The sequence below is a fragment of the Sturnira hondurensis genome, unplaced genomic scaffold (assembly GCF_014824575.4).
Source record: "Sturnira hondurensis isolate 20B ecotype Veracruz unplaced genomic scaffold, ASM1482457v3 Scaffold0009733, whole genome shotgun sequence".
Classification (NCBI taxonomy): domain Eukaryota; kingdom Metazoa; phylum Chordata; class Mammalia; order Chiroptera; family Phyllostomidae; genus Sturnira; species Sturnira hondurensis.
This window is the reverse complement of record NW_028082364.1, coordinates 5592173-5714068: the sequence shown is the minus strand read 5'-3', so window position 1 is coordinate 5714068 and position 121896 is coordinate 5592173. Positions and strand designations below refer to the sequence as shown.

The window sequence follows — 121896 nt, the reverse complement described above, 5'->3', positions numbered from 1 at the left end:
AGGTTGTGTAAAAGGCCGACCCCACAGGATGGGAAGAAGCTGGCGGGCACTCCTGATGGCTGCAGGCAGAGGGCTGGGCGGCCCAGGGCAGACGCAGGACAGGCGGAGACCGCTGTGCCCGCTCACTGCTTCCCACGTTCCGGCCTCTGTCACCCTGGCTGCAGTGCTGGCTCGGCAGCTCTGGCTTTGTCACAGTTCCCCTCGAGGCTGGAGAATTTGGTGCTGTCAGAGGCTGAGGAACGCAGGTTTGTGCCCCCCTCCTCATCGGTAAGACACGCAGCAGTGCCCCCAGGTGCGCAGCTAATGGAGGGGTGGGGGCTCTGGGCTGAGTCGCATCCCTGCCTGAGACCTCAGGCTGATACACGGTAACCGTGTCTTGTGGGCACTGTCTCGTTTGAGGAGACCCTGGTGGGCACTGAATTCTTTGGGGAAGCGCAGAGACGCCATCCATCTCTCCATGTGTCGCCGCGGCTCCTGTTTCACAAAGATCATGTTTTTTTCTACTGTGTTTTCATCAGACTCCCTACAGGTGTCCCTGGGCTTCTTTAGGAAGGCCAGGCATCTTTTCTCCGGGGGGGGCAGAGCTCTGGCTCTTGCAGCCCCATCCTCCCAGGAGGGGTCCCTTCCCCGATCTGGTTGGTGCCTAGGCCCCTGGAACCCAGGACGTTGGAGGGTTTGGAGTGAGGTCCCCACGGTGGGGAGCTCACCTGTGAGTTTGGGCCGATCTTGCAGGGATTCAGGAACTTGGCGGATAAGAGGAAATGCATATTGAGTAAAGAGTATTGTAAACTCTGACCACTTTTTGAAATGCTGCCATGTAGAACTGTATAAACTCAATTTGCCCATAAATTCAACTTGCTTTTCCCATTGCTGGTGGAAGCAATCCAAGGCTCAGTCTCCATTTCCAACCAGTTATTTCCCCAGGGCCTCGGCAGTTTCCCTTCTTTCCCGCATCTTCCATTTGGGCTGACACATCCCTCATTGTGGAAATAGGTGGACAGTGTGTCCCCAGGGTCCCCTCCCACGCCATGCAGTCTCAATAGCCACGTCATCAAGGACCATACTGGACTGATCTTAACCTGGATCTACCCGGCTTCCTACCTGTACCCCCTAACCTTTCTGAGCTAGCAGACACCGCGCAGAAAGGTCACAGTTAAATGTGACCACAGTGATATTTGCATCCCAGGGGAGACCAGCAGTGCTCCGTGAGAGTGTAAGCACGGAGCAAGGTCACTGAGGGCGGCCCCTTGCCTCCCCAGAGCCTCACATGTCCCATTCCTCCTGTAAATGACATCCCTGAAGGAGAGTGCAGACGTGCTACCCTCAGGGAGGCAAATGCCAAGAAGGGGCCGGGCAGGTTCACTCAGGGTAAAGTCGCTTGTGAGAGTAAATTTCAGGCCAGCTCCCAGGGGTCCCAGAAGGATGGAGGGGGATCGAGGCAGCCGGAAGGAAAGAAGGGACCGCCGAGCGTCAGCGATGGATGGACAAATCTCACACGGTCTGTCCGGTTGCAGCAGCAAGGAGCCTTGCACACACACCACCCAGTGAAAGGCATCAGGCCCCCACACTGCGCAGCGGTATTTACAGGAGGTGTCCAGGACAGGCAGGTGCGCAGACCCAGGAAACTCACGAACAGGTGCACAGGGGTCGGGGGCGTCACAACGAGGGGATGAGGGTGATAAAAATGGTCCGCAGACAGCTGGCAGTGGTGGCCGCGGATGTCCGTGAGTGTGCTAAATACCGTGGGTTGTGCCCTCTCCTGGGAGCGCTCTGAGATGTGTGCGCTCTCTCTCAGAGCTGCTCTCAGACAGCAGGTGAGTAGGGACGCACTCAGGCTCCGTCTGGCTGGAGAGGGTCGTTCTAGAGCCGGGTGGAGCCAAGACGTTCAGGCAGCTCCCAGCCACACGGCTGCTTGGGCTTCCTCCCGACGTGGCCGCCACCGGGCAGTCGGACACCAGATGTGGCTGCCAGGCTTCTTGACAAAAGGGAACTGGCCCCATGACTGCTGGACTTCTCTTGGCCAAAAGAGGTCAGAAGGTCAGGGCAGGGAGGGACTCAGACTCCACCTGTTGATGGGAGCAGTAGGCACCTGCGGGAAGGGCAGGGGGTGCGGGGACAGCTGCCGTCTTTGCAGACAACCCCAGTTGAACCAACTTCCACTTCCAGTTGCAGCGTGAGTTTCATGGAGTCACGTCCTCCCCAATCTCTGCCACACTGAACATCTTCAAAACATTTTTTTTCTTTAAAGATTTTTTAAAATGTATTTTTAGAGAGAGAGGGAAGGGAGAAAGAAGGAAAGAAACATCAGTGTGTGGTTGCCTCTCATGTGTCCTCCATGGGGGACCTGGCCTGCAACCCAGGCATGTGCCCTGACTGGGAATCGAACCAGCAACCCTTTGGTTCACAGGCTGGTGCTCAATCCACTGAGCCACCCCAGCCAGGGTGAAACACTCATGTTTTCAAAAAGCCAGAAGAGCACTCGGCAGTCATGGGGTGTGCCAGCCCAGCCCACCCCCAGGCCTGCTCCCCACGGGCCGAGGGACCCAGAGCTGTGACTGTGGCGTGTGCCGTCTCTGTCACTTGCAGCCACGCGGGGGCTGCCTTCTGGGGGACTCGTGTGTTTGCAGAAGCCGGGGGAGAGCTTGGCTGCCGCCCGAGCTCCCAGCAGAGGTTTGCGGTGGCAGTGCCAGAGCTCCCCAGCGCTTAAAATAAAACCTGCTGAGGACACAGACCAGGCAAAGGAGCAGTTACCCAGCTGTGGTTCAAAATTCACTGTCCTCCCTCCCATCCTCTTGCTCACCTGACTTTATGTTTAAATTGGTCATCGAATAGATACGATCTTCACTTTCCAAGAGGCGCCCCCAAGCCTCAGATCCCAGCTGGGGGACATCCGAAAGGCCGCTGTGGGAGGCGTGAAAGGTTTCAGCAACAGGTGTGAACCCTGGTGGGCCCAGGACCCCTGGCTATAAATGCAAGTGCCTAATGGGCTCAAAAGAAAGTCGGGGACATTCTCAGGTGTGCGGAACTCAGAGGCACAGAGGCCTGGGGTGTGGGCCCCGGGGGTGGGCCCCAGCTCGGGGCTAGACCTCGACTCTGAGAAGAGCGGGGCCCAGACCGCTCCAGGCGCGGACCCCTGAGCTGCTGCCGTGCAGAGGGACAGGGCAGCCCTGGCCGTCAGCCCTGAAGGAGACCCATAGCTGTGTCCCAGGGGGGCCTGAGGCAGGTGCCACAGCCAGTGGAGAGGGAGCCCAAGTGACCGCAATGGGAACAGAGTTCCTGTTTGGGACGGTGAAGTCGTTCTGTCCTGGAAAGAGGGGTGAGGGTGGTCCCAGACGCTGGGAAGGCGGTCACCACCTCCACACTGTGCCCTGAGAGACGGTTAAAATGGGAGACTGTACGCTGTGTGTAGCTACCACAACGAAAAACAAGGAGGAGGAGGCAGAATTGTCCTTGCCTGCGGGACTCCCCGGGAAGCCTGTGGACACGTTGGGACCCACGAGTGTGCGCGGTCGGGTGCCTGGAGGTGGCACCGCTACGCACCCGTCCGCAGGACCAGCACACCACCCCCGCCAAGACAACACCGCGGCTCAGAGAGCCCGATGGTCACAGGACACCGCCTGTGAGCGGTGCGGCAGCCGAGACACAACGCAGCGAGCGATTACCTTAGTGAAGTGAGTATGACTCTCGTGACAAGGGCTGGCCGAGAACGGCTTGCTGGGTGACTGACGACAGGTTTTCCCAGGGGGATATTAAAAACACAAGAATAAAAGGGAAGAGGTATCTTTTATTTTTTTTAAAGCAGAGCTGAACAAAGACATTGATAAGCCTGTTGGTGAATATCAAGATACACTGAAAATAAATAAAATAAAATAATAAAATAATGAAATAAAATAAAATATAAAATAAAAGCAGCCCTGGCTGGTGTGGCTCAGCTGGTTGAATACCTGCAAACCCAAAGGTCACGGGTTCGATTCCTGGTCAGGGCACAGGCCTGGGTTGCCGGCCAGGTCCCGGGGTTGGGGCATAGCGAGAGGCAACTGATTGATGATTCTCGCGCATGTTAATGTTTTCCTCCCTCTGTTTCTCCCTTGCTACCCCTCTCTCTAAAAAATAAATCTTTAAAAAAGTAAAACAGTAGTAATGACCTGTTCGGGGCCATACTGAAGGATACAGACCTCGAGGCGGTGTTTATTAGCTGTTCGTCGTTCTGGTAGCATCAACATTTTTCAAAATAAAAAGTTGGAAAACGTACGAGCCAGTTTGGGGACATTTGAGCATTGACGACGTGCTGAAGTCACTCTCCTTGCGGCCAGGCAGTCGCTCCTGCCCTTTCGCCTCGGCCACAGCCAGTGCGACAGGAATTCAAGGCAATTTGGACCAAGAGTCTCTTTGCTTCCAGAAACTGAGGCATCCGTGTGGAGCCATCTCCGGGGCAGCAGGAGACGCCCGCTGCAGGGACATCAGCAGCGTCCTTGGACCGCCAGGCTGGAGCTAGGCACAGGGCACCCCTGAAATTCCCGGGGTGCAGCCAGCAAAGGCTTGTTGGGAGCAATGGCCCCTCCTGCCAGCAAACCAGGGCCCATCCGGCCTGTGACTCCTTCGTGACCTCACGTCTGCGCTCGAGCATCAAGACAGGGACAAGGCTTTGCCTCTGTGGCCAGAGGCAAAGGGTTCACTCTCGCCAGGGAGACAGTGTGCGTGCGCTCATGTGTGCGTGTGTGTGCATGTGGGGTGTGCCTGTGCGTGGCGTCTGAGCGTGACTCATGGGCGTCACCGTGGGCCGCCTCACGAGCTGCCCATTTCTGTCCCGGGTGAAGCCAGGCTGAGCAAATGGCTGACATGCTGTCGGCCATACAGCTCTGACTCGCTGGCAAATGTCCCTGAAGAGGCGAAGGACACGTGGCTGCAGCCGAGAGGGGGGCCGGGTGGTGGCACCCAGTGGCAGCTATGAAGTCACAGGACAGAACCCCCCACCATCGGCGCCCAGCAGAGCACCCCCCAGCCCCGGAGGGCCCCCGCGGCCGCCCACAGCCCGGGAGAGCGCAGTCCTGGGGAGGCTTGGTGGACACAAATATAAACCTGGCTGCGCACGGAAGCCCCGCGTTGTCATGGAACCGACAACTGCGATAAGGATCAAAGGGACCAGAATAGACGCCCGGGCCCGTTTCCCACTTAACTCTGAGAATCTTTTTTTCCCTTAAACTCTGGGCTCTCTCGTCCCTCTGAAGAATATTCTAGATGCTGTAGTGAGACACCCCCCCCCCATCATAACTGAATGCAGCACTTCCTCCTGGGACAGAGCCCCCTCCTCACCCCCACCCCTACCCCCGTCACCACGTGACCCAAGCCAGGCCAGTCACCATTCTTCCCCAGGAGTCTTCTCCTGGGGACAGACAGAAGGATGGGCCACCCTGAAGGACGAAGGCGGTAGCCGTCAGCAGGGCTGGGGCTGGCTGGGGAGCGGGTCCCACCTTGCACCTGTACGTGCAGCTTCAGCTGGTGAGCACGTCCCTGGTTGACAATTCTGTGCGGAGAATCATTGCTGCCACCCACTCGGGCCTGACAACAGCTCCGTCTCACAGCCCCTATGCCCGAGGCCCAGGGAGGAGGCGGCACTTGCCCGAGGCTTCCCCCTCTTCCTCCCGTCCAGGGAGAGAAACCCAAAGTGCCCCCCTCCCCCGTGCCCTCAGCGCCCAAGGCATGGGAGGCAGCCACACGATCAATTATTAAACGCCCCTTAAAAGCCCAAGAAAACAGGGATGGGACTGCATGGGAAGCCATCTGACCCTTCACAGCCTTTGGCTAAAAAGGGAAAATTGGGCCTGGGGGCATTAACCCTCGGATTTGGGGAACTGAGGAGTCCCGGGGGGGATCTTCGGCCCCTGCTGAGAACAGGAGTTTGCAGACCAGGAAGGGGTTTCCAAGGACGCTGTGTCCCTCTGACATCTGGTGGGGAGTGCACTGTGTGACCTTTGACACTGCCACCAACCCCGACAGACAGACGCTCCAAATCCGTCACTCTCCTGGGCCCCACAGACTGATAAACATTCGAGAAGGAGCACCCAGTGGGGACCTCAGCTGGGTGGGGAGCTCCTTCCTGCCCCCCCAACCCGTCCACGTTTACCCGTCCTCAGAACGGCTCACACACAGGCAGGGGGCACTGCCAAGGTGTGCTCACGGAGCGTGACATTCTGTGGCTTCACTTCTCTACGATCTGTCTTTTTAATAACCCCCTTTCTTCTCCATCCTTTCTCTCCACCAGCCTTTTCTCCCCCGAACCCGTCCACCCCGCCCCTGCCCGGGGCCAAAGGGCATTGCAGGTCCTCCCCGTGAGCCTGGACTGGCCTCTGTGACCGCCACTGTGAACAGTACACAGAGGGGCAGAGTGACAAGGACCCACAGAGAAGGCCACCGCGCTGGGACTGCCCGCCTGCGTCTCCCGCTGCCCCGGGAGACTGCCCCGTGAGCCCTGAGCTGTCCCGGTGTGAGTTTCCTGTAGCCCCTGCAACCAAGTGCCCCCAACCGGGGTACGGGACAGCACAGCTGAGCGGGGTCCCCCCAGACTCACACGTGGGAGTCCCAGCTGCAGGGACCTCCGGAAGGAGCTGTGTTTGGAGATGGGCCTTTCCAGGGGGGGTTAAGGTGAAAGCGGGTTGCCGGGGCAGCCTAAATCCGATAGGGCTGCGTCCTATGAGAACAGGTGAGGACACAGCCACATGAGGACACAGGGAGTCCACCTGCCCAGGGGAGAGGCCTTCGGAGGAAACAGCCCAGCCCGCACCTGGGTCTGGCTCCAGCCTGCAGGGCTGGCCTCCTGCTTCGCTTGCTGACTGAAAGCCCTCCCGCTCTCACCCCCACCCCCACCCCCAGGGCAGACAGGGGGAGAGGCTTTGTCACCAATGTGCACTTCGGCCATGGCCACCTCCATCCACCCCTTTCCCGGTATCTCAGGGACCACAGAGCTCAGCGGCCCAGATCAAGGTCACCCAGACCGTCACGAGCAAAGTCATCCGCCTGAAGCCTATTAAATCCTTAACCGCATTAAGGGACACGCATTGAGTTCCTTTAATCCCCCGAAAGGATCAGGAATATTCAGCCAAGATAAGCTCCTTCCAGGGGGGACAGAGCCACCTTCCCCCAACAATAGGCTTCTCCGGAACCGGGACCCACCCGGAGGGCAGAGCGGCCCCACTGGGGTTTGAGGGCCGGCTGCACCCCACCTGCTCCCAGTGGGGTGACTTTCTGAGAGCCAGGAAGGTCGCTGGGGTGGGGGTGGGGGCGGAGGCAGATGTTCTGGGACAAGCAGACCACGTGAACGAAAGTATCCAGTTTGGAGCTCGGGGTCAGGCCGGCCCCAGCGTTTGCAGGGCCAAGGAGCGGAAGGCCCACACGGCCACGTGTTCAAGTAGCCAAGGGTTTTAACTCCAGAGAACTAGCAGAGAGCAGAAAGGGGGTGGTGATCCTCTCTGTCCCTGTCTCCCTCCCTCCTCCCTTCCTCTGCTGTGCTTCCCTCCCGCCTTCCACCTCCATCCCTGTCTGAAAGACCCCAGTCATCCCTCCCAGTCCTGGACCCCCAACAAGGCCAGCTGCCTGGAGAGGGGTCTGGACCCACGTTCTCCTTCCAAGGAGAGGCAGCCCTAGCACGGGTCACTGGGCTTTGTCACACGTTTCTGGGTTGGTGAACTGTAGCCTCATAAAGCTATTTCCAGCTTTGAAACAAAGGAGTCCCCTGGTAAATAAACCCCAAACACCAAAAGCCAAGGCCAGCACTGCCTTGTCCACCACCCTGCTAGCCTACCCAGGAGGGGCTGGGACTGGGGCTGGGAGCCAGGAGAGGGGGGCAGCAGGAGACAGGGGCAGGCAGGCAGGTTCTGGGGACACCAGGGCTGGGCAGGCCGCTGGGCATCACAGATGCAGGTACAGAGGCCCAGAGGGGGCGCCACCCTGCCTGGGGACACACAGCCATGGGTGCCAGGCAGCCCTCTCGGCAGCCCTGGGTAGGGGGGGCGCCAGCGACTGCTCCACTGTTTTCCCAGCACTTGGGAACAGATGGCTCCAATTCCCACCCACGGAAGCCAAACATTTTCCCTGGTTACCCTGCTAATTTGCTCACAGGCCTCCTCTTGTAAATAGAGAGTACAAAGGCTCCTTCACGGCGGGCTTGCATCTGCCCCGCGCATTCCGACTCCGCCCGAGAGGCTGCCGCAGAGGGAGCCCAGGACAGCCCAGGTGAGGCGCGGGGGTGGCCGTGCGCCCGGCGGCCATCAGTCACAGGGAGGGCGCTGGCTCGGGATCTGTGCGCCCCAGCCCCGGCGTGGCCACGCCCTGTGAGCCTGGCTGGGAAGCCGGGGTCAGTCCCTTAGGCTCACTGGCTGGCCCCTGTGTTCTCACCTGGGAAATGGGCATGTCGTCTCCAGAGCATCAGGGTGGGCTGCTGCGCAGGCGTTGCGGGCACCGAGGTGTCTGGGAATCCGGCCGCCCTCCCGCCTTTGTCTGGCGTGGGCACACTGGGGCCAGACCCCAGGACCGTGTTGCTCTGTCCCCCACCCTGGCGGCAGTCCTGTCACCCAGGCCCCTTTCACTTACCCAGCTCTCCTTGGGACCTGGGCAAGTACCTTCCCTTTTCTGGGCCTCCTACCCACCTGTGAAGCGGGGTGTCACTGAGCCACCCGCAGGTGACATCTGGTACCCAGTGAGTGCTCAGGGGCGTCCCTACCCCATCAAAGTCAGGGGGCTCCTTGGGGGCCGGGCTGTGACTTTACGCACGCACAGGAGTTGGGGGGGCGGTGGAGGGGAGTGTGTGTGTTGATAAGCAGATGAGGGGAATTGACTACAATGGTGGGTAAAAGCCTGGGGAAGAGGCGCCTTGGAGTGGAGGGGGGTGGGGTGAAGCCAGTGGGTGTAGGGTGTGGCTGGCGTGGGGGAGGGCTGGGAGGGTGGGCCGGGAGGGACTGGCCGGCATGTGGGGTCCAGGATTAGCGGCAGCACGGGAGGGTCTGGGGCGTCAGGAGCTAGGAGATTGGGGCTCAGGGACAGCGGCAGGGCCCGCCCAGAGGCTGCCATCTCCCAGCCGCATCCTCCCAGGCGTAATGAAGAGCTGCTCTTCCTGGTAAAAGCTCCTGGCGATCGGCCAGGCAGCTCCCGCCAGGCAGCTCCCGCCACATGCACTGCCACCGACCAGCCTCCCGCGACAGCCCTGGGGGCCTTTCTCCCACCTCGCTGGGGGCCTGGGTACCCCAAATGTCCGGAGGGGTGGGGAGGCCCAGGAGGCCACATGTGGCTTGGAGACCCTGTCCTCGAAGCCTGGTCTGGAGTGTGACTCCCTCTGAAGCTCAGGCTTGAGGGTGGGGGGTGGGGTCCAAAGGACGGCACAGCCACAGGGCAGGCGGGGTGGCTGCAGGCAGAGGGGACCAGAGTCTCGGGGCCTCGCTGTGTGACTCCGAAGCCCTCCGCCTCTCCGAGCCTCGGCTCGCCCTCGGTCACCATCCCCTCCCACAGCCACCGCTCGGCTGGAGCCCACCGTGCACCCGGCCCAGAGCCCGCCCCTCGCTGGTGGCCTAGCACCGACCCCCACCCCATCGGGCTCAGCCCCCACGGCGTCCCTGCCCCTCTTCAGAGAGAATCTCGGCCTGCGTTTGCTGTTCACTGGGGCCCGGGTGGTGGGACCCCGTTTCCTCTGGGTCTGGGGGGTTAGCCGGCAGCGCGGTGGGCAGAGTGGGCGTGGCCCACTCCGCGGCGTTTGCCTGCAGGCAGAGTGGGCGTGGCCCAGGCCGAGCTGGGGGCCGACCCTCCTTGAGGGGAAAGGGTGGGTCTTGTCTCTGGACCTGGGGCTCCGGCAGTTCCAGGGGACATTCTGTTCTGTACACAGGCTTTGAAGGAGGGCGGGGGAGACTCAGCGGCGGGGACACCCTCGTCCCACTTGGGCGTTCCGAGGCCTGGCCTGCCTGGTGCACCCAGCTGGCTGGCCCTGGACAGCACCCCTGCAGCGTCTGCCCCGCCCGGCCGTGTCCTCAGTGGGCCCGTCCCTCCCGTCTGTGTCTCGCTCTCGGCTGCGTATACAGGTTGATGGGAAGATTCTAATGGGCTTTAAGTTAATAACTCGGGAATAATTAGGTTTGTGCTCCGCGGGAAGCAGATGGCACAGCCTCTGTGGCCGGCATCAGCCCCGCTGGCACAGTGGTGAATCGGGGTAAGGGGCACCCCTGGGCTCTCCTTATACTTCTTCCTCCCCAGCGTTTTATGGTGAAATCTGTCAACATAAGAGCCGAGAGGGTTGTGCGGTGAACACCCGTGTGCCCACTGCCTGCGTCTGTCCGTGGCCAGTCCCCACCACCCACTGAGGCCTCTCAATTCTGTAATGCAGTTCAGAGTTGGGGGCAGACGTCAGGACACCTCACCCCGAGCATGCCTGTCATTAGCTAGTGGTCGAACTGCGCTTTCGGTTTGGTTGGGTTGGGTTGGGTTTGGTTTGGTTTGGTTTGGTTTGGTTTTTGAGGCAGAACCAAAGGGTCACGGGTTTGATTCCCAGTCAGAGCACATGCCTGGGTTTCAGGCCAGGTGCTCACTAGGGGGCGCTCGAGAGATAACCACACATTGATGTTTCCCTCCCTCTCCCACCCTTCCCCCGTCTCTCAAAGTAAATAAAATATTTTTTAAAGGGCCTTGTCCCACAGCCCAGAACAGAGAGAGGGGGTCAGGATGTCTTGGACAGGCATGAGTGCAGTGTTGACCTAATGTCCATCTGGTACACGGGAAGCCCACCAAGCTTTTAAAGGAACTGTGCCAGCTTGGAGCAGAGCTGAACCGAGTCCTGGAGGTGGGGCCTAGGGCACAGGAAGCTGCCCGTTCCCGTGAGTGGGCAGGAGAAGGCTGGGGAGAGGTGGGCCAGGCCGGAGCGCTGGCCCTTGGGTCTCAGCCCTGCAGCACTGAGGCCCCACAGGAGAGAGCGAGCGGGACAAGGACACCTGTCGGAAAGCTCAGCCTGCCTCAGGAGGCAGGTTGAAGGGCACAGTGGGACCAAGGAAGAGGCTCTGGTGGTCATCCTACCAAAAGAGAGTTTGGTGGGGCGACTGTGAAGCCCGTTAGAACAGTCCCCAGCCTCAGCTGGTGTGGCTCAGGGAATTGAGTGCCGGCCCATGCCAGGGCACAGTCAGGGCACAGGCCTGGGTTGCGGGCCAGGTCCCCAGTAGGGGGCGCAGGAGAAGACAACTAATCAATGTGTCTCTAGCACATCAATGTTTCTATGCCCCTCCTTCTCCCTTCCTCCACCCCCCAAAATAAATAAATAAAACTTTTTAGAAAAAGAACAGTGCCCAGCGCTTGCTGAGTGAGGACAAAGCAGGTGCCTTGGTCCCCGGCGGTGGCCGCTCCCCGCTCGCTGTGTCCGTGATGTAGACCCGGCCACAGCCTCTCCCAGCCCGGCTGCCTCCGTGAGCCCAGCTGACAGCGCAGGGCTTTGCTCCCACCTGTAACCCAAGTGGTTCAGTGCGGTACACACTGAGAAACGGAAGTCACGGCCACGTGTGTGTGTGTGTGTGTGTGTGTACGCACGCGCACTCACCAGGGCACAGACAAGTCGACACATAAAATCAGCCATCACACACATTCTGCTGCACCTTCCACTTTCTAAAAGCTACACAGTACGTCTGTACATCACTCCGTATTCGCACGAGCGGAGCTGCCTCCTCTCTTCTCACCGACCACACACAATGCCGCCGTGCGGACGGACGTTCCCCTTGGCTCTGACCTGCGGCTGTTATCAAAAAGCCGCGATATATCCCTTGGCCATAAGGCTTTGAACAAATATGCAAGTGTTGTATAGGGTACCTTCTTCAGAACAGAATTAATGGAGCAAATGATTTGTGCATTTAAAACTTTGATTGACATGCCAAATTTGCTTCCGCAGAAGCTGCATAGATTTACATTTCCACCCCCTGCACGGAGGGCCTCCCTGCTCCCTGCTGGGGATGACGTCAGACTCGCTGGGTCTGCGGACGTGCTGAGAGGGAAGCGGCCTCTCTGCTGTGGAGTTTGTTTTCAGTCCTCTACCCGAGGCCTTTTTTTTATTGCCTTCTCGCGTACGCCCAAACTGGGGATTGAACCTACGATTTGGAGACGTGCCCTGACGGGAAATCAGACCTGTGACCTTGCAGTCTGTAGGACGATGCCCCAACCAACTGAGCCACACCAGCCAGGGCTCAATGCAGTTTCAATCTGTACTTTTTAAATTAGGTGTAGACTGAGGCAGTTTCTCATGTGTTGAGGCCACTGTGCTTCCCTTTTTTATTTTTTATTTTTGGTAAATTATCATTTTATATACTTTACTCATCTTTTCTATTGGTTCTTTTTTTCTTGTTGATTTGTAGGTGCTCTTTACCTATTGAGGAACTAGGCCCACCAGCTGTTGTACGTGTTGCAAATATTTTCCCCACTTTGGCATCATCTCTTCCATTGTTTTGTATGATGGTTTTTTCCCTGTATACACTTTATATTTTTTTAAGATTTTATTTATTTACTTTCAGAGAGAGGAGAAGGGAAGGAGAGTCAGAGAGAAACACAGATTTGTTGCCTCTTACATGCCCCCAACTGGGAACCTGCCTGCAACCCAGACATGTGCCCTGACTGGGAATTGAACAGGTGACCTTTTGGTTTGCAGACTGGAACGCAATCCATTGCACCACACCAGCCAGGGCTACATTTCACATTTTTAATGAATAGTCAAATGTAGTGGGGTGTTTTTTTTTTCTTTTCACTAATGCCTTTTAAGTTTTGTGTCTTGCTTAGAGAGAACTTTCTACAAAATTATTAAAAACTAAAATCTGGCCCTGGCTGGTGTAGCTCAGTGGATTGAGCATGGGCCTGTGAAGCAAAGGGTCACCAGTTCAATTCCCAGTCTGGGCACATGGCTGGGTTGCGGGCCAGGTCCCCAGTAGGGGGCATGTGAGAGGCAACCACACATTGATGTTTCTCTCCCAGTCTTTCTCCTTCCCTTCCCCTCTCTCTGAAAAGAAATAAATAAAATATTTCTAAATAATGCTCTTTGTTTAAAAAAACACTAAAATTTGCATTTTGGGGGTTGTTATTTTTGTTATTGTTTTGGTTTTGGTGTAAGGAATGAGGTAGAGATCTGATATTTTTAAGATGTATTTATTTGTTTGTTTGTTTTTAGAGAGAGGGGAAGGGAGGGAGAAAGAGAAGGAGAGAAACACCAATGTGTGGTTGTCTCTAAGGCGCCCCCTACTGAGGACCTGGCCTGTAACCCAGGCATATGCCCTGACTGGGAATTGAACCGGCGACCCTTTGGTTGGCAGGCCAGCACTCGATCCACTGAGCCACACCAGCCAGGGCAAGATCTAATTTTATTTTATTTTCAGATTGTCACCTAATGGTGCAAACACCATTTATAGGGTAATCCATCTTCTTCCCCCTGATGTGAAGAGCTATCATCATTTTTTTAAAAAAGCGCTACATCAGAGCATGGACTGGCTTCTGGAAGCACATCTTGTATCCTTGAAGGGGTTCCTGTCCTCCAAGTCAAGCTCCAGCTGCAGGTCGAGAGCTCTGTCTCTACTCTGTGTCCAGCAAGTTGGCCCCTTGTGACTCCTTGGTCCTTCTCGCAAATTCCTTTTCACTTGTGAACTTCAGAATCAGTTTGTCTGCTTCCAAGGGAGGGACATCTTGCTGGTGTTTCTCCTGGGCTTCTGTTAGATACGCAAACTGACTTAGCAAAAAATGACTCCCGGGTCACACTCTTAGTCAAAAACGACACCCGTCTACCCACTTGTCTTCCCCTGGCTTTTGAAAAACGTCCCTTTAAAATATTTTCACAGAGGCGTTGAACATTTCTCATTAAGATTATTCTGGGGAATCTTATCTCTTTGGTTGCCGTGGTAAATGAATCTTTCCTTCCAATGCATTTTTCTCACGGTCGGGTGAAGGAGGAAGGCTGCGGAGAGGGATCCCTTAATAAGAAGTTTTCACTGGGGTCGCTTGGTTCCTCCGGCTAAACGGTCCTCTCCCTTACGGGCGGCAGTAACTTAACCTTTCTGGCCCGGTGTACATGGATCCCGCCTCCTTCTCTGGTCTCAGGACGCCAGCCAGCACTCCCAGGCGGGGGAGGGGGGTGGAGGGAGGGGAGCTAACGTCAGAGCCAGAGTGGGCGCCCAGTCTCCCCGATGCCCAAAAGTCCGTCGGTGCCCAGGTGATCAAGGTTTCATCTAAATTAAGAAGCGCTTTACTCAGGGCCTTGTACGATGCTTCTTTTAGAGTGTTGTGGGATGTTCTGAATTTATTGCGTTGCTGGATTCTGCCAATGTTTCATCCAGGACTTCACGCTGCTGTTCACGAGTGAGGCTGGTCTGTTGTCTCCTAGAGAAATTTCTGATGGGTGTCGAAGTGAAGTCTTCACTTCACCCCGAGGCGCTCTCTTCCGAAAGCTTGGCAGGACTCCGTTTTCCGGGAAACTGCCTGGGCCGGGGACTTAGAGCAGACAGTGGTGCTGGCTCTTTAACCGGCATCTTTATTTCCTCGCCAGTAACTGCCCTGTTTCATTCTCCTCCTCCCCTGACAGCGGCTTGACTGCGCACTTGGGTTTCCCCAGAAAATCATCTTACCGTTTTTCCCTTTTTTTTGGCCCAAAGTGCAGAGCGTCTTTGTGCGTCTTTTCGTTTCCTGTTTGCGCAGCCCGACACCCTTGCACCGTCACCCACATTATTATAAACGCTTCGTGACCTCTGTGCGACTCTGGGGTTCTCTGCCTGGCGACACTATTCCGCTGGTTTTCTTGGGTTTTCCAAAGGTAACAATGTCCTCGTCTCCCAATGACATGACTATCACTCAGCCATTCTTCTTGGGCAGCTGGGCTATGTGCAATGTTTGGCTCTTAGAAGAACCATTTTCGTATTTAGAATTATTTCCTTGGGCTAGATTTTCTGGATCAAAGGGTGAGCCTGCGTTTTAGGCCCATTTACTTTTCCAGAAGGTTGTTCCCATTTGCACTCCGACCAGCAGGCTGGGGCTGAAAACCTAGGACAGGGCGCGCCCCCACCTCCGAATACCCCCCCCCCGGGGCCGTCCCACTGCCCCCAAGACGCCCTCCAGCCAGCCCACCCACCGCCACTTTACCTCTCAGAGCAAGTGCAGCCCCAGCTGCGGGCCAGCAGCACTCGGGGCCTCCAGGGGGGTGTGGGAGGAGGGTCCCCGCCGGAGGAGGAGCTAGCGTGAGGAAAGGGATGAGTGGGCATCCTGTGTGGGTCCCACCCCGGTGACTCGGGGCTCGCCTGCTTCCCACGCCAGGGACCGGGCCAAGGGCTGGGGACCAGGCAGGGGAGCGCGCAGGGAGCCGCGGCAGCCCCTGGACGCCGCTGGAACCCGCAGGGACTCCGGCCCGAGAACTCCCACTCAGCCCTCAAGATTGGGAGTCTGGTCACCGGACAGACCGGTGCCACCCACCGGCCCTCCCACCTCCCCCCGCCCCCCGCCCCCCGTCCGCGTCTTAGGCCTCCTCCGGGCGGACCTGGGGTGGCGGCGGGGCGGAGGCGGATGCCGGGCCCGGGTACCCGGAGGGGACGGGTAGGGTATGGGAGGTGGTGGGCCAGGTCACCGCGGGTCTCTCGGGGTCGTCCGGCCACTAAACCCTCCCCGGGGCGTTGGAGTCCGGCGAGACCTCAGCCTCCGCCGCGTCCCCACCCCAGCGGAGGCCGCGAGCCCCGGGGGCGGGGAGGGGGGCGGGGGACGGCGGGCGGGGCCCCGCGAGTGGGGCGGAGCGCGGGGTCGGCGGAGCTCGCCGCCGCCTCGGATCCCCCGGGACGCGCTCGCCGACCCGGGGGCCGGCGCACTCGCGCCCGCGGAGGACGTTGGCTGCTCCCGGCCCGAGGCGGGGTGCGGGGTGGGGGCCGCGGGGCACAGCCGACCGGGGCGCTGGTGCCCAGGGGTCCCGGCGCGGGGGCGGCGGGCGCAGGACGGGGTCCGGCGCGCCGAGGACCCCCGGGCCGACCCGACCAAGGTAAGCGGCCACCGCGGAGATGGCAGACGGGCGGGCGTGCGACCCGGCTGGGATGCGGAGACCTGTCGGAGCCTTTGTCTGCAGCGCGCGCGGCCCCACTCCGCGCCGGTTCGGGCCGCCGCGTCCGGGGGAGCAGGCACGAGACACGGGGGAACCCAAGCCCCCCACCCCACCCCCCGTCCGGAGGAGGGAGCTTCCACCCCGCCGCGTCCAGCGTCCGCACCGGGCCACCACCTCCCCCGCCCCATCAGCCCATCTGCGAGCTCAGCTACAGACTCGGGAGGGGGCAGGGTGGCCGGGTCTTGTGCCACCGCGTTCCTCGGGACGGGACGGGCTAAGGAAGGGTCCTTTTACCTGAAGCCCCCCTGTCCCCTCACCCTTTCCCCCCGCCAGCCCTCTTCTGGCTCTTGGAAAAGCCTCGGAAAGAGGCGGGCCTCTGCTAGGGGTCACCTCGCAGTGGCCGGGGCGTCTGCCCTGGGCCTGGGGGCGCAGGCCTGGAAACCAACTTTATTGCTGATGGACCCAGACAGCGGAGTTTGAGGGGATTATGCCGAAAGCGCCAGGAAACTACAGGAACCAGGATAGGGGGGTCGGGGTGTCCCAGCCACCAGCCAGCGCCTATGGCCAGTGCACTCAGCTGTCCTGGGGGGCGGGGGAGGGAGGCTCCAGAAAGGGGGTGATCAAAGGATCCTGAACCCACCTTTCTGAGGGCAGAGGCGACAGGGAGGCAGTGAGGCAGCCGGGAGGGCTTGGCTGTGGAGGGAGCAGCGGAGAACTCCTGAGCCGGCCTAGGCCGGGGGCCGGGGCCATCCAAGGGTGTCCAGCTGCTCGGGGCTGTGGCCCACAGGGAGCGTGAGGGCTTCCCACACAGAATTCAGGCTCCCCTGTCCCCTCCATGGGCACGCACTCTGGAGGTGGGACAGAGCCCCCAAGGGGCCAGCCTGACCTTGGGGTGCAGACGCCCAGTACCTCCGCAGCACCCTGGGGTGCATTCAGTCACAGCCGAAACAGGGGAGCCACTGGGGGTCACCCTGCTGCATGGCCCCTGCACGTGGCTCTCGGTGCCTCAGTTGCCCTTTCTACAAAGTGGTGGGTGAGCCAGGTTTTCGGCTCTGTGAGGGTCACAGCGCCCCCAGGCCCCCAGCAGTGCCGTGACGTGGGGCTCGTGTGACTGCCAGCACCTCCTGACCGCAGCCTTCCCTGTTTGGGAGGGACGTCACCCTCCTCATCCACAACATGGAGGGGGTGGGGAACTGAGACCCAGGACAAGCTCTGGGCTGTCCTGGCTACTCTTTAGGGCAGGCATGGAGGGGTCCCGGCAGGGTGGGGGGCAGAGGAGAGCCCATGTTCACGTTCCAGATTTTAATTAAAGGGGGACACAGGAGGGGGAGGAGGGGGTTGCGGTTCCACCTGAGGCTCTGGGCTAGAGTACGTGGGGCCTGGGAAGGGTGTACTGGGGGCTGGCCACCTGGGGAGGTGGGGGCAAGTTCGCAGTCACCCCACTCCCGCCCATCATGTGTGCAGTCTGTCCTCTGCCCAGTGATGCGGTGTTAGGGGACATGGGGCATGTCGGGGGAAGCCAGAGTACCACCCCACCTCCAGGAGAGGGTCTGAAGGAGCATGCGGGGACAGGCTGGGGCCACTGGAGGCAGAGGTGGGGCCGCCTTCCGGCTGCATGCTGAGCACGTCCACCTCCCCAGTGGCGTGGCCTCTCAGCTGGGCAGAGAGCTCACGCGGAGGCCCAGCGTGTCTGCACGCTGAGTCTCTGACCCCCGTGCTAACCGGGCATTGGGGGGCGGGGGTGGGCGGCCTCCAGGGCTGGGCCCACTCTGTCCTGAGCAGGTCGTGCGTGAAGCTGGGTGAGCCTCGGTCTCCATGCCTACAGGGGGTGGCCCGGGTGAAGACCACAGTCATTGAAACCCAGGCTGAGTGCTGTCTGGAGTCCTGCTCGGGGCCCCGGCTCGGGATGTGGCAGGAGGCCCAGGGCTGGGGCTCAGGAAAAAGGGGGGCTTCTGAGGGGGCTGTGTCTGGCTTCCCGGCCCCCAGAAGACAGTGGAAAGTCTGGGAAGCCAGGCAGGGGGACCACGGGCCTGGGGAAGGCACTTGGTGACCTGTCCAGTTGCTCAGGAGTGAGGGAGGAAATGAGCCCGGGGTCGGGGGAGACCTCACAGACACCTGTGAGCCCACCTCAGAGACATCGGTCGTAACCCGGGGCACGTGGGGCCCCTCGGGAAGTGGTCCCCCTGCTCCCCCGCAGGTTCTCCCACACATGCTCACGGGGACTGGAGACCAGAGGTGCCACCCTCAGGGCCCGGTGCACGGCCTCCTGTCTCTGCCTCAGACGCTCTCCAGGGACAGTGTGCCCTCTTTGCAGTCAGACAAATACAGGTCATCAGAAAAGCAAACTGATATGTGTCTTAGGTAAAAAACTAGTCCCTCCACCCCCCCCAGGGCTGTCTGGGGGGGTCTCTCCCAGATCAGTCAGCTCCTTCCTGGGGCTCGCAGGTTTGAGCTGAAGCAAGGGGCATGGAGGCAAGACCTGAGCAAGGACGCTCGGCCAGTGAAGGTGGCCACCCCCAATGGGGCCTGGTGGCCCGGAGCGTCCACCGGCCTGAGTGTGGGCCAGGGCTCCCCGACTGACCCCCCATGAGACTGGGGCGGCAGGGCAGGGGGCTCGTCCATCCTCCAGCCCTGTGGTTCTGGCCGTCGGAGGGGTGAACCCGGCCCCTCCCCCGCCAGAGGGAGGTGTGGCTTCGCGGGTCTGACCTGCTGTTCTGCCCGCCCGCCTGCCCGCCCTGGCAGCCCGCCTCCACCTGCCTCTCCACCCCCCACCCCCCGTGCCCACTGCCGCCACCCTCACGAAGGCCTCTATCATATCATCTTCCTAACACACAGACCACGTGACTTCCCCACTGGCTTGGGTCTGTGTGCCCGGCTGCACTGCCTCAGAGCAGGCGGGGACAGGCCTGGTGACAGGACAGTGACCAAGGCTCCCTCAGCCTTCCTCTCTCTCTGCAGTGTGGGCCGCCATGGGCCCCGTGGGCAGCCAGTGCCTCCAGGAGCCCAGCGTGGGGGGCACACCAGCCAGGAGCGTGGTGACGAGTTTGGGCTTCGACAACTGCCCGCTGGAGGAGGCGGCGGCTGCAGGGGTGGCTCCTGGCCAGGGCGGCACGGCCAGGGGAGCCCCGATTCTCACTGACTCTGGTGAGTGAGGCTGGAGGCAAGGTGTGCGTCTGGCCCGAAGCAGAGATGGCCAGGGGAGTGTCAGAGACAGAACGGCAGGCTGCCACGGGCTCGGGAGGTCGGCTGGATGAGGTCGACTAACGGGCCCCATGGGGGGCCTTGGCACCTCCACCTGCGGGTTGCATCCCTGGTGCAGGTACAGAGCCAGGCCGAGGAGACTCCCTCTGCCCAGGGGTCCCGTGACCCCTGGTCCAGGCAGAAGGTGACTTACCCTCTGACCTGTGTGTAAAACTTCTCTCTGAAGTGACACAGCTCACTTCGGTCACATTCGTGGGCCAAAGCAAGCCATGCCTCACTTCAGTGGAGACGGGAGAGCGCCTGGAAGCAGGACCAGCGTGAGGCGCAAGGCCTGGTTTGGGCCTGGCTGTGTGACCTCGGTCTGGGGCCGGGGGCTCTCTGAGCCAAGCCGGAAGGAGACAGGCCAGCCACCTGTGGGATCACCTGCAGGGATGGAGGTCCGAGTGCGGGGCTGACGTCCAGCGCACCAGGGTCAGCCCCAGCTCCACGCCCTCTGCTCACTCAGGGACCTCGGGCAAGTCATTGGTTTCTGGAAGTAAGTCATTGGTGACTTCCTCTGGAAAGGGCAGTGGCTGGTGCCATTCTGCACAGACACAAAACCCAAAAATGTTGCTGAACACTGTCCCGGAGTGAGCGCTCATTTCTGGGGGGCTCTGGTTTATACTAGCCCCACTCTAGGCCCGGAAATGTGGTCTCCTCTCTGGTCCGCCCCCTTCTCTGTGCCCGTGTGAGTGGACGGAGCCCAGCCGGGCCCACGCGTGGTGCCAGCCTCCCCCTGGCCTGGTGTAGCAGTTGACATTATGGGGCAGTGGCCACAGCTGCTATGGCCATAGCAGTGGGTGGCGGCCACGGTGATTCTAAGTAAAGTGGCCTTGGGGACAGTGGCTGGATCAGTGACAGTTCAACCAGAGACAGGGCCAGTGGGAGGTGCACAGACAGACAGACGGTGGACAGACAGACATACAGAGACAGACTCAGGGTTTAGTGCGGGACGTCAGCTCTCCTGGGTGGAGGCTGGCCAAGCCTGTCTGCAGTTTCTGGGCCGGCGGCCAGGCCGGACCCGGACAGGCTGGAGCCCCAGGAGCGTGATTCTGATGACAGGGGTAGCTGTGGCAGCGAACGTGGGTGGTGGCCACCGTGCTGGTGGTGGTAGTGACAGTCGCCATGGTTGCAGCCGCTGTGAAGGCAGGCACAGTGGCTATGACGGTGGTGACAGTGGCATTGGCAACCATGGCTGTGGAGAGCAACGGAAGCCAGAGTGGTGACAGTCCTGATGCTGGGGGACCTGATGGCGGTGGCCATGGTGACGGTGGCTGTGGTGGTAGACTACAGCCTGGGGGGCAGCTGTGGCCCCAAGTGGGCTGGTCCCCCTCTAACCCCGGTCTCCGGGGGCAGCAGCAGAGGGCCCGGCGCCCGATGACCGCTACCACGCCATCTACTTCGCGATGCTGCTGGCCGGTGTGGGCTTCCTGCTGCCCTACAACAGCTTCATCACCGACGTGGATTACCTGCACCACAAGTTCCCAGGTGGGTCCCCCTGGGCGCCCCGGCCACACTCGGCCCTCGGAGGCTGCCCGGCCCACTCCGGAAGCCCTGCAGGCAGGACCCCGCTCGGGGAGCCTGTTCCATCCAAGTCTGGGCTCAGCTCCCTGCCCTGAGGACCTCGGGGCAGCCCCTCGCCCTCTCTGGGCCCTCAGGTGAGGAGGCAGTGCCTGGCAGGGCAGGTGCAGGGGGTGGGGGCTCCCCCTGGGCACCTGTTGCTGGCCTCCCCCACAGGGACCTCCATTGTGTTCGACATGAGCCTCACCTACATCTTGGTGGCGCTGGTGGCTGTGCTGCTGAACAACGCACTGGTGGAGAGGCTGAGCCTGCACACGAGGATTGCCGCAGGTGTGTCCCCCCGGCCCTGCCCCCCACACTGGGATCACCTCGGGCCCCACCCTGGGTCCCCAGCTCTCCCATGCGTTGCCCGTCCTGCACTCCCCTTGTCTATAGAATGGGCGCCACCTCCTAGGAATGCTATGGGGTTCTGTGCATGAAAATAAGGTCAAGCGTGTGGTGGACGCAGCACCCACAAGCGTGTTACCTGCCCCTGGGGAGGTTTCGTGGGCCCCACGTTGTCCAGGGGCCCAAGCCCTTCCCTCTGCCTACTCTGCCGCCCTCCCCCTGCCTCTCTGTGTTGCTATCCAGCTTCAAGGTTCTGCTCACACAGCACCTTCTCCAGGAAGTCTTCCAGGTGTCCCTCTTAGACCCCGAAGGTGTCCCCTGCTCTCCAAGCATTAAGAGCAATGGCAGAGAGAGGGCACCCCCAAACTGGTGCCAGGAAAGAGGTGGGCAAGTGGGAGCCCCCAGCCCACCGCTCGCTGCCCTCTCTTCTCCCCACAACAGGCTACCTCTTGGCCTTGGGCCCCCTCCTCTTCATCAGCATCTGTGATGTGTGGCTGCAGCTCTTCTCGCGGGACCAGGCTTACGCCATCAACCTGGCCGCTGTGGGTACTGTGGCCTTCGGCTGCACAGGTAGGGACGGGGGGGGGGGGGACTGAGCCCCCAGGGCCCCACTGCAGTGCTGGGGCCAGTTACACAGGGTGAACGGCTGGTCCTCCCTGTTCCCTGCCCCTCTCATGGGGACATCCAGCTTTCAGGCCCAACTCTCACGATGCCTCCTCCAGGAAGCCCTTTGTGGTCAATAAAACCAAGGCTTCCTGAACTACTGTCCCGAAGCCGCCCAGGGTACTCAGGTCCGTTCTGTTAAAAAATAAAACGTGCTGGTAGGGACCAGGAAACCAGTCTGCCAGCCCCGCTCAGGGCTGAGCTAGGCAGGGACTTGCCTGGCTGCGGACTGCCAGCCAGGGCTGCTCATTTTCCCGTGTTGGTCAGGATGAGAGGCGTCATGCTGCAGTAACGAGTAAGCCCAGAAAGCTCAGTGGCTGCGAAAAACAAGACTTCTTTCTGGCTCCCCACACCCAGCACGTGGGTGGGACTCCACGCAGTGTCCCTCAGCAACGCAGGGTGACTGCGGCCCATCAGTGACACAAGGCCTCTCTGGTCGCCACTGCTGGGGGAGGGAGAGACTGGAAGTCCCTGTGGGCTCTTCTCTGCCGCGTCCAGAAGTGACACGTGGCATCTCCACTCATGTTTCATTGGGCACACGAGTCGAGGCACCCAGCTGCCCCAGGGTGGGCATGTGGGAGGCAGGACGTGCCCCATCTGGTGGCCAGAGCTGTCTCCACTGCCCTGGGAGGTGGTTGGACCCCACGCCTCCGCCGCCACCTGCGGTGTTAACCTCAACTTCCCCGAACCCGGACCAGCTGGGTTTTGTTCAGTGCTGACGCGGGGTGTCTCACGGCTGCCCCACCCCCTCTCTCTCTCAAGTGCAACAATCCAGCTTCTACGGGTACACGGGGATGCTGCCCAAGAGGTACACCCAGGGGGTCATGACCGGGGAGAGTGAGTATCAGCAGGCCTGGGGGGCGGGGGCCCCTTCCTGGGGAATCCACATGAGGTGCCTGGACCGAGGCCGAGCTCAAAGTTCTGGGCCCGCCTGGCCGAGGACCTTTGTGCTGTGAAAGGCTGGTGCCCTGCGTCTGTGTGTGTTGTGTGCGTTTGTGCATCTGCGCATGTGTGTGCGGGCCTGTGAGAAGGTTAGCTCTCCCCTCCCACCCCACCCCTGTGCCCTCGAAGTCAGTGCCGCCCCTCAGCAGCACCTGTCCCTGGAGCACCAGCCCACGGGCCACCCCAGTTGGCACCGCCCCCCCTTGGTTTCTCGATGTCACTTTCCAAAGCCCACCCACCACCTCCCACCTGCCCCAGCTCAGTGAACAGCACCCTGTGCCCTGTGCTCACACCCGAGACTTACCCAGCAGCCTTGGACTTGCCCTCCAGCCCTTGGTCCAGGCGGCCGACTCCCCCTCTGCCCGGAGGCAGCACCACCCTCAGCTGGCCCTTTGCACCCGGGCACGGGCCCCTGGGTGTCCTCAACCCCCATTCTGTGCAGGGGCAAGGGGCCTGGGGTAGCAGCGCCTGGGGCTGGTTCCTTTCAGCAGGTAGTGCTCCTGCCCACCCCGGCCAGGGCGCCCAGCCCCTCGTCTCTGCTGCCCCCACCGCGCTCACTGTGGTCAGCACTTTGCTGAGTTGTTTGCATTCTCTCCCCACCGGGCCCCAGGAAGACAGGCCCACAAGTGTCATCCCCGCTGTGTCCTCAGCAGGCATGTGACAAGTGCTCCCCGGTGTGAGCACAGTGTCGGAGGGAGGTCTGGGCAGGGCTGGGTGGACCGGGGTGGAGGCAGAGGGCCTGGAGCTGGGGCGGGAGCGGGGCTGACAGGCAGGACAAGCCCAGGGTCCAGCCGAGCTGGGGTGGGTGTGCAGGGTGAGGGGCCGAGCAGGGTCCCAGGCCCACGCCCCCCCGCAGGCACGGCCGGCGTCATGGTCTCCCTGAGCCGCATCCTCACCAAGCTGCTGCTGCCGGACGAGCGGGCCAGCACGCTCATCTTCTTCCTGGTCTCCGCCGGCCTCGAGCTGCTCTGCCTCCTGCTGCACCTGCTGGTGCGGCGCAGCCGCTTTGTGCTCCACCACACCGTGCGGCCCCGCGACAGCCGCCCGGGCCACAGGGCCGGCTACCGCGTGCACCACGACGTGGCTGCCGAGGACATCCACTTCGTAAGTCTGCGGCTCCCACCCCGCCTGCGTCCCCGCCACGACGCCCAGGAGGAGCCCGGGGGCCCCGGGCACAGGCTCTCCCCAGTCCCCGCGAGATCCCCCAGGGTGGCCTTGCTGTGCTGTGGTCTCCGGCTCCGCCCCACGGGACCTCCCTCCTCCCGTGGAGCAACCTGCCATCCCTTAGTAGCACCACACGGCTGTGGCCTGAGCCCCAAGAGCAGGCAGGCCCTCCAGTGCTGTCCTGGGGCTCCCCCACGCCCTCTGGTGGCAGTGGGGCTGCACAGTCCCCAGCGGGCCCAGCGTGGCAGGTGAGGAGGCCTGTGAGCACTCGAAGGGTGAGGCTCAGGAGAGGGCAGGGCTGGGCAGGGAGAGCCAGGGTGTTCTCACAGACGTCAGTGCGGCCACTCACCAGGGCCCTCGGCTGGGGACACTGCAGTGAGCCAGAGACGCTGTCCCTGTCGGAGCCCAGACACCCAGAGACGGGCAAAGGGTGGTGTGCCGGGAAAGAATGGAGACCGGGGCTCTCTCCAGGGTCAGGGCGGCCGCCGAGGAGTGGTGTGGGCTGAGCCTGGCCTGTGGGCAGAGCGGAGGCGGGAGCAGCCACCGGAAGGGCACTGGGAACAGAGGAGAACACTGGGAAGGCTCAGAGGCGGGCAGGAGCCCCGAGTCTGGGCGACAGGGAGGGAGTGAGGGCAGGCAGCGGGCCGTGAGAGGCCCCCACCTAAACCCTGCCCCACTCTGTCCTCCAGGAGGACCAGGGCCCAGCCCTGGCCAGCAGCGTGTCCCCGAAGGGCAGCCCGGCCCACGAGGTGGTCATCCGTGGTAGGGGAGCCTACATGCGCTTCGACGTGCCTCAGCCGAGAGTTGAGCGGAGCTGGCCGTCCTTCAGAGGTGGGGGCTGGGCCCCAAGCCCGCCGCAGCCCCCGTGGGAGGCGCTCAGGCAGGGGGTGGGGCCGGGTGCCGACCCCTGGCCTGACCTCGGCCCCTCCCCCAGCCCTGCTGCTGCACCGGTACGTGGTGGCCCGCGTCATCTGGGCGGACATGCTGTCCATCGCGGCGACCTACTTCATCACGCTGTGCCTGTTCCCGGGTCTGGAGTCCGAGATCCGGCACTGCGTCCTGGGCGAGTGGCTGCCCATCCTCGTCATGGCTGTGTTCAACCTCTCCGACTTCGTGGGCAAGGTGGGCCCCCCCCCGGGAACGGGGCGCCGAGGAGGGGGCAGCAGACCACCAGGGCCACCGGGGATGCCATGGAGAGGTCCCTGGGGAGGGCAGGCCCTGCACCAAGGATGCAGGAGGCTCCTGGGTGTGGAGGGTGGAGCCCGGCGTGTGCCGGCCTAGGCCAAGGCCTCGAGCGAGGCCCTGGGGTGACCTGTGTCCCAGAGGTCAGTGCAGGCTCCTGTCCCCCTGGGTGACGGGTCTCTGACTGCACCAGGAGTGCCCCAGAGAGGCAGGACCTCCCCCGCCCCCGCAATGGCCACTGTCCGCTTTGAGTGGGGGGAGGGTCAGGGGTCAGGGGTCAAGGCTGGAGGCTCCAAGCTGCGGGTTCTGCAGGCCTGCCCTGGGCCCTGTCTGGATGAACGGGGAATGTGGGGCTCAAGGGGTGGAGCCACTTGCCTGGGGACACACAGCTGGAAGGTCTGAGCCACTCGGGTCTGTGCTTCGTGAGAGCAAGTGGGTTCCCCTGTTCGGGGGCCCATCCCTTTGGGCTTGGTGGCCTCCTTTCTCAGACAAGGTCTAGAGCCCTACCCTGCGAGGGTCCTGGGGGACCGAATGGGGACATGGGTCGGGGACTGGTTTGCTGTAGCGGGGGGTTGGTGGGTTTTCATGGACGAAGCTGGACCGAGCCGGGACTACCCGGGGACGGGGGTGCGTCTGGCGGCCGTGGAGCACGAGGGGGAGGCGGGGCCCACACGCCTGCTGCCGCCCCGCAGATCCTGGCTGCCCTGCCCATGGACTGGCGGGGCGCGCACCTGCTGGCCTGTTCCTGCCTCCGCGTGGTCTTCATCCCCCTCTTCATCCTGTGCGTCTACCCCAGTGGCACGCCCGCCCTCCGCCACCCCGCCTGGCCCTGCGTCTTCTCCCTGCTCATGGGCATTAGCAACGGCTACTTTGGCAGCGTGCCCATGATCCTGGCCGCCGGCAAAGTGGGCCCCAGGCAGCGAGAGCTGGCAGGTAACGCCCCCCACCGCGGCGAGCGGGCAGTGTTCACTGCGTTGCCGGGGCTGACAGTGCAGAGGAGACAGACAGACGGACAGATACTAGAGAACAACGGGGAACAATGAAGCAGAGAAGTGAGTCAGGTTCACGACGCCAGCGGAACAACCTGGGGGGGCGGGCGCTTCACCGAGGGGATGACTTTCGAGCAGAGACCAGGAGGAAGTGGCAAGGAGGCCAGCCGTGAGACAGGGCAAGGGGACAGCCGGAGCAAAGGCCCCAGGGCAGAAGAGCTGTGTGTGCCGGGGGCCGGGGCCGTGAGGGGTGAGAGCGGCTGGGAAGAAGGTGCAGGATGCTGTTTTGAGCCCACAGGGCCAGCCGACGAACTGGGAGAGGGGTAGGAAAGGGACTCTCAAGTTTGGGGGCTTGAGGCAAGAAGGTAGCACAGCTGAGAGGGGGCGGGAGCTCCCCTGGGGGCGGGGCCAGAGTCCAATTCTGGACACCGGAGGTTCCAGAAGCCCACTAGACACCCCACGCCGTCCATGACCAGGAAACAGGTCAGGCCTGGGCCCCACATGGGGCTGTGCTCGCCCAGCCCCACCCCGGGAGCTGGCCCTGGTCGCCTGCTTCACACTCGAGTGGCCGGGACTTCCACTCCAGCCCTCTGTCAAGAGGCTGCATGGATTCGGGTTTGTCTGTGTGTGCACACAGCTGCTGGGGTCCCAGGAGGCCGCAGGCTGCCCCACCCCCACCCCCTGCCAGCTCTGGTCTTGTCCACAGGGAACACTATGACCGTGTCCTACATGACAGGGCTGACGCTGGGCTCTGCCGTGGCCTACTGCACCTACAGCCTCACCCGCAACAGCCACCAAAGCTGCTTGCAGACCTCCGCCAGCAACGCCTCCTTCCCGGCCGGTCTCTGAGCCAGCCAGCCGGCCCTGCCCAGGGAGGGCCACCAAGACCTGCACCAGGGCCCCCAGGCCGGAGGCCGCCTCCCCACCCCAGCCTGCCGTGCCTGCGAGCCCTGGCCACCTCTCCTGCCAATAACGCCACCCTCTCTGGGCCCCGCTGCCCACATGGCAGCCCCAGGGTTCCACCAGTTCTCAGAGGCCTCGAGGCTCTGCCCAGCACTGTGCTCTGCGTTCCATCCCATGCCCGCTCCTCACCCTCCATCTGCGTCCAGTGCTCCGTGCGGGCCACTCACAGCCATCCCCACTCGAACAGACCACCAGCCAGCGCCCCCCTGGTGACCCCCACTGCCAGGTCAGCACTGAGGGCCCCTTGGCCCCAAGCACACCGCCCACAGCCTGTGACTGAGCCCTTCCTCCACTGGGGGCCCTCCTCATGAACATAAGGGGAGAGGGCTAGCCCCACTGTGTCCCCCGGAGGCCCCTTCTCCCCCCGAGCCTTACGCCCTGGTTCTGCCAAACATCAAGTTTGCTGCGGAGGAACCCGAGCCCTGGGTCTGAAGGGTGTCAGGCCACAGTCTGTGCCGGTCGGGCGCACCAGGACCCTCCTGATGCCACAGGCCTGGGGGCTTTGACTCCTGTAGTTCCTCCCTGTCTCCGATGCAGGAGGGCAGTTTGGGGGCTGCAAAGCAGCGCCCCACACCCTGGCTGAGGTCAACTCTTGTCCTAAGCTTTGGTCCCCATCCAGCAAAGCGGAAGAGACAGAAACCTGAGTCCCAACGTGTAGGAAGGGTGGAGGCCCCAGGTTGGTTCAGTGCCAAGTTAAGGGGACTCGGGGAAGCCCACCAAAGACAGACTCTTCCAGGAGGGCAGCCTGCCCTTCCACGCCCACGGCACAGCTGTGACCATCACTCCACCCCTCTGTGTCCCATCAGCCACCCGTCTGTCCACTAACTGTACCGCACTGGCCATTAAAAGATGAAGGCAGAGAAACTGCCCCACGGCTGCCTCCGCGTCCTCTGTGTGTGAAAGCTGCCCCCGCCTTCTCAGCTCCCAGAATCAGTACAGGGGCCCGTGGGACAAAGCCCACCACAGAGCTGGGACTCCGATCTTCCCATCTGGAAAGCGGCCCTGCCGGCCCCCAAACCTGAAGCCCTGTCTAGGGCACGGGTGTCAAACTCATTTTCACCAGGGGCCACATCAGCCTTGAGGTAGCCTTCAGAGGGCCAAATGTGAGTTTAGGACTGTATAAATACTCCTTAGCTAGGGGCAAGGAGCTCGGCCACTGCCACCAGGGTAGAAACAAGGTGGGGGGTGGGACTTGGCCCCCCCACCTTGTGTTTGCCACCTTTGGTCTAGGGGATAGGCGGGGGTCCCGCAGATAGAGGAGGGACACAGCTGACAGGCCCCAGGCAGGTTTGGGGCAAGGTGTGGGAGCTGGAAGCTTTTGAGCTTTGAAGGCTCTCAGGTCTGGGAGAGCAGCTGCACCCCATCCATTTGAAAGAGCAGAAAGAGCTTTCCCCTCCCCTGCCCCCTCCTCGGACTTAGAAACAGGGCTGAGCGTTTTGGGCTCAAACCAGGTTCTCTTGCTGAGCTGTGAGATTTGTACAAATTCCCACATTGTCCTGTGCCTGTTTTCGCAAGGAGTAAGGTTTGTCCACTCTCGGATGTGGGTCCATTGGAGGGAGAATTGGGAGGGCGGCTGGCCGTCCACGGCCGCCTATGCTCCAAGCCTGCAGCCCCCGTGACCCGCGCACAGGGAGAGGGGCGGGGAGCGCTCCAGAGGGCAACCATGTGGGCGAAGAGCGGGCTTGGTGGTGTCGGCAGCGGCCGCCAGGCGGCGCCAGCGCGCTGCTGCGCTCGCGTTTGCGGGCGGGGGGAGGGGGGCGCCCAGCGCCGTAGGAGTCAGAGTCAGAAACGAGCCCTTTTCGCGGCCAGACGCCTCCTTCCTTTGGTTAACGCCACTGATCGCCTTGCTGTTCCCTCCACGCGCAGTCGTGAAAGAGCAAAGCCTGCCGTGTCTGCCGTCTCCCGGGCACTGGGCTGCCGGTGGGCACCCGTGGGGCCAGGCTGGCTCAGGTCTGTTGAGGCATCGACTGCAGGCGTGGGCGCAGCTGGGAGCGCTCAGCTCGAGTTCACCGAGAAGGGGAGTTGGCCCGCCCGGCCCGGCCCGGGGAACCTCCCGCGCTGGGAAGCGCCTTCTCTACCGGGGCTGCTTAGAACCGTAGCCACTAGCGACCTCTGGCGGTTCACCTATGGAACACGTGGCTGGTGCGACCGAGGCACTTTCCTATTTAAAGTAACCCAATTGAAATACCCACCTGTGGCCACCGGCCACTGCCCTGGGCGGCACCCCGCTCCCCTGCCCTGGAACGCCAGCCGCCCTCACCCCACCCTCGCCGGGAGCCACGTCCTGACACCAAGCCCACCCCGGCCCCTGAAATGAACCACTCCACACAACCGTATTTTTCCAATGATAGCTTTTTCTTTTCTTTTTTTCTTTTTTTATGAAAAAGATCACACAGAATTCGCCAACAAAATTCCAAAAGAAACTTAAAAAAAAAGGAAAACAATAATTCCCCCCAAAAATAACACCGAAGTCTGGCTTTTCCTTCCCTTAAGATTGTCTGGACAAGACCTCCGGTCTCCCTGGAGGCCGCGGGGCTGGTAAGTGCTTTCCTGGGCCAAACCGCGCCGGGCCGCCCCTCCGTCAGCCTCCGCTCTCCCTAACTCCTCCGACACCTGGGGGCGAGTACAGTACACCTGGGCGGGGCGGGGCGGGGCGGGGCGTGCTTGGGGCGGGGCCCGTGAAGCTGGGTGCTACACTCACAATCTAACAGGAAATAAAAAATAATATTCTGCACGTCAGAATGTGTTCGCTTTTTTTATAATTTCATAGCTATTTTTCACAGTTTTAAAAAGTTTATATTTATATATATTTATATATATTTATCTTTATATATATAATTAAAAAGTCGACTCCATTTAAAGGTGTATGATACAGGGGAAGTCTCGGCACGAGAAAACTGTACAGGCGAAGAGCTGCCGCCTCCCTCCGGGTGCAGCCGGGACCGGGGGTTTCAGCACCGTTGGGGTTGTCTGTAGTGTCACGAGGGTCTGGACCAGGTGGCCTCAGGGTGCGCAGCCCCCTCCGCCTGGCGCCTGGCCGATGCTGCGGGGCTCCCCCTCATCTGGCTCTGTTCCCCAAGTCCAGGCCGTCCTGAGAGGGTGGAGGCCGGGCCCTGGCAGGTGCCCAGAGGAGGCCTGGCCTGGCCAGTGAGGCTGGTGGGCGTCGGGCTGCCCCATCCCACGGGGGAGAGGCTGAGGGTGGGCTCCATGCCGATGGGAAGCCGAGCACTGGGAGCCTCGGGAGGGTCCACAGGTAGCAGGCACCCCAGAGCGAGCCTGAGTCCGGCTCCTCAGAAACGCCCCATCAGTCTGCGTCGGCTGGGGCGCAGGGCCCTGGGCACGGCCTGGGCAAGTGCGTACAAGGTGCTGGAGGCGAGGCCCTGGGGGGCCGGGCAGAGCCATACCCTGATAGCGGAGAGGAGCCCCACGTCGGGAGGCACCGCGGAGTCCGGAAACGGGGGCTGGAGACGTGTGTACATATGCGCGCACACGTGCGTGCATACAGGCGCACACATGCGCACACGCGCGCACCAGGGCGTCCACACTCGCATGCGCAGAGCCAACACAGCGGCCCTGGGCCGCGGCGGGGGCGGGGCCTGCCGGCCCGCGGCTCAGCAAAGCACTGGAACGCCGTCGGTGGAGAAGATCATGCCCGTGGTGGGCTCGTAGGTGCCGGCGAGGTAGTACAGGCCCTCGCTGTCCTGGTGCTTCTTGGTCTTGAGCATCTGCTCATACTGCTCCAGGCCCACCACCAGGCACTTGTGCGACACGGTCTGCACATCATTCTCGTCCACGTGCGACGACTGGTACAGTGCGCGCTGCGGGCGGACGGGCAGCGTCAGGGGCCCCAGGCCCGGGGGGAGCTCGGGGCAGAGACCCAGAGACAGAAGGACACTGGGAGCGACCAGGGGCAGATTTTGGACACCCAGACGCCGAGACAGACGAAGAGGCTGGGAGACAGACGGACAAGACACAGAGACGGAAGGAAACAAAGACCCAGAGACAGACCTGAGGAGTGAGAGACCCAAGAGCAGAGACCAGGGGCCAGGAGAGGAGCGTCTGGGCGGGCACCGCCCCCATGAGGACCACCCTGCACGTACCTCCATGAAGTCCTTCCTCTGGCTGGAGGCCCGCAGGGCTGCCGGGAGGCTTCGGCCGGACTTCTGGTCCCAGTGCTGCAGGCAGCAGACAGGGGCCAGAGGTGAGCCCAGGCTGGTCCCCCTGCCCCTGCCCCTGGCCCAGGCCCCGGGGGCTACAGCCTCCGCCCCCGGCCCCGTGCCCACCTGGCCCTCGTGCAGGCGCTTGCCCGGGCTGGTCTCCTCGGGGTGGTAGAACCACTTCACCCGCACCACCATGTTGCTGCCCCACGACTCCCACATGCTCTGGATGCGGCCGATGTAGGGCAGGTTGGGGCGGCCGGCCGAGAGGAACACGGCGCAGTCGCCGATGCGGATCATCTCCTTGCCCCGCACGATGGCCTTGTAGAAGAGCTTGCGGGCCTTGCCTTTCATGCCGCGGCGCTGCGGGACGGGCAGGCACGTGGGTCAGGGCACTGCCCCCCACACTTGGCCCTGCCCTGCAGCCCCTCCTCAACCTTGGGAGTGGGAGGGGACGAAGGGAAGCGCCCCCTCCCTGGCTGGCTCTAACGGGGTCACTTCATCTCCCCAACAGCGGCTGGCGACTCCTTGTCCCAGAGCAGTGCCAGCAAAGAGACCTCGAGACCTGCAGACCCCACACCTGCGGGGGACCCAGCGGGGCCCTGACAGCGGCCTGCACTGACCCCCCCTCCGTTCCCAGACAGGGACAGTGGGGTGCAGGGAGGAGACGCAGGCGGTGATGCTGAGAGGCTGGCGACTGACGAGCCCATCACTCAGCCCCATGGCCGCCTCCCAGCTGGGCCCACCAAGAACACCAGCAGGGACAAGGTCACGGAGCGAGGCAGGCCCTCCCAGGGGCTTAACGCCAGTTTTTAGCCTAAACCTGAGAAACCTGTGTGAAAACTTCCTTATCAAGGGAGGAAGTTACCTTTCATTCACTGGACCCCTGCTGTGATGGACTCCCCCCCCCCAGTGTCCGTGCCCCTAAGTGTCATAATTTGTGTCCTACAAATGCCTCAGGTTCTTTTCAGTTCTGGGCACAGTGTGAGTCAGCGCAGGGTGACAGGGATGCCACGGCTGCTAAACCGGCTCATCGTCAACACCAGCTGGGATTCTTTGGCACCAAGAGTCCACCTTCCCACATCCCCGTCCTCCGGGTCCATGGGCTCTCCAGTGGGACTGACCCCACCCCTGAGGAGGGCCTTGGTCTGGCCAGTCCAGCATCGCATCCCATTGCTGCCCCCTGCTGGAGAAAGCAACCAGGACCAAAGAAGCCAGGCCTCGCCCCAAGAGGTCAAAGGGTTCAGCCCATGTTCTGCAGCAGTAAGAGCACTAAGTGACTGTGGACCCCCTGAGTGGCAGAGGCAGACGTGAGGAATGGGCCAGTCATGGTGGGGACCTGCCCGTCCTTGGCTCCGGGCAGAGGGCACCTGCCTCGCGGGTCTGCCTTCAGCCCGGATTTCCACGCTCACGACTGGCTGTCTCTGGAGGCGGGGCACTTTGCCCACAGAGGCTCTGTTGGCCCAGAGTCAGCCCATCAGACAACATGACCTGTGCCCTGCGACTCAGAGGGCCTGCCCCATTCAGGTTTAGTGCCACGAAGGCGGATGCGGGGGGTGTTTCCCTGACTTCATGCTCTGCACCCACCCCTTGCCCCCTTCTAACGGGCCCTGTAGGGGTCAATGCAGCCTGGGGCAATTGGAGCTGCCCTCTCTACTTCGGGGGTCCTAGCCACTCCTAGGTGGTGGGGATGGGGGCCCTAAAGGTTGCTGCTAAGACAGAAGCCCGCAGGCTGGAGTCTCGACTCAGAAGACCCCATGGCTCCTCCAGCCTGGTGGACCCACCTGGGGAGCTGACAGTGCAAAAATGCCAGAACTTTCCCGACTCTAATTATTAGAGGCCTTGCCCCAGACCCTGGCAGCTCATCACTGTTACCCTCCAAAGCCCTGTCTGCCCTTCTGCCTGGCAGGCCCCAGCGTTGGAGGTGCAGGTGCAGCAGGTGTCTCCCCCGAGGCCGTCTCTGGCAGAACCTCAGTGCAGCCTGGACACAGCGCTGGATCTTCCCACCCAGGGGCATGGGGCAGGCTGGTGACCACCGGCCGTTCCCCTTCTGTACATGGAAGTTCGTGTGTGCACGCATACACACACATACATATATGTGCAACATGCACTTGAACACATGTAGAGTTGAGTATACGTGTGTATAACTGTGTGCACATGTGTGCATGTGTGTTTAGTGTGCGAATGTCAGACATGCCCCCGGTGGGCTGGGAGGGCTGCTTCTGGAGAACCCACTGCCCTCTGCTATGGGGTGACCCGGACCTGGCCCAGCAGACATCCTGGCTTCTGGGCTGCGATGTTTAGCTTGGGGGTGGGCACATGACCCTGCCAGGCCCGGAGACTGCACCCCAGACTACTGCTGGCAAATGAAGGGTGCAAAGCCCTGGCTGGGTAGCTCAGTTGGTTGGAGCGCTGTCCCGATCTGCCAAGGTTTGGGGTTCAATCCTCAGTCAGGGCACATACAAGAAGCAACCAATGAAGGCATAATTAAGTGGAACAATAAATCAATGTTTCTCTCTCTTCTCCTCCTTCCTCTCTCTTTCTCAAATCAATAAAAACAAAATCAAGGGAAAGATGCCCCTTCTGCTGGGACTGCTGAGTGGGCCGGCCGCAGCCTGGCACCGCTCTACCGCCTGGAGTCAGCGAGGAGCTGGGAAGGAGCTGAGGCAGAGAGGGTCACGGCCACGAGGCTCTGGGGCCTGCTATTGGGGATCTGTGTGGCCCTGGCACAGGGGGTGACCTGGGGGCAGCGCTGCTCTGGGAGGCTTGGCCGTCAGGTGTGAGACTCAGTGTTCCCATCCTCGAAATGGGGTGCTCCCGCCACGCACCCCAACCCTTCACGGTCGGGGTGCCGGGTGGACGGGGAGAGGCCGTGGGGGCTGGCACAGAGCAGAAGACCGAATCTTCGACCCTCCGCCCGCCCTGGCTACCTGGGTGGGCTTGCCGAACCACTTCCAGAGCTGCCGGGCGGGCAGGAAGGCGGCGATCTTGGGCCTGTTCTCCACGGACGGCAGGCGCTGCCGCTTGGCCAGCTCCTTGGTGGTGGGGAGGTGGACGCCCTCTCTCTTTTTGGGTCGGCTCTTGGCCCCAGCCCCGGCCTGGGCCTTGGGCTGCAGCGGCTGCGGGGGCTGCGGTGGGGGGGCCTGGGGCTGGGGTGCCGGCGCCTTCTTGCTGGGAGAGTGGGCCGAGGCGCGCGCCTTGCTGGTCTGCTTGGGCGCCTTGCTGGGGAGGGCAGGCGGGGCTGAGGGGCCGGCTGGGGGGCCGGGGGTCGCCTCGTCGTCTGAGCTGCAGGAGGAGTCGTCTGTGGTGGAGGACGAGGACGAGGAGGATGAGGACGAGGAGGAGGACGACGACGAGGAGGAGGAAGAGGAGGAGGAGGAAGAAGAGGACGAGGAAGAGGAGGAGGAAGAGGAGGAGGAGGAGGACGAGGACGAGGAGGAAGAGGAGGAGGAGGACGACGAAGAGGAGGAGGAGGAGGAGGCCCTGGAGCTGGAGGCAGTGCGGGCCCGGCCCCCACCGCCCCGGCCTTCCTCCTCCCCCTCGGTCTCCGAGCTGCTCGCGCTGCCGCTGTCGCTGCTGCTGCTGCTGCTGCTGCTGCCGCTCTCCGACTCCTCGGGCCCGTCCTGCTCGGCCTGGCCTTTGTCCGGGCTCTTGGGGATCCCCGGGTCCTCGAACGTGAGCCCGGCCCCCGGCTCCAGAGCCAGGTCACCGTCCCCAGTCTTGGGCCGGGCCGCCTTGGGCTCGCCGCCGCCCGCCGCCTGGCCGTAGCTGCCGAGCCCCAGCAGGCCCTTGGGATCCGGCCAGCCCCCGGCCCCCGGCTCCTCGCGCAGCAGCAGGGCCTCCTTGGCCTTCTTGCTCTTGGGTGACGTGACCCCCTCGTGGTCCAGCTTGACGAGCAGCTCGGCCTCCTCCCCGGGCCTGCGTGCACCCTTGCTGGCCAACTCCTCCGCAGCCCGGGCCTTCTTGGGCTTGGGGCGGGTGGCGGGCATGGTGATGGGCACGGGGGCGAGGGGGGCAGGGGCCAGGGCTGCGGCGGGGGCAGGCAGCTCCCCAAAGGGCTCGGGAGCCGGGCAGCTGGTGAAGCTGGATGGCGCTGGGCCAGGCTGAGGGGGTGCCGGGCGAGCCTTCAGGGTTTTAGCCCGCTTGTCCACGGGCTCTGGGGGGCTCTTCTTGGAACTTGGGGTGCTGATCGGCTCCAGGGCCAGCGGGGCACTGGGCACCTCACCCGTTGAGCCCCCCTCCTCCAGGACGGCAGCTCTTTCTAGAGGAGGGGAGGGAAGCACGGGTGAGCTGGGGTCGGGGCTTCCCGGCCCTCACAGCCCGACAGAACCCAGCACTGCCAGCTCCGGCGTGGGGCCGGCACGCAGCAGCCTCTCCGGCCTCAGTCCCACAGGTGTGGCCCCTGAGTGGTTCTTGGGAGGCTCAGCTGTCAGCCAGAAGCACTTTTCTCCAGATTCTGGGGCGAACACCCTGATGGAGTGGCAGGCAGCTCTACCCCTGAGAGATGAATGTGCCCCAAGCCGCAGTTCCCTGACCTGCCCAGGTGGGGGCAGTCTTTGTGCAGCAGGCCCCGCACGACCCTCTGGAGAACCTACCGCCCTTGGCTTTGGTGCTGGGTTTCCGCCCACGCCCTCGAGCCTTGGCACCGGACTCCTCTGACCCGGGTGCACCCCCATCTTTGCCTTCCCCGGTGTCTTTGCTGGTCTTCCGGCTGCGCCGCTTGGCACTCGGCACCAGGAGGGCTGGGGACGGTTCAGCACCTGCAGGCAGGATAGACAGTGGTCAGGCCTGGGCCTCCGCTCTCCCGGCCTCTGGCCTTGGGATCGTTGTCTGTCCTGACAGCAGGGGTGGGGAGGAAGCGATGACACCATGGAGCTGACTCGCTGCCGGGACGGGGGGCGCGTCCTGCAGGGACCGCTCGGGCATCTGCACACAAGTTCAGTGGGACCCCCCACCCGTAAATGGAGTAGGGGTTCAGCAAGGATGCCGGCTTCTGGGGCTCGGCCGGCCCACTTGGAGGACGCTGAGTTTCTCCACTGAGTTTCAGGACCCTGGGTAAGGCACTCGGCCGCTCTGAACCCATTTTGGTCAGACAGAGGAGCAGCTCCAGACATGCAGGACTGAGCTGAGCACTAGCGTGGACAGACGCAGCGGGACTTCAAGCATCACTGACCAGCCTCCCACAGCCTGGGCCACCCGGCCTGTACCACCCTCTTGGGCCTCGGCCTCGGGACACAGAAGTTGGGGGACACTGGGATCCCCCTCACCCAAGCTCATCTGGGGGCCCCCACCCACAGTTCCTGACACTTCCATCCCCTGTGATTGTAAACGGCCCAAATGGCAGACCCCAAGCCAGGCTCAGGGGCGGCAGGTGAGGGCCCGGGGGTGGGCCGGCTGGGGCAAGACTGCCACTCACACTGGATCTTGTAGTCAGGAGGCAGGAGGCGGATGTGGGAGAGGGGGATCCTCCCCGTGTCCCCGTCATCAAACTCCACAGTGATGAGGTCCCCGTCGTCCTCGAGGCCCAGCAAGCCTGTTGAGGGAGGGGCGGTGTCAGGGGGGCCCGCAGGCCAAGGGTCGGACAGCAGCAGGAGCTGGGAGTTTGCCCCTAGGTGGGGGACTCTGGACGCCTGGGAACAGCGGAGGAGGGCAGCTGGGCGCCACATCGGCAGGGCCGACACGGAGCTGTGTGCCCTGCATGGCGACCGTCAGCACTGTTCTCAGACCCTCGAGGGCAGAGGCCTTGGGCTGTCTGACCGGCTGAGGGGAGAAAAGCAACACAGTCCTGTTGGCCACGTTCGAGGCCTCCCCATCTCCCAGCTCCCGATCCAAGTGCCGAGAATCCGAGGGACGGCCCCCAACATGAGACAGACGCAGAGCAGGGCTCAGGGGACTCGGAGGGAGAACACAGACCCTGAGAGGGGAGGGAGACTCCGAAGGAAAGGAAGCTCACAAAAGCAAGAATAAAATAAAGATATCCTCAAAAACATTCAAAATTTGTATCCGTGGAAAAAAAAGTTACTCAAAAAAAAACACCAAGATGGCAGCCTGGGCAGACACAGCTCACTTCCTCACACAACCACATCAAAACTACAACTAGAATACAGAACCACCATCACCCAGAATCGTCAGAAACCAAGTTGAATGGAAGCCCAGCAACCCCGGAATTAAAGAAACCACATCCATCCAGTCTGGTAGGAGGGGCGCAGATGCAGAACGGGCTGGTCCCACCCCCACGTGGATGAAAATTTGGGAGGGATATCTCGGGAGTGAGGAGTCCCAGCCCCACACCAGGCCCCCCAGCCCAGGGCTCCAGTGCCAGGCAGATAGGTCCCCACAAATCCTGGCTGCAAAAAGCAGTGGAGACTGAGTCGGTGGAAGAAACTGCTGGAGCCCCAGGCGGTTCCCCTTAAAGAGCCCACACGGACTCCCTACTCAGACTCACTCCTCTGAGCTCCAGCACCGGGTGGCAGCTTGAAAGGCACCAGTGGTGCGCGGGGAGGGACTGAAGTATTTAGCGTTGGGGTGAGCAGAGGCTGTTGTCCCTTTTCTGAGCCCTCCCCCAGCAGTTTGGTGCCATATCTGAGACTCCAGCAACCTGACTAATGCTGTTTGACCCGCCTTGGAGATCCCCAGAGACTCAACTTACGGGTCCCGCCCAAACTGCTTCTCCTTGTGGAATGGCTGGTCTTGGCTCACACTGCACAACTTCCTAAATCCTCTCAAACAAGCAACAGCTAAGGGGCCTCAGGCCCAGCACTAGCAGTAGCAGCCTACATTCACAGCTTGGCTTTGCCTGGGAACCTCCAAGCCCAGCGCAAGTAGCAGCCATGTCAGATGGTTCTATAGCTCAGGCAGGGTGGTCCGGGGCAAAACACTGGTGGGGGCTGACCTTGGCCTGCACCACCCAGGAAACCGCAGGGCCAGCACACCCACTGGGCAGCCACAGACCACGCTGGAGCACCCCCACCCTGCCCCTGCACATCTGATCCTCCACAGAGGATGGAAGTGGGTGCTCAGTGGTCACAGCCAGTCCTTGCAGCTGTGACTGGCCTGGGTAAATCCCTCCCATTGACCTGCCAACAGCAACCAGGGCTCAACTACGAGAGGAGGATGTACTCAGCCCACACGAAGGGCGCACCTGGAGTACCCAGCTTGGGTGACGAGAGGCTGTGCCACTCGACCCTACAGGACACCTGCTACATTAGACCACACTACCAAGACACAGAGTCAAAGCAGCTCTACCTAACACACAGAAACAAACACAGGGAGGCTGCCAAAACAAGGAGACAAAGAAACAGAGCCCGAATGATAGAACAGACCAAAACTCCAGAAAAGAGCTATATTAAATGAGACAAGAAATCTATCAGATGCAGAGTTCAAAACACTGGTTATAAGGATGCTCAAGGAACTTAGTGAGGACCTCAGCAGCATAAAAAAGACCCAGTCAGGAACAAAGGATACACTAATTGAAATAAAGAACAATTTACAGGGAAACAGCAGTAGCGTGGAGGTAGCCGAGATTCAGATCAATGATTTGAAACATAAGGAAGCAAAAAACAGCCAATCGAGAACAACAAGAAGAAAAAAGAATCCAAAAAAATGAGGACAGTGTAAGCAGCCTCTGGGACAACGTTAAGAGGTCCAACATTCTCATCCTACAGTGGCAGGAGAAGAGAAAGAGCAAGAAATTGGAAATCTATTTGGAAAAATAATGAAAGAAAACTTCCTGATTTGGTGAAGGAAATAGACATGCAGGTTCAGGAAGCACAGAGTCCCAAACAAGATGGACGCAAAGAGGCCCACTCCAAGACACATCGTAACTAAAATGCCAAAGGTTAGCCCTGGCTGGTGTGGCTCAGTGGATTGAGTGCTGGCCTACAAGTCAAAGGGCTGCAGGTTCAATTCCCAGTCTGGGCACAAGTCTGGGTTGCTGGCCAGTCCCCAGTAGGGGGCGTGCAAGAGGCAACCACACATTGATGTTTCTCTCCCTCTCTTTCTCCCTCCCTTCCATTCTCTCTAAAAATAAATAATTTTTTTTTTAAAAAAAGGAAAGGAAAAAAGTCATGAAAAGCAGGGACCCACACCCAAGACAGTTCTACCCAGCAAAACTGTCATTTAGAATCAAAGGGCAGATAAAGAGCTTCCCAGGTGAGAGAAAAGCTAAAGGAGTTCATTATCACCAAACCATTATTATATGAATTGTTAAAGGGACTTATTTAAGAAAAAGGTCAAAACTATGAACAATAAAATGGCAATATAAGGGATAGGCGAGGCAAGGGAGAGCAACGGGGGAAATGGTGGGACGGGTGTAACTGAACAATAAAAAAATGGCAATGAGTACATATCTATCAGCAATAAATACAAATCTATCAACAACTGAATCTTCAAAACACACCAAGCACAGAGACAGAATCATGGACGTGGAGAGCATTTTGATGGTTGCCGGATGGGTGTGGGGAATGGGGGAAGAGCTGAGGGGACTAAGAAGTACACATGGGGAGGCAGACATGGGGCCATGAAGTACCGTGTGGGAAACGGAGCAGCCAGAGAACTTACACACATGACCCATGGACATGAACAATGGTGGGGGGATTGGCTGAGGATGGGGGGTGCTGGGTGGAGGGATTAAAGGGGGAAATTGGGACAACTGTAATGGCATACTCAATAAAGTATAATTAAAAATTAAAATTGAGCCCTGGCTGGTGTAGCTCAGTGGATTGAGCGCGGGCCTGCGAACAACACGATCGCGGTTCGACTCCCAGTCAGGGCACATGCCTGGGTTGCGGGCCAGTTCCTAGCGGGGGACTCACGAGAGGCAACCATACATTGATATTTCTCTCCTTCCCTTCCCCTCTAAAGGTAAATAAATAAAATATTTTAAAAAATTAAAATTGAAATAAAAAAATATTCACAGAATAAAAAAGAGCTGCTAGGACTTGTTAAAATGTTAGCAGACACCCCAAAAATCCAACGGAAGGGCTAGGGGCACAGTGGGGGAGGCTTCCCCAGAAGTTGAACACAAGGAGGAACAGTCAAGAGGAAAGAGGCAAAGGATCAGGCGCCGCAGACCAGGGTGAGCTCCAGGGAAATCGGAGTGAACGAGGGAAGAAAACTCTCAGAGAGGCAACACGAGGAACGTTTCCGGGAACAGAGGGAATCTGCTTCAAAATCAGAGCCCCCCCCCAAATTCCCAGCGTGTAACAGCACACACACAGCCCCCACGAAATTCCAAATCTAGGAATAAGGAGAAGATCCTAGAAGTTTCCAGGGAGGAAAAACAGGACCACAAAGATTTGGGAGTAACCACGACATCGAACTTCTCAGACGGGACTGGAAGCCAGAGAAAACGGGAACAGGGACTTCGAAAAGTATTTCCAGCCTACAATTTATACCCAGCTCAACTACCACCAAGGACCAGGGCAGGGGAGAAATTTCAGACATGCCCCTGCTTGAGGAATTTATCCGCTCCCTGGACTCTTCTCTCAAAAAGGGGTGGAAAGATGCCCCACTAAAGCCAGAGAAGCAGATGAGGAGCAGAAAGACACGGGGGCAGCAGAGGAGAGGAAGGGAACGCTCAGAAGGATGCCGAGAAGAAGTCCCAAGAGTGACACCCCCCGCAACACAGGCCTGGAAAGCAGTGGCCGGGGTGGTTCGGGGGACAGGAAGCTCCGGGAGACCTGAATGAAGACGCACGTTTGCGCAGTAAGACAACTTCCTGCCCAGCACCGCTTCCAGCACCTGAGTGCGCACAGGCGTCAGCGAGCCAAGGGTGGACCGTGTTTGGCGTCGTCTTTGTTTGGGGTTTGTGGTTGAGTTTTAATGTTAACAACCAGCCATGCTCCCATCTCCTGGGACGCAGGTTTTGGAAGAGCCACGGGGTGTCTGCCATCCACACACCTTCCGGGGTCTCCCCTCTCGCTCATCCTGCTGACAACATCCCAGCTCTCCTGGGAAAGCCATCTTCCCGCCTCTCTCCGGCCCTGTGTCCAATGAGGAAGCCAGCCTCCCTCACTGGCCAAAGGGACAAGCGCAGGACCCAGGCCACCCCAGGACTTACATGGGAAAAGTGACAGGTTCTCTGATGACAGGATTGAAGATGGTGAAACACAGTCCCCAAGGCACTGGGTGTGACACAGCACAGATGACAGCAGGCACCCAGACCCAAGAGTCCTGACGCCCCGAGTGAACAGGGCCTGGGGCCGACCCTCCTACAGGCCTGAAAGTGCCGGCTGCCCGGGCTGATAGAACGCTTTGTGCGCAAGGCGCTCAGAGCCGGGTTTCAGGGACAAAAGGAATCCACGCGGACACGTCAGGAAACGGGAAGGGGGTGCCGGGGAGAGGGGCCTCCCACCTCGGACCACGGTGCCCGGGTAGAGGCAGCGGTACTGCTGGCTCCAATAGGCTGCAATCCTGGTCCCTTGCGGCAAGAAGCGTGTCGAGGCCGGTCTCACGTCGATGATCTGAAAAGGCCAAGGACTGAGCCCCAGGTGGTGACCAGGACCGAGCCAGCCCGCCCCCTCCCCTCCGTGCCCCCTCCCCTCCCCTCACCGCTTCCTGGAGCAGCTGTTCTAGGCAGTAGATGTGGGGCCGGTTCCCGCGTTCACCCTCCACAACCACTCGGTATCTACAAGGCCAAGGCAAGAGTGGGTGGGCTGGCAGAGGCCAGGATGCCCCCGCAGGGGCCTCGGCCCCCAGCCCCCAGACCACTTGAGATAGGACGTCAGAGCTGGAAGGTTTGCTGACCAGCTGTATAAACGTGGGGCCAAGGCTCTCCCCTCTGGGCCCCAGTTTCCCCATCTGTACAACCAGGGGCTGCAGATCCGAGAGAGGCAGCACACTCTCCCCTGGACCCCTGCTGAGCCCCAGCACCCCTCGGAGAACACCGTCCCAGTGCGAGGCAGACACCATTCGCCCCGTCCGGGCGGGGGGCGGGGAGCCACTCAGAGAGGGAAAGCCCGCTGCTGCAGAGGCCCAGCAAGGCGCCCTGGACTCAGGGCTGGGTGAGGGTCTCAGGCTCCAAGCTCGGAGCCCCCCACAGCCCCCCGGCCCCACTCACATGTCCGGCGAGTGCACGGTTTGCACGTGCCCAGCGTACAGGAGCTTGTCGTCCATGGGGATGAGCACGCGCAGGCCGTCTTTCAGCTCGTCCTTGTCGATGATGCAGGAGCGCGGGGCTGTGGGCGGGGGCGGTGAGCAGGCTGTGGCCCTCCCCGCACCCCCGCTCTTCCCTCCTCCAGGCCAGCCCCGCACGGGCGGCACGCACACAGGTGCCCAGGCAGGCCGTGTGCAAAGGCATGCATGCATGCACCGGTGTGCACACGTGGGCGTCCACGCCTGCCAAGACCCCAGGTGGGTATGAACCGGGTGGCAGCCTACACATGCTGGCCCCCCCATGCCAAAGCCACCCCCCTCTGAGCCTGGCAGGAGGCTTAGGGTCATCAGCCCCCACCACGGTCCCCTCAGCCACACCTGCAGGACCTGCCGTCCTGGAATGCCATTTTTTCTGATAGAAAGAACCGCCATAGCCAAACACCCCCCATGAAGGCCTTGAGAGGCCTCACCCATCTCCACTCTCCTTCCCTAGCCCCCAGCACGTGGCGATGAGAACATGGCTGGCCAGTCCCAGTCCATCCCATGTCATGGGAGCAAAGCCAGCTGCGGTCAGCCCTGCCCCAACCCCGCCACCGAGACTGCGAGGCTGCTTGTTACACAGCATAGCTGACAGATACACTCCTGACAAGGTGAAGAAAGCTCCTCAGGGCTGGCCCAGACCCCACTCTTGCTCCACACGGCTCCCCAGGCCAATCCACATCCTCTGTCTCCCTGAGCTCTACACATCCCGGGTCCCAGTGCCTACCAATGCCACTTCCTTGGGGTGTCCTCCAGGCACCCCAAACTGCAGTGTGCAAAGCTGATCATCGCATGACCCGCCCTTGCTCCCCTTGGTGATGTGTCGTGGGGACAGCCGTGCCAACACCAATCTGCAGCCCTCCCTTCTCCTCACCTGCTCACACAGCGGTCTTCTTTCCGCCTGATGTGCTCAAACCCAGCCCGTCTCCCTCCCCGCTGCTCCACAGCAGCCCCGCGCCCTGCCCTGGGTCCTGGCTATAGCCCCCCTCAACCTGCCCCACTTGGGGCCCCTGCAACTTGCTCTCGATGCAGCAGCCAGAGAGCTCACTTGAAAACCACTCTGTCCACACGGCTCCCACTAATACCCTCTGAAGGGTGAGACCCAGCTTCTGCACCCAGAGAGTTGGGGGGGCTTCCCCTACCTCCTCCCAACCCCAGGCTGTGCTCACACTCCCGGCTCGCCCAGCCAGAGCCCACTGGCCTCTGCTGGGTCCCCAAGAGACCATGCCCACCTGCCCTCAGGGTCTTTGCACCTGCTGTCGTCCCCCCCATCACCCGACCCTCCCTGCTCCTACTCAGTCTCTGCCCCTCGGGGAACTTCCCACACCATCTCTGTTCCCTTCCCAGGCCCACACAGCGTCGCCGGCACTCACCCGGAGTCGGTGGCCGCTCTGCGGCCCCACCCCGCGGCAGGTGCTCGTCCTCAGAGAAGCTTGAGTCCTGGTTGGGTTCGAAATCCTCCTCCGCAGCCATGCTCTCCATCAGCTTGCTCACCGCGCCCCCCTTCCCCCGGTTCTGGGGACAGAACGTGGCGGACAGGTGGCTTAGGGCTGGGCGGGAATGTCCTGCCCGGTGAGACCCTCCCGGGAAATGCGCAGTCAGTCAGGGCGCAGTGGCGTCTGCCAGGTGCGCGGTGTGGGTCCTGGCTGGGCTCAGCCCCGTGGCCAGAGGGAGGGTGGAACTGGCCGCTGCCCACCCGTCCAGGGCCTGCGCTGCTCGGTGGCAAGCGCTCAGTAGGGCTCATCAGCAAGGCAGGCGCCTTGGTTCCCTCCCTGGGGAAACCGAGTCAGCGTCTGCAGCCACGTGCAATGGATCTGAGGAGAGACAGCCTGGCCTGCAGGGGCTAGCCAGCGTCAGGGGCAGGCATGCCCCGGCACGCCCCACCCGTCTACCAGTGCACCCAAGCCCAGGGGATCCCCAGGGGATCCCCAGGGAACCAACCTGGCTGGGCACAGCAAGCCTCACCTCCTTCTTCACCTCCTTCCCTTTGCCCTTGGCCTTGCTCCTCTTGGCGGAGGCCGGAGAGCTGGCGTGAGGGGCCCTGGCGTCCGAGGGCAGGACAGGTGCTCGGGGTGGGGGCAGTGCGGCTCCTGATCCCGCCTCCTTCCCCTTCTTCTTCTGGGGAGAAAGCGACGGGCAGGCAGTCAGAGGCGGGAGGGCCCCGCCTCCATGCCCTCCGCGAACGCTCGCCCTCCCGAGGGGAACCCCGCCTCCCCTCCCCGCAAGGACTTTCGGTTCTGATCTGCGTTGTTCTGTTACTACTGTGAGGAGTGGGGCCGAAGCAGGGTGACAGCTGCGAGGACACGAAACGCAGAGTTTCTTCCTGTGTCGTTACTCATTAACGTATCACTTTCTCCACGAGCAACTGCAAAGCCCTCTTTGCCCCACGGGGGACACCACTTGTTTGAAAGAGACAAGGTGTGCGTGTGAGTCCTTTTCCAACGATCCTGTCACAGCGGAGGTCACTGGAGCCCCTCACGGTGTGTGGTGCACCCTTCTGGAACCGTCCACCAGCGCAGACACCCACGCGAACCTGACGGCCGTGCAGACGGCCTTGTGCACAGCTTGTTTTCAAAACGCCGAGCTTTGTTTTTTAACGCAGGTGGGAATTTACCGAAAGTTCAACTCTGCAACCGCCCCCCACCAGGACGTCTGAGGAGCACCCAGCGTGCCTTGTTTTGTTCTGACAGCTGCCAACGGCCTCGCTGTGGGGACCGCAGTTCAGCCACCCGCAGCGGCACCTCTGGTTTTCCACTCTCGCAAACCAGGCCCAAGACGTGCGTGCTGCCCCACCAGACAGCACAGAGGGGCTCCGAGTGGCCCCTGCGCAAGGGCCACACGCAAATAAAGCCAGACAGACGGGACGGGCGAGCTCTCGGGCCCATTCCTGCTCGGAGCAGCGAGCGGCAAGGAGCTTTCCGCAGCCACCCGAGTCTCTTCCAGACGGGGTGCGGTGGGTGCAGTGCACGGGCCCCAGAAGAGAGGGCAGGTGCCATGCTACCCCAGCTCAATGCCCCCCACCACCCCCAGCTGGGGAAACGCGGCTGCTCCCCCTGGAGGGGGACTGGAAAGGGCCCAGGGGCACAGGGACTGGGTCGGCTTCGCTTATCAGAGCGAGGAACTGGGAACCACCCAGGTGTCAGCCACCCGTTTCAGAGATGCGGGGGCTTCCAGAGACGCAACTCCAACAGTGCACTATGGGTGGCCTTCAACTTGCATCCGAGACCCGTGTGGGGGGCGAAGGTTGCTTTGTGCCTTTTAAGAGACACACCCACAACGACACGACCAAATCCAAGGGACCAGAGCTGGTGAAAAATAAGAAACAGAAAGAGAAGACGCAGGGTGGGGGGAGGGACGTTACCATGACAACAGCAGATGAGTGAAGAGTGAACAGCATTAGAAGGGGTGGAACAGGAAATGGAAGTGGGACAAAGGTGTTCAGAGGTCAACCCCCATTCTTGGGGGGGGAGGAACGTAGGAGTAGTTCACACTATCTTTTTGTGTCCGATGAGTGTTCTAACCCTGGGCACGATCCTGGGCAGGTTCCTGGCACCGGAAGGCATCCAGGGCGTGTGCCCTCTCCCCTCTGGTGCCCCCACTGAACGGTCCGTGCGCTGTAGAGCGAGGGCCTCTGCACGCGAGGAGGGCAGGTGGGGGCCACGACAGCAACAGTGGCCTGAGCGGATTTCATCTTCCTGCTCTTCCTTTTTTTTAAAGATTTTATTTATTTATCTTTAGAGGGGAAGGGAAGGAGAGAGGGAGAGAAATATCAATGTATGGTTGCCTTTTGTGCGTCCCTCACTGGGAACTGGCCTGCAACCCACGCATGTGCCCTGACTGGAAATCGAACNGATGAGTGTTCTAACCCTGGGCACGATCCTGGGCAGGTTCCTGGCACCGGAAGGCGTCCAGGGCGTGTGCCCTCTCCCCTCTGGTGCCCCCACTGAACGGTCTGTGCGCTGTAGAGCGAGGGCCTCTGCACGCGAGGAGGGCGGGTGGGGGCCACGACAGCAACAGTGGCCTGAGCGGATTTCATCTTCCTGCTCTTCCTTTTTTTTAAAGATTTTATTTATTTATCTTTAGAGGGGAAGGGAAGGAGAGAGGGAGAGAAATATCAATGTATGGTTGCCTTTTGTGCGTCCCTCACTGGGAACTGGCCTGCAACCCACGCATGTGCCCTGACTGGAAATCGAACCACAGTTGTTTGGTTCGCAGGCCCATGCTCAGTCCACTGAGCTACACCAGCCAGGGCTTCTTGCTCTTCTTTACCTTCCAAACCAGGGCCCCAATCAAGAGGACACTCTCTCCCCTTTCTGGGAGCCTGGCTATTTTCTGAAATAAGAAAAGCACTCTGGTGTGACCAGGCCAGACACAGAACCGGGGCATCCGCCGCTGCGGCGGATGCCATGGCAAAGGCCAGCCCCCTGTCACCGTGGCCAGGAGAGTCGATGGCAGAGGGGAATGGAAGCCTTGGGCTGGCAGGATGGTGGGACCTCACTCAGATGTGTAGAAGTAGGGATTTTAGGAAAGTGAAATGAAAGCCCAGCATATGGGAACACACGAGATATGATGCCAAGTCTAAAATACAGGAATCAAAGTGTATCTCGGAAAAACGTCCGCAGTGGCCACTCCTGGGGCAACGGGACAGGGCGTCTGACTCCCCCTCCTGTTGGTGATTAGGCTGCTCTGCTCCTGTCCCTTCTCTTGCTGTGTCCCCAGAAAACTCAGACTGGGGGAGCCCTGCTCCCCCGACCAGAGGGGCCACCCAGGGGAAGGCCCAGGAGGTCACGGCTCAGGCTCTGATGCTCCGTGGCTGCTGTGACTCTGGGCAGTTTCCGGGGCCACCTGTATGTAAAGTTCCTGTGAGTGACCTGCCGCTCGTGGTTTCGGGAGCAGTCAGCCGTGACATGAGGAACAGACACTGGGACTCTGCCCCTGGGGCCAACACCAAGCTCCCAGGTCGTGGAGCCTCTTCTGTTCCCAGGAGGTGATTCTGGGTCCTCTGGGGACAGTGGCAGGGCTGGGCACTGCGATCAACGATCGGTCGTGTCCCTGTGACGGAGCCTCCATAAACCCCCTGAGCCACGTGGTTTGGCGAGCTTCCAGTTGGGAACAGGGAGATGTGGGCGGGGGACAGGGCACCGGAGAAGGCGCTATAGCCCCGGTCCTTCCCCAGACTGTGCCCTGTGTGTCCCTTCCACAGCTCTTCCTGAATCGTGTCCCTTACAAGAGCCCGGTGAACCTAAGCACGGCATGTTCCCAAGTTTGTGCTTCATTCAAGTGAATTATCAAACCTCAGGCCATGGGAATCCCCTCTTTGTAGCCTGAAGTACAGATGGCTTTGGACTTGCAACTGGTACCTGAAGCGGGGGGGTGGGGGGGCAGACCTGTGGGACCAAGCCCTTCACCTTCGGGGTTGGCACCCGCTCGGGTGGTGTGAGAAGTGTCGGCAGTGCCTGAGACACGTTTTCCTTCATCGGGAAATTGGGCACACGTGGAAAAGTGGCCAGAGAGTGCCTAGGCCCCACCCACCGTGGGCCCCTGCTATTATTCCCACTATTCGTCACTCCAACGCCTGCACAGCCGCCCACAGGAGCCTCCAGCAGCCACGGCGGCGAGGAAGCCAGAGGCGAGCACTGACCGAGGTACCTGTGACCAACACTCAGGTGCAACCCCTTCCTCACTGCCACCCGCTATCAGAAGTCAGGGCGGAGTCTCATCCCTTTCTGTGACTTTCTCGAGAAGGTCACTGTCATTCAGGTTCACCCTCCACTAAGGACGCGGAGAGGGGAGGCCCGGGGCAGAGGCCACTGTGGAGAGCCGGCTGCTGGGTCTGAACGTAACCACCTCCAGGGGCAGGAGCAGCCGCTGGCTTCCCAACAGGTTGTGCGTGCGGACTCATACTCGGTGATGGGTGCCCGCACTCGGCGGTACACAGCAAGTGTGCATGGCCTGGGTGCTCACGGGAGAGCTCGGGGCCTCCGGGAGAAAGCCCCGGTCTACTCTCGCTGGCCTCTCAGGAAAAGAGCTTCTCTCAGACGCAAGTGGAGCACACACCACAACCGGACCAGCAGTCCTGGGGCAGTGTCACCAAGAGAAAGCACCACCACGCAGCACGTGACAGTCACCGCCAAGGCCTCAAGTATCGCTTGTTCTCCTGCCCGCACCTGCTAGGCTGCCACCGGCCCCCGATCGGAGATACTGACTGGGGGGGCAGCAGCCGCGTCAGAGGGAGGCTCTGCCCCGCCTGTGGTGGACACTGGGGCCACCTCCCAAGGCAAGGACACCATGGCGCGTCTCCCCATGGCCCCACCCCCGCACCACACCCCTACCTTCCGGGGGTCCTTCCTGTCCTTGGCACGGCCAGCGTCCTTGCGCGGGCTCATTGGGCCACCCTTGCCGCAGCGGCTGGGCTTGGTGGCTGCAGGCGCCGTGCTGCTGGGCGTGGGGGCGGCGGCCGAGGCGTCGTGCAGAAAGATGCGCTCGCTGCGCCGTCGCGTCCACAGGTCGTCATCGCTGGCCTCGGGTCCCGCCTCAAAGCCCGGCTCCTTGGGGCCCCGCAGCCTGCGGGCCTTGCGCCCCTTCTCCGCTGCCAGCTTGGCCTTGTCCGGGCTGGTGGGGCCGGGGCCACGGGCTCCAGGCACGGGTGTGGCCAAGGAGGGGCCAGGTTCCCCCAGGCCCTTCTTGGGCCGAAGCAGCCCAGCAGGTGACCGCTTCCGCACCTTGACCTCACTCTCCGAGTCGGTGTACTCGAACTCTGTGCCTGGACGTGGGGGGAGGGAGGGGGCTGTGGACGGGGGCTCATGGGGTCCCCACTTCCCACCTGCCCAGCTGTCCTGGCAACCAGTCCGAGGCCACAGCCCCATCCCTCCTCCAAGGGGCCTCTCTGCCCTCGGGAGCCTTCTCCACTCCCAGGGGCGGGGACCTGAGGCCCAGAGGCGGGGACCTGAGGCCCAGAGGAGGACACCCGGGCCACATGCCTGTGAGTGGCAGGTCCTGCCAGGCCCCACTCTTGTCCCCACCCCACCCCGGCTGCCCAGACCGCTCCATTCTTCTCCCCCGAGCAACATCACGTCTTGGCTGTGGGCACCCCCACCTGGGCCCGTGGGAACTTCTCCCCCACCTCCTGTGAACCCCACGGGAACCCAGAAGCCAGGACAGGTGAGTGGGGAGGACCACGCAGGGAAGCAGGTGGGAAAGCCCAGGGGAAATCCCCGAGCCTAAAGGGGCCTCTCCGGCACTTCCTGGTGCACCCCTCAGGGTGCCAGGGTGCCAAGTGCCTCTCCGGCACTTCCTGGTGCACCCCTCAGGGCACCCAGTCCCTTTTACAGGGGGTGGGCCTCACCGGAACCCATGCCACCCTGGGGCCCTGGGAAGCCCCATCTCTCCCCACCACTGAGGGTGACCTGAGCCAAGCCCTCAAGGCCAGCTCTGAACACACACTCCCTGACTGCCGGGCCCTGGGGCTCCCACCCACGGCGCTGCCCGCCGCCCTCCGCCACCTCCATCCTTGGCCACGCCGGTCCCTCTGCCCGAGCACACTGCTCCCCAACCCAGAAGTGACTCGCTCGGCGCCCTGGAGTGCTCTGGGCACACCCATTGCTGCAGGCAGGCAGCACCCTCGGGCTCCCGTAAGCGGCCGCCTGTCCCGTCCTGCTCCCACCCTCCACAGCGAACAGGTCCCCGAGTCCTCCTGCAGCCCCCAAGGTCACGCTGCAGCTCCCAAGGTCATGCCCGGAGCTGGTGGCCAGGGAACGGGACAGGAGCATTAAGGTGTGTTCCTCCTCCAGGAAGGTCCCAGGGACAAGGTGTTGGTACAGCCCCCAAGAGCTGGCGTTGCCTCCAAAGAGGACTTGCCACAGGGACTACTCCTGTCCCAGTCCCCACAGCACAGGGACCAAGAAGCCAGGGCCAGGCCCGGCCTGCTGACCCCAGGGCAGCCGGCAGCCTGCAGGGGGTGCAGCCGCAGTACAGGGACAGGTGGAGGGCCGGGCACACTCCGTGGGAAGGAGCCACTTGCAGAGCTTAACGATCCCCTTAATTAATCTTTTGTTAACTGACTTCCCACTGCACAGGGAGGCAGCCGGGAGCTTTCGTGGCTGATTAGAGTGTGGACCATAAAACACAGGCTTGGCAGCGGTGCTGTGGGCCGAGGGAGCAGGCGCCACCTGCCAACACCTCCCGGCGGAAAGCCGCCAGGAACCGGAGGCGTAGGACACGCTGCCGTGCCGAGTAGGGACAAGGGAGCGGGCACACACTTAGGGAGATCGGCGCTGCGCAGGAGGACTGGGGGTCGGAGGAGCACCCCCTCTGGGGCCAGAGGGGCAGCACGCGTGGCCTGGGATAGGGGTGGCCGTCTCCTCTGTGGGGCTGCTGGAAGCTGGGACAGGGGAGGCCGCGTGGAGGCCTCGGCCTCATGGTGCTGGGGGCTGGGGAACAGGACCACGTCCTGACTCCCACCCACTGTGCCGGCTCCTTTCCCCTCCCCCACAATCAGGCAGTACAGGAGAAAGGCCGACAGAGAAATTTTAAAAAGGGTAAAATACAAAGAGGTTGAAAACCAGAGGGCAAAGAAGAGAGACGGGGCAAACAGTCGTCAAAAGAGATCTGGGCCAGTCCCTTCAATCTCAGATAGAAAGAGACTCTAAGGCAAAAGTTGTTACTTTAGACAAAGAAGGACTTTTTTCAACGGTAACACAGTCCCTCCGTCAAAAGAACGTAACAATTACAAACGTGCACGAAGATAATCCAGAGACGTATAAAAACGACTGCACGTCACAATCGTGCGGACTTTATCCCAGGAGGGCAAGGCTGGTTCCACGTACAAACACACGTGTAACACACCCTATCAACAGAACAAAGGGCCGGAACCACGTGACCACCTCGGGAGACGCAGAGAAAGTGAGAGACAGGCCACACTCCCGGGCACGAGACCGGCTGCTGGGAAGGCGCCAGTGCGCCCCAGTCACGGCCTCGGCAGGTAACCGCGTGGACAGTGACAGCCCAACTCTGCAGTGTACACGGAGCCAAGAGGCCCAGAACAGCCACCTACGTGGAGGGAGAGGGACGGAGGCAGAGGACGGACACGACCCGACTTCAAGGCTGACTGCTGTGCCCCAGGGACCAGGGCAGAGAAGCACTGGCAAAGGGACAGGCAGGCAGATCAGTGGGACAAACTCAGGAGCCCAGTAATAGACTCGAACTACGGTCGGGGAGCTTTTGACGAGGGGGCGAAGCCAGCCTCTGCCACAGATGGTGCTGGACGTTGACCTTAAACATGAGCAACGGCAGCAGCAGCAGCAACAAAACCCGAGACGCAGGCCTCCCGCCGCTTCACAGCAGCTACCTCGGAACGCATCCCAGGCCTAAACCACAGCACTTCTACAAAACAGCACAGGAGAAAATCCAGATGCTTTGGGTTTGGCAGGGAATTTCTAAAAACACCACCAAACACCAACCTTGAAAGAAAGAACTGATGAACTGGACCTCGCTAAAATGAAAAATTTCGCCTTTGCAAAAATACTGGCAAGAGAATGAAAGAAGACTGGGAGAAAAACGTCTACAAGAGATACAACTGAGAAAGGACTGACAGAACTGTTAAAACTCTGCCCTGGCAGGTGTAGCTCAGTGGATTGAGTGCAGGATGTGAACCAAAGGGTCGCCGGTTCGATTCCCACTTAGGGCACATGCCTGGGTTGTGGCCCAGGTCTCCAGTAGGGGGCGCAAGAGAGGCAATCACACATCGATATCTCTCCTCTCCATCAGTGGCATTTCTCTCCCTTTCTTCTTCCCTTCTCTAAAAACACATAGATAAAATCTTTAAAAAAGGATAACATTAAGAAAATAACCTGATTCAAAAATGGGCCAAGAACCTTCAAGAGACACTTCAAGGAAGATACAGATGGCAAACACGCACACGAAAGGCTCCATGTCTGTCATCAGGAAAACGCAAACTACAAGCATGAAACACTGCAATGCACCTATAAGAACGGCCAGATGCAAAACCCTAGCGCCGCGGGCCAGTGAGGGTGTGGTCACCGGGAACTCGCGGTCACTGCTGGCGGGAATGTAGAGGGGGCAGCTGCTTTGGAGGGAAGTTGGAGGGCTTCTTGCAAAACTAGGCCCACTCTTACCGCACTTCACCACACCATCCAGCAACCACGCTCCTATTTCCCCAATGAGCTGAAAACCCACGGCCCACAGCACCTCCACGCAGGCGCTCTCGGCAGCTCTCTGCCTAACCGCCGAAACCTGGACGTCCCCAGCACCCATGGGTGAGGGGTAAAGGAACTGGGGTCCATCCAGACTGTGGAACGTTATCGAGCACGGAACGGAGACGGACTCTCAGGCCAGCAGAGCACTGCGGTCCCCCAGCAGCTCCTACTTCTGCCCCAGCCCCACTGGCGCTGCACGTGCCGAGTGGCCCATTCCCTCCGCCCACACTCCGCTCCTGGTGCATGTGCTCAACCAACTCCCACATCTCCCCCGGGTCAGGAGTGGTCCCCTGGACTCCTCCAGCTGGGTCACAGCCCCCCAACTCTGGGTGCAGACCTAACGCCCCTCTGCATCCGAAAACTGCCTGACATGGAGAACCTGAAGGGGGCGGGTCAGGCCTTGTTGGGCTGCAGGTCGCTCTGCACAGCTTGCAGGCCCCTCCGCAGGAGCAGCAGGCCCCGGCCCGAATGCCCTGCCCTCTGCTCTGACTCTCCCTCCCGTGGCACACGGGCGTGGACTCACCCATCAGGCTCTGGCGTTCTTCCTTCTTCCGGGCTTTCTGCTTGGCCTCCAGTTGCACCACTGACAGGGACGGCCCTACTGTGGGGCTGGGGAGGGCGCTGGCCGCAAAGCGAGCCAGCAGGCCCAGCCCGCTCTCCTCCAGGCCTGGCGACAGGTCCCGCTCCCGGACCCCCAGCCTGTAGCTGCCCACGGCCTCGTCTTCTTCTTGCTCCAATTTGTCTTCCTCCTCCTCCTCCTCCTCGGAGCTTTCATCTGGCGTGCAGAAAACAGGGGAGAGTCAGAGCCTCGCCTGGGCCTGAACCACCCCCACCCCCCACCCCCTGCTCGGCCAGAGCGCCAGCCTAGCTCCTCACTCCTCACCAGCTGGGGTGGTCCAGAACCAGCCCGCTAGTCCCCCCAACGGCCCAGTGCCCCATCAAAGCAAGCCCAAGCCGTGGGCATCCCGGACGGCCCAGAGTGGGCAGCAGCTTTGGGGCCAGAGGGGTTTCTGTCAGGGGAGCACCGACATGCACCTGTGCTGCCGGGGGGCGGGGGGGCGGGGGAGGGACACACGGACAGGACTGGAGACGGCTCTCTCCACGGTCTCACACGCACACACACGCCCCGACGTACAACGTGAAGGCTGAGGAAGGAGGCAGGAGAGAAGAGAGGAAAGAGGAGGCCTAGGGAGGGAGTGGAAGGACAGGAGAGGGCCTGGGGGCTCAGGCTGGGGTTGTGGGCACAGGTGCTGGGGGCAGTTTGGGGAGCTGGAGGCCTGGGGGCTGGCAGCAGGAGAAGGTGGAGCCTGGTCTCTCCTTGGGGATGGGGATACCCACGGTTGAAGCCCTGAGCAGGCTCTAAGATCCAAGGCTGGCTTGCAGTACCATTCCTCTCTGGAGCGCTTGGGGCAAGGCCCTGGCCCTCTCGGAGCCCCATTTCCCGTCTGTGGCCCAGGGCCACCCTCCAGGCCCACCCCAGCTAGAGGGAGCAAGCAGGACTGCACATTGGTAGCAGAAAGCACTTTGCAGGCGCACAGAGAATTAGACACCCAGAGCCACCCTGTCCTGCAAAGGAGCAGCTGCTGGCCATGCCGCTGGACCGGGAAGGGAGAGGCAAGGGTGCAGGCGCCCACTGTCCCAGGGGCCCAGGAGGCTCAAGCGCTCAGGGAGCAGGACTCAAACCTGAGGGTGACCAGTCAGCCTGTGCCCATGGTCTAGTGAAAAGAAACTCTAAAGGCCCGTGTCTCCAGCTGGTGACTGGACACGCCCCTCCCCTGGGCCTGGCCCTGTCCAACCAGCCAAAGGTGGGGAGACCCCCGCTCCCCCACCGGAATCTACACTGAGGGTCAGGCTAGAGGCACAGGCTTGCTCTGACCGCCCCCCCCACCCCCCGCCCAGGCTCACCTAACAGGTCACAGATCCCTGAAGGGACACCTGCCCACGGGTGCCTGTCCACCCAGAGCACGGGAGCATTGAGGGACTCTGGGGGCTGCTGGCCAAGGCTAGACCGGGTGAGGCTAGAGGCAGAAGCGGTGTCTGGGGTGGGGACACTAGGGGCTTGGTCAGCTCCACGTTCTCCTGCCAACGCCCCAGGCCACCTGCTTGTTTGAGTGCAACCAGTGGCCACATGGGGCAGCCCTGGGGTGCCAACTAGGACAGAGGCTCTCTGACCACCAGGGGGTCGGTGTCCGCTGAGCGTAAGGACGCTCCGAAGGGAGTGGAGAGAGGAAGGAGGCAGAGGCGGGGAGGTTAGGGGTGAGGAGAGGAGGCCGGCGCGCCGAGCGATGGATGAAGCGGGATGGAGGCCAGCGGGCAGGCGGGCAGCAGGCAGGCAGGCACACTTGCGACCGTGCACGCTGCGGACGTCACGCGGTCTGTCTCCGCCCCAGTGGGCCACAGCGGCAAAGCAGGCTAAGTGTAGGCAGACTTTCGACAGCGCCTGGGTCTCCCATATCAGGGCCCCCGGGGCGGGGGCGGTGGCTGGCTGGCTGGGGTGCGGGGTTGGGCGGTGGCCAGCCTTCCCTTCTCCAGACGGCCTTCCTGAAGCTGCTCAGGTGTGGAGACTCGGAACCCTCCCCCACCCAGGAGGGGTCTCCCCTGCAGGGGCGGGTGGGGGGCGGCCGCCTCTGGCCTTCTGGGGGCCGGAACACCGGCATCAGAACCTAGAAGGCCAGCAGCAGCCCTACCCCAGCGCCTCGAGATGGGGGAGTGTTTGGAAGGCAAAAGCCAGAACAAGGGGTGTCTCCTGGGACCCTCCCACCTCCCACTCCCAGTCTGACGAGCCTGCCCTGGTTGCTTCCCGAGGTGGCCGGTGACCAGGTCTGCAGGGCAGGGGGAGCAGGTGTGGCAAGAAAGCCACCTGGAGTTGTCCACACCTGAGGCAATGGAGCTTGCCGAGGGCAGGGGGGAGAAAAAGTCCCGACAAGAAACCCAGGGAAACGGAGGGGAACGATTTTTTATTAAAAATCTCCTGGCCGTAATGTGGTTTGGTTTTGCAAAACCCCACCAGGAAATGCCAAAGCGACCCGCTGCTGCCATAGCCGATGGGGGCAGCCCCGAGGAGGGAGGTGCAAGGGGACAGGGGGAAAGGGTGTGCCTACCTACGGACCAACGAGCCGGGCCGGGCCCCAGCTCAGTGACCCGCGGCGCCGTCTGCCCTACTCCCAGCCTTCGCTTTGCGTCCGAGTGCAGCGTGAGAGCGAATGCAAGAGACCAAAACAGACATTCAAAGCATCATGGGTAGGGGTCAAGGGTGAAGGTATGGTCAAGCTGCTGGGGGGAGAAAGCAGACACACTGGAAAAGCCAAGCCAGTTAGGTGTTTCAGTGCCAGACGTCAGTGCGGCCCTGTTACCCAGACATCCCTGCGGAGGCCTGACTGCGGGGTCTGCATGCGGCGGGCCCCTCCCAGCACCCCTGCGCGCCCCTAGCTAGGCTCTGACTTCTGCTGCATCCGGCCCTGGGCTGAGGGCCCCTATGGCAAACAGCCCCTTGCTAGATCTGGGGGACTGTCTGCTTCTTTACGGGGCTGGAGTGGAGGCAGGGGAGCCCCAAATTTAGAAGCTGGCACCCTGGCTTTAAGAGGGGAAATAGGGAAGTGTATCGTGCAGAGAAGGCATGGAGTCCAGGCTGGAGGGTGGGGATGGGGGGAACAACCAACCAGCCAGACGGGCCCACGAAGGCCTAGGATGGAGGCCACCCGGGGAAACCAGGCTGGCTGGCCTGTTGCCCAGGAGAATGTGAGCCCCAAGGGTATCTGGCTCCCTGCTGTGCCATCTGCTGGTCCCCCAAAATGAATCTGGGCCATCAGGGCAAGAGGCGTGGGAGGGGGAAGGAGGACCAGGAATGTGAGAGCCAGGCTTGGACCGGGCAGCAGCGCAGATCCAAGGTCCCAGCCAGTCTCTGTCCGAGTGGCCCGTACCTGCCTGGGCCTCACTCGGGGAGGGTCGGGGTCCTGGCTGACACCCAGTGGCTGCCCCTGGGATCCCTTGTAGGGGTCCATCCTGAAGCAAAGCCTCAGCCAGGGCAAGAAACCATTCAGAGTCTGCCGGCCAGAGGTCCTTGACCCCACCCCTCCCTGTGTACCTGAGGTGGAGGTGGCCCAGGCCGAGCTGCGAGCAGCCAGGCCCCTGGACTCTGGGCCCAGTGCTCTCTCCAAAGCCCTGCGCTCGGCCCCTAGACTTTCAGGTGATTTTGACCCTGCGCTGCCTACACGCCCCTCCAAGCAGAGATGTGTGTTAGCAAACGAGACTTTGTAAATGTGTTCGAGGCACTAGTGTGCAGGAACAGAGCTTTGAGAAAACAAAAGACAAACAAACAGCTAAAAAAAAAAAAGATGACGCTGGAGGTGGAAGCGGTGGACCCGGAACCTGAAACACGACCCGCATGCCAGCAGCTCCCGGGAGGTTTGAGTAACAGAGAAAAGCGGCCTCTGTCCCCACCCCTTCGGGGAGGGGTGGGGGGGAGGGAAGCGGCACCCTAACGGTCTAAGTCAGGACACAGCAAGAGAGACAAAGCACACGGGTTTAGTTAAAAATGAACTCGATATATTTAATAAAGCTTGGTATTACCAAAATTGCGGTACAAACATCAAGTCACACGCCCACACGACAGAATTCCATTTACAAAATGTCCCTGGGGGGGCCCCTGCCGAGACCCCCACCCCGGCCCGCGGCCTAGGGGACACAGGCAGCGAGAACGGGGTGGGGCAGCGGGGGGAGTGGAGGGAGGTGAAGACTCAGATCAGTCCGTATAAAAGCTCGAAAAGAGCCAGCGTGGCGTTATCACAACGATACAGGTACACACCCACCCGAATAAGAGGCTGATACGGCAGGCTACGCTGCCAAGAACCGAGACGGCCGCCCCGCGGCGCCATCGCTCCTGCACCCTGGCTCTCTCGCTCGCTCGCGCTCACTCACTCTCTCGCTCGGAGACACGGAAGGGGGTGTGTTTGGAGCTAGTAACCTTGGTCAAAGGAGTCCTCCGACGAGTCGCTGAAGGAGGAACGGGCCTCGACCTCTGGAAGCAGCAAGCGGAATGGCTGCTTCCTGCCGGCAGCCGGCTTGGGCTTCAGAGTTCGGGCGGCCACCAGGCCCCTCTTGGGCAGCTTGGGGCCTCCGGCCAGCTTGCTGTTCTTTGCCGCCGCACCACACAGGACAGGAGATGTCCGTCTGGAGCCGGAGGGGCCTTGGGCAGACCACTCGTCCCTCAGGAAGTCTTCCTCCTCCGAGTCAGTATCTGTAGTCAAAGTAGTTTTTAGTAAAGTAAGTCACCAGGTGGGGGGGGGGGAGGCTGCTGTTTGTCTTATTGTGTGGCTGTGAGTGCGCCCCGGCGCCAGAACAGACAGGTCCATGTGCCTTCTGGCCCCAGGACAAGAGGCCGGGCTCTCACCTCTTACCTGGGAGGCCCCAGGGCCCTCTCCAGGCTGGCTGCTGCCAGCACCACCCCCGACACAGTCACCTCCACGCACAGCCTTCCAGGCCCTGGAGGAGGGAGTCCCACTTGCAGGAAGGCCTCTCCCCTGGCTGGGGAGGTCACCGCTGGGCCCTGTCTGCCCCAAACTGCACCCAGCCCGGGGGAGGGACAACGCTCAGGAGGAAAGAGCTCAAGTAAAGCTCTTCTCCCCCAAAACACCAGCTTCGGCAGTGGGCAAACGCGCCTCTTCCCAACACAGCTCTCGGCCTGAAACAGGCCAAGGCAGGTGATGTTAAACTCTCTATCCGGGGAGCCGGTGCCCAGCACACTGCTGCTGGCTTCCCACAAGTCTCAGCCTCAGGCTTCCCAGGGGAGGGCCGCCCAGCTCTGAGGAGGGGACCGTCAGGTGGGCAGAGTTTTGGCTCTTCCAACCAGCCGGCTCCAAACACACACTGTTTTGATCCGCCTGCACTGGGGCTGTCCAGCAAGATTCCACGGGAACAAAGGGGTCCGCAGCCAAAGCCTAATCCCCTCATCCCGTAAAATCTACTTGGAACGCCGAGGACAGGTGCACGGCCACAGCTCTGCCCGCGCCCGCGGTCTCCAAGGCCAAGAGAAGCCATGGACGGGGGTTCCCTCTGGCGGCCGCCTCCAATAATTGCGCTTTCCACACCCACCGAGACCCCACCTGCGGATGGCCTGGCAATTCTGGACAAGGACAACGACAAGCCCTGATGGGCCACTGCCCGACCTCTAACCACAGCTCTCCCTCCTGTGTGCTCCATCCCAAACTGGAGACACCCCTGGGTGACAATGGACAACTTGGCTTCCTGCCAAGAGCCCCCAGGCATGCCACCCAAACCCCCACCCACCCACAGTGAAGAAGCGGGAGCAGCGTTTCTTCTGCCTTCCTCCACCCAGGGCAGCATCACTGCACTAGAACATGCCCTTGACCTTTGTTGACTGCGCACTGTCATAGGCCTAGATGACAGAAAAGCCAACAGGAAAGAGGACCCTCTCTCCACAACCAGCTAGCTAGGGACAGGTCTTGTTGGCTGGGTCTCCCAACATCAACCCACCCCCATCCTGGGACAATGGAATCGTAGACAAAAACATAACAGAGTTTGACTGGCAACCTGAGCATGGCTTCGCGCACGTGCACAAATCCACCACTGTGGACTCGCCGGCTCAGACCCCCCCCCAAGACGGCAGGGACCAAGCTCACCTCTGGCCTCTAACTGTATCCCATTCACATGGAAGTGGGGGAGGGGGGATTCCCGCATCCCTCCTGCAAGCAGCCAGACCACACCCATCACTGCCCTGCCTGGCAAGATGGAGGGCGCTGCTGCGGCCCTCCTCACGGCCTTTTCATGGTTCCGAAACCAGCTGAGGCAGAGAGCAAGGGAAGCCCTTCTGCCTGCCTTCAGAGCTCCCAGTCTCTGGAAGTGGCGTGGACCCTGGGCGGTGCCTGTTTCCACCACACCCATCTGAACCGAGGGACCACAGAAGCTGTCATTCCTTCTTGCCCCCCGACCCCCCGCCCGGCCCCTCTGAGAATCAGCCCCAGAGACCCACTAGTCCTAGGCAACCCAAGACACACGTTAAAAAGCAAAACAAAACAAACACCAGCAACACCTCGTGCCAGGTGCCCCATCCACCTGTTGACCTACGTGAGCTTGCTGAAAGCTCACGGCAGCCCTGTGAGGCAGGTGACCTCAACTTCCAAGTCCAGGATGACTCCATCTTCTTCCTTTAAGAAGGCATGCTTTGCCCTGGCTGGTGTGGCTCAGCAGACTGAGTGCCAGCCTCTGCACCAAATGGTTCAATTCCCAGTCAGGACACATGCCTGGGTTGCGGGCCAGGTCCCCAGTTAGGGGCACTTGAGAAGCAACCACACATTCATGTTCCTTTCCCCCTCTTTCTCCCTCCCTTTCCCTCTCTTTAAAAATAAATAAAATCTTTTTTAAAAAAAGGAAGCACACTTTATTATAACATTGAAAGTGTCTGTTTTTGCTCTTGACGTTGAAACTCCCCAGCCTCCCCCAGGGAACCAGGCAGAGCCAACCAGTAGCCAGACTCAGAAACCCAGACAGTCACCAATGAAAAGGCCCTTCACCCCAGCCGCAGCCTGAGCGTCCACAACAGACCCCGCTGACGGGCACCAGACTGGAGGGAGCCCCTTCTGGGCTTCCTGCCGTGGCCACACCCCTAGTCCCCGTCCATCCTGGGCATTAGGCATTCTGCCCACAAGCAGTGACACCTATTACATGCCACTCGGCAGACTGAGCTGCTAAAGGCCACGAAGAGTCAAAGGGGCTGACACAGGCTGCCTGGCTCAGGAAACCTTGTCCCGAGCTCCCAGCTAAGAAGCTCCAGTTAGTAAAGTGAACTCAGTCCCACGGCTCCGCAGTCCCTTGCAGCCAGTGGCGACGATTGCGGGCGGCGCACAGGCCATGCGGACGGCTGAAGTCTTGGTCCCGGACCCAAGGCCCCACCCAGCACAGTCAACCTCGCCCAGCCTCAGTATCTAAAGACCAAAACGGGGGGGGGGGGGGGGGGGGGGGGTNGTGGGGGGGGGGGGGGGGGGGGGGCGCTACCTAAAAGACTGTCACCAAGACAAAGCGAAAGGCTGCCCGCATAGTTCGGTACCCAGCATGGAGAGCGCTCATTGGATGTTCTTACCAACACTTGACCCGAGGGAGGGGGGCCGCCTGGGGCCAGGCGGGCGGAACCCTCTCTATGGTCCTCAAGAGTGGCCACTCTAGGCAGGGCCTCCAAAACTCAGTGGCACAAAACCTCCACACTGCGGGCTTCGACAACGCGAGCCAAGAGGGCAGGCGGACTTCCGCTCCCGCCACCAATCAGCGGCGCCCAGCTAATATGGCGCCGGCCAATGCAAGTACTTCCGCCCCAGGCGGACCCACTTCCGGCCTGGAGCCAGTGCAAGACAGAAGAGAGACTTCAGAGGGACAGAAACACGAAGGAGAGAAGTAGCGGCCTGCAGGCAGTGCGGCCTCGGCTACTTACTGTACGAGTAGCTGCTCACTTCCGAGGCGAACGGGGAGTGGGCCAACTTGGGTGGGCCTCTGGCCTTGAAGCCTGCCTCCATCTTCCTGGCTTTGGCGGCCCGTTTGTGTTTACCATCTCGGGAGGCTTTCAGAGACAGGCTGAGGCCTTTGGTCAGCGCCTTCCGGTCCTTGCCCAGCAGGCTGTCATAAGGCGTCAAGTACCTGCCGCAGCCCCCGCCCAGCTTGGATTTCCCCCCAGAACTGTCTGAAAACTTGAAGGGGGACTTCAGCTTGTCCTGCTTGGTGAGGGAGAGGGCTTTGTCCAGCTTGCTCGCCAGCTGCTCCTGGTCACTGGCCATCTTCTTCTTCTTAATCTTTAGCTGGAAAGGGAAGTCCCAGGTTAGGTCATTGGACCAGGCCGGGTAGTGGGGCTCAGAGCAGAAGCTCTGAGGAGCCCGACTCCAGTCCTCCCTGCCTCAGTCTATAAAAGGGGGATACCTGTGCTTGGGCACCCGAAGGTCACTCTGCAGATGAACTGAGATAAGGCACGCGGACCACTTATCCAACCGCTATTACTACGGTGATAAAGATCGCTGGCACGGGATCTCCACCCTGGCCCTCCGTGCTGCTATCTGGTGCCTCCCAGGGAAGCGCTTTAAGTAAACAGTGCTGCCAACGACTGGGAGAAGCCAGCTGGACCAAGGGAGCAGGCAGGGAACTGAGCTCCGACACCCAGATCAGAGCCCAGCTGATCTGCTCATCTCAGCCACCTCCGGCAGCCGATGCAGAGGCCTAAATGGGCCCATCCAACCACAGGGGCTGAAGCTGCCAAGAAAATGCCTGGAGCGTGCCTTGGATGCTGAGGCAGAAAGATTAGCGATTTCAAAGATTAAATCGCTGGTTTCCCTCTCGTCAGCTGTAGTTCATTTGTTGTGGAAATGAAATGTGCGGTTTTGAAGCCACTAATGCCCCTCGTTTGCACATTTTATCCCCATTTTCTGTGATCGGGTAACACTTTACAAGGAGGAAAAAGTTGGGCAAGGAAAACAGTGTCATTTCAGCAACAAAAGTGCGCCTCAAAGTTTGAGAGTATAAAGGGTCCCAGTGTACGAACTGGCTTCTCCCCTGCCACTGGGCCCTTACGTGGGTACTTCCCCCTGGTGGTAAGAGCAACCAAAACAGCCCCTTCGCACAAAGCTTTACAAGGAGGGATGACGAGGTATGTCATTACTTAGAAATGGGGGCTTTAGGTGGATGATTTCAATGCTCGGCAGAAATAAGGAAAAATCAAGGAGCTGGCTCTCACCCCATTACCTCTGGAGAGTCACAGAGGAAATCACAATGGCATCAAGCCCTTGTTTCTTAGAACTACAGAATGGTGAAGCTGCTCGTTAAACAATCGTTTAAACTGTCGTTAAACTGTCATTTAACAGTGTGATTGCACAGTCTGTCTTCTTGGCGTCAGCAGAGGGTCGGTCATGCAGCACACGCAGGGGATGCGGCTTTCAGTCTGGGCTCTGCCTGCGGCTGTGTTACTTTGCCAAGTATCTGAGCTCCTCTGGGCCATCGTTTCCCTCCTCTGTGCAGTAAGGCAGGTTGGAGGAAGTAAGGCAACTGTCCCTACAGTTTCCGTGCAGCAGCAGGCCAACAGACTGGCAAAGGGAGTGTGAACTCCACACCCCGCCAAAACTCCAGCGCGTGCCAGCGGCACGCCTGGAAGACGAGGTTACCCACCTGGCTCATGAAGTCTGTCGGGGCATCGTGCTCGTCCCAAGGCTGGCTCCTTCCCCTAGCTCTCCCAGTTCCCACTGGGGCTTCGTGCTCCTCCTCTGGCCCCTTGGGTCTCTTCCTCATCCCCGCTCCCGGCTCATAGGCATCCGATGTCAGCAGGGGCTTGCTGCTCAGCCTGCAACCAGAGGCACCGCTGGTCAGCACCCTGTCCAGGCAGGACTCAAGGGCCCGGGGTCCGCCCTCAGGGCCCTGAATGGCGGGCTCTGGGTGTCGAAGCACAGCGACGAGTCTGGGGAGACGGGTCCTGTGAAACTATGGTGCTGGGATCCTGGGATACTTGTGAATGAGGCAGAAAGAGAGTTTAATGGGAAAGAAGGGAACCCCCTCCGAGGCAATGTCCTCTGCCGGCCGCCTCTTCTCTCCCATAGCCCTTCACACACGCTCACACGCACAGCTTTCCACGGTCAGATGCCTCTTTACCAAAACGTGCCAAGAACCAGGATCAGAAATGCCAAGGAAATCCATCAGCACGGGAGGACGACTAAGATCAAGTGCTTCTCTGAAGAAAGAGCCACGGGTCGGTCTGCAGACCTCTGGGAGTGTAAGCAGCCGGGACATGGTCTCACTGAGGGCTTCTTCTCTTGGCTCCTCTAAACTAAACCCTCACCAGTAACGGTAACAAAAGCATCTAGCTGTCTACCCGGTGCTTGCTATTTGTCTCCTTCCACACTACTGCTTTCCATTTTAGCCACGAAACAATGCTTTTCGTTCTACGTACTATTTTTCATAGCTGAGGAGTCTGAGGCTTGTAAAAGCTAACACCTGGCCCTGGCTGGCGTAGCTCAGTGGCTTGAGCACGGGCCTTCGAACCACACGAAGGCAGTTCGACCCCCAGTCGGGGCACATGCCTGGGTTGCAGGCCAGTTCCCAGCAGGGGACACACCAGAGGCAACCACACACTGATGTTTCTCTCCTCTCCTTCCCTTCCCCTCTAAAGATAAACAAATAAAATCTTTTTTTAAAAAAGCCAACACCTGGCCCAAGGTTACCACCAGGCTGGAGCTGGGGCTCAAAAACAGGAAGTGCAACCCGCTCCAGGGTCCACGTCCCTAACCCGCAGGCCTGTGTGCACTGGCTGGCCCGGCCCCCGCTCCCCTCCCCGGGGCCGCTGTCCCTAACCCCATGGTTGGTGATGGCGTACTTCTTCCTCTATCCTTCTCCTCAACGTGGAACATCCAGGAACTTTAAATGCAAGCTGTGGAGGCCCTTGGGGTTGTCTTCTCCTTAGAAGACTGGCGGCAGCCCCACTGATTCTTCTGTGCCTTTTGAAGACACCCCCCGGGCCCCTCTGCCTCCTCAAGCCAAGCGCTGGGCCACCTGGCATCATCACCTGCACGGATGCGGCAGGCTGAGGCCCAGTCCACCCCTTCCTCTGATCGCCTCGTTCAGCGCTTGCTGCTCCCAACCCCCAGAGAAGACCCCAGCCTGGAGGAAAAGTTCTCATTCCAGCCAGCATTCAGGACCTCCAGAGGGGCCACACCTAACTTCTGCTGCCACTTAAGGAGTTTGTCCCCGAAGGAGACAGCCCCAGGTCACAGGGAGCAGGCTCAGGCATGATGAGCCAGCAGGTCAGGCCAGGCCAGGTGGACCTGGGAATGCCACCATCCAGCACGGAGAGCACCGAGTGTCCAGCATGGACTGGGAGCCCACCCCACAGGATGAGGAGGTGCGCGGAGAAGCGTGGGAGCTGGTCCATCGCCACAGAGAACGTGGGCTCGGCAGGATGACAGGTGAAAGAAGTGCTAAGGTGACGCCCAGGAACCTCTCCCTGGGGCCACCCGCCCGCTCAGTCCTGGCTGGGTGAGCCTGCCTGTCTGATCCGCCACTCGCCTGGCTCACCCTCCGGGCTGCCTGAGAGCTGCCAAATCGGGCGGGTCAGAGCACAGGGGACGCGGGGTCCCGCGCCCAGACACAGGCCCTGCGCGGCCCGTGCTCCTCCCCGCCGAGCTCTGTGCCAGTTCCCGACCCACCGAGGGGCCAGCCTTACTTTCCGCTACTGTTGCGGCTCTTCCCTCTCTTGCGGGGGGGCGACAGGGCGCTCAGGGCGTGGGTCCGTTTCCGCGGCCTGCCAGGGCCTCTGCGTGCCAAGCTTCTATGGGGATCCTCGCGCCTGTCCCTTAAAAAGAATCACACGCTTGGCTGTGAACTGAGGGGTGGAGGGGGCACGGAGAAGAGACACACGATGCGCCCACATCACTCGGGTCCTCACACACCTCTGCCGGCCTACCACAGCGGACCTACTGAGCGCCAGCGCCTACAGAGCCGACGAGGGGGCGCCCTGCTAGGGCCCGGCCGTGCCGCGGGGCGGGGTGCGCACTCACTCGGATTCACGGCGCCTCTGCAGCTTCAGCAGCTCGCGCTGCTTCTCCTTGTAGCGCCGCTGCACCTCGGCCAGCCGCATGCGGAAGTCCAGCTCCACGGCGTCCATGCTGTCCAAGGGCGACTTCATGGCGAACATCTGTGGGGAGAGAGGCGGTGAGGACGCCAAGGCCCACCTGCTCCCTCGGCCCGGCCGGGCGCTGGTCATCTAGGCCATGGCCAGGCTTCACGGCCATGACCCGGCACCCAGCTCGAGTCGCATCTCTGCCACTACCAACTGTGGCCCTGGGCACAGCACATGCTCTCTCGCAGACGGGGGAGGGGTGCAGAGGAGGCCACTGCCCGCAGTCTGCCCCCAGCAGTGAGGGCACAGCCAGGGCTCTCTTTCCGACTCATCACCTGCTGCCCCCAGGACACACCCTGATATGCTGTCCAAGAGGAAACTGAGACCCAGAAAAAAGAAAGAATTTCCCCAGGACCACCCAGCAAGTCAGTTCAGGTGTGAGTTCAGATCCGGCCCCCCTTCCAGCTCCGAAGCCAGCCATGCCCCAGGCAAGGTGACACCTGGGCAGGGGGGCCGTCTCCGCCCCCACCACACTGGCCAGAGGCAGAAAAACCCGGGCCCAGGACGCCTCACCCGCTCCTCCTTCCTCTGCATCCAGCTGTACTTCTTGTTGGGGTTCAGCTCCCGCGGAAGCCGCAGGTTCTTGAGCGGGTCGGCAAAGGGGCTGTCCAGCACCTCCTTCAGCATGTGGCTGCTGGCGGCCAGCAGGCTCTCCAGGGAGGGCCGCACAGCCACGCCCGGCTCCGCACCTGCAGACAGGAGGCAGGTGAGCCGCCCACCTCACCTGTGCTCCCTGGGGACCGGACTGTTTGACCCTGCGGCCAACCCCCCGGGGCCACCAGTCGGGAGGGGAAAGCAGCCCAGATTAACGTGCATTTAGTTGAATGTTTTCTCTGTGACATAACATATGGTCCATCTTTGTGACCATTTCACATGCCTGTTTCCTCCCAGTGTATACAGCTCCGTAGAACTGATTCCCTAATTACGCAGCAAGTTCAGGGCCTCTCAGTCTGGGGCACTGTCCCTGCTCCCTGGTGGGATGCTTAGCCGTCCCGCCTTCACCCACTAGGTGTCAGTAGTGCTCGCCATGAGCCCTGTCTCGGCTCAGGGACGGCCCCTGGTGTGGCCCTCTCTGTCCTGATGGAAGTGAGGAAACCACGTGGTGAACCCCATCAGCTCCCACAGGTACCATCATGGTGAAGCACATGGCCCGCCCTATGGGGACGCCTGTGGAGCACGCCGCAAGGCCCCAGCAGGATCCTGCGTTGGTGGGTGAGGCTGCTCTGGGACAGAGGAGGGGGCCGAGGCGCGGCTTTGGCACCCCCCTCACCCTCCCACACCGCGGTCTAGCTGGGGCTCTCGGGACCCAGAGCCCTCGGCGGCCTGGATAGCTCTGGTGCCAGCTGCTGCGGGATGACCTGCCCCCCAACAAAGCCACATGTTGAAGCCTGAACCCCAGGACCTTAGAACGTGACCTCATTTGGGGACAGTCTGGAAAAATGTGATTAAGTTAAAGTGAAGTCCTCATGGTGGCCCTAATCCAATATGATTACGTCCTTGTAAGAGGAGGTCAGAACACAACCACACAGAGGAACGACCACGTGAGGTCTCGGAGAAGACGCCATCTACACGCCAAGGAGAGCAGCCTCAGAGAAACCAGCCCTGCCCACAGCCGGGTCTCAGACTTCTGGCCTCCGGGACTGGGAGACAACCCCCCCGTGGCTTTGCTAAGGAGGAGGTGACCCAGGGCCAGAACCCCCAGGGTCTGTTGCAAAGGCTGGATGGCCAGCCCACCAGCCCCGCCCCCACCCGTTCGCTCAGTGTGGGTGGCCAAGGGAAGGCTGCACCTGCTTGTGCCGAGGACCGTTCACTGCCCAGCTCCCCAGGGAAACATGAGCGAGCTGTGCTCCATAACCCCAACCTGGCCTCAGGGAAGAGGGACCCGCCAGGACCCCACGCCCCACCCCTGCCCACAGGCACACTTTCCAGCCCCCCACCCACAGCAATGCTACAGGTGAGGTCAGTGTCCAAACCAACAAACCAACAGCTGGTTTCTCTGAAACTTGCCTCCGCCACTTCCCCAGCTCAAAAACGCCCAGCCCCTGGATCGTCTCTCCACACCACGTCCAGCCTGTCCCTGTCCGCAGGGCCTGCTGGCTCTGCCTCAGCCTGCTCCTCCACCTCCGCACCACCCCCACCCCCCGGCCTGGGTGGGCCTCCCCAGGGTCTCCCTGTCCTCACAGCCCCAACAACCGTCCTGCCTAAGTCTGATTCTTTCACCCCAGGTCAAGAGCACCTTCAAGAGAAAGTCCCCTGGGATGGGCCCCGCCCACACCGCTCCGACCCCCGGCCTCCACGCTCTTGTTCCAGCCTGCCAGTGCCAGGCACTGTCACCTCAGGGCCTTTGCACTAGCTGTTCTTGCAGCCCCAATGGCTTTCCTAGAACCGTGTTCCTCCCTCACCTTCCTCAGGCACCCGCATCAAGAGGGGCTTCCCTGGCCACCCCCACTGAGCCCGCCCTTCCCTGTGCTCTTCCCAGGGTCTGCTCCCACCACCCAACACCACCAGGCAGCACCAAGGGCCTCACAAGGCTGCCAGGCCCCGGCAGCCAAACAACGCCGGGGATGCAGCAGGTGCTTACTGAGCACTTGTCGAGTGAGAACAGGTGCAGCCCCAAACAGAAAATGAGGAGGAGGGTGGAAAGGGACAAAAGTGGGCAGCAGCCCCCAAACTGGGGGACCCTCCTCAGCCCCTCTTTCACCCAGGCACCCTGGGCTTTCTGCGTTCCCCCCAGGCAAAAAAAACACAAAAAACACATTGGTAGGATCAAAAGAGTTTGCTCTGTCCTCTGAAAAAATAGTTTTCTTATCCCAAGTCATGTGAACGAAAGCAAAAAGGAGCTTCAGGAAAACAGCCCAAACGCGCCTGCAGGGGGCAGGACGCCTCCCGTCCCAGCTTCTGGGGAGCCACTGGCCACGACCGCGACAAAGCCTTGCAAACGTGGCCTTGCTCTGCCCCAGCAACTCTGCCCCCGGGAGTACACCACCAGGGAAAGCCGAAGCACAGGCAAAGGTTTTCTTCAAGGGAAGACATCGCCTTACTTACAACAGCAGAAAGAAAAGAAGGAAACAAAAGGCAAAAGGAAAAAAAGCCTGACAATCCAGGACTCGACCATGGAAGGCTGGGGCCTTCCAGGGCCAGAAAACTGGGCAGTCCCTTAAAAAATGTTTTATTATTTTTCTAGTACACTTTTTAAGACTTTATTTTTATTTATTTACTTTTAGAGAGAGAGGAAGGGAGGGAGACATCATTGTGCAAGAGACATCTTGCGCGCCCCTACTGGGGAGCTGGCCAGCAACCCAGGCACGTGCCCTGACCAGGAATCTAACCGGCGACTTTTCCATTCACAGGCCGGGGCTCGATCCACTGAGCCACACCAGCCAGGTCCAAAAAAACATTTTAAAAGACACAAATGTCTTCAATCAAAAACACTGACAGTGTTTTTAGAAAATCAAAAAACGGGTAGTAAAGAATACCCTAAGTGAAAAGGGCAGCTTACAGAGCACTGTTTACAAAACAGTCTTAATTTTAGAAATGTGTGTAGAAACAGTTCCAGAGGAAATACACCCCATACTGGCAACGCCATCATGAACTCCTCCACGGCCCTCGCCAGGGCCCCTCCTCCCCGCCGTGCTGCCGAGCGTGGGCGGCAAGGCGGTGTCTGACCCCTTCACGCGTTTCTTGAAGTGCCCCGACTTTTCTGTGTGGAGCACCACGGATTTTGTGCCCAGCCCCGATCCACTGCCCCTTCTGCAGACAGCACCCCACTTCCTCGGAGGCCCCCCCATACTCAGGAAGTGACACCCCATCAAGGGTGGAGCATGATCAGTCTGGTCCAGGCCCTCTCCTGAGCTGCAGCGTTTGCTTTTGCAAAACGCATGAACCCCCAGAGAAACAATAAGAATGAATTGTGACATCTTTGCTAGAGCTACCAGAAGCCCATGGGCCAGGGACAAGTATCCCCCCCACTGCATTAAGAACAGTGGGCCTGCCTTGAATGAAGCCCACTGCGAGAACAGTGGAGCAACAGGACAGAGAGGGACAGGGATGAGGGTGGGAGGAAAGGAAATGCCTGATGACTGGTCTGAGTGCCTGGATACAGCCAGACCTGAAACTGTTGCCTAGCTGCTTCTGCACCTGGTTCTGTAAGCCAATGAATCACCTGCCTTTTCCTAATCCAGTTAAAATGCATTTCTGTCCCTGCTAATACAAAACTCCCCAAGAGAACAAGGAGCAATTTCATCACTAAGCAGCCCCACAGACTGGCCAAACAACTCGGAAGTCCACAACACACTTCCCTGAGCACCTGAAGAAAGGTGTCGCGTGTGTTTTGCCAACGCTGTTAGGAAGTTATGAGTAAACCATACCCTAAGTGTTTTCAAAAATTTTAAACGTTCTTAAAAAAAATTTGGGGGGGCCTTGGTGGGTGTGGCTCTGGCCTGAGTGCCAGCCTTTGAACCAAAAGGTCGCTGGTTCGATTCCCAGTCAGGGCACATGCTGGGTTGCAGGCCAGGTCCCCGATGGGGTGTGTGCAAGAGGCAACCACACACTGGTGTTTCTCTCCTTCTCTTTCTCCCTCCCTTCTTCTCTGTCTAAAAATAATAAATACAATCTTAAAAAACTTCTTTAGAACCAGACTCACACGGACCCACCACCCAGAGCAGCTCACCTCCCAGCTCCTGGCTCCGTTTCTCCAGCTCCAGCTCGGCGATCTCGCTCAGCAGGGTGATGCCCTGCAGGAAGCTATGCTCCAGGACCAGGCTTTGCGCGGCCTCCAGAGGCTCTAGGGCCTGGGCTCCAGCACCCGGGGAGGGCAAAGTCCTAGCCTGGGGTAGCTCTGCAGCCGCCGCCAAGGCATTCATGCCGGCCAGCGGGTCCTCCAGGCCGGGCGAGAACTGATCGGAGCCCTCCTCTTCCAGGAAGCAGGCACTGCTGGGCGTGGGCTCGGCCTCCTGGGCCTCCAGGCCCTCCCCAGAGGGCACGTCGCAGTCTCCTAACTCTAGGCTGGGCCGTGGCTCGCTCGTTGTCCCCTGCGCCAGGGCCTCCTCCGGCACTGCCTCCGCCTCGGCTGCAGCCACGGGCACAGCCACAGGCACAGCCACGGGCACCTCCATGGGCTCCTCCTTAGCCTCAACCAGCGTCTCCGGGGTCAGCTGCCCCCCAGAGTCCGGGGCAGCTATGCAGGACACCATCCGGCCTGGCGAGTCCACTGGCGCTTCTGCCCTCTCAGCAAAGTCCAGGCACCTGGAGGACTCCTCGGCCCCCTGCCCACCGGCGCCCAGCACCGGAACCTCCGGCAGGCCACCTCCGCAGCCGCCCGCAGGGCTCCGGGCCACCATGGCGTCCTCGGGGCGCAGTGCCAGTGGGGACTCCAGGGAGGGCAGCTCCGCAGAGCCTTCGTCCACGTCCTCCACCTCCGCCTTCACCTCCCGCTCCACCAGCGGCTCTCCGTCTGGGCCCTCCCGCAGCGGCTCTGGGATCTTGGAGGGGGACAAGCGAATGGGCTTGTCTTCGGGCGAGAGCACCAGGCGCTCAGGCCCATCAGCCGGCAGTGGCACGTCGGGGGCCAGGCCGTCGGCGTCGGCGGCCGCCGTGGGCTGCAGCAGGAACGGGTAGGGCCTCCCATAGTGTGGCGGCAGGCCTGGGAACGGGTACCTGGGCGGGATATCTGCCAAGGACACGGAGCGTCAGCGAGGCCCCTCCTCCTGCCTCGTCCGCCACCCCTGTGTCCCCACCAACACCCACCCACCAGCGGGAACAGATCGAGAGCCCCCCTCTCTGCTCTCCGGGGTCTCGTCTACGCAGCATCAGAGGGACCCCGCGGGAGGACAGGCCACCGTCCTGTCCCCACGGTCTTCAGACTCACAGGCAGGAGCCACAGTTGGCGTTTTCTCGAGCCCCTCCCACCCCACTCCCAGTGCAAGGCTGGTCCAGGAGCGAATGCCTCCTCAGATCCCAAACGGTGGCGCCCAGCTTGTGCCTGCCCGGCCTCCTTTCCCCAAGAATCACCTGCCCCACCCTCTGAAAGCAGACTGAGGCACCAAGCTGCTCAAAAATTAATAGCGTGCAATGCTGCTTCCCCACTTTTTCACCCACAGGATGGCAGGAGCCCGACTCTCTGTGGTGCCCCAAAGCCCCACCGGGAGCCGGCCAGCGGCAGGGGCTGCACAAAAATCAGACGGGGCAGAGGGCAGGACAGACGCACAGGGCCAGGCCTGTGCTCAGCGCTGGACATCAGTGGGGCGCCAAATCTCCCAGAGAGGGGCAGCTCCTTGCCCAAGATCACACAGCATCCTGGCTGCGGAATCTAAATTCACACCCAAGGGGTCCCCCTGGGGAAGCCCCCACTCCTAGCCACCAGGGAGGATGACCACAGGCCTCAGGCCCACGCACGCCACCTACTGCACGTCCCCACTGACACGGGCCAGGGGAAGAACTGGTGTGCAGAGCTGGGGGGGGGCCATAGCCCAGAACGGGGGTCCCTGCAGTGCCGTCACCCACGTGACACCTTAGCCCCTACTACGCTCTCTTTGCCCAGCGCTCTCTTTGCCCAGCGCTCGACAGAGGCCCTCTGAAGCAGACCTACAGTCCGCCCACTTCCCTGACACGGCCACTGCGGAGGGGCTCCCGTGTTCACTCCACGGTGTGCAGCAGGGACTCCCAGAGACGTGGGGACTGTACGCTAAAACGCGAGCGCCCAGGTGGGGCGAGGCTGCAGGGCCACACGCAGCCCCTGGGCCTCAGACACGCTCCTACCTGAGAACAAGGCCTGGAAGGGACTGGTGGCTTCCTTCTCCAGCTCCAAGTCCTTCTTCTCCACCACGTTCTCGGGTGCCTCCTCCTTGCGGGTGATGCCAGGTGTGGGCGGTGGGGAGGCAGGAGGCGGGCTGGTGGGGTGGGAGCTGGGGGTGGCAGGGTAGGAGTAGGCGGGTGGTGGCTTGGCCACGTCCTCCAGCTTCTGGATGACTTTGGCCTTCAGGGCGGGCACAGGGGAAGCTCGGGGAGATGGTGATGGGCTCACGGCCTTGCCATAACTGCCCGTAGGGCCGGTGGCCAGGCCAGGGGGCTTCCGAGGTAGCAGCCCAGGGCCCGCAGCGGCCAGGCTGGCCTTGCCCGTGGTCTCCAGGCTCCGCTTGCTGACTTTCTCCTCTAGCTCCACCCGGTGCTCCTGGGCCTTCAGCCGCTCCTGCTGGGGAGGGGGCCAGCAGGCGCAGTCAGCACAGCAGGACACATCACCCTGTCCCCAAGCATCCCCCAGCTCCCAGAGAACCACCCCAGTCAGGGGCCGGGTACAGACAGGCCGTCCTTGCCACCCCAAGCCTGAGGCAGACATTCTGTCCCTGCAGGCATGTAACAAGCACAGCATTCCTTAGAGAACCCCAGCAGCAGAGCTGGGGGATGGTCCAGACCCCAGCCCTGGTGAGACCCTCAGAGTTGGGGGGTTGGGAGGACCAGAGCAGAGGCGAAGCCCCTGAGATGAAGGAGCCACCCTGCTCCGGGGACCTTCCAGGCACTCAGATGGCTACCAGCACGGAAAACTCACTGCCTGCTCAGCGCACCCCTGCCCCTCACACTTGGGTCTCCAAACCCCTCAAGGCGGGCAGGGGGCCTCCCCCTGCCTCTGATGACTTTTGAGGAGCCAGAAGGAACAGGGTTCGGGGCAGCCAGGGCTTGCCGGGGCCAGATGGCCCAGGGACTGGGAGAATCGCTCCGAGCCACAGCCACGCGTGAGCATTCACCCTCACTGAACAGCCCCGATGGCACAGGGGTGACTGGCACCTTCCTCTTCCAGGGGAGGGTCCTGGAACCCAGAAAGGCAAGGCCACTGGCAAGGCACACAGCCCCGTGCGAGAGCGCTGAGGCTCAAAGCTGGGGGGCACCTGCCGCGTGTGCCCCTCTGCCAACTGCTCTTGAGCACTACTGCCCACGGAGGACGGACAAGGCTGGGCAGAGGGCAGGCATCCATGCCTTCAAGGAGGCAGGATGGCCGCACGGAGGGACGCCGCAGTCTCCTGCTATGTCAGGGGATTAGGGAACGTGGACGTAAGAGGCCAACCCCAGCCTTAGAGGGCAGCCCAGGGCCATTAAGTAGGCAGCCCGGACAGGCTGGGCTCAGGACACGGCAGGAGCCCGCTGGGACCCCTTCACTGCCCCATCCACACCTCCCCCGCTCACAAGATCACCTCTCCTGCCTCAGTGTCCCCACTGCTCCCTATACCCCAGCCCCGCCCAGCTCTGTCCACCTCTGGCCTCACTCACACAGCGCCCTCTGCCAGGAGGACTCCTCCAGGTCTCCAGGTCAATGTCACCTCCTCCACGAAACCCTCCCTGACCACCGGCCTCTCTCGTCTTCCCTTCCCCACAGTCCCAAACTTTTTGGAGTTTCTGCTCCACGTGCCCCACCATCAATAGGAGGAGGGGAATCTGCCGCCCCCGAGGCACCCCCCCTTCCCCCGTGCCGGCTCCACCCCGACTCACCACCAGCTGGGCGTTCCTCTGCAGCTCCAGGGCCTGGGCCGCCTGCTGCTGCAGGTACAGCAGCTCCTGCTGCCGCAGAAAGTGCTGCTGGGAGAAGAGCTGCAGCTGGTGGGCGTGGTGCAGGGAGCTGCGGCCCGGCGGGTACAGGGCGGGCCAGAGCGGCGGCACGGCGGCCCGCTCCATCAGCTCCGCTGTGGGGGACACACACAGTGAGCTGCTGCGCTGCCCGCCGCCCCGCTGTGCAGCTGGGCAGGCTGAGCCAGGGAGGGGACTTCGACACAGGACCCCGGCCACACCCGACCTGGGTGGCCCCCGCGCCTCCCAGCTAGAGCGTGCCAACCTGGGGGCTCCCAACGCCTTCCCTGACTCCTCCCTGCAGAGTGGATTCCGAGAGATGGGGGCAACTGTGGGGGTCCATACCCCCCAGGGTGGCCTTGCTCTGGTTCTCCACATGGTTTCGGGGAAGAGCAGCTTATCACAAGGACCCCTGTGGATCTGTCACATGTGGAAACCACGGGCGGACACCACAGTCCTCTCTGAGCCCCAGGCCGCCTGCCACCAGTTCTGCTGGATGGGACCTGTCCCCCGCCCCCCGCCCCCCCAGGAGGCCCTCCACCCCCACTTACCAAAGTGAGGCAGGTGATCACTGGGAATGACCACCAGCTGGCCTGACTGGGGGTCCCTGACAAACTGGTAGGCTGATGGCAGGGAGCCCCCCAGGCTGGGCGGGAAAGCGGGTGCCATACCCTGGTGCAGAGAGGGGGGACCCAAGCCTAGGAGAGACCCAGGCCCGAGTCAGCAACGGGGACCTCAGGTCAGGCCCCTCCCCTGCCCACCCCCCAGACCCCAACGCTAGGGGCCATGCAGGAAGCCAAGGGGTGAGAGCTGGCTGACTGCATCGTGGACGCCCACAGCTGCCCACGGGAGCCCGTCCCACGAACAGGCCTACAGCCGAGAACCCACGGGCGGGTGCTGTTGTGACGCCCCCTGGACAAGTGCGGGCTGGAGCACGGAGCAGAGGAGGCGGGCCCCGGCTAAGGGAGAAACCACCCACTCACCGTAGGGGTGCCCAGCCAGCCACATGGGCGCGCTGCCCGACCGGGGCAGCCAGGGATGAGCAGCCAGGTGGGCTGCAGGGTCGGCGGACCAGCGACCAGAGCCTGCCAGCGACGGGCCCCCGGTGACCATGAGATTGGGGTTCAGGCCGTTGGCAGCACAGCTGGCAGGGTGCAGCCGGGCCAGGTCAGCCAGCTCCTTGCTTTCTCTGGAAGGAAACAGAGGCGTCAGCAGTGGCCCGGACAGCCCTGGGAACACTGCCCCAAGTGACCTGTGGACACCACACCGCCCGCAGGACAACACTGCACCCAGGCCACAGAGCACGCTCAGAGTCAGAGAAGGACCCCAAGGCTGTCCCCAGGAGAGAGGCTGCAGGGCCCAGCAGGGTCCCCACCCAGGGTCAGGGGTCACGCCCATCAAAGGTCGTCCCAGTCACCCGCCACAGCAGAGGGGCTTCCAGACCCCCAGGCCCTGCCACCCGGAAGCCCTCACCTGAGCAGCTTCTCCTGGTCCCGGTCCAGCCGCGCCCCCAGCAGCCGTTCCTCTCGGTGCCGGGCCCGCTCGTCCCCGCAGTCCTCGTCAGCCCGGCCATGCCCTGCAGGAGACGGGCAGACAGTGAGCCCCAGTGCATGGCCCCCCAGGACCCCCCAGAGCCCCGTATGTCTGGACAGCCCCTTTCCCCTGGAAGGCCTGCCCTCAGGAGGCACCGGCGCCTCCGAACCCTGCCAGGCAGCCTCGGGGCCAGGAAGCACTGCCCCATCACCGCCCAGCAGGCCCTCTGTACCTCGCACAGGGAGCTGGGTGGCACAGTCAATCGGAAAACCAATCACGTAGTAATGTGGCGTGAGGCCGTGTGGCGTTCACTAACACTACCTACTACTTTATCGTCAGCTGGGCACATTCGGGTGGGGGTGGGGCAGGGAGGTCAAGGTGGAAGGAAACCACAACCCAAAACAGTGACCGCCGGTCAGAAGCACAGCCAGACCCTGGTCACAGGCGATAATCAGCTGCCACACTGAGGTCCCCACACAGTTCTGTATGTTGTAGACACGTGGCTAACGTTTTAAAAACCCAGACAGAAAAATAAAACCAGAGAACACTAACCACGTGGGGCGAGGGGGAGCTGCCACCTGGTGTGCCCGTCCCTGCCCTGATGCCCAGCTGGCACCCCCACCCGGGGCTGGTTCAACTTCACCTGCTGAGCTCCCTGCCCCCACCAAAAAAGCACAGAAGGCAGGTCCCCGGGTCCAGCCCGGCACATGCAGGCAGGGAGGGGCAGAAGTCCAAGGGCCCCTTCTGCCAACCCCGGCCCCTCCACGCAGCGAGCCAGAAACTAGTGGGTGGCAGCGGCCCTGGCCCCCAGTCCCAGCAGGGGACTGAGACTTAAAGGAGAAAGGAGATTCCACCCTGAAGGAGAAATCGTAGGTGGAAGCTGAACTGTTTGTCTTGGAGTCAGTCTCCTGGGGCTGGCGTCCTCCCGCCCACTCCAGCTTCTGAGTGGCAGGCGGGCACTAGCCCAGGACCCCACCCACAGCACCCACCCACCCACCCTTAGGGTCCCGCAAACTTCGGGCAGCCTTGGCCCCCAGACCCAGCAGTCTTGGGGGTGCACACAGGGAGGCAGCGGCCAGAGCCTCAGACACCCTGGTGTCAATACTGTGCTGCAGATGAGCTCCCCGCTGGGGTCCGCCGGCCCTCGAGAAGCAGGGGTCCCCTCTGCAATGCAGCCATTGGGCATGTCCCCCCATTTCTACCTTCCTACAGCCCCAAACCGGGACCTCACGAAGACCGGGCCCCCCAGGAGAGGCTGCAGGAACGGGGGGACCTGCTCACTCTGAACCAAGGGAAGAGCCAGGGAAGGACAGACCCAGCATGCATAGGACAGGCAGACAGCATAGCCCTGGGGGGGAGGTGTGTCCCTAGAGGCCAGCTGGCCACCTGGGGGGCTGGCCTGAATGTTCTGGAAGTTCTGGGAAGTTCCCAGCCGGAGGCAATGGGGGAAAGCAGAGTGAGTTTAAACAGAAGAGCAGGAGCAAGGCAGGAAGGGCAGACGTCTGCTGCTGTCTGTCCCACTTCCTGACTCGCCCTGGGGGGACACGGAGGTGCACCCCCGGCCGCCTGCTAAGTCACTCCACTCGCAGGCCACAGTCAGCAGAGGAGCTGAGCGATACTCTGTCTCGGAGCGAAGTTGCCACATTGTCCCCAACACGAAGCAGGCAAGGAAGCAAAGGGGACAGCCCGACGGTGAGAGGGCAACACCACCCGGTCGGGGTGCTAACCACCAGGGGAGCCCCAATTTCCAATGTCATCATGGCCCCTGCACCCCCTCTGTGAAGCGGGGAGGACTCGACGCCGGCTTCTCCGCAGAGGCAGCGTCCCAACAGGGCGGCCAGCACACGGGCTGACCGAGCTGGTCTCCCCGCGCCGGGTGCTGCTGTCAGGCCTGCAGGTGCCGATCATACCAGCCCTGAGCCCACCTGGGGCCCAAGGCCCCCAGAGGCCAGACCACACCCTGTGAGAGCACTCAGGGGCCTTTCTCCAGAAGGGTCTCAGGCACACAGGCACCGTAGACCCTTTAAGATCCTGAGGCCTTGAAGGCGAGCAGAGAAAAGGCAGACTCATTTATGAAGCACCTACTATGAGCCCGTCTGCCCACCGGGCATCAAGAAAGGAGGCAGCCCTCATGACTGCCACGTGGTAAACGTGAACACCTGGCCCAGGGGGCTGAGGCCTGCTGTTCAAGGTCAAGCAGCTGCAAGAGGCAGAGCCTGGGTGTGAACCCCCGACAGGCAGAGGGCACAAGTCACAGAGTAGGAGGGGGAGGCCAGGAGGCTCCGGGTTGGTGGCAGCCCACCTGGCTGGGGCACCCAACTCCCCCCCTCCCTCAGAGGCCCTGACTGGGAAGGGACCACCGCTGTGTTGGAGAGTTTGCTTGAAGGAGAAGGGACACAGCAACTGTCAGTGGCAACAGGAAGCGGCGGCTTCAGACTAACCTCTGAGGTCTCATCCAACCTGGGACACCTCCTTCTGCCCCCACGCTCACGAGCAGTCTGTCACACACACATGTGCACACACACACACATTTGCACACTTGAGTCCCCACAGACACAGGCCCCTTGGGCATGATCAGGAACTCTAGGCTCCAGGACACGTTCTGAGGACTGTGAACCCCAAAATAAATAAATACCTTGAAGCATTCTTCAAAGTAAAGGACCCAAAGAGATCTGCCTCCCAGAATAATCCCCAGCCCCGAACCTCTGATCACCACTGAGCCATGGCCTACGCCCACTCCTTCAGTCCCAGACTAGGGCAGGGCCTGAGGTACAGCCCCTCAGGGCCAGAGGGGGGGGGCTCCCCGGGCTGGAGATACAGGGGTTCCCCACAAAACCACAGGCTCCGCCAGGCCTGCTATGAACACTAAGACAGCTTGCTCTGACGCATCCAGGTCAGGGCCAATCCGAGGCAGACGGGCAGGGCCAGGGTGAGGCTCCGGGCAGCCGGGGCCCCACAGGGCTCCCATAGGACAGCAGAGCTGAGACTGTGGATCCAGGAGGCAGTGGTGACAGGACACAGCACGGTGGCCGCTCGCAGCAGGAGGAGACGTCGCGACAGCTACAGTGGGCACAGGACGGCCAGGAGCAGGCAGGGACGGAGACCCAGGACCGTGCACCCAAGATGCCCACGTGGCCTAGAGGTCAGGTCTGGGAGCACAGGGACGGCGGCTATGTGGGTGCCGCACACCCGGGCCGTGGGCCGGGCCAGCCTGAGCAAGTCCCGGTCCGAACAGAAGTGCTGCAATGAGCACCTCTTCGAAATCCCAAGAAAGAACTCCAACAGCACAATACGCAGGGGGCCAAAGAAAGCTCTGGAGACCCCCCACCCCCCACCCCCCGTGCTAGGAACGCGTTCAGCTTCACTAGGAATTAGAAGAAATGCACCAGCCTGGCCGGGCAGAGCGTCATCCCCACACGCTGAGGTTGAGGCCTTGACCCCGGGTCTGGGCACAGAGAATCAACCGACGAGCGCGTGGAGGAGCGGAACGCCCAATCAGCGTTCCTCACCTTCTCTCAAATCAAAAAATAAAAACAGCACATAAACGCACCATCCATCTCTACCAAACTCAGCGAGTTTTCTAACGATGCTAGAACGCTATCCTGTGGTGTCCAAGGCGAAACGGGCACTGTCAACCTAAGAAGTCACCGAGGTCCCGCCTTGAAGACCCACAGAAGTGCCAGGATCCACCTGTCCCACTCAGTCACCAGTTCCACTCACTCATAAAATACCCACCACACGCCAGGCCCCACGCTAGGGACCGGCGACACCCACCTCCTTAAGGGACGATCCCCTCCCTCAGGGACTTCGAATGGAAGGCTTCCGACTGGCCTCTTCCTAGAAACCTCTCCTTACAAGCTGACTCAAGATAGACTACGACGGCAAACGCACAGAAACGTTCGACGCAACGTGCTGGACACAGAGAACACCAGAGAAGGAGCAACCAGGCGTCCACGGGGGGAAGGACAAGCTGAGCTACGGGGTGCCCCTGGAGGAACACTAAAGGCCGGTTAAAGTCCGGTGGTCTGTACTGGCGAGCAGACGGGAGAAAGGCAGGGCGCGAACGGGCGCCAGGACTGCTGCAGGTGGAAAGCAGCCAAACGCGTGGGGGGGGGAAGAACCCTGGGAAAGACCTCGAGCATTCAGGGCGTTGAAAGACAGAGTGGTCCTTCCTCCTCTCTCTCCTTCTGCACTTTACACATGTTTCTAAGTGCCCAAGGGAAAAAGCAATAAACTTTAAATAGCAGCTGCAGCCCAGAAGGGACAGAAAACAAATGGCACCAGGGAGGCTGGGAAAGCAAAGTCGGGAGGGGTGGGACCCAGGACTCACCTTTGACGCTGCTCAGTGACAGGGAGCGCTCCTGGTCTGCCAGCCCAGTCCCCAGCCGGCCACTGCCACCGCTGTCCTTCTGCCGGGCCACGGCCACCGCGATGCCCACAGGTGGGTGTCGCACCTCCGCCTCACCCTGGGCCCCGGAGCCCTCACGACCAAAGGCCTTGGCGCTCTCGGGCCTTTCCGGGTCCCGCTTCAGTTGCCGGCCCCCGGCAGGGGCGGGCCCCCCGGGGTGTGGGAGGCGGGCCTGGGCACGTGGGGCCCCCGTGGCAGTGGGGGCGGGTTCAGGTTTCATGGTGCCCAGGCCTCCAAAGGGGCTCTTCTTGCCGCAGCCGCCAGGGCGCACAGGCCCAGCCTCGCGAGCGAAGCTGCCGCTGTACTTGATGAGGCTCTGCATGGCGGAGCCCTCTCCGGGGGCGTGGGTCGCCGTGTGCAGGTCGGGGCTGGGCCTGGCACAGGCGGCCGCCGCGCGGGGCAGCGTGACCCCGGGGTCCAGGTAGGCTTTCTTGGCAGCGGTGGCCTCCTCCTCCGTGCGGCCGGCATGGTGGCACTGCGCAGCCAGCACGGCCATCTGCGTGGTGGCGAAGTTGCCGAGTTCGAAAGGTTTCCACTTGTGCTCAGGACCGGCGGGCGGGGGTGGCCTCGTGGGCTCCAGGCCGAAGAGCTTGGCAGCCTGCTGGGAGGCGGCGGTGGGCCCGCGGGGGGTGCGCTCGCAGGGACGCGGCTCCGCCTCAGGCTTGAGCAGCTCCTTAGCAGGGAGGTAGGCCCGGGGGTCCGGGGAGGCGCGAGCAGCCCTTGTGGGTGGGGCCTCAGCGGGTGGCGGCCGCTTGAGGGAGCGGATCACCGAGCTCTTCTCACGGAGCCCCTCCGGCCGGTCCGGAGGCGGCCGAGGGGAACCGGGCGGTGCCTGCAGGACACCAGGCCTGGCCGCCTCACGCTCCCGGGCTCGGGCGTCGCGCGCCTGCGAGGCGATCTGGATGGGCCCCGGGCGCTCGTCAAAGGCCTCCACGGAAGGCACGAAGGTGGGCGCCACTACGCGGTGCTCGCGGCCTGGCTCACGCGCGGCCGCCGCGGGGAAGATGGTGTAGACGCCTGCGGGGCCCGGCTGCGAAGCGAAGGTGCCGGTGGAGCCGACTGGAGGTGCAGATGGGCCCTTTCCGGAGGGCAAAGGCGGCAGCGGAGAGGGGCAGGGGCAGGGCCCGGGCAGCAGGACCTCCCGCCGCAGCCTCGTGCTCTCGTCCTGACGCGTCGCTTCCTTGGGGCCACGGGCCGCCTCCGCCATCAGTGCGGGGAGCCCCCCGTCTCCCGCTCCGTTGCAGAGGCTGTGAGCAGATGGTAGTTGCGGGTTCTTGCTCTTGGAGTCGCCGGTGGTCACGACTGGTGCTCGAGGCGGCCCAGGCTCGGCCAGGAAAGGTGACAGACGCTCTGCGAGGCGCAGGTGCCCCCGGTCCTGGCGGCCCTCGGCCCGCGCCTCCTGGGTCAGATCCACAACGCCACGCGGCCCAGGGGCCTCCTCCCGGGTCCGCGGGTCCTTCTTGCTGAACAGCGGGGGCGGCTCCCCGCTGCGGCCTGCCCGCTCCTTGGCTGGGCCCTCCCGAGAGGAGCCTTTGGCGGGGGCTCCGGAGGAGTGGCCACCTGGGGTCCTGGAGGAGGGCGCCTGGGAGTGCAGGGCGCCCGGAGCCCCTGGGGCGGGCAGGTAGAAGCCGTCTGAGGAGAAGCAAATGCCCAGGGGTGAGCAGGTGCCCCCTCTGCGCCCACCCCACCAAGACTAGAGATGGCTGACCCCTGACGGGGCCTGAGGAGGGCCCTGCCACCCCAGGCTAAGGAGGGCCGTGCACAACGCAGGCTCTGGAAATGAGCAGAAACCGGTTTAAATCTCTCCTGGCCTCCAACTAACCTTTCCTGGCCTCAGTTTCCCCATCTGTGAAAGGGGAGAAAGCCAGTGTCGTTTTAAGGGCAGCCCAGAGTGCCTAAGAAGGCAGCCTAGCACAGAACAGCTAGAAAGCTCCAGAAGGCTGAGGGGTTGCCCAAGAGCCTGTAGGGGCTCTTAGGAGACAGGTGCTGCCTGGTGGGGGTCCCAGGAAAGCCCCCCACCCCCCAACACTTCCCCCGCCATCTCCCCACTCCTGCCTCCTGACCTTTCTGGGCATCAAAAATGCTGGGCTGGCCCAGCTGGCTGAGGAGGGGGCTCCCGCTGCTGGGGGGCTCCAGGTGGTTCAGGTGGAGGTAGGGTGGATACAGCCCACTGGGCAGGTGGGAGAAGCCTGGAAAAGAGGAGAAGGGCTGGGCCGGACCGCCTGATACCCCCCACGAGGAGCTTCCTTCTGGCCTCCCCCTCCCTTGGAAACAGAAGAAGCCTGAGGCTTAAACCGGCTCCAGGGATGAGGCTTGCTCCTGGAGTCCGAAACCCAGGGACTTCAGGCCTCCCTCCCTCCCGAGGCAGGCAGCCCTCGGGCTCTGAAATCCACCAGGAAGAGGATCACAATGGAGGCAAACAGGACAAGATAATGAGGATGGCAGCTCCCATCCCTGGCCAAGCAGTGTCGTCCACCGCTCTGCCTTTGTGATTCTCATTTAAAGCTCAAAAGACAGAAAAAAAAAAAAAAAAAAAGTCCTGGCTGGTGTGTAGCAAGGCCACCAGCTCGATCCCCAGTCAGTGCACACGCCTGGGTTGCAGGCCAGGTCCCCAGCTGGGGACGCACAAGAGACACCAACCCCTGTGTCTCTGGCACATCAATGTCTCCTCCACCTCTCTTTCTCCACACCCCTCTTCCCCCCTCTCTAAAAATAAGTAAATAAAGTCTTTTTTTAAAAAAGACAAAGAAGTAAAGCAACATTCTTACAGCCCCCCTTTTATAAACAAGAAAACTGAGGCTCGGAGAGGACCGCTTGCCAAGGTCACAGGACCGAGGAGCCTGGTTTCCAACCAAGGTCCCCACGACCCCTAATCTCAACCCAACACAGACCTGGTTTAACTGGCTCCCTGGTCCCTTCCCTGCTGTGAGACACCCCCCTCCCCCTGCCGCCAGCAGGTCACTGGACGTCTCTGAACCTCAGCTCACCCAGCACCTCTGGCTCCTAGGACTGAATCTTCCTGCCTAGGGTCCTCCCAGCCTCCCGCCAGGCCCTACCAGTGACGCTCAGACTCGGAGCCTTGGGAGACAGGGAAGGCAGGACAGCAGGCCCCAAGGGACACATGACACCTGGGAGGACCCACGGTGAGGGGCAGGGCTCAGAGCTGCTCGGCAGGGCCCGGCCAACCAGCCTGGGGGGCGCTCGGCCTGAGCTGTGCATCCTCTAGGACCACAGGCCCCCTGGGTGTCCCTGAGGGACCAGGGTCCACTGTGCTGGGGGGGTGCAGGGCTGTCCCTGGCCACACTGGGCCCTGGCCCCCCCCCCCATATCGCCACCTGGTAGTGACACAACAGTCACTGAATAACTGAGACCACTGACACTTGTTACTGAATTTAATCGCTGAACCAGCGACTCTACACAGGTATCGGGTCCCTCCAAGTTCTCATCTGTAAACTGGGCATGCCCACGTCCCCTCCCAGCTTGTTCTGGGGCTGACGTGAGTTCAAGTATGCAACGACTGGGACGTGGTGAACACCCTCGGTTTGCTGTTGCTACTGTCATCACTGGTACTTGCTGGCAAAAAAACGGGGATGTCAGGATGGCTGGTGGCACACAGGCACCCAGAGGCAGCAGCCCCTGCTCCTCTGGCCCCTCCCGCCCCTCCCTGGGGGGCTACAGTGGGCTCAGATGGGCACCCCGCCTGGAAGGACTGTCCACCATTCCAGGCTCCGAGCCAGGCGCCGCGCCCTGTGCTGAGCACGCCCCGTGGAGACTGTGCAGAGAGGAAACGGGGAGGCAGGGCTCGGCCTGGCCTGGGAGCCCCCGGGGCCCTCGTCTGCTGGGACTGGGACACCTAGGAAGCAGGAGGAGGCAACATGCGCCCAGCACCCCCTCCACCAGACAGCCCCTTCACCGACAGAGGGGAAACACAGGGGAATCGGAGATGCAGGTGTGCTCGGGGCCAGCAGGAGCCCCGCGTGTGGGGCATCACTGCGGAGCTGCCGCAGGAGAGCCGGGCGGCCCCTGGTCGCCCCTCCCACAAGCATTACCCAGTGGACCGCCCGGGGGAAGGGCTGGCAGAGCCAACTCAGCCTCCCCAGCAGCGTGCTCTGGCAGCGCAATGGCCGGTTCACAAATAAACACACAGACAAGTCTGCCCTCGCAACTGAGAGGGGATGGGGGCAAGGGACAAGCTGAGCCCCAAAGGGTGAACAGGAGACAGCCGGTGGGGTGTGTGGGGGCTGTACTCAGGGGGATGGCTCGTGCAAAGGCCCTGAGACAGCGACAGGAGGAAGAACAGCAGGGACGCCCGGTGACACGTCTGAGCCACAGTGGGGAGGGGTGACCATGGAGGTGGAGCGGGGTGGGGGGGCAACTTGGGAAGTGCTGGGGACAGCAGCCCAGCAGCCCTCACCCGCCCACCAGCCCGCCCGGCATGCTCCTTACCTTCATGGGCATGGGTGGCCCACAGCTGCACCATGGGCAGGTTGCTCGGGGTGGGGGAGCGGAAGGAGAGGTCAGAGGGCAGGGGCACTGGGCTCCCATGGGATGAGGCTGAGGGCCCCATCCCGCTGGCCACAAAGCTGCCCAAGAAGGCCTCGCCTGCGGAAAGAAGAGGGGCTGTCAGGCAACCACCAGGCCACGCTGCCTGGCCCGCCGCCCGTGGATCCCCGACTCCCCACTGTGAGGAAGGACACTGACTGCCCCACCCCTGCCTGCCCCTTGGCCTCAGGACGGGCCGGGGTCAGCTCAAGCAGACCCTTGCCCAAGGACAGTGCCCAGCTCCACCCCAAGGAGGAGCTCTCCCCATCCACAGGTAACAGCTGAGGTTAGGAGGGACCTCCCAAGGCCGTGGAGTGAGGATGGGGAGCGGGGAGCTCATGGGCTGAATCCCTACTTCTGCTCTGGGCTCCTGGATCCCCTGGTCTCCCAGGGGTCTCTCTCGAGGTCTCCCACGAGTCGGGAAACAGCCCCCCCCAAGGGCCCCAAAGTCGTCCGGCACAGGCCAAGACCCCTCAGGCCCTCAGTTGGCCCCATGCACCTATTTAACAGAGAAGAGAGCTGAGACCCAGGGGCTGACCCCTCAGCAGGGTACCGGTGACTCCATGCACACTCAGAGAGGATCCCAGAACCAGTGAGCGAGTGGGTGAACTGCCAGGGGGACGGTCCCTTCAGGAAGCAGAACCCCCCAGTCTCTCTCGAAGGAGGGGGTCTACGGTGGCTGCTGCTTAGCAGGACAGTCAGTTGGAACCTGAGTGGAACTGTGCCCACCGCTCCCACACCACACGGGGCCAGGCCCACACCAAAGGAGACGACGCCTCCACAGCCCACGGCGCTGCACCCCAACCCCGGGGGAGGGCCCTGGCAGGCCTCCCAGCGACAGGCCAGAGGGAGTGCTTCCCTCACCTGGCCTCAGTCTGCTCATCAGCAAAATGGGGATAACACCTCCCTCGAGAATTGTAGTGAAGCAGGAGGCTCGCACTTAATAAGGACAGTAACGATAATGATGATGACGGTAACTGTTGGCAGCACCCACTCACTGAAAGAACCAGGCAGGTGGTCTCTGTCCTCTGACCACCCTCGGGAGGAGAGGCAGAGGCCGGCATGCAGAGCAGGGCACTGGAGTCACCGGGCACCCTGCCAGGTCCAGCTCTGGCCATGCCAGCTAAGGGCTTCCCATGTGCCCCCTCGGGTCACCTCCCCTGTGAGGCGGGTGCTGTTTGTGACCGCCCAGAGGTGACGTGACTGCAGGGGGCATGCAGGGGGCAGGGGACTCTGGTGCCCAAGAGGCCCCAGCTGGCCCCCGGCGGCTCACAGAACCCCACCCACCCTGTGGGTCCCCAGCAGCCCCAAGGGCAGGGCCCGAGTGCGACAGAAGCTCACGAACCACCTCTGGCTGGGGGCAAAGGATCCTAAATCGCCCACCCAAGCCCTTCAGGGTACATATGGGGAAACTGAGGCTGCAAGGGGCAGAGCTCCCACTGGAGTCCCCTGAAGTGGGGACTGCAGCAGGCTGAGTCATGGGAGGGGGGCACAGGCGCCGCCACCGCCACCCCGTGCCCCGGGGCCCCAGACTGCAGCCCGGCCCCGTGCGGGCCCCTCACCGGACTCCAGTGCCGAGGCCTGGGGACCCAGGGCCATGGTGGCCGGTCAGTCCAGCCACGCAGTCCAAGCTGGGGCATCGGGGCCCCTGGGGCCCCGCCTGGCCCGGGCTTCCTCCTTGGCAGGCGTGCAGGCGGGCGAGAGGCTCCGGAAGCCGGCAGCCAGAGGTTTGCGCAGGGCTTACATCAGCCGCCAGCTCTTCCTGCCTCGGGCCACGCGGAAGCCGGGTGGCCCGGGCCTGCCCCTGCCCAGACTTGTGAAACCCGCCCCGCAGCACCCCAGGCCCGGATGCTGCCAACGGCCGGAGCCCACCACCAGGGTTCAACGGCACCCAACTGGCCCCCCCAGCGTAACAGGCACAACAGAATCTTCTTTTTGCACAACTTGGAGGCCCCTGCCCCTCCCAAATGGTCCTCCTCAAGCAGCCCATTGAAGATCTCAAATACACGTGAGATGAACTTGGGACCGCCGGGCACCCCGCCTCCCTGTCCGCCTGGCCCTCGGGCGCCAGGCCCCAGACCTTCTTCGAGACCCCTCCTCGTTCAGTCCACCTTGGGACCTTCCTGGCACGTCCTCGAGCCACAGGAGCCCAGCCCCATCCCCAGTCCCCACTCAGGACAACCTGGAAGCACAGATCCGTCTCCCCGACACGCCAGCCCATCACCCCTCTGCCAGCCATGTCCAGACACACAGCCTGTGGACCAAGCACATGAGCACAGTTTTCAACTCCACAGGACGAGAGCAGACAGCCGGTACTCGGACAAGCCCGCCCCTGACCCCAAAGGGCACCACGGGCCACCGCGGGCCCTCCAGGCCGGCCTCCCAGGGTGGAGCGGGGCAGCCGACCCCGCCCCACGGCGCCAACGCCTGCAGGCTGCTCCCTGGAGCACACCTAGCACTCTTCTCCCGCTCTGGGTGTGCACCCTGCACCCCAGGTTGCCAGCCCCACCCCTGGGGGCCCAGCACTGGTCGCCTCCAGTCAAATCCTCCAGCACAGCCTGGGGTGGGAGGGGTTGTCCTTGCCCCACCCTAGGTCCCAGGCTGCCCCGCCTTGGTGGCTACAGGCCTCTCTGTCCACTCGACGCCTTGGGAGCCAGGACCGAGAACCGTGGAGACCTGTCGAAGGCGCAGTCACCCACACTCCATCATTGTCACTCCTCACAAGGGTGGCTGATGCTGACCCAGCCCCTAGAGGTACCAAAGCCATGCATGTTCAACCTCCACCTGCTCATGGCGTCACTCAGCCATTCCCGGGGCACAGACACCCACAGGTCACAGGGCCCCAGCACTGGGCAGGGGCCCAGCGTCCAGCAGTAGGCCCCACACCCCTCCAGTGGGCAGGCGTGCTTGGGAGAGCCTTCCCGCCCTGGACACTACAGTAGTAGCCACTTGTGGCGAACGGGGCACTTGAAATGTGGCTCATGAGACGGAGGAACCACATCTCAGGTTTTATTAAATGTTAATGAATTTAGACTTATGGTGGCCACACGCTGGGCTGAAGGCCCCTCCCTGTCGGAAACGTGCCTGGGGCCAGCGCCGGGGGCCTCTGACAGGCCAGGCCCCCGCAAGGGGGAGGCACTGGACAGCAGTCCAGGAGAGGACACACACACTAACCTGGGGCCACCGCCCACTGGTTCTGGGACTCTGGGCAAGTCCCTAATGTCCTCAGGCTGCATGAAGGATGACAGTGGCATCTGCCCCCGCGGGTGGATGTGTCCGTATTTCTAAAATGCTTCCACAAAGTGCAACGCGAGGTCGGCTGTCCTTATGACCATTACTCCCGTCACTTACAGTTACAAACCCCGGGGCTCGGAGAAGCGGAGCCGCTGCGCAAGGTCGGGGCCCAAGCCGGCCGCTTCCTCCACCCCATTCCTGCATTCCAACAAAACATCGGCTTTGCCACCAGTGGGCGCTCCTTAGGAATGCGCTGAATGCCCCGAAACACGCACTGTCGAATGGTTAATTGCACGGTATGTAAATTCCACCTGGATCTTTTTTTAAAAGCAAGGGGTAAGATACGCTTTCTGCCTCCAAATCCAGCCTCCCAGCCAGGGGGCCAGCCGCACTGCCAGGCCCCATGCGAAGCAGGCCAGGGAGCAGCTGTTCCAGGCCCGCCCCTTCCCATCCTGGGGGTGAGGGACTCTGGCGGCCCCATTGCACAGACTACGACACTGAGGCTCGGAGAGGTTGGCCGAGTCACTGACCCTGAGTGGCCAGGTTGTTCTGCCAGCCGGCCACGAGGAGCCAGCCACAGGGAACCCAGCTCTGGAATCCCACCCTCAGGCCCTCGGCTCAGCCCTGGCTCCAGCCAGGCGGTGGCCCCTCCGCCCTGAGCAGGGTAAGCAGGCCCCACCCACCCAGCGCAGGTCCTGGCCCTCAAGGGTTCTTAGAGAGTGGTCTCCTCCTCTGGCCCTCGGTGCCCAGTAGAGGGGAAGGTGGCCCCAAGGCCAAGAAAGGGGACCCAAAGGCAGGCTACGGAGGCCACGGCCCCACCTGAGGTGGCCTGGGAGAGGGTGAGCAGCAGGCAGCTGGGCACAACGCCCCATCCCACCCCAGCACCTACAGTGCTGAAGGGCCCTCCCAGCCCCTCCCACCTGCCCCCCCACACACACACCAGGAGCCAGTGAGTTCCTCAAAACCCACAGGGACCGAGAGTGTGGGGATGCAGGCCAGCCCGCCTCAGACACCCAGGGCACAGGAAAGGGGTCCACAGACTCGGCTGGGCTCAGAGGCTGGCCAAGATCACCCAAAGGCAGAATTCAAATCCAGACAACACCCCCCCTCCCCCATCCCGCCCTTCCACACTCAGGCAGGGCACCTGTGTGCTCACGCGCTCATGTGCTCACGCACTCAGGGGCTGGAGAATGAGTCTCCCGGAGCACCCTAGAGGGGCTGTGTGGTGCCACCTGCTGGCCAGTCCCCAAGAAGGTGATGGTGAAGCCCCCTCGGAATCTCGCCTCTGCAACCACAGAGTTTGCCGGGGAACTTTCTGGAAGCTGACTCTGTCCCAGGTTCCTGCAGGCCTCCATGGTGGGAGTGGGCGGGGCCTCAGTGACATCATGCCTGGTGCAAAGGTCCGGTAAACAGTCCAGGCCAGGGCTGGGCTGGTGCAGGGGACAGCCTGGACACCATTTCCCCTCCAGACGGGGACAGACGATGTGTCCACTCCTCACTCCCTCTCTGTCCGCTGGGGTGACACAGGACGATGGTGGCCTTCCCTAAGGACCCCCGGACCCACTCTGCCCAGCGTGACTTTTCCTCACACTGCTCATCATCACTGTGTATCATACCACGCACATCAGCTCCTTCTTTATGGCCCCTCCACCCACTGGGGCAAGAGTCCGCAGGCTGGATCTGGAAAGGGCCCTCCGCTGCCTGCGGCGGACAACACTTAAAGGAAGGGACAGGCGTCTGTGCCAATAAAGCTTTATTTACAAAAACGGGTGGGGGCCAGGTGTGGCCCTGGAGTGCAGACACCTGCATTGCAATGTGGGCTTCCTCCCTTGCTGCCCCACACCACACGCAGAGGAGATGCTCGAGGACCATTTATGGCGGGAGAGGGGCGAGGTCCGGGTCCGCAGGGCGGAGGAAGGAGGAAGGGGTCCTCCCCTGGGGCCTGGCCGCAGGCATCCACGGGGACTGAAGTCAGCGACACTCTCGGGGGTCAGGTGGGCTCGACACGTACTCCGCAGTCATTTCGTAAGTTACACAACGTCCAATCACCAGTCACCACCTCGTGGTGATACACTCAAACTAACAGAATGTCGTACGCCGACTGTAATTGGGAGCTTTCTAAATTATTTTTTTAAAAAGGCTTCAGGCCTTCGCTTCCCGGCCTCCCCACGCCCCAGGCTCTGGGAGGGCAGGGTCCTATCTCTCTGCCGGTTAAGAAAACCCAGTCTCTGGTTCCCCAATCTGCACCTTTTCCCTCGATCGCCCTGCCCTGCCCAGGCACTGGGCCCCATTTTCCTGCCTTCACTCCCAAAGACCCCTCCCCGACCACACACTGAGCGGAATACATTTCCCCCCCTTTTCAAACGTCTGCGCCCCACAAGTGAGAGACCACTTCTGTCCCGATGTCACCAAAGGCTATCAGAGAATCTGGTTGGCAAGATCCAAGCAGGGTCACCGCCTAGAAAAGAGCTCATTCGCGCCCAGGGCCCGTGACGGGAGCGCCCCTACGCCAGCAGCCGCACCCAGCGAAGGACCCTCTGGACAAAATGACCCTGGGACTCCCGATGGTCCCATTCGATTTGGAGACAGCTGCGCTCTCCACGCCCTAGGTATGCTCGGAATCTTATCACCAGCCAGAGACTCCCGACCAAATTACAAACAAAAGAAGAACTATGGGAAACGGCATTCGGCAAAAAGGTAACTGTGTTATCGCGACAAGGAACGCGATAACAGCAGTTACCAAATGGATACCAAATGGATGAAGTCATTTTCACCCATTCCTTCTGGTTGCCGGGGGGCAGGGTGGGAGGCAGGGAGGGTGGGGATGGAGGACACCTGTCCCCAGGTTTTGCATATCCGCAGAGCCCACGATGACAATGGAGGCCTGGGAAAGGGCAGACCCAAGTCGACGGGATCGACCGAGGAAATCCCGGGACTCGAGGTCGACGACGCCCTTGCCGGGATCCTCCAAAGCCAGAGTCACAGGCCCAGAACAATCCCAGTCAGGTCCAGGGGTCAGACACCGCGGGATCCCACTCACACGAGGACCTGCAGGAGTCACCTTTACAGAGACAGAGAGGAGTACGGGGAGGCCAGGGGCTGGGGGGCTGCTCCACGGGGACAGAGCTGATGACGATGGCTCTATGCCGGCAAGGCGCCAAACGCCACCTAAGTGCACACCCAAAAATGCTTTGAAAGGCGAGTTTCTGTCTCGGGCACTTTATGAGTTTCACAAAAAAGTGATATCAAAGCCAAGGATCAGAAGGCAACCCTGGACACGAAGAACAGGGTGTGAGGACCAGACACGACCTATGCAACAACAATCACAACAACCCGTGCAACAACAACCCATGCAACCACTACTACTACTACTACTACTACTACTACCACCACCACCACCACTACCACTACTACTACCGCTACTACTACCGCTACTACTACGACTACGACAATGGGCCTAGTGCACATGGGCACCGCGCCCGCGAGAGACCCTATGGGACCAGAGGGCCCGGGACAGGGCACCAGGTAAAGCACTGGTGATCCTGTAATAAATGGTGCTGGTCAGCTTGGGTCTCCACATGGGAAAATCCACAACCTTGACCACCTCTAACCTCACACCCCACAGAGAAACCAATTTGCAGCTGAGGAGCAGGCGTACCTGCAAGGTCTACCTGCGAACAGCAACAGCCAGAAAGCAGCTACCAGAAAACACTGGAAAATGCCTTGAGGGGCCGAGGGCAGGCCCAAAGGGCTCTTAAAACCATATAAAACAGCCCTAACCATAAAGATAACACTGCCACACTGGATTATGTTAAACTTAACTATTCATCACAAGACACCTTTAGGGGAAAGAAAAGGAGAACCACCTGGCGGAAAAACGCCTGTGCAGCAGAGTCACCAAGGGCGGGCTTGTAGCCAGAACGAGGACTTCCGCCAGCCAGTAAGGAAGAGACAGCGGCTCGCCGTAAAGACCGCGAGCGGCTGGGGTCACAAATGAAAAGGCCCAAACGGCAAGGTGCCTGGCATACAAAACCAGGGAGGAAACGTGAATCAAAGCTACCGCCACCCCCCCACCTCCCGCCAGAAGGGTTCCCCCCCCCACCTCCCGCCAGAAGGGTCCCCCCCATCTTCCGCCAGAAGGGTTCCCCCCACCTCCGCCAGATGGGTTCCCGTGCCTGAAAGGAAAGGGGGACCTAGTCAGGCACAACCGCTCACTGTTAAGAGAGTTCTGCAGAACCCGCCAACCTTCCCAACCCAGTTGCGCCCTGGTAGGTTTTGTGCCGGCTGGATTGCCCGAATCGCCCCCACTAATCGTGGCCGAAACGGGAAAACCACCCAACTGTCCATTAGGAGCTGGATGAACAAGCCGGGACATCATCCCCTACAGTGAGGACAACCACAGGGACAAAAATGCCACGTGCCCCCACCAATACCCGAAGTGTACAAACGGAAGGCGGGGGGAGGTCACCTTGGGACAGGGAGGGGGAAGTGAGGAAGTGAGGGATGGATTTTCGGGTTTCTTTTTTAACCCGGCAGACGGTTACACCGGTGGGTTCAGTTTGTGAAAAAAATAATTGCGCTGAACGTTTACGATCATTGCTCCTTTCTCTGTGTATCTGAATCCTCGATTTAAAAAATCCTTTAAAAAGAGAGCCGCTCTGCCCTGGCTGGTGTGGATAAGTGGACTGAGCGCGGGCCTTCGAACCACGTGGTCACGGATGGATTCCCAGTCAGGGCACGTGCCTGGGTTGCAGGCCAGTTCCTGGCAGGGGACTCATGAAAGGTAACCATACATTGATATTTCTCTCCTTCTCTCCTTCCCTTCCCCTCTATAGATAAATAAGTAAAATCTTAAAAAAAAAAAAACGAGAGAGCCGCTCTGACTGGTGTGGCTCAATTGGCTGGGTGGTGTTCCGAAGGTCGAAAGGCCTCGGGTTCGACTCCCGGTCAGGGCACATGCCTCGGGTTGCGGGCCAGGTCCCTGGTTGGAGCACATGTGAGAGGCGACGGTTCAATATGTCTCTCTCGCACCCATGTCTCTNGGGACTCATGAAAGGTAACCATACATTGATATTTCTCTTCTTCTCTCCTTCCCTTCCCCTCTATAGATAAATAAGTAAAATCTTAAAAAAAAAACCGAGAGAGCCGCTCTGACTGGTGTGGCTCAATTGGCTGGGTGGTGTTCCGAAGGTCGAAAGGCCTCGGGTTCGACTCCCGGTCAGGGCACATGCCTCGGGTTTCGGGCCAGGTCCCTGGTTGGAGCACATGTGAGAGGCGACGGTTCAATATGTCTCTCTCGCACCCATGTCTCTCTTTCTCCCTCCCTCCCCCTCTCTCTAAAAATAAATAAAACCTTAAACAAAATAAGAGAGAGATCAATTTATGGGGGAGGGGCAAGCTAATCACAGCATGGCCGATACCACACTTAGGGTAATTTTCATGGAAATCTCACTTTGACAGAATTTGCAAAAACCCAAAACTAGTAAATAAATTAAAATCAGCCAAGAAAGGAAAAAGGAAGAGAAAGAAAAATTCCTACCAATGCCCCTCCCTCCTCTCTGGCCCCTGCCTTCTTTCAGGCCGTACTCCTGGGCCCTTCAGGGACGCACTGTGTGACCCTGGAAAGGCAATACGACCTGTCTGGGCCTTACTTTCCCCTAACGCAAAGTGAAGGCAGCGAGCAAGTACAGAGCGGAGGCTGGGGCCATCCCCGTGTTCTCCGCTTCGAGGCAATCCTCTCTCCCAGGGGACAGGACGGGGTAGGGGGGGACGGAGGTTGGGGGGGGGGATGCCTTACCCCGCACAATATTGGTGCTACGGCTTGGCCTCTGGACCTGTGGCTGCCGCCCGGACCGTCCCCGCGCTCTCATCCTGGTGGCAGACTGGCCGAGGGGCTAGGAATGCCGACGTTCCAAGTCGAGAGGACACCCGGGAACTGCAGCAGCTGCCAAGAGCCTGCGAACCACCAGGCTAGACCAACCTGACTGTCAGCAGGGGAGGGACCCAGCGGGGCCTGGGGGCTGGCCTGCGGGAGGCGGGAGGCGGGAGGCCCGCCCAGACAACCCACCCCTCGCTGCCCTTCCCACTCCCTCACGCCGCCCAGGGACCCCACCCCCACAAGGGGGTCAGATCCCAGCAGGCATCTTTTAGCATCCCGTGACCCGCAGGTCCGCCCCCCCCGCCCCCCCGCAGAGGTCACAGCCTGAGAAGGGCAACAGGGTCTGACGCCAGCCCTCCCCATTCCGGAATTTGGGCTCCCGGTGCAAAAGCCCTTTTGACTTTCCTCAACCAAGCGCCCAGCCCACCACGTGGGTCCTCAAACCTAAGTAACGGGAACCCCAGAGCCCCCAGGATGGGCAAGGTCACAGTGATATGCAAATGCGTCCACCCCAGGTCCCCAGACGTCTCAATTCTAAAGCAATTACAGAGGATTTCCCCATACATTTGCTTTACCCCCACAAAGGGGATCTGGGCCTGGAGGAAGAGGCTGGGATGGAGGGCGGGCCTTCCAGGAACTCCTGCTTCCAGGCCAGGGAGGAGGCAGAGTGGGGAAGGCCGACGCCTCCCAGGCACCACCCCAAAGGAGAGGGGGTGACCCCAAGAAGAGGGGGCGCAGAGCCTCTGACGAGACGAATCCTTCCCCAAAAGCCAGAACCTCACGAGAATGACAGTCATGGGATTTAAAAAGGAGAGAAGACCAGAGAGGAATGGAGACGACTGTCCCACCACTCTGCAAGCGGGAAAGCGAGGGGGACAGGGGTGTGTGACTTGGCCGGGCAGGGCGGTGGGAAACTGGAACCTGAGCTGAGAGCAGGGAGCCATCAGCAACCAGGCATTCCTCCGACGGCCCTTTTCAAGTGAGGGTGCAGACAGGGGCAGGGGGGTGTGTGGAGGGCCCCCCACAAGGCTTGTCTCTCCGGATTGGGGTGGGACCAACAGAACTCAGGACCGAACACCAAGCTCCAACCTCACTTAGCTCTGGGGAGAGGGGTGACGGGGTTTCAGCTGTGTGCAGGCAGGGCTGGCTGGCACAGCTCCGCAGTCTGTGAGCTGTCTCACGTCTCATAAACCAAAGGGTGGCGGGTTGGATGGCCAGTCAGCGCTCAGGCCTAGGTTTGGGTTCGGGCCCCGGGGGGGTTCAGTCCCTGATCTGGGCACATAGGAGACACCCCAGCAATGCTCCTCTCTCACAGTGATGTTTCTCTCCCTCGCCCTCCCTTGCCCTCTCTCTCAAATAAAGAAGTGTGGCCCTGGCTGGTGTAGCTCAGTGGATCGAGCACAGGCCTGTGAACCAGACGATCGCGGTTCGATTCCCAGTCAGGGCACATGCCTGGGTTGCAGGCCAGTTCCCAGCAGGGGACGCACGAGAGGCAACCACACATTGATATTTCTCTCCTTCTCTCCTTCCCTTTTCCTCTAAAAATAAATGAATTAAAATCTTTTTAAAATAAATAAATAAAGTAAAATGAAGAAGTGTGTCCTCGGATGAGGATTAAAGACAAACAACCAAACAGACAAACTCCCTGAAGGCAGGAAACAGGGCCTTGCCCACTGGGGAGACTGAGTCAGGAAGAAAAGACCCACATGCGGGGCCTGCGAGTCCCACCCCCAGACCTGAGTGTCCCCCAGACCTGAGTGTCCCCCAGACCTGAGTGCCATCGGCTTGTCAGTGCTTTTCTTCAACCTAAAGAGACAGCACAGCCCTAGCTGGGTAGCTCAGTGGATTGAGCACAGGCCCGTGAAGCCAAGGGTCGCCGGTTCAATTCCCGGTGAGGGCACACACCTGGGTTGCAGGCCAGGTCCCCAGTAGGGGGCATGTGAGAGGCAACCACACATTGATGTTTCTCTCTCTTTCTCCTTCCCATCCTCTCTCTCTAAAAACAAATAAATAAAATATTTTTTTAAAAAAGAGAGACAGCACAGAGTCCATCACCAGACCCCCATGGGGTCTCTACCAGGAAAGACAAGCGAGAAAAAAGAGAGACTGAGAGGAAGATAAGCAATGCAGGAGAGAAGAAAACGCCAGGGGGGTGGAAACAGAGTATCCTGAAAGTGGTGAGAAAGAATGTTCGTACAAAGTAAGAACAGGATGCTGTCAAAACAGAATGCAGGTGGCGCGTCCCAGAATTCTACGGCTGAAACCCACCTCGTTTTTTACTCACCAATGTCACCCCAATAAAAGTCAACATTTTAAAACAAGAAAGAAAATTGAGAACAGGCTGACAGTGACCAGAGGGGAGGGGATTACAGGGGGGAAAGGTGAAGGGTTTGCAGGAACAAGTATCAAGGACACACGGACAACAAGGGGAGGGAGGTGGAGAGAGCTGGGGTGGGGGGGTGGGGGGAAAAGGCAAAAAATTGTACTGGAACAACAATTTTTAAAAGTTTAGCCCTGGCTGGTGTAGCTCAGTGGATTGAGTGGGGGCCTGCGACTCAGACGATCGCGGTTCGATTCCCAGTCGGGGCACATGCCTGGGTTGCAGGCCAACTCCCAGCAGGGGACATACCAGAGGCAACCATACATTGATATTTCTCTCCCTCTCTCCTTCCCTTCCCCTCTAAAGATAAATAAATAAACTAATTTTTTTTAAAAAAGGAAGGAAGAGAAGGAAAGGGATATGGGGGAGGGGGAGAGGGGGAGGGGGAAAGGGAGGGGAGAGGGGGAGAGGGGCGAGGGGGGAGAGGGGGGCAGGTATCCAGANATATTTCTCTCCCTCTCTCCTTCCCTTCCCCTCTAAAGATAAATAAATAAACTAATTTTTTTTAAAAAAGGAAGGAAGAGAAGGAAAGGGATATGGGGGAGGGGGAGGGGGGGAGGGGGAAAGGGAGGGGAGAGGGGGAGAGGGGCGAGGGGGGAGAGGGGGGCAGGTATCCAGAGTATAAGAGACAATTCCTAGAAACTGAAAAGGTGACACCTAATTAGAAGCTGACCTGCAGGGCTGGAAGAACACGTTGAGGTCATCAGCGAGAAAGCAGGAGAAACACAGCGGGTTGGGACGGAGAACAAAAGCTGACCATAGGTTTGGGGGAGCCCTTAGCTGACGGTACTAGAGAGAAGAGCAAAAATGCTGGGAAGGAAATTAGGAAACACGCACAAAACTATCAGTAAGTTCAAAAAGTTTCCAGACTGAAGGCTCTGTTTCCAGATCGATCTGGTTTACGGAGCACCTGAACAGAACGTCCAAAGGGGCCCGGCCCGGCGCGAGGCAAGTCCACGTGAAATTTCGTAATGCCGGCGATCAAAGAATAACGACCATCATAACATCCACGAGGCTTGCTTCGCGCCAAGCAATGTTCCAGGTATTTACATTCTTATAAATGCTTTAGTCCTCGTCTAAACCATAAAAGGTAAGTGCAGGCTATTATTCATTTTACAAAAGAGGAAACCGAAGTACACTCGGGGTTAGGCAACGTGTTGTCCGAGGCCGCCCCGCCCCGGGAGCATGGATGTGAATTTCAGAGCCCGTGCTCCTAACTGTGACATAGTTGCAAAAGATGTCGAGCATTTGGAAAAAGTTAGAAGAGAAAAGTTCACATCCAAAGATCAAGAAATACCAGCAACCCTCCTCAAAAGTTACATTGGAGTTTAAAAGGTAGTGTTGCAATTACTTCAGAACACCAAGGAAAAATTATTTCCAAAATGCCAGTCCAGCGTGATGGTAGCAGAAGGGCATTGGGGGCATACTTGCACAGAAGGCCACTGCAGGGTGTGCTCCCACCAAACAAAAAGTAAAGCAGGAGGAAGGGACGCATGGAAATCAGGAAACAGATCTGAAACAACAGAGAGGCAAAGGGTCACGGGCCCCAGCACCAGGCAAACCAGACCAGAGCAGGAGGGTGGAAAATGCCAGGAAATAAATCTCCAAGAGGAGAAAGAGGAAGCTCATTCCACAGATGTGACCGAATGAAACGTGTACCGAGAAATTCTAAAAACAAAAAAACAAAAACAAAAACAAGCAAATTAAAAGGAAAAAAAGAGGCAACTACTAACTACAGGAAATAAATAAACCCCACAAGGGGGTCAGATCCCAGCAGGAATCTGACCAGCAGAGCCCCTCTTGGCTCAAATGTAAACCATAGTCAGTCACAAAGCTAAAGCCATAAAACCAAAACTAGTTTAAGGGTATTTCACCTATATTTAGAGAATAGAAGAAATACACATGGAGGGTATAATAACAACATTTACTAAGGGCTTATTGTATTTGACACTAAATGATTTGTCTTCATAACTATTCAACCCTCCCAAAAATCTCATGAAATACCATTATTACCCCCATTTCACAGACGAGAAAACCAAGGTACAAACGGCAAAGAAACCCGCCCTCGTCTCCCACCAATGAAAGGGAGTCATGATTTAGACTCAGTCTGTGCAAAATTGTCACCTTCCATAAAAGACAGCAGGAAATCCCAAAGCTGGGACATGACCAGCAGTAGCAGCAGGTTACTCTTTAGAAATATGGATGAAAAAGCCAAAAGGAAGAGCCAAGGGTTTTTACAAAGTGGGACTCCAGACTGGGAGACACGAGGCAGGGAACTGTCGGGCTTCTTCAGAACTCTTGCGACGCTACTTGACTTTTCCTTCTTTCTTTCTTTTTTTTAATCCCCACTTGAGGACATGCTTATTGATCTTAGAGAGCGGGGAAGGGAGGGGGAGGCAGTGTGGGAGAGACACATCGGGGACCAAACCCGTAACCCGGCTCGTGCCCTGATCAAAAATCAAACCCATAGCCCTGGCTAGTGTAGCTCAGTGAATTGAGCTCGGGCCTGGGAACCAGAGGATCGCAGTTCGATTCCCAGTCAGGGCCCATGCCTGGGTTGCAGGCCAGTTCCCAGCAGGGGACACACGAGAGGCAACCACACATTGATATTTCTCTCCCTCTCTCCTTCCCTTCTAAAGATTAAAAAAAAGAAGAAGAATCAAACCCATAACCCTGTGGTTTACTGGACGACCCTCCAACCCACTGAGCCACACCGGCCAGGGACACTACTTGACTTTGTAAATGATGCGTGACTTTCCTTCTAAAGTTTATACTCAGCATAAAGCAGAACTCACTGTTTTCAATGGGTGGGTTTTATGGTATACGAAGTACTTCTCGATAAAGCTTACAATAAATGAGGAAAAAGGTTTAAACACACACACACCCTTAAATACTACTACACGCTCACCAACGTGAACGGAATTCTGAGCAACTGATGACGTCGCACACTGACGAGGCCAGGGAGCCACGGGAGTGGGGCAGGGAGGGCGCACAGTGGCGCCCCCACCAGTCAATGCGCCTCGGTGCGTACCAGAAACGCATCCAGGGAAAAGTGTACCTACGTGGCCGGAGAGGCCACCTTCAGAGCTGTTCTCTTTATAGCAAACACTGCCAACAACCTCAGTAAGTGTCCCTCCACAGATGGGAGGACAAACACCCACCCTACACCGGGTCAGATGCTGGGCAGCAAAAAGAAATCAACCAGTGGGCGAACCTCACAACATTGTGTCGAGCGAAAGGATTCCATTTGCACAGGAAGTTCTCGAACAGGCAAATCTACGGCAATAGAAATGACGGTGGGAGTGGGCGGTGACCAGAGAGCAAGCCGGGGAGCCCTCAGGGTGCCGCAGGGGTCGAGACCTTGAGCTGGCTGGTGGGCACGTGGGTGAGTACGTATTGTGAGAATTCAATGAACCAAACATTCACGATCGAAGCTTTGTACAGCATAGTTGCTGCTGCTACACACACACGCGCATGCACACACACACACCGGGAAACTGGAGTCTAGGGTGCCTGTGGACCTCAGCAACGTCTGGACGAAGGCGCAGCCTCCCCGAGTCTGAAGTCAAAGACCACTGCCAATGACAATGGTCGCTCTGCTGTCACTTTTGCAGAGGGCTGCAACTGTGCCAGGCACCTGCCTGCACGCGCTCACTCCAACTTCACAGTCCAATGAATGCGACTGGGCCACTCATGGGCCCATTTCACAGAGGAGAGCATTAAGGCTTTTAGAGAACCATCACACAGCCAGGAAGTAGAGGGGCCAGGTCTACACCCCAGCTCTCTGAACTCAGCCTCCAGGCCACCCTGTCTCACCTGGACACTGCTGGGTAGGACACGGCTGGACACCAACCTCAGCTGACTTACGAGAGCCCAGAATGTGCAAGACTGTGAGTCAGCGTGTGGGAAGTGAGTTTCTGAATTCAGGCGGAGGGTCCTTCACGTCCATGAGCTCAGGAGGGAATCCTGGGGGCAGACATGGGGGATGTCCACGGCCTGCAAAGGTGTGGAGGGCTTTGGTGGTTCCCACCTCATGGCTTGACCTCCCGCAAAGTGGGAGGCCAGGCCTCGGTGGGCAGTTGGTATGCTAAGGACCCTAGCCTTGGGGGCCAATACTGACCGCTGGCCAGGAGTCCCAGCAGCCCCTGGGGACTGCGTTGGCTGGAAGTGGCTCCCACCAGGTCTCTCAAAAACTGGGCTGGGAAGTAAAGGGCAGGCATACCCCAGTGATGGGGCTGGGGCCTGGGTGGAAGACAGGAGCACACGTCACCAGGTGGGAGTGAGGTCAGATCAGATTGCAAGTTGGGTCTGGGCCAGAAGCGGAGGGCATGTGCCACGCTGGCCACATGCAATGCAAGAACAACCAGTCACGGCCCTCCCCCCAAATCCCCAAATCGGGCCCTCCCCATTGCTCCGCAAGTAACACTTTCCAAAAATCCGCTGTGTGCCCCCTCTGCCCCTCCGCATCTCTTAGCAGCCCAGCCCCCACAAAGCCCCACACACTGGCCACCTGCAGCCTCCCTTTCCAGTCATGTCACCTCCCCAAAGCCTCCAGGCACCCACTTCTCCCCCTGTCTACCACCAGCCTGTCTCCAGCCAGCAACCCACACTGAAATAACTTCAAACTGGGGAAAAAGTTTGAAATAGTATAATGGACGTCCAGGGGACCTTCCCTAGGTCTGGCAATTGTGAACTGCTGTCTGGCCCTGCGTGGGACTCTTGACGTCGTCCGAAGCGCCACTGTGTCCCACACGGCACACGAACCGCACAGCTCTCACTCTCCCTCTCCTCCCAGGCCATCCCTGGAGCAAGCTGCAGACCGCACGCCCCCCACCCCCACCCCACAACGCTCCAGGGCTCGCCCTGTCTGAGAGCAAGGACGTTCTCTTACATAAGCGTGATATGGTTATGGACTGAATGAAGCATGATATTGACTAGCTCCCATCAGCTTGTCTACGGTCCACATTCCGATTTCGCCAACTGCCCCGCTGATATCCTTTCGGGCCATTTCTCCCCTGACCCAAGATCCAATCAAGGGCCTTCCACTGCCTTTTGCTGCCACATTGTGTGTGTGTGTGTGTGTGTGTGTGTGTGTGTGTGTCTGGTAATCAGGAACAATTCCTGGCCTTCCTGCAGTCCTGCAAGCCACTGACATTTTTTAAGAGCCCAGACCAGTTCTGTAAGACAGCGATCCCCAACCTTTCTGGCACCAGGGACAAGTTCCCTGGAAGACAATTTTTCCACAGACGGGAGGGGGAGCCTGGGGGGCTGGGGAGATTTGGGGTGATTTAAGCGCATCACGTTCAAGCTCACTTCCTGCTGTTTGGCCTGGTTCCTACCAGGCCCTGACTGGTACCACAGCCCCGTAGCCTGGAAGCTGGGGAACCCCTGCTATAAAACACCCCTCAACCTGAGTCACTCAGTCACTCTCTCCATCTAAACCCCCTCACTGCCTTCTCTCACCTCACAGCTTGAAATCCCAAGACCTCATTACAGGTCCGAACCTTCTCCTGCTCTCCCCACCCCAGCACACCTCCCCCCCAAGCCAGGCATTCTCAGGCTCACAGGCCCTCACGGCTGCGGCAAAAAGAGACCCTCGGCGCTCCCTGGCCTCCGAGGCCTGCATCTCCATTTAAAATGACTTCCCTCCCTAATCCGTGTTTCCTGCCTGCCCCACACTAGGGCTCCAGTTCTGACGAAGGCCAAGATCTCTGTCTGCTGGGTCCCTGCTGGATCCCTGGGGGCGAGAGCAGCACGTGGCATGCAGGACGCACTTGGAAATCGTTCACTGAGTAAATGAACAAGCCAGGAGAGAAAGTGCTAAAGAACCAGGAGGCTCGGAGAGCCAGGGAGCGGGGCTTCCAGATTCCAGAACCTCCCCCAGGCCAGAGAAGGAAGCACCCAGCAAATCTCCCTTATCTCTGGGATCACATCACCGAGCCAGCCAGCGCACTGACTAACCTTTTCAAATCCATCCCAGCAGGCTGTGGGGCTGGATTCCACAGATGGAGCTGATAGACTCGGAGAAAGCTGCGGGCCCCCTATTGTCCACCGACCAGTGCAAAGTGCAAGGCCTCCCACCCGGCTCCTCGGTTCCCACCCCCCTCCTCAGTTCCCATCCCCCTCCACATGTCCCAGCCTTGGGCCGGAGGGCAGGGGGAGTCAATGTCCAAATACAAAATTCTGCTAATAGCTCTTTCATTGCAACTGAGGACCGAGTCCCAGCCTCCCGACCCCAAAGCAGAGAGGCAAGCCTGTCAGGGAGTTGTCACTTGTCCATTTTAATCTCACCTGTGAACATTTAGGGACCCCCAAACACAACCATACTCAAGGTTACAGGAAAGGTAAGGACCACCCTTTACCCCAAATCCCAGTTATTCTTGATTTCTCCCCTGCTGCTACAGAGGCCACAGCCAAGTTCTTTGGCCTAGACCCCTGAAGCAGAAGGCAGCTCCTCCCAAGAACCTGGCTCACAGAGACAGACCAACCTGGAAGGGGTGCCACACCTGCTAGCACCCAGGGCAGCCCCAGGGCCCCTCGCAATGTGAGCCCTCCCGGGGCAGCTCCCTCCACCTAGGAGTCTCCTCACCTCACTAGGACCCCACCCACCCCGGAGTCCGGAGTGGACTGGAGTCGGAAGTGACCAGGGTAGCCCCTGCCTTGCTGTGGGACTCAGGGCAAATGGCTTGGCCTCTCTGGTCTTCCCAGTGTAAAAATAAACAAAGATGGGGCTGATAAAGCTGGCCCAACCTAAGAACCTGACAGCCAAGAAGGCGAGGGTGTTGAAAGGGAAAATTTAACACCTGCACCCCATAAAAAGAGGGGGAGGGCAGCTGAGCAGAGGAATTTGCAAACCGGGCCCCACCCAAGCCATGTGTGTGTGGTGGGGGGGGGGCAGCTCCCCAGCCCAAGGGATGAGTTAGCACAGGACTCCGTTCTGAGCGTGGTCGGCCTGGGGTCCGAGGTCTCCGTGAGGCCGTTCCACGTGGGGGCGGCAAGCCCCCTATCTTTCCCTCCCCTGGGAGTCCGGCCCCAGGAGTGACTCTGGGCCTTCCCTCCCCGGGCGGCGGGAGGCGATTCCTGAGTCGCCTGCTGTTTCCTCCGTGACCTCAGCCGCTGAGCACGCAGAAGTCCGGCAGCGCCGGACGCGGAGGCGAGAGACAGGCCTCTGCGGCCGCCTCCCACTGGTTCCCGGTCCTGCCCGCCTGCCCCAGGTCGCTTCCCATCTCCCGCCTCAGCTTCCCCATCCACCTAATGGGCGTCGGGCAGTCGGGCCGCCGCGGTTAGGCCGGGCGCCACAGGAGCAGTGGCTGTTTTCACTGCTTCGGATAAAGGCGCTTGGCCTGTGCCCGCCGCAGCCAGACCCGAGACTCCGAGGCCGCAGCGCCCTCTCAAACCCTGACTTTCGGAAGGCGAGCGAGGGCCCTGCGGGCGGGGAAGACCCAGCCAGGTTCCCAGGCGGCGAACCCATGCTACCACCCCAGACAGTCCCGGAGACCGGATGAGTTCGAACGACACGCAAACAAAAATTACTGCCGCCTCTGTGGGCGCACAAAAGGGAACGGCTCCAGCGGCCTTTTGTACCCCAGGTACAACCCATCCTTCCCGGGAGTCCCTTCCCGTTGTCCTCCTGGTGGCCCCCCGGGGCGGAATGCAGCCCCCCACTTTCCGGGGACACTCGCCCCGGGGCTGCGACCTGGTCCTCAAACCCCGCCGGCTGGGATCTCCGCGCTCCTGGCCCCCGCGCCGCCCCTCCCCCGCCCGGCGCCTCACAAAGGTCCTTTGTCCCGCGGAGTCTCGGGACTCCGGTTCCTGAAAAGTTACAGGAGAAAACCCGAAGAGATAGGCAAAAACGGCGAGCGCGGCGGAGAGGCAGGGTCAATGGGGCAGGGCCCAGGCGGCGCAGTGACAGAAGGTGTCCCCTCTAAGACCCCAAGGCCGAGAAGAGCGTCGGGGGCTCCCCAAGAAATCACAAGCACCCTAGACTACATTTCGGAGTAGGAGAGGTGAATTCTCCAAAAGTTGAAATGTGGGACGCCGGACACAGAGGGCGGAGGCAGCCGGGAGGAGGGACCCGGGCTGGCGCAGAGGTCGGCCGCAGGTCTGGAGGGGCCCGCAATTGCCTTCCCACCGCGCGCGACTGGAGCGGCCGCGGCCGCCGGGGCGACCTTCCCCTCCCCGGAGCCGTCCTCACGGAGCCTGGGCAGCCCCTCTTGGGAAATGGCGAAGGCGGCCGAGCCTTGTCGGTCACCTCCCTCTATGACTAATGTCAGACTTAGATTTTCCCTCCGCCGCTCTAGCCTGGCCGGATCTGCTCCCGTAGCGCTTCCTTCCCTCAGCTTTGGGGTGGCAGCGGCCCACTTTCTGCATGCCCGCCGCGCGCGTGCCCTCCCGCCGGAGTACGAGGGGTCCCCGGGGCCAGAGTCGCTGCTCTCCTACCAGGGTGTGGGTCCCAAGACTGCCGTTCTCCTTCTGGAGGGGTCTCCCAAGGACCGCCGCCCACCCGCCGCAGGCCAAGGTCCCAGGGCTGGGTTTCCCGTCCTCCCGGAACACTCAGGCGCTCGCGGCGGGCCGGAGACCCCGCGCGGCGCAAGTGGAAGAGCTAGAAACCGAACCCGGGGCCCACGGGCTCTGGCAAGGGCGCTTGCCAAGAAATAGATTCGAGCTCTGGGAACAGATGTTTCAAAGGGTGTGGGGCTGGCTTGTGCTTTTCTCGTCCAAATTTTGAAAACTCCAGCCCAGCCTCAGCCGCAGGGATTCGGGAGTTGGGCTCATCCCCGGTGACTCCAATTGCGGCAGAGAAATGCGCCTTGGGAGAACCCCGCGCGCCGGAGGAGGCAGCGGAGCCTACCTCCACCCCTACACCGGCGCCTCCTGGATTGCCTCGCCCCAGTTCCAGGGTCTCCCCACCTCGGAAGCTGAAACGGCCCGCAACCCCATGAATCCGCCGGGAGAGAGGATAGTGCCGCACTCCCGTCGCAAACGCCCGAGAACAGGCCCCACAGTACTTCCCTGGCACCCCTCCCCCGGATCCCGGGGGTACAAGCGGGGGCGACCAGGACGCAGGGCACTTACCCGGGTGCGGGTGGAGATTGAGGCCCGCCATGTACTTCCCGGGCGGCAGCGGGCCCGGCAAGCCCGAAGCGGGCAGGCGTCCTGTCGTGGCCGCGCCCACGCGATGGCTGTCCATCGCCAAGCCGGACAGCAGCGGCGGCGGGGGGCCGTGCACGGACCGCGGAGGCCCGAAGTCTCGGCCATCCATCCTCCGCGGGAGTGCCACGGCCAGCCCCCCACCCGGCCCGCGGGCCTCGCTCAGCGGAACCTAAAAGTTCGGCCTCGGCGTAGTCCCAGAGTCCTCGGGCGGTGGGGGCTCCGCGGCATGCATGGCGGCGGCGGCCAGCGGGGCTTGCGCTCTGCGGCGGGCCCGCGGCCCCGGGCGCACAGGCTGCAGGCGGTGGGGCTCCTCCAGGCGGCCAGGCGGAGCTGCGCGAGGCGGCGCACTCGGCGTCTTGCGAGAGAGAGGAGACGGGCCGCGGAAGAAACAGAAGAGAGAAAAGAAAAAAGGGGAAGAAAAAAAATAAACAAGTTTCAGAAAGTCGTTCTTCTGTTCGGGATTGAGAGCTGCAGATCTGGTGGCCAGAAATAAATTCGGGAGTAGCCCCTTTTCCATAAAACGCAAAAATCCATACTCCTTCCACTGACGGCTTCAGGCTCCCGGGGCCGCGACTCGGAAAGCGATCGGTGGCGCGCTGCGCCCCAGCCCGCCTCTGCCTCGGCGGTTCACCGGGCCTCGCCAAAGTGGGGAAGGCCCCTCGGAGGCACCCGGACCGCGAAAATACAAACCTCCGAAGAGTGTTTGATTCCTGGACGTCACACGCTCTGGGGTTTCAAACCGTGAAACCTTTCCAAGAGCAGATCGTGACACTATCTGATCGGGAAAGTTTAATATTTAACCTTTGGGGGCCCTCGCCTTCCTTTTTTTAGTTTAGTTTCCCTCAGTTCGTTCTGAGGCGCCGAACTCGTGGATTTTTCGGGAGAGAGGGTGCAAAGCGGGTTTATTATTTTTCAAGGGCTTCGCCGCCCCCCCTCAGGGCACTGTGAGTCGCAAAGTCTGAGTCCGAGGACCGGAGACGTGGCATTCTCGCCTGAGAACTGAAAAGAATCCTTCCAAACAAGCTTTGGTTTCATTTTCCAGCGCCCTGGCCTGGGAATCCTGCGTCCCGAAGACGTGGCCTGGAACCCGGGATTTGGGGGGCGTCGGAGGACGGAAGGGGCTCAAGAGCCTGGCTGCTACTCTAGCCTCCCCCAACCCCAAAATAACCTACAAAGAAAACCTTCGCACCGAGGGGCGCCTCCCCCAGCGTTGGGTAAATCCCTCTGTAGTTCCAGTTTACAGCTGTTTGTTTAAAAGATTTGTCGGTTGCCTATTCCCTTGGGGTCGGGAGGGGGGTCTTGGAGCCAACCCGACCCTCGCTCCCTGTCTGCCCGCAGCAGCTTGGATCCCTGATTCCGGGAGGCCGGGGCACTCCTAGAGCTGCCGATCACGCCGAAGCCACCGACTCCCCGGTGCCCGCCCAATGCCCCGCGCCGCGAGCTGCTGACCCCTTGGCCACCAGCTCCCACCCCACCCCACCCCCGGCTTCCCCCCTCCAGCCTTCCTCCATAACTTTGCTAAAGGTGGTCATTTTAACCCTGTTTTGGTTACAGCCACCCCCTTATTCCCTTCCTCCCTCTCTCCCTCCCTCGCTCTCTCCCTTCAGGCTCTGGTTACCAGATCCGCATTTACTTTGGAAAAATCTAAGATCGCCACATCCTAGGATAGATGTCTTAAGGCGATGAGCTTCCCGTGATTTTTAAAAAACGTCCTTGTGTGTCTTTCTTTTAAAAGGCAGCACTTCAGGTCATGCCCCACTTTGGGGAAGTCGAGGTGGAGCCCCCCGGAACACCCTCGCTCTGGCAGAGAAGCTGGCTCGGCCATCTGCGAGCTCTGCTACGCTCTCCCTACTTTCTCCCCCTCTTAAATATAGTTAAAATGGCTGAATTCCGGCTTTTAATTAAAAACAGCCCATAATCGAAAACGTCTCGGCGTTCGGGCTCCCCCGCCGCCTACAGGGAACCGAGAAAGAACCGATGCTCCAAGGCCAGGCTGGGCGGGCTGGAGCTGGGCTGCGGGCTCAAGTGAGAGCCGGGGGAAAGAGCGCCTCTCCCTCTCCCCTCCCTGCGTGCCACCGCCTCACCGGCCCTGGCCCCCGATTCCATTCTCGAGGACAAGAAAGCTGCAGGGATCCCCTCTGCACACCCCGAGGGTGAGGTGGGGTGGAGGACCCGCTGAAGAAGTTTGGAGACCATCGCGCCCGGCCAGGGACGGGCGGGCGACCCGGCGGCGTACCTGGCGCGGCGGGGCTCCGGGCTCCGGACTCTGGCGACGGCGACTCCGGTGGCGGCCCCGGCTCCCGGCGCGGCTACGCGCCCGTGCTGCCCGCCATCCCGCGGTCGCTGCGCCCCTCCGCCACCCGCAGCCTCCTCACACTTTTTGCCCGCCTTTCCTTTTTTTGGTTGAAAACCGCTCCCCGGGCCGAGCGCTCGGCGCGCCAACTCCTCCGCCCTCCCGCGGCCCGGCTCCCGCAGCCCCCGGAAAAGCCAGCTTTCCTCCCGCCGAGCTCCCCGCTTTTTAATAAAATCCAGGTAGCGCCGGTTTAAAGAATCCCAAATCTCCATATACAGCCCGGGATTGGAAAAGGTACATTACACAACCCCCCTTTCAAGTTCCTCTCACTGGATCTAAAAAAAAAAAAAAAAAAAAAGCCAGCGGGGGGGAGGGGCGGCTGGGGGAGGGGAGCACTCTTCGCGGAAGAAACACGCATTGTTCCCCGGGGTCCGCCTCTCCCCCCCAGGCCGGCCCCCAGCCGCCACCCATTGGCCGCGCGCGCCGCCAGTCACGCGCATGTAAACACCTTGGCCCTCAGCCATTCCTATAAAACCAATTACGGACCAAAGGGCTTCAGCAGTTTCCAGGCTCCCCTCGGCGGGGCTGAATGATCAAAACTGGTGGTGAGAATTTTTCCGGGCCGTTTCTAGGCAGCCCTCCCCCTCCACCAGCTCGGACACCCCCCCTTCCTCCTCCTCCTCCTCCTCCTCCTGCCTTTTCCTCCCCCCTCCCCCAGCGTCTGGGCTTAGTGATCAAAATAGAGGAAGATGGTTGTCGCCGCAATCCTGAGCTTTGCAAGGCGCGGTTTAATGGGCCGCCTGTCAGCTTCCTGCTCGCAGAAGGAGGTGACAAACCGAGTGAGCCGGGAAGGGCCTGGGGCTCGGCCGGCTGCACCCCGCGCCTGGGCCCCGGCCCCCCACCTCCCCTGGGGCGCGCCTTATAGAACGCGCGTTGGCGACGCCAAAACGGACTAGGGCTGCCTTTCCCTCCCTCCCCCCCCCCTTTTAAAACAAAGCAGCGATTCATTCCCTGTCCCCCAGCAGCGCGGTTGGGTAGGATGTGCTGGCGAGAAGGCCGTTTTCCTAGCCCCGGCCTGCGGGTCCCTCCCTGAAATGCGGTGTCAGATGGTTACTGATTAATATTTTGGAGAGGCCGCGGCGGCCGGCAGCGGGTGAGTCTCTAATCTTCTAAAAGGGGTTCCTATAGAAACGCGAGCCGGGCGCGCTGCCCCCAAGGCCCCAACTAGGGCTGCGGCTCTTTGCACCGCGCGCCCCTCCCCAAAGTCTCTCTGCGTGGGCACTCCCCACCCCTTCCCTCCCCCCCCCAGAAAAAATCAGAGCAGAAAAAAGGATTGGATCGGCTGAGTGCGAACTAACTCCCTCTCGATTCTGACATTTCAGCCTATTAGCATTTCTCCACGGGGCTTTCTGAAACCTATTAAAGTGTAATATTAAAAACCTCTTGGCTGGGGGCCTCTCTCGCCTTCCATTCGCCGCACCCCCTCCAGGGAGGGCGAGACCGAGGGGGGGGGTGAGACTGTTGAGCTCAGAGACTGCAGCAGCCAAGCCCAAAAAGTGCTTGGCTGGCCGCGGTGGCCGGAGGGGGAGGGGAGACTCAATCCCCCAGACTTTGTACTTTTATTTTGCGCTTTCAGCAAAATCCTTTCGGGGTTGAGTCGCCGGGAGCTGCCCGCGGCAACCTACTTGGCTGCGGGCGCTAGAAGAGAGGACACGGTCGTAGGGGCCGCCCTGGGGGGCCCCCGCACCCTCTCCGCAGCTTGGCAGGGACCCATGCCCGGCTGGGCATTACCTACCCTGAAAAGGAAGCTTGGAAGGGCAGAAATCCTTGCCGATCCTGCCTCGGAGAGCCACCGTGATGATTGGATTTTAATTAAAACAAGAGGAGCCCGCTCTTTAGCCCCCGCGCTGCGGACTCAGCGTTTTCACACAGCTAGCTTCATTTTTTAAAATCTATTTTTAAGGCAACTTTTCTGGAGGGGGTAAAATAAGCTAGTTAGCGCCCGTTTGTACTATTTTCTTTAAACCACTTTTAGCAAAAAAGAGGGGTTAAGGTTCGAGAGTAAAGTGGGGTGTCTAATTTAATTCCAGTATAAATTTGAGGGGGGAAAAAAGTTCAGCCTCTTGAGGACAGTTTCAAGTTGCCCTTCCTAAAGCCTCCAGCGCTGGTTTCTAGGCTGCCCTCTTTTGGAAGCCGGAGCTCTGCGGGGAGGAGGGAGGAGTGAGAAGGAAAGAAAGGAACGAAAATAGCCGGATCCGAGGGGAACAAGCGGCGGTGGCCGCGTTTGGAGCAGGGCGCACAGGTCTCTGTGGCGGCCCGGGCAGCGGGAGGTTCCCCTTGCAGCCCCGGACAGGCAGGAGCAAAGACGGAGAGGAGAGGGGGGTTAAAAGAAAGGAGGTATTGTGTCTGTGTTCCTTGGGGGGAGGGGGATGACTGCAGAAATAAAATAAACACAGTCGAGCCGCTGGAAGCCAAGGCTTGGGAAGGGGCCGTACGAGGGCGCCGACCATCTTCAAGTCCTATGCAGAGGCCTTTTTGGTTTCCTAGTAAACCCTCCCTCGCCCGAGTCCCGGTTGCTTCCCACCCCCCTGGTTGCCCTCCAGTATTGGGAGCCCAGACCCTGATCCCCGCCATCCCATATCCCCGCCCTAGATCTGGAATGTTTTTATTTTAATATAGCTCAAGAAAAAAAATGTATGTTGGGAGAGCCGGGATTGGAGAATACAAAGGGCTTGCGGGGTGGAAAATAACAAAAGCCTATTTTTATAAATGTTTAATGTTTTCACTCCTGGATGCTCCAAGACGCTGTAATTGTGACGGCCGGGTATGTGTGCCATAAATCATTTAGTTGCTAATAAAAATTCTGCCTGTTTGCCCTGGATTTGCCAATGGCGTTTGCATTTTCCAAGGGTGTGCCTAGTCGGCGGGGTGAACCGCGCCTGTATTTCATTAGGGCCGAGGTTCCTGGCTCCGGACGTCCAGGCTCTATGCTCCAACCTCCTCCTCCTGGGCCTTTGTGGCCCCAAGCCCCCTTGCACCGCCCTCCCCGCACACACTTACACCCGCACCGGCGGAATCGGCTCCGGCGCGGGGCTCGGGCCGGCGGAGGTGGCAGCTCCGCGGGACAGGGTGATAGGACAGGCCCTGGCCAGGTCAGGTCGAGCTGCAGCGTGCGTGGGGACCGCGCCGAGGCACCGCCCGCCCCGGTAGTCCTGTGCGCGCCCTGATCTGCGCCCCCTCCGCAGCCCCACACCCGGGTGGCCCCGCAGTCGCTGGATAAACAGCGGCTGGGAGCCATCTTAGGGCGAGGGACGGATTCCCAGGCCGAGAGGTGGGAGCTGCCCGGGCTTCTGCGAAAACCCTCGCCGCGTGCAGGGGCCTCTGGAGCACCCCTCACCGGCCTTCCAGTTTTAGGCTGACGCCTTCCTCGCACTGGTGGGCCACACTGAAATGTAGAGCGGGTGACAGCCGCGCAGCCCGCAGTCTGGCCGCCATCTTCCGCCCCCTCCCCCCACATACTTCTGTCTTCCCGGCGGGAGCCGTGGCCAAAAGGAGTGTTGACGTAGTGTGTGTATGTGTGTGTTTTGTACTGACTGAGCGGAAAATCGGCTGGAGGGTGGGACCTCGAAACCCCAGACCTCAGTTCCCGCAGAATTCGCCCAGGCCTGTGCCCTTGTCCACGGCCAGCGTGGGCTTCGGGGGGCGAGGCCTTTTGTGTGTTCCCAGGTCACCGGCTCTGGCTCTGTGGCGAGCCAACCGACAGAATGCTTCCCCTTTGTTTTAAAACTAAAGGACAAGCCAACCTTGAGCCCAGCTCCCGCGAGCCGCGCTTTTGTCCTCCGGCTCAGCCCCCCTATTCAGGGCCAAACCCGGCGCTTTCCGAAACTCCGGGGTCACTGGCCGCGTGGACACGTCTCTCCCCTTACCCCTTCCCCAAAGTGGGGGAAAAGCCTCGTTTCTTGGGTGAGGACACCCAGCCACCTCCATTCTTCGCCCCAAACGGCCTTCCCAGAGGGGACGTAAGCGCCCGCGCTCTGTGAGGCTCTAGGCAAAGGAGCCTGGGCGGTCACCGACCTCTCCTGCCCGCTTGGGAGGATCTGGCCGGGTCTTTTAAGCTCCAGTGTCCGAGTCCCAGGTCCAGCAACCTGGGAGCTCCTGGCCCGGACGCCGCTAAAACCCGGAGAGGCCCCGCCAGGAAAAGCAGTGCCATCCCCGTGCTGCTACTGGCCCAGCCGCGATTCGGAGCGGAGCAGAGGTTCGGCAGCCCTGCTTAGAGCAGCCCCGCTCGCCAGGAACACGAGGGACTCGGCGCCAGAGCCCCGCTCGCAGCCGGGACCAGGGCTCAGGGCGGACAGAGCCGAGGCTGAAGCTCCAGGCCGGGCCCTGAGGATCCCGGCGCCTCCTGGCTCCGCCTCCGGCCCTGGCTTTTTCCCTGGCCCGGGTCGGGTCTTCCTCTCCACTGCTCAGCGTGCAAAGGACGGAGACGGAGACGCGCTCGGTGCGCAGAGGGCTGGCTGTGGCCATAAATCTCCATGCGGGCCCTCCTTCCCTGTGCTTCCCGGCTGCTCTGGCTTATTACCCCTCGCAGCCTCGGGGGACCCCCAGGCCGTAACTGGGAGAGCAGGGCCCCGGTACGGCCGGGACGCCAAGCCAAGAGCTTCCCTTTTCGCCAAAGGGAGATAACGGCTGCTGGCTTGGTGCCACCGCATCTACCCCCGCAGTCGCCAGACCTCGTGGTGGCCCGGGCCTCACCAGATCGCGCCCGGCCAGGGCACTGACTCCTACGAAGGTTCGGTGAGGCTGGGACGGGTGTGGCCACCCGCGCCACCCACACCATAAAGGAATGATGTTGGGGTCGGAGGCTGAGCGGCCTCTCAGAACTCTGCCTCTCAGTCCTCTCTCAGCACTCTGCCTTAATCCCGCGCCATCCTTCTGACCTTAGAGCCCTCTTGGAGCGCAGGAAGGGGGAGGGGCGTTTTGTTTGTTTTGCTAGGCGAAGACCTAGCTAGATGTGTGCAGCGGTAAGCCTGGAGATGAGTGCTCAAGTGGTTCCCCAGACCAGGCCAGCCCATCTTCCCCTCCATGCCCGGGATACCCTGGGCTTTTTTGTCGTCCACAGGCTTTGGCGCGAATAGCCCAACCTTCGGGGTAGCAGGGATCGGTCGGGCGATGCCTGGTAGGAAAGGCTGTCCTTCTACCCGAACGGTCAAGGGGCGCCCAGAGAGAGTGCCTTTGCTGTAATAACGCTCAATGCCACCAGCATTGTCTGCCAGAGGGGTGGGGAACAAGCCTTCCATCTGGTGTCCTACATCAGCTGAGCAGGCCATGCCCGGCATCGGGGACCACCACCAACAGTCAGTCTTAGGTCAGGACTTCGGGTCCGGACAGCCAGGAAAGGGGAAGGCATTCGCCAGCTCCAGGTGCCGCCTGAGGGCCTCCCTGAGCTAGCGACGCGAGTGAGAACGGTCAGTGGCAGAGGCCGCAAGCAGGGACTTGCAACCTCGCTTCCAGGAGCGCTCGCCCTGAGAGCTTCGGCTCCTTCCTAGAATTTCTAGTACATTCGGAAGGACCGAGGGCTTCCCGCCGAGCCCAGAAGAGTTGGAGGGCCCGCCCCGGCGGGCGGCGGAGCGCAGCCTAGGAGTGGGAAGTCTGCTCAGCCGCATTCCCGCCGCGCCGCCCCCTCGGCCCAGCCCCGCCGCGGCGCCCCAGGAAGCGCCTCGGAAAACAAAGCGCTGCGGTTTCAGCCCAAGGTTAAAGTCCACCGTGAGCGTTTTTTTTCCCCCACCGGAATCTAAAAGCGATAGCATTTCTCCAAATAAACCGCCAATAAATCAGCTCCCGGCCGCCTGCCGAAGCGCTCTGCTGACCTTGGGGAATGGTTTTCCTGCTAGACAGTCGGAGGACAGGCGTGGGGAGGGGGGACACGCTGCCTGCTGTGCCCCCTCCAGAGACAGGCAAAGAGGGGATGGCCAAGGGCACTCGTGGGCGTCTGTTGTGGTATTTGTGTGCCCAAAGCGGGTGGAGGGGGTTTGCAGTGTGTGTGTGTTGGGCGCGGTGGGGGGAGGATCGTGGTTATTGGAGCCGTCAGCGCCCAGTCGTGGGGGGCTGTTACCGTGGGCGACGGCTGCTTTGCGGGAGACTGACCACGTGCGCGCCGGGCGGCCTAGGCTGCCTGCACCGGCCTAGGCACTGTGGGGGCCTCCTCCTTTGTCTGGGTGTGCCCGGGGTGTGTTCTGCAGGCGAGTTTGTGTGGGTGTGACTAATGGGATTTATGTGTGTCAGTGCCAGGGTGACTAATGGAGGGCTTGGCAGCACGTGTGTGGGGGAGGGGCGCCGAGCCTAGGTGGGGAGGCAGGGCCCCCCGAAGGGGGCCGCCCGGGCTCCTAGAGGTCTGCCTCCCCCGCCGCCGCAGCCCAGTCGGGCCTCCGAACCCCGCCCTCTCTGGCAGGCCTGTGCAAGCTGAGAGTTCTGGAGCAAATTCCTCCGCCAGGCTGGCCCCCCAGAGGGGCCTCCGACCCTTTCCAGTGCCCTGACCCACGTGGCCCTGCCAATCCCCGCGGTCCCACCCCTTCCGCGCAGAACACTCCCAGTTTCCTCTTTTATAGTCTGAAAATTCCTTTTGTGCAAACTGGCCCCTCTTTGGAGATGACTTTGACGGCCCCTGACTTTGGTAAGGTCCTGCTGTGTCACAGATGGGAAACTCAGGGTGCAGAAAGAAGTGACACGTTGGCACAGCCAAGAAGTGACGGCTAGACCCTCACTTCTGGGGATACAGACCTGGAGCCCCAGCGCCCCCGGGGAGCCCCCGGCCCGACCCAGATTAGCTTCTAGAAGGTAAACGTCCCTCCACCCCGCCACCCCCTTCACTGCCCTTTCCCATCAATCCTCTCCCTCTACTAGGGCCTCTCCTGTCCTCCCCTGGGCGGAGGTGACAGGTCAGAAGTCAACGAGAGTCCATTTGGCCTGGGGCTGCGTGAGGTCAGGCTGACCCAGGGCACATTCCTGGCTGGAGGTGGCTGTGGTGAGGAGTTCAATGGGCCTGGCCCAGGAGCAGGGGTCCAGAGCGCCCCCACCTGCCCTGAAACCCCTCGGGGCTCACCTGAAGATTTTGCCATTTCTCATGAGCCTCTGAGCTTTCTAGTTTCTCTCTCTCTCTCTCCCTCTCACACACACACGCACACCCTGGGCGTTCCTTTCAGTATTCTTTCTGCTACTTGCACACAGGTCTGTCCCCGGGTTATCTGGGCCCCACAGACACTTCTCAAAATGGTCCCTGCAGCCCAGAGAGCTGGGTGACCCTCCTCCGGTCACCGGGCTTGGGTGGTAACAGGCAAGCCCAGCCCTCCATCTTCGGTGCCCCATGGCCCATGGTGACATGTCTAGGGAGGGGGCAGCAGGGCCTAACTCGTCCTCCCAGGTCTCCCAGGATGTCCGTCCCCCTCCCCCCCCCCGTCCCCTCTCTGTGTCTCTCTGTCTCTTTCTCTCTTCTCAGTCACACACACACACACTGGCTCTCTCACTCTCTCTTCACCTCCTTTCCTTTTAAAAAAAAATCTTTCTTTGGCATTTTCTTTCAAGCAGAAAATAAAAACATTTCCCATGGCTGTAGCTTTGAAAGCTTTCCTTTTCTTGCCGCCTCTTTCACCCCCACCTCCCATGTCAATCCATTTCCAGAGTCAGCATAAAGTCGGAAACAAACCCGCAAAGATTGAGCTGGACAGGCGTCCCCGCTGCGTACCCCCCCCCCCACTTTCTGTGTGTTTTGGTCTGTCTCCACCTGAAGATGAGCGGGGAGCAGCACCGCACCCTCACACACGCACACAGGCACTCTCGGTCTTCTGAAGCCATAAGGAGTTGCTTAAGAACCTTCTAGAACCAGCCTTGGCTGGTGTGGCTCAGTGGATTGCATGCTGGCCTGTGAACCAAAAGGTCACCAGTTCGATTCCCAGTCAGGGCACATGCCTGGGTTATGGCCCAGGTCTCCAGAAGGGGGCGCATGTGAGGCAACCACACACTGATGTCTCTGTCCCTCTCTCCCCTTCTCCTCTAAAATTAAATAAAATTTTAAATAAATAAAATCTTGGGGTGGGGGAAGAACCTTCTAGAACTAGCCAGCCGTGAAATGTCCACCTTCTCTCTCACACTCTCCTGTCCAGCCCTGCTCACCTGGACCAGCTCCCACCGACCCTCCTCTGTCAGGGATTCACACTTTCAGGTCCCGACCCCCAGGACCTCCGAGCGTGACCCTCTTTGGAAATAGGGCCATTGCAAGTGTGATAAGATGAGGTCACCCTGGAGTAGGGTGGGCCCTAATCCAATGTGACAGCTATCCTTATAAAAAGGGGACCCAGATGCGGAGGGAAGACTGTGGAAAGGCGGAGACAGCAAGGCAAAGAGCAAGGCTGGGAGCAGGCCCTTCTTCGGGGGGGCCGGAGGGAGCCCACCCTGCCCACACCCTGACCTTTAGCTCCTGGCCTCCAGACTGGGAGACAGGATGCCTCCAGGGTGCGTGCCGCCACCCTGCAGTCCTCGATGACGGCCACCCTATCAAACCAACACGTCATCCCAAACGGAGGCACCCTTGGGAGTGAGGCAGGAAACAGGAGAGGACGGCCACGTATGCTGCTGTTCAAGGGACGCCGGTGCATCGGTCAGAGTGGGCTGCAGTGACGAAGATTCCCCCCAACAGCACACAGAGCTGTGCGCTCCCCGGCCCGTCGCCCACTGTGAACTCAGCCGCCCTCCAAGGCGGCTGGCCTCCTGTGGGGGCTCCTGGGCAGTGTGGTTAGCACTGTGCTGACCGAATAAAACGGCCGGGGAGGGCGCCTGCTGCCCTGTAGGGCTTCCCCCCACTGCCACCTTCCACTCAGGTCCCATGCCCCTGGTGGCTAAGGCCTTCCTGAGGCCACACCCCCACTTCCTTGCATCTATCCACTCATGTTCATTTAACAAATACCCACAGGGTCAGGCCCGGACGACAAAGTGACACCACAGTCCTGTCCTCATGGGGCTTACAGTGGGACATGTGGGTGAGGACCAGGCCAGGGGACGCAGAGCCTGCCCCTCGGGAGGAGAGAGATGCCCTGAGGCCGCTGCCCGAGTGTGGAGTGTCGCAGAGAGTGCTGGGTGCCGCTGGTCGCAGCCCGGAAGTGTGACTCCCTCGGGTGTGGAGGGACACGGCGCTCTCTCCCGCTTAACTCTCCTTCCTCGCCTACGGACGTTCATTGTTCATTTCCTCTGTGCGGGGAGAGGGCCAACCTCAGATCTGCAGCAAGAAAGAGGCCCTGCCCCGAAAAGTCGTGGGGTGGGGGTGGGGGTGTCAGCCCTAGAAGGGGTGACACAGTATGGACAGCACTGCAGACGGAGGCTCTGTCTGCGGACAAGCTCATCAGACCTGAGTGATGAGAGATGAGCCTTATCTGGGCCTTGCCGGAGAGGCGGAACTCCACCCCCACCCTGTGCCCCTCCTCCAGCCCCTCCAGTGCCCCTGAGTCCACTCTCCCTCCCCCCACGCCGCCCACACCAGGTCACGATTTCTATTCCCCCCCCCCTCCCCACAGTAAACGACCACATTGGAGGCCGTGGCCTGGCTTCCTGACACATTGTATCCTCGGCCACACAATGTCTCTCCTCTGCAGCCTTGACATTCTTCCCACTGGAGGTGGAACCTTGTGTCTTACAGCCAGATGCAAGGCAGTGACATTGTGACTTCTGAATCAAGGTCAGAAAAGGAGACTCAACATCACCCCAGGCACTGGGATATTCATGAGAGGAACCTGGAGCCGCCAGGTGAGACCCTCGACTGCCCGAGGCCACCACAACCTACAGAGCATCTGAAGAAGCTCCAGCCACTTGCACAGGCCACGGGCAGGTCCTCCGGCCCACATACGGCCACGTCGAGGTCCCCACATCAGCCAGCGCCCACCACGAGATGTGTGAGCGCGGGAGAGGGAAGATCCTTCTCAGAGCCACGTGGGCGAGGCTCAAGGCTCTGTGACTGCCCTGGTCACACGGGGCAGCTGAGCTGGGCCAGTCTCTGGCCAGGCCACCCCTGCAGGTGGGTGCCGATTCGATGAAGGTGGAGTCAGCCAGCTTGGCTGCCAGTTCTGGACCACCACCCACTTGCACCCAGTGTGGCATTTGCAAAGCCACTGCCCACCTGTGAACCTCAGTTTACCTGCATAGAAAAGGGGACTCTCCCAGGAACAAGTGAGGGTGTGGGGGGGCCTGTTAGGGCCAGCAGATGGCAGCCAAGATGGCCACCTGTGTGAACGGGGACCGGCAGGTTTTGGGGAAGCCTGAGGGCCCCAGAGCCCCGTGCCCCAGGGCAACCAGCGCCTGCCTCCCTCCCCTGGCACTGCACGGCCGGAGTCAGCCCTGCCTGGAGCCAGGACCCCAAAGCTTCCCGACCAGGACAGCTTGGTCACCGAGTGGACTGCTTTCCTGGGCCCGCCTTAACAAATGCTGCTGACAGGGTGGCTTCAGGCAACAGGCACGCGTGCTCTCCCAGTTTAGGAAGTCCGAAGTTCAAAACCAAGGGGTCCGTAGGGCTGGCTCCTTCTTGGGGCTGCGATGGACAGTCTACCCCAGGCCTGTCCCAGCTGCTGCTGGCGGCGGCTGGCCTGGGGCCCCTTGACTCGGAGCTGCATCCTTCCAGTCTCAGCGTCTGCCATCGCTCGGCCGTCTGCCCTGAGTGCACCCTCACGGGGCCTCTCCTCTGTGGGTGTCCCCTCCAGAGGACCCCGCCCTGTCATATCAGGCAGAGGTTCCCCTCTCCAGCGAGATTCTCTCCACCCATCACCTTTGCAGCCACCGTTGCCAGGGGAGGCCAGGTGCTGAGGTTCCTCGGGCCAGGACTTGAACACATCTTGGCCCGCACAGCTCAACCTTCAAGACCCAGTGGGGGCCCTCGGCCCTCAGCCCTGTCCCAGTCAGGACACCACCCGGAGCCCTCCCTCCGGCCCACCGCTCCCCCTGCCGGGCCTCTACTGGCCTGTCCCGGTGTCCTGGTGCAGGGCCACGGCCTTGCTCTCCCAGGTGCCCAGGTCACTGCCTCTCCATTTCCAGTGGGTGGCTGGAGCCCGGCGCCCCAAGAGAGGGCTCTTGTTGGGATGTGGTAACAGAGGCCCAGACAGCGGAGGCGGCTGGTCCCAGGCCACAGGGCTGAGTGGCGATGGAGGGGACTTGGCCTCAGGCCTTCTGGCTGTGTTCCTCTCTCCGGGGTTGCCCATCACCCCTCTTACAACTGTCCCCTCGGGCACCATGACACAGGCCGGGCGCTTCAGCTACAGAGATTTCGTTCTCACAGTCCTGGAGGCCGAAGGTCCAAGGTCAAGGGGCGGCAGTTCCAGTGACGGGCCAGGGCCCACTTCCTCGTTTGCAGGTGTCCAGTGTTCCCCCCAGTGTCTTCACCGCACGAGGCGCAAGGCAGCTCTGTGAGGTCTCCCAATAAGGGCACTGACCCCCTTCCTGGGGGCTCCACCCTCAGGACCTCCCCACCTCCCCTCCTGACACCACCACGTTGGGGTGCAGGACCCCAACACAGGAATTGGGGGGCAGGGACACAAACCTTCAGGCTATAGTGCAGCCCACAGCAGGGAGCCCCCCACAGTGTGCCCACCCAACACACCTCTGTGAAGGTCCCTTTGCTGGGGGAGCGGAAGGACACCCCCGGGGTAGGGTTTTCCAGGACAGGCAGAAGTTTGCTGGGGAGGCAGAAACAGGCACGCGCTGCGGCCCCGCCCCGCCCTGCAGGCAGGGCCTGTCCCGCCTCCAGGAGGCGCGGGCCCGCTCAGGTGACTTGCAGCATCTCTCTCCCCTTCACGCCTGGGTGGGCTGAGTGGTGTTTATTCAGACTTTCATTTTATTGGTGTTTTTGTGGAAAGCACAGGAATTTTTCATGGCTGGTTTCGGTTCTCTTCCAGCAACGGCTGCATCTTTGTACTCAAGGTACAAATTATGTGTCAGCTCCATTCACCATCAATCGGCGGTGGCCTTGGGGGCTCGGAATACTCTGGAAGCCAGCTCTGGCTGGAGGCAGTGCAGGTCTGAATGGGCCATGGTCCCCAAAATGACTAAGGATGGTGCAGGGCTGGGTGGGATGCAAGGAGGGTGAGTGGGGAACGATAACCACCTCTTCCCCTCTGTTCTGTGACCTGGGACAGGCTCAGTCTTCTGGTCTGTGAAATGGGTGCTGAGGTGAACGCTGGGCACAGGGCCCCATGCACCTCGTGTTCCACTGGGCTGCCCCCACGGCTGTGCCCAGGGCTCTCAGCTCCAGGGCAGGGGTAGAGCTGGGCCTGCCCGTATCGGCCAGCACAGCCACTGGCATCTTCGTTGCTGGTCCCACCAGCCACCCAGCTCCCCGAGCCTCCTCCAGGCCAAGGGCTTCCTGGGGTGCACACAGAATGCAGGACTCCACCGAGGGAGGGCCAGGAACTCTGTCGGGGGCCACGCCCTTAGGAAGCCCGACGGTTCCTCTGGGAGCTACCGGGAACCAGCCCCCAGCTCCTGCCCCTTTGGACGTGGGGCTGGTGGGTCTCAGAGACCCAGCTCTCCCACCAGGGACCCCACCAGGCTGTTCCTGAGGCTTCCTATCTCCAACCTCAATCAGATGATCTCAGACCACACACGTGGCCTGGGGCCACTGGAGACACGGGCGCACACCCGGGTCCCCTCTGTGTGATGATACAGGGATGGCCAGCAGTGTGCAGGGTCTAGGGAGAACCCCAAACACAACCTGGGTGCCTACAACCAGGGTGTCCCCGAGGAGGGGAGGCAGAATGCAGGGTTTGAAAACTATTCATTTTCGGTTCCCGACATCGGACATGCCTCCGTAAAGGCCCCAACAGCAGTGGTGGGGTGGTGGGGCCTCCGGGCCTCCACTGGCCACAGAGCGGCCTCTGCTGACCTTTCTCTGGCCCAGACCTGCTGACTCGCTGCTGGCTCGGTCCACACCCGCTAGGTCTTCGGGACAGCCCAGACCGGCCTCGTTTCCCCAGCCCCCGAATCTGAGCTGCACCGCAGACTGGGCGGCTTCAACAACAGAAACGTATCTTCTCCCAGTTCTGGGTTGACCAGTGTCTCTCCCGAGGCCGCTCTCCTTGGCTTGCGGTCGTCCGTCTTCCCCGTCTTCTCCCTGTGTCCCCCAGGCGTGGCCAGCCCCTGTGCATGCCTGCGTCTGCATCCTGATCTCTTCCTGTACGGACTAGTGTCCCTGGGTCACAGCACCCCTTTTATCGTCCCCTTCCTATTCCTGCCTCACTTCCCGCCTCCCCTCTGGGGGCTCCTCACTTGAGTCGGGCTCTGTCTCCAGGGAGCCCAAGCGCAGACCACCAGGAGTGAGACAGGGTGGGAGGGCCTACCTTTACACCGGGTGCAGGGAGACCCCCTGACTGGCTCTGGTCTGGCTCAGCCCCCACCAGGAGAACTGCTGTGGCTGCATTCGGACAAGTCAGGGGACAGACAACTGTCCTTGAGAACACACCAGCCCACACAGCTCCCCTGGGACTTGGCTCCCATTCCCGTAACACGGGCTGAAGACACTGTCTCTCGGAGGTGACGCCTGGTGGGGGGCCTGCAGGAAGCGTGGCTGAAATGAGGGGACGCAGGGGTTCAGGGAGCTGTGGACCGTACAGTGCTCTTGCTGTCCGTCTGTCCCTCCTTCCCCAACACCTCCTCTCCGAGAGCTCATTGGGAACTGGGGAGCAGTGTTAAAACTTCAGAGGGTGGCATGAGCCAGGGCCCCCAGGCCCCACCAGGCTGCATGGCCACCCGGTTCTGGGGTGAGGCTGCAGGGAAGAAGTACTTTGCTTGCCAGACCCCCCCCCCCCCGTGTACCCTCAGCCCTCCTACCTCACCCCCACCCAAAGCAGCAGGCAGGCAGGGGGAGCCAGCACCACGCTGGGGCAAGGGGTAGTCCCGGGGCGCTGGGGCCCAGGACAGGGTGGGTGGAGGAGCCTGACAGCCTTGGCCTGCTCCTCCCCCCGCACCCCACACATGCCTTCCCGCTGCCCCCTCATGCCTGAAATTCCACCCTCAGCCGCACCCCGGGGCTTCAAGTTCTGGTTGGGGAGGAGCCACCTGGTGCCAAGTCTGCAGGGGCTCAGGTCTGGCCAGACTCGCTGGGTCACCTGGGACAGGCCTTTCTGTCTCTGGGCCTCAGTGCCCCTGTCTGGAAAGTGGGGGGGAGAAGGAGGACCCCAGGGAATACAGGGGGCCCTGAGGTCGGTCCCACACACCCATGTCCCTCCCTGGAGGGGCAGGGTCTGCAGGTCACACAGCAGGTGTGTTGTGCAGGCCTGGCCCCCGCCCTGCGCCCTCCCGGTGCAGAGCCCCCGAAGCTGGCCCACATCCCCAGGGGCCCAGCAGGTGGGCTGGCCCTCACCCTGCTGGCCCCACAGGAACCCAGCTCCCCGCGAAGGGTGCCTCGGGAGCTTAATTCGGTTCTTTTCCTCCTGCAGCCAGGTTGTCCCTGGAGACCCACTCCCTCCTGGGAATTTGAAAGCTTCCCAGTTGCCAAGGAAGAGGCGGGTCCCGCCCGAGGCGGTGCCAGGCTTCCATTTTAATTAAGAGCATTTTTAGCCTGGGCGGCAGGCTCCCAGAGGCCCTGGACATCCATCTTCCGCGGCGGCCACAGGAACGATGGAC

General features: G+C 61.0%; 2 protein-coding genes and 3 long non-coding RNA genes across 11 annotated transcripts in view; 4 read left to right on the top strand and 1 right to left on the bottom strand.

Moving 5' to 3' along the window:
* Positions 1-8142: 8142 nt before the first annotated feature.
* SLC29A4 (solute carrier family 29 member 4) lies at positions 8143-27466 on the top strand. Of its 4 annotated transcripts, none has more exons than XM_037057893.1 (11): positions 8143-8229; positions 19022-19207; positions 20660-20791; positions 21041-21154; positions 21653-21781; positions 22637-22711; positions 23673-23920; positions 24670-24811; positions 24915-25102; positions 25855-26095; positions 26858-27466. In XM_037057893.1, the coding sequence occupies exons 2-11, from the start codon at positions 19033-19035 to the stop codon at positions 26998-27000; spliced, it is 1587 nt and encodes a 528-aa protein (XP_036913788.1). In that variant the 5' UTR covers positions 8143-8229; positions 19022-19032; the 3' UTR covers positions 27001-27466. The 4 variants fall into 4 exon arrangements, with proteins under 4 accessions (XP_036913788.1, XP_036913791.1, XP_036913790.1 ...); XM_037057896.1 differs by lacking the exon at positions 8143-8229 and adding an exon at positions 15894-16003 and having other exon boundaries at positions 20663-20791; XM_037057895.1 differs by lacking the exon at positions 8143-8229 and adding an exon at positions 15894-16003.
* A 1990-nt stretch (positions 27467-29456) lies between these two features.
* TNRC18 (trinucleotide repeat containing 18) lies at positions 29457-107550 on the bottom strand. 4 transcript variants are annotated; one of them, XM_037057889.1, is made up of 30 exons: positions 107191-107550; positions 104877-105309; positions 84214-84369; positions 81831-81956; positions 79690-81399; positions 75300-75402; positions 74810-75015; positions 74378-74524; positions 73752-73942; positions 72030-72462; positions 69943-70941; positions 65787-65962; positions 65152-65288; positions 64818-64946; positions 62774-62945; positions 61059-61419; positions 57582-57854; positions 53142-53393; positions 48737-49167; positions 44370-44522; positions 43778-43919; positions 42331-42448; positions 41823-41898; positions 41626-41734; positions 36688-36804; positions 35867-36031; positions 34202-35532; positions 31398-31634; positions 31215-31289; positions 29457-30932 (listed from the first exon to the last, which is right to left on the bottom strand). In XM_037057889.1, the coding sequence occupies exons 2-30, from the start codon at positions 105061-105063 to the stop codon at positions 30726-30728; spliced, it is 8919 nt and encodes a 2972-aa protein (XP_036913784.1). In that variant the 5' UTR covers positions 105064-105309; positions 107191-107550; the 3' UTR covers positions 29457-30725. The 4 variants fall into 4 exon arrangements, with proteins under 4 accessions (XP_036913784.1, XP_036913786.1, XP_036913785.1 ...); XM_037057891.1 differs by lacking the exon at positions 107191-107550 and adding an exon at positions 106127-106345; XM_037057890.1 differs by lacking the exon at positions 107191-107550 and adding an exon at positions 105645-105820.
* LOC118995018 (uncharacterized) lies at positions 105819-107189 on the top strand. Its single transcript, XR_005068183.1, has 3 exons — positions 105819-106168; positions 106293-106478; positions 106690-107189. It is a non-coding gene; the product is annotated as an uncharacterized LOC118995018 (long non-coding RNA).
* Positions 107551-107631: 81 nt separating the features above from the next.
* Positions 107632-110128, top strand: LOC118995017 (uncharacterized). Its single transcript, XR_005068182.1, has 2 exons — positions 107632-108400; positions 108884-110128. It is a non-coding gene; the product is annotated as an uncharacterized LOC118995017 (long non-coding RNA).
* Positions 110129-114045: 3917 nt separating this feature from the next.
* LOC118995019 (uncharacterized) overlaps positions 114046-121896 on the top strand; it is an 8924-nt gene continuing 1073 nt past the window's right edge. The window contains exons 1-3 of the long non-coding RNA XR_005068184.1: positions 114046-114081; positions 116930-117304; positions 121710-121896. The exon at positions 121710-121896 is cut by the window's right edge and continues 1073 nt beyond it. This is a non-coding gene — a long non-coding RNA (uncharacterized LOC118995019). The remainder of the gene's footprint in view (positions 114082-116929; positions 117305-121709) is intronic.

Bases quoted from the DNA above. Each gene is read 5' to 3' on its own strand.
- SLC29A4 (XM_037057893.1), top strand. From the start codon at position 19,033: ATGGGCCCCGTGGGCAGCCAGTGCCTCCAGGAGCCCAGCGTGGGGGGC. The intron at 21,782-22,636 runs GTAGGGACGGGG...CTCTCTCTCAAG, and splicing joins TGTGGCCTTCGGCTGCACAG to TGCAACAATCCAGCTTCTAC. The intron at 22,712-23,672 runs GTGAGTATCAGC...GCCCCCCCGCAG, and splicing joins GGGGGTCATGACCGGGGAGA to GCACGGCCGGCGTCATGGTC.
- TNRC18 (XM_037057889.1), bottom strand. From the start codon at position 105,063: ATGGATGGCCGAGACTTCGGGCCTCCGCGGTCCGTGCACGGCCCCCCG. The intron at 42,449-43,777 runs GTGAGTGCCGGC...CCCCGCCCACAG, and splicing joins AGAGCGGCCACCGACTCCGG to CCCCGCGCTCCTGCATCATC. The intron at 30,933-31,214 runs GTACGTGCAGGG...GTCCGCCCGCAG, and splicing joins AGAGGAAGGACTTCATGGAG to CGCGCACTGTACCAGTCGTC.